This window comes from Astyanax mexicanus, chromosome 18 (genome assembly GCF_023375975.1).
Source record: "Astyanax mexicanus isolate ESR-SI-001 chromosome 18, AstMex3_surface, whole genome shotgun sequence".
Classification (NCBI taxonomy): Eukaryota; Metazoa; Chordata; class Actinopteri; order Characiformes; family Acestrorhamphidae; genus Astyanax; species Astyanax mexicanus.
The window spans coordinates 40923243-41067421 of NC_064425.1; the positions used below are offsets into that span (position 1 = coordinate 40923243).

At 38.1% G+C, this 144179-nt stretch overlaps 7 protein-coding genes and 1 long non-coding RNA gene across 9 annotated transcripts in view; 3 read left to right on the forward strand and 5 right to left on the reverse strand.

The window, feature by feature from the left end:
• Positions 1-1558: 1558 nt before the first annotated feature.
• gtf2b (general transcription factor IIB) lies at positions 1559-9686 on the forward strand. The gene is made up of 7 exons (XM_049466958.1): positions 1559-1707; positions 4274-4380; positions 4494-4627; positions 4757-4903; positions 6231-6360; positions 7985-8266; positions 9030-9686. Exons 1-7 carry the CDS (start codon positions 1691-1693, stop codon positions 9161-9163), a joined length of 951 nt encoding a protein of 316 aa, XP_049322915.1. The 5' UTR covers positions 1559-1690; the 3' UTR covers positions 9164-9686.
• Positions 9687-11909: 2223 nt separating this feature from the next.
• Positions 11910-48849, reverse strand: pkn2a (protein kinase N2a). The gene is made up of 22 exons (XM_022670309.2): positions 48765-48849; positions 41320-41620; positions 36775-36908; positions 34219-34348; positions 32764-32909; positions 31268-31481; positions 30530-30715; positions 29112-29221; positions 27783-27926; positions 26866-26941; positions 26586-26757; positions 25618-25741; positions 24698-24834; positions 24181-24280; positions 23516-23607; positions 22678-22854; positions 21816-21878; positions 21619-21695; positions 20363-20505; positions 18876-18983; positions 18693-18773; positions 11910-17241 (listed from the first exon to the last, which is right to left on the reverse strand). The coding sequence occupies exons 1-22, from the start codon at positions 48783-48785 to the stop codon at positions 17038-17040; spliced, it is 2940 nt and encodes a 979-aa protein (XP_022526030.1). The 5' UTR covers positions 48786-48849; the 3' UTR covers positions 11910-17037.
• Positions 48850-50600: 1751 nt separating this feature from the next.
• On the reverse strand, positions 50601-55310 carry lmo4 (LIM domain only 4). Its single transcript, XM_007245088.4, has 4 exons — positions 55157-55310; positions 52694-52885; positions 52379-52475; positions 50601-51379 (listed from the first exon to the last, which is right to left on the reverse strand). The coding sequence occupies exons 1-4, from the start codon at positions 55177-55179 to the stop codon at positions 51200-51202; spliced, it is 492 nt and encodes a 163-aa protein (XP_007245150.3). The 5' UTR covers positions 55180-55310; the 3' UTR covers positions 50601-51199.
• Positions 52917-54114, reverse strand: LOC125782572 (uncharacterized). Its single transcript, XR_007425286.1, has 3 exons — positions 53824-54114; positions 53103-53182; positions 52917-52946 (listed from the first exon to the last, which is right to left on the reverse strand). It is a non-coding gene; the product is annotated as an uncharacterized LOC125782572 (long non-coding RNA).
• Positions 55311-61050: 5740 nt separating the features above from the next.
• hs2st1a (heparan sulfate 2-O-sulfotransferase 1a) lies at positions 61051-74986 on the reverse strand. The gene is made up of 8 exons (XM_007245087.4): positions 74845-74986; positions 73454-73641; positions 68187-68422; positions 67297-67382; positions 66975-67113; positions 66124-66221; positions 63451-63608; positions 61051-62624 (listed from the first exon to the last, which is right to left on the reverse strand). Exons 2-8 carry the CDS (start codon positions 73575-73577, stop codon positions 62398-62400), a joined length of 1068 nt encoding a protein of 355 aa, XP_007245149.1. The 5' UTR covers positions 73578-73641; positions 74845-74986; the 3' UTR covers positions 61051-62397.
• Positions 74987-75929: 943 nt separating this feature from the next.
• Positions 75930-81425, forward strand: selenof (selenoprotein F). Its single transcript, XM_007245089.4, has 5 exons — positions 75930-76046; positions 77448-77615; positions 78511-78574; positions 79094-79143; positions 80278-81425. Exons 1-5 carry the CDS (start codon positions 75993-75995, stop codon positions 80407-80409), a joined length of 468 nt encoding a protein of 155 aa, XP_007245151.2. The 5' UTR covers positions 75930-75992; the 3' UTR covers positions 80410-81425.
• Positions 81426-90551: 9126 nt separating this feature from the next.
• Positions 90552-93038, reverse strand: LOC125782603 (TOG array regulator of axonemal microtubules protein 1-like). Its single transcript, XM_049467130.1, has 6 exons — positions 92646-93038; positions 92255-92543; positions 91978-92083; positions 91614-91849; positions 91328-91486; positions 90552-91236 (listed from the first exon to the last, which is right to left on the reverse strand). The coding sequence occupies exons 1-6, from the start codon at positions 92977-92979 to the stop codon at positions 91119-91121; spliced, it is 1242 nt and encodes a 413-aa protein (XP_049323087.1). The 5' UTR covers positions 92980-93038; the 3' UTR covers positions 90552-91118.
• An 11510-nt stretch (positions 93039-104548) lies between these two features.
• The window catches only part of fam110b (family with sequence similarity 110 member B), a 68019-nt gene continuing 28388 nt past the window's right edge, over positions 104549-144179 (forward strand). The window contains exon 1 of one of the 2 annotated variants that reach the window (XM_007245090.4): positions 104549-104637. The gene's annotated coding sequence lies outside the window, so the exon portion shown is untranslated. Of the gene's footprint in view, positions 104638-127347; positions 127507-144179 lie in introns of those variants that run through there. The other variant, XM_049467099.1, reaches the window with a different exon arrangement.

A 144179-nucleotide genomic window follows, 5' to 3' on the forward strand; every position in this document is an offset into this window, starting at 1 on the left:
CACATAGGGTTATTCTTGTATTATCATGGTGAGAGATATTTAAAGGACTTATGCTCTATATTTATAGAACTGTCCATGTGAACAGGTAAGTGGCTCCGAAATCATTACATCCAATGCAGAAGACCCTGCCCACATATCCCACGTAGCTCCCATTAGATGGGACATAGCAAAAGTCATGGTACAAGATATTAGTTTCTGTCCCATGATATTTGGCATGTCTGTGTTATTATTATTAGAGCATCCTTCAAGAGCTCAGTCTCAAGTCAACATATTAAGAAGACTAGTGTGCTCCGAAGGCTTTAAATATGCAGACGATGTATTCCTGGTGTCAGTGTGCGTATAACAGCACAGTCAGTACCCACAGATATAGTCACATGACGCGGTGAGATGCTTCCTCTCCGGGCCTGAGGCTGAGAACAGGAGCTGTAGTATATTTAGATCTGCTCTGAAGTTGATTTAACCACTGAGTTCAGCCTTGAAGATTTATAATCTGGTTCAGATCAGATAACGAGCTGTGTATAAGTAGTACGCAGTTACGGTAACGTCTGCTGACGTGTGTATCAGCTGGTGTCTCTGTAATATATATTAAATTACACTCTGATAAACCCTTAACCCAGTCCTCACTGCTGCACCTCCTGTATGATTACTTCTTTTGCACTTCTATCACCCTTACTCTGTGTGATGACAAGGAGCCATGTTTGTTTACTTCCTGTGCAGCCACGGACCGCTGATATAGGTTACAGCCACAGTAATAATATGTGTAATATTATTTATTTATTATTTTATAGAATAAGTAATAGCATACACAAAAAATGACCAACACAACACAAAATATTGCATCTCCTCTTAACTTATATCCACCACCATCCAGAGAAGAGGAGTTGCGTCTGTGGTTGAAAGAGCTTAATTTGAAGCATCCATCCAAACAACCACACACATCTGTGCTTACCATTATAAGGAGGAAAAGAGAAATGGCTTGGGTTTTGAAGCTCCGGGATACTGAAAGAATTTAAATTATGTACAGTATGTGTATAAAAGAGCTCTAGAAGTACAATGACATGCAACCAGTCATGGGACAGCAGTATATACGCAGCATAGGATCATGTTTCTTCAGGGGATGGCTTGGGAATGCCCACACCTGTATAAGTTGTCAGGAGTTATCTTGTGATAATAAGTGAGGTTGACTAAAGAGTGGACAGTGTACTCAAGACCAGTTTAATTATGGGAGGTGGAGTAAGGTCTGATAGTGGGTGCAGATGGATGGGTCCTTCCATTTGTGAAGTTGTGTGGGTATTTAACATTCCTCAATCTGCTAGGAATAGTTCATAGAAGGCTCCCGCATGGTGTTTTCTTTGCTTTCTCTTTTTTTCTCTTTTCTTTACTTTAAATGTAAGCAGATATACGCTGTTTTGTTCAAGAAGAGCACTAATATTGGAGGGTGGGGGTTGTGTGGTAGACATGCAACAGTTTAATTTTTTAATTTATTTATTTAAATATTTATTTTTTTGTTATTATCAGTAATATTGCGCGAACTTATTTGGTTTGTTCTGGATGTAGATATTTGGTCGATTCTGGCTTTCCGTGAGCAGTGAAGCTGTGATGAGATAAATAAGGGAGGTTATAAATAAAGCCCAGCTAAGGCCAGCTCAGCTCAGTTCAGCCCAGCCTGACTGAGAGACACAGGGACAGAATGGCGTCTACTAGCCGGTGAGTACAAAGCACAGGAGCGATTTATCACTTATTTAACTCGTTTTTGCTGTTTTTATAGATGATTAAACATTAATATGGTATGTATGAACACGTTGTCCACACCCCTGCGTGCGTGTCAGTGAGTTTTATGCAGAATCCGGGCTAAAATACGGGTTTCATTAATGGGTTCTGAGTGAATCGGACACGTTGTGAATGCAGTTCGTTAACACTAGCTGTTCGGGTTAGCCTGCGTTAACTCTGAATTTTACATAAAACAAACTATTTAACTCTATAGTATTTGTTTTAACGATTGCGAAAAGATGAGAACCCTTATAACAGCTAAATGACAGTGGAGATTGGGGTTAAGGGCACATATATAACATTTTTTTCATCTTAAAAGCTCCAGTTAGCATGAAAATGCGAACGCAGCTAGCTTAGCTAACGCGGCTAACAGAAGCTATTGTATTCTGTAGTGTTGGCTAGCTAGCCTGTTAGCATGGTAGTATCCAGCTAAGCTAGCTAGCTAACTAAACCGGCGATGTTTTAACTCTTTAAATTAACGTTGTATCTAGCTAAAGTATTTAGTAAAAAAAGTTACCACCATGTATAAGGGAGCAGATACCCTTTGAGTGATAATTTGACCATTATTATAACATTAGCTAGCTTTGTGTTGGTGTTGAAATGGCTAGCTTAGCTTAGCACACCTATCTATATAGATAACAACAGAGGAAACGACACTCAGGGTTTTATTAAGCTTCAGGTTAAACTAAGGATAAATAATCAACAGCTATTATTTAACGTTACTGACCTCGTGTACTGCGGCTGATTTAACATTTTATAGACAATAGTTAAGATCAGATATAAATACAGCTAGTTTAGTTAGCTAAACACTAAGAGAGATCCTAGCTCAGATAGACTGGAAAGTGCCATGTCACAGAGAGGGGCTTTAAAGCTCCTGTTTCTGATTATCATTACTTATCATCCTAATAATTAATAATTCAGGAATAATTAGTCATGGTTTTCATTTTTAGAAACGTCACTTTGGGAAGCAAGATAAGAAAACAGATAGAAAGCAACAGACACAAGAGGAAAATGAGCACAAAATTGTAACTGTCACGGGTGATGGAAGGGCAGAAATGGGTTCTGTTGAAAAAGAATAGCAGCCTATTTATTGATGGAGAAAAAAACAACAAATCATAAACTATTTAATTTAAATTAGTATGAATTGAAATTTAAACTAATTTATTTTAACCTCCTCAGACCCAAACTCTTGCATGGCATGCATTTTTTTATTTCTCTTTTTCCCTGTTCAAGCTTATTGGCACTTGAATAGTGTAAAAACAAAGAATTATCTTTTCCCATGATGTAGGTTCTGAGAAAAAGATGCCCACATATAAGGACTTTAGTTTTATATTTTGATACAACGCAATGAACTCGCAATTAGTAATGATGTGCAAAACCTATATTTGTGTCTGAACACAGCAGCATGTTTTGCCTGATTGCAAAACAAAAGTAGAAACAACAATTGTGCCCCTTTGAGCAATTTGGATTATTTGAAGGTTTTCTCTAGGTGACAGTATAATGGCCTCATAAGAGGACACAAGGCCCTTGTAGAGCAAAATTTATTGTAGTTGTCTAGACAACCCAAAATGTCATGTCCACACATGTGAATGCTAGGTCCTAATAGGATAAATATGATCTTTATTTAATTTTTGCTGAATATCATCCAATTTAACGTTTTTTTCACACTAGTGAAGTTTACACTTATTTTCTTTTTAGACACTGACATAAATGTGTTTTACAGTGTATTGATGATGATGATTATTATGATAATAATAATAATGTCAAACATGACAATATATTGATGTAATGTACTTTTATAACTTTTTTTAAAGAATCTCCCACTGCTGATTTATTTTATCCAAGGGTCAAAATATTGTGATTAATACTGTGTGTTAGGGTTGAACAGTATTTGCAATATATATTGTGTTAATAAAAAAATCATTAAGTTTCACCATATATTGCTGCACAATAGCAATGCTAAAACGACATATGCAGCCAGCCCTAATGTGTATCATTCATTAATTTTTAAATTGTGATTAAACGTTTTTACTGCAAAAATGCAGTGCTTTCAGACTCCCTAAATAATGCCACAAATTTAAAAATGTTTTGTGGGTTCAGAAATTAATATTTGGTGAAATATTGCCCACATGCCTCTCATGTGTCTTGTCATGCCCTCCACTAGTCTTTCACACTGCTTTTGGATGACCGTATGCTGCTCCTGATGCAAAAACTCAAGCAGTATAGCTTTGTTTGGTGGCTTGTGATAAAAAAAAGCTCAAATTAACAATATTTATAATTAAAAATTTTGAACTTTTGTCAGTAGTTTATAAAATGAAGTGAAATGCAGAGCGTACTTATACTAGCTTATAAAGTTGCATATTCAATCCACGGTCTGTTAAAACAAACCAGCCCAAAATTAGTTCTGAGTAAGGAAAAGTATAAAAACACCCTAGAAGAACCATTTAGTTGCATCAAAATATATTAGGTCTAACTTCTGCAATCTTTTTTTTTTTTATTGTAGTGCAGATGCTCTCCCCAGGGTGCAATGCCCCAATCACCCCGAGGCTATACTGGTGGAGGACTACAGAGCAGGGGATATGATCTGTCCAGAATGTGGCCTGGTAGTAGGTATGTACTCTAGACTCTAGACATTTTTATATTAAAGATTCAAACGGTCAGAAAATGAAACTTACAAACATTTCACTGTTTTCACTGTGTTCTGTCTGTTCTGTGTGTACCAGGTGATCGCGTTATTGATGTGGGTTCCGAGTGGAGGACGTTCACAAATGAAAAAGCCACTAAAGACCCGTCCCGTGTGGGAGACGCGCAGAATCCTCTGCTGAATGGAGGAGATCTCACTACCATGATCAGCAAGGTAACAGCACTTCACCAGAGCTACATTTTCATTTATTCTTCAGTTTTGTTTTTCTGAATTTTTTTAGGTTAAAAAAATATCTTTCTCCTTCCTAATTATCTTTTTTGTTTTATGATCCTAATTTAATAGGGAACGGGAGCAGCAAGTTTTGACGAGTTTGGCAACTCCAAGTACCAGAACCGTAGAACCATGAGCAGCTCTGACAGAGCCATGCTAAATGCCTTCAAAGAGATCAGCACCATGGCTGACCGCATCAACCTGCCCAGAAACATTGTAGTAAGTGTCCAGTCCTGTGCTTCTGCTGCTTAAATAGGAACAATAAAACGGGGTGTTATATGTGTAGTAGGGAGGACATGTCTACTGAATCATTCATATTTTATTTTGTAAGATTCAACATAAAAGACAAGTAAAGGATTGTTTAAACCTTTGTAAACTCTGTTGATTGGTTAAACGGAATAGAATTTATTACAGGCTCTGTGCTTTAATTCATCTAAATGAATCACTTTTAATAAGAGTATATTAAACTATACACTTTCAATTAATTTTATCTGATAAGTAAATAAGTGAATAAATAACTGCCATAGATTTAAAATTCCACATCTATTTATTTACCATATAATCATCTTTATGCCAAAATTATAATCTGAAGGGAACAAAATAAATTAACATTTTTTTTACTCTTTCAAACTACTTCACACATCCTGTATGTGCCAAAACAAAATCATAAAATCATGGAACATACTATAATTAGCAACATATCACAATTTCCAGCTTAACATTTTAGTGCAAAACCTAATATCGCAATATATTTCTTCATTTGGATATGCTATAATTCTGATATGGATATAAACAGGATAAATTGCCATTGACCGAAGCTTGAATGCTGTCAATAATGTAGATCTCTTACAACTTTGGACTAATTTATTATAGCTTGATTTGTTTTTATTCACCTAAAAATTACAAAACAAATTACTATAGAAGACGACAACACATACAAGAGGTTGTTTTCTGGAGATTCTAGGTAAGGGCTGAATTAATCACCTAGAAGTAACATTGCAGTTATATCATATTTACCAATTTTTAATTGCCTGAATATTTCTGATCCGTATTTGCTGGTGGTTCATGCATTAGTTCTGAAGGTAGTCAGTAAGCAAGCTGTTACAGGCAAATTAGATTTACACCAGAGATTTTACAGCTAAAATTGGCCAAGACCACAAAATAGTTTTCACACCCGGACTGAAACTAAAACCATTAAGCTTAAAATGAGGAAGCAGCTGCTGCTGGAATGGGACTGTTATAGCACAGTTCTGTACATACTTATGTAATCAGCGTTTAGTGAGAGAGTCTACCTGTAATTAACTCTATAGAACATTAGAATACTAAACGCAAATAAGCCTAGTTTGTGGTCAGTGAAAGTGTCTACCTGTAATTAACTCTATATAACATTAGATTTATTAGTTCCTCCAGCAGTTTACCTGATTTACTGTATGGAATCGCTTATTACATAATGCTATATAATATAATGCCATGTTTATTGTTGGTCTAATTGTTTCTTGATCTCTGTTTTAATGTTGTTGTTTTTTTTGTGGTGTTTTGTTCACAGGATCGTACAAATAACTTATTTAAGCAGGTTTATGAGCAGAAGAGCCTTAAGGGTAGGAGTAATGATGCGATCGCCTCGGCCTGCCTCTACATCGCCTGCAGACAGGAGGGCGTGCCCAGAACTTTTAAAGGTGAGAGCATTGATTAAGAGGTATTTTGAAACACTGATAGAAATTAATCGATTTAGTTTGAGTCTGAATTTGAGTTTCGTGTTCCCTAGTTAATGTACATGGAAACTCTGATATTAAAATCCATCTAGCTGAGTGACCCAGACAGAGCAAAAATGCCCTACACGTTAACAGCTAACAGTGGCAGATGAAAACGGACTTATGGTCAAAAACTGTGTGTGCCAAGTAGGGGTGGGCGATATGGCTCTAAAATAATATCTCGGTATTTCAGGGTATTTTTGCGATAACGATATACTTGGCAAAATAGGAAAACAGAAAAATAGTTAATTAATTTCAGGAATATAGTATAATAGTATAACAGAATAATCATAATGTGGCAAAATAAATAATATAGCATAAAATAATATAATGCAGCAAAAAATATTGCAGAATATTTTCATGCATATAAACTGCAAACTAAAACTATAAACTAAAACAATTATACAATAAATACACTTAAAGCTTCACAGTAAATAATGCACTACTTTGAAGACAAACCATCTCTATTATCACGATATGGTTTTTAATATCATGATATTTCTGTGTCACGATATATTGTATACGATATAATATTGCCAAGGCTCTGTAAAACCAGATGGGGAACAGCCAATCACACTTAAGCAAAAAAATGGCAGAACTAATAAATGAGCTAGATGGTGAAACAGGCTTCAGCTTTAACGCCGTTTTTTTCTCACTTGGTCGCAGTGTTTGACCTGTCTTTATTTAATATAGCGTAACATTGTTTTTGGATGGTAAAAACTGCAGGGGATCAAAACTGATTTTTAAAAAGGTGAGGAGAACATGTCCCCCCTTCCCCCACATTAAATCACGTCAGTGGGTAAAAGCTTTACTCGTTTAAAATCTGTCGTTCTTCCAGTGAACTTCTAGCCTGAAGGAGAACCGTCTGACTTTGAAGTGTCCGTTCACTGACGCGTGATTTGTGGTGGTGTTAAAAACCCATGTGTGATGGAGCCGTTCAGCTGTGACTGGTTTGGCATGTCGCCACAGTCTGTCAGTTAGATCTTCCTGAATGGTTCTTGCTGTGGATATAAAGCTCTAGGAACAAACGAGTCTGGTATAGAAATGTTCTATTGTGTAGAGAGAACTTTTTTTTAAGAAAACACATGAACATATAACATTGTAAATTAAAAAAAATTGTTTATATGGCACTGAAATTTTTAATTATAAATGAAAAAAAATCTAGACATTTTTAAACTGAACTTAAGCTGCATTTTAAATAGTTTTCGTGTATTTTAAAAACAGTAAATGCAAAATTTTGTGAAAAAAAATCAAGTTTTACATTTTAAAAATGTTTGTTTTAAAACATAATAAAATGTAACTTTTGTATTTAAAAAAAAGAAGTTATTTAGAAAAAGAAGAATTTAGAAAAAATAAGTTTTAAAAAATAGTTAAAAATATTTTTTTTACTGCATGTAAAAAATACGTAGATATTTTCAGTGCATTTTAAAATGCTAAATAAAATAAATACGTATTTAATATAAATTGATTCAAACTGTGCATTGAATTGAGTAGTTAAAATAGTTTGAGACATTTACTGATGATTTCATCTTCATGTCTCCCTCTGCAGAGATCTGTGCCGTGTCCCGTATTTCGAAGAAGGAGATTGGTCGATGCTTTAAGCTGATTCTGAAGGCCCTGGAGACGAGTGTGGACCTGATCACCACGGGAGACTTCATGTCCCGCTTCTGCTCCAACCTGGGGCTGCCCAAACAGGTTCAGATGGCCGCCACCTACATCGCCCGTAAGGCGGTGGAGCTGGACCTGGTGCCGGGCCGCAGCCCCATCTCTGTGGCAGCAGCCGCCATTTACATGGCCTCTCAGGCCTCGGCCGAGAAGAAGACGCAGAAAGGTGAGATCAGCAGTTTAGCTGGAGTTTTAGATCTTAAACAGTATAGTACCAGAAGAAGAGAATACCTACTGTAAAACTGGATTCATACTCCTCATCACCTCAATACAGAACCTACGCCATAACCTGCTCATGCTGCCTGCGCCTCTGTGTGCACTTATACTTGTGCATTGGTGTGTGCGTGTTGCACTGCAATCTTTTGAGGTGATCAAACACAGTTCAGTTGTGTGTTAGATGCTAATAGAGCAGGGGTGTTGGGGGCCAGAAGGAGAAATATATTTGAAGTCACGGGTCACACTCTATAATAAAACAAATAATGAAATATATCACTTTAAATAATATTTTTTCCTGATTATTTCATTTACACACCATTTTACTTGACTAACTATCTTTATCTTTGACAGTGTTGTGTAAACTAAGATTTTTCAAATTGATGTTTAATTTCTTGATGTCCTTAATTACAGCAACTTTTAGACTCTTTGGCCTGTTTCTGACACCTAGCGTTCAAACTTTGAACTCACATTATAAAAACCTGCTTAACAGCGGGCCAACTTTCATTCTATTTCTAAAATACCGTAGTTTGGACACCCCTGTAATAGGTCATTTTCTTTAAGCTGAACAAGTGCTTGGCACGCCCACAGGTCAGATTAGTGGACCACCGAAACAATTATTAGTTGTAGTTAGCATATCTATCTTTTATACATGCAGTTATTGTTTTTTACCCAGGTGATATTATTTATTTCTGATTATTTTTGATTGTGTGCAGAAATCGGAGATATCGCAGGAGTGGCCGACGTGACTATCCGCCAATCTTACCGTCTGATCTACCCGCGAGCTGCTGACCTCTTCCCTCCCGACTTCAAATTCGACACACCAGTGGACAAACTGCCTCAGCTGTGAAATACACACACACACATCTACACATACACATACACATGCGCGCACACACACACACACATCTACACTTACTGCTCTTTATTCTAGGATGTTGTTTTTGTTGTTGTTGGATTGAGAAGGTTTGAGGTGATGTTCAGCCTTTCAGGAGGCGCAGGGCAGGGATTGAACGCAGCACAGCGGACACATTCCAAGGTTTAACACAGATTAAAACCTGTACTTAACCCAAATCCATTCGAGTGTATATATATTGTATATATGTCCAAGTGAGGATTTAATTTGTGGTTGCATTTATGCGGATTTCATACTGTAATCATTTTCTTTTGTAGGAAATGAGTGAGTTATTTTGTTAGCGTGTTTGCATTCTATTAAGTAATTTAAACAATAAATGCTTTTTAAAAAAGCATGTTGGAAATCTCGTGAATTAAAACAACAAATTAAATAAATGTGTGATTGAAGCATTTGAATAAGTTGATGATGTAACTGTACCACGAGAATGGCATTTAAACTTCTTTATTTCCTCTCTGAACGGGAGTGTGTGCGTTTCTGTTCCAGCCTTTCACAGCTCTGCTGCTAATAATGCTTCCAATACTGCTGGGGGTGTAACTTGTAACCCTGATTTGATTAGGTACAGTGGTGTTTAAAAGTTTGTAAACTCTTCATAATGTTCAAACTTTCTGATTTTGTCCTAAAAGTTTTAAAAGTAGATTTATTAAGACTAAATTATTATACCTATTTATCAAGGACAATGTTTCATTATCTGGTGCATCAATAACTGCAGATAAATATTTTTCAATTAGGCACCATCTACTGTACCCACCCAGAGAGATCAAGGCCAATTGTGCTCTCTCGGGGCTCTGACAGCTGATGGCAAGCAGTATGACCGGGATTTTAACTGAATTGATGCATTTTACCCCAAAAACACACACATGCACAAAAAACATACATACATACATATACAGAGACAAAGAAAAAGAGACAGTTTTATATAACAAACATTTTACTTTGCATTCATGATAGACATCAATCATAGTGAACTATATTGCACCATTTCTGTAGTAGGGAGTGATTGTGAGCGCAGCTAAAGTGTGTGATTATGGTCAATGGTGGACTCCCCCATGGTTAAAAAGGTGTTGCTCTAGTGCCTTTAAGAGTGCCAGAAATAAGACAAAGTGCCCCACTGGCTGCGCATCTTGTGGGAAACAAAAACAAGGATCAAATGCCAAAGGCTTTGGTGCCCTTTCTTACAGAAAAATCTACCCATTTCTTCTTTATGTTACTAAATGAATGTTTCACACCCAATTTCTATATTTGAATTTTGCCTCCAATAGAACATTTAACTGATGAAATATAGTGTCTAGTCCACTCTAGGGTTGATACGTGTTTTTAATATCCCATTTTTTTTCCCCAATTTACATGGCCAATTACCCAGCTCACTCATCAGGACTCCCCCTATCACTAGTGATGCCCCAAAACAACAGGAGGGTGAAGACTAACACATGCTTCCTCCGATACATGTGAATTCAGACTCCCCCTCTTTTCCAGCTGCTTCTGATCAGGCCCCCAGCTTTTCCCTTCCAAAACGTGCCACCGGAAGTGTGCTGCTGAGGGATGAGAGGAACATTTGAGCGAAGCTATCCATTCACTTCCATTCATTTCGGGGTGTCTTTGAACTAATAATAAATGTATTTCCAAGCCGTTTTCGATTATGACACGGCCCATGTTCTTTTTTAACAAGAATGGCTTTTCTGCCATTTGATCCATAAGATAATAATCTGTTCATAGCTTTAGAAAATAACATTTTTATAGAACTATGCTAACGATGACGTAAAAAGACAGCGACCCAAAATACCGTGCTGTAATGTTTGGAGATGTTGCTCCTCTTAATTTAAAAGTACAGAGCTGATTGAATTAGAGCAGGGTCAAAATAACGGTTTATTATGCAAATATAAAACTACTACTAACAGTGATAATACATTGTAGATAGTAAGATAGCAGCAAATAGAAGTAAGATAGACTATGAGAATTATAATGTATAGATATAAGTGTAATTTATATTACACATTTATTATTATTATTACAGAGTTTCTAAATGCTTGTTATATAGACAAACTATGAATATTCCTCAGTAAATCCGTGGACTAATATTGGGTATCAGTAATTCTAGTTTTTATCTGCTGTTCATTTAATAATAGCCCCATTCTGGGACAGAATGGAGCTTTTCTCACTGTGGACTGAATAGATCTGTGCAGCTCCTATTAACAGTACGGTTGTTTGCACGGCACGCAGAAGATTTGCTGGCGCCTGCGCAATCTCTCACTTTCCCGCTTAACGCCCAACGAGAAGCCGATCAGGAAGTGACACGATTGGCCTCACCTGGCTCCGTTGAAATCAGCGGGATGGCTTGGTCCAGTTAATATATACTGTCAATGCTTCTGATGCAGCATTGCCGAGTAGCATCACAGCGCTAACGCTCGGAGGAAAGCGCAGCGACTCGGTTCTGATACATCAGCTCACACACGCAGCCTTGTGCTGATCCACATCACCCTAGGAGTGTTGAGGGGAAAGAGCGCCATCTACTGTACCCACCCAGAGAGAGCAAGGTCAATTGTGCTCTCTCGGGGCTCTGACAGCTGATGGCAAGCAGCATGACCGGGATTCAAACAAATTGATGCATTTTACCCCAAAAACACACACACATGCACAAAAAACATACACACATACATATACAGAGACAAAGAAAAAGAGACAATTTTATATAACAAACATTTTACTTTGCATTCATGATAGACATCAATCATAGCAAAGTTTATTTTTTTTTTTCTTATTTACAACATGATAGTGTTTAACTTCAAGGCTGAGTACCAACAAAAAGCTACAGGCTCCTTCAGCAACAAGCTGGACCACATCAGAAAGGAGTATTAACCCTTTGTACAGTCCCGTTTCTCACAATTCAGATAAAAACACATAATTTAGAAAAGACAAAACATTAAAAAACGACAAGTGCTTCCAGCTTCCACTGTATTTACACAGGGTGGCCTACATACTAAACCCTAAACTGACCCCACATCTCGTTCCCTTTGGGATTCAAGACCAGATTCAGACTGGACAGAGTCCACACACATCCGCTCTGTTACAGAAAATGATTCCGTCCAACTGGAGATGAAAAGCTTGCATGAGCATGTTAGTCCTGTAAACGGCAACAGTTCCTCATAAAGAGATCTCAGTTTAAAGGAGAACTCCGGTGTAAAATTGACTTTTGGTGTAGTAAAACATGATAAAGTGTACTTACCTTTGATGACAAGCCCAGCTCTGTTCTCCCGCAGTTTTCGAGATCCAGTCATTTTTTGCAGTTTCTAAGAACATGCTTTAGAATGGGTGATATAGGGCATAATTTGCTCCTGCACATAAATGGGTTTTTAACCCTGTTATCCAGGCTCAAAGTAGCTCCACACCTCATTGGTTGAATCCCGAGAGCCCAAGTGCACAAGAAGCTTATTAAAAACCACTGTTTACAACCTGAAGCATAACCTAATCTCCAGGCCCCACCATTAAATGTCAGGGCTCTCGGGGTTCTACCAATGAGGTGTGGAGCTACTTTGAGCCGGGATAACAGTGTAACAAACAGTGCAAAATATGCCCCATATTCATTCTAAAGCATGTTTTGGGAAACAACAAATATTACTGGATCTCAGAAAGCTGCCGGAGAGCAGAGGTGAGCTATTCAACAAAGTTTAGTACTTTTTATCATGTTTTACTAAACCAAAAGTCAATTTTACACCAGAGTTCTCCTTTAAGAAAGAAGAACAAACAAAGGCTGTGTCCCAATTGTGTACCACACAATACACTTAATACTATAAGACTATAAATAGACTATATACTAATCCTCTAATAGTGTGGATTTGGCGTTAAGTGCACTAAATATTTGTGTCCTAGTTTTTACAGGAACAGATGAATTGTCTCACAGCTACATTTGCACCATCAAAAAAAAAAAAACACAGCAGAGGGCGCTGCACAGTGGTGGTAAACAGAAGCGTCATGTTTCACACTGAAGAACCTAGTAATCTTTGGTTCCCACTGCAAATAAACGCTCCTGGTTCTGAAATCTACTTTTATTGGTGTAAACGCTGCAAACGGTTCAAAATTAGGTTTGCAAACCTAATTGGTGTCAGATTTCACATCAGTGGAAAAGCGCTGTTTGAGGAAAGCTCTGATACATCAGCTAATAGATACCTGTGCTGACCAGCATCACAATGGGAGTGATGAGGGGAGAGCGCCACCTACTGTACTGTACCCATTCAGAGAGAGCATTGACAGTTGTGCTCTTTTAAGCTCTATCTGGATGGGATTAGTTTCTATGGGGATGTATTTAAAAAAATTCTACTCATACAGTTCTACTAGTTTTTAGGCTTTCTAGGTCACGTGACATCGCGTTCAGTAGCTCCTCCAATTCCACTCGCTGTTGTGTTTTACATGGATCTCCGTTGAAACGTGCACCCAAAGTGTAATTACGGTGTGCGGCAGTGGACAAATAGCTATTTTATTAAACGCGAGGTGACGAAACTCTGAGATGTGGATCCGGACTGGACTAAAATTATCGGAGGACCAAGGAGTTCAGCGAAAAACACTAGATAATTCAGCCTGTAATTTTCTCAGAGGACGTCTGAGAAAAACAGAGATGGTCGTTCCGGATGGAAGAGAAAATTACCCCAGGACCCCCTGAGAAATTATCCCATCCGGATAGGGCTTTAGACTCCATGAAGGAAAAATGAAGGATTAGGACATTTATGTTATGATACAGACACTGAACAGCCAAAACATTAGCACCACTGACAGCTGAATTAAAAACACGAGTGTCCAAACAATGACAACCACTGAAACAGCCTTGATCATCATCCGTGACCCTCTCATTGGATGCACATGAAGGCTCCGCCCACCTCACAAATTTAAAGATAATTTAAAGATTTTAAAGATACCATAGCTACCACTTAGCAACCACCTAGTAACTCTTTGAAGCTCCTGTCGGGTCACGGCACCAAGACTAACACTAGAAGCAGATAAACTTAGATGGTAAGAGTCAATCCTACACACTATTAGGTGGTAAGACTGACTCATTGATCATTGATACTCATATAGGCTCCGCCCACCTCACAACTTACCAAACTTTAAGGATCTGCTGTAATGATAATCTCTGTGTTCCCGTTACCACAGAACATCGTCAGTATTTGTCAGGTGGTGCTAATGTTATGGCTGATCAGTGCAGCTCATGCTTGCTTTCTTTCTGGGTGATCAAACTGTATGTTCTGCTTCCTCTCTCTGCAAAAGAGACCATAATAATGCAAGATCATACGCTGGGTTCTGAGTTTAGAGAATCTTCAGGCCTTCAAACATCTCCAAATGTCTCCAAACATCTCCAAACGTCTCCAAACATCTCCAAACGTCTCCAAACATCTCCAAACGTCTGTATCATCAGTAACAAAACACTACAATTCACCTACAGCTTCAGCTGATCTGGGGTAACATCAGGTAACATGTGGTCACAGCTGTTTTCCCTCTCAGACACACAGAAAAGTACTTTTTACACTGAAAATTTCTTTACATGATAAGGGACAGTACAGAGTGCTGTGTAACATGCTGCTGCTACATTATAAAAATACATTTATAAAAATTCATTATAGTTTCTGAATCCGAGTAGCTTCTCTGCTTCTGTTTTTAATCATGACCAGAAGCACAAAGAGACAGATTCCCACTTCCCCCCCCCCAGACAGGGAAGACATTAAGACTAGTCTTGGAGATTTTCCATTAAAAAGAAAATATTCTACAGTTTTTTAAGCTGTGATGTTTTCCATTGTGCCATATTTGGGACCCAACGCTGCCACTGCCAATTAAACAACCCATCTGTGTCACATATGAAGTAAAATATAGGCTACATTCAGGTAAAAGTGACCCAAATCACTATTAGTGTTACACAGTTTCAGAGTTCGGGGAGAGAAATTCCAGACGTCTGAATTAAAAAAAAAAACACAATCAGAGAAAAAGAGAAATTAATCTAAACTAGTAGAAGTAGAATCCCTTCAGTATCAACGCAGAAGAACAGCACAGTGAGATGGTTCTGTTCACTAAGGCAATATTTTGAGTAGGAATACACAGAATATCTGGCAACCGAAACTATTCCGCTGCAATGAAAATGACCTGTGAAAATCTGTGTTCAGTATTTGGCCTTTGAGTGTCAGTGTTGATGTCTGTAGTATAAAAAAGAACTTGACCTTTACTTTATTGCTAGAAAAGCTGATCAGAAAAGATCTTCAGGAGGATTAATCAGACTCCAGAGAGGTGGTGCACTGTTCTACTGTGCAGCATTGTTACCTGCACTAATATCAGCTTTACTGCGTTCTCACCACAAGCTCTAGTGTTATCAAAGAATCTAAATAAGCCTGATGCATTTTTAAAACGGGTCCTGTGGACTGATGAAGTTAAAATACAATTTTGAGAGGCATGATGTTAATTTACTAGGGATGCACCAAATATTTAGCAACCGAAAAATAGCAAACAAAAAAACAAAACAAAAAAAAACAAACACTTTTTTGTATGGTCGAAGTAAAAGACATGATTAATTAATACAAAATAATTATGCTTTGATTACGTGATCAAAGCGCAGTTAGGTTGGATGTTAAAACAAGTTTAATGTTCAATCATGTTTTGTAATCGTCTTTTCTATTAAAAGAAAGAGAAAATACATTCACGCTATTCATTTGATGCAGTGATAAAAAATAGCAATATTTCATTTTGTTCAGTTTTAGATTTCACCCAAAAAAAATCATTTTGTTGCAAAATGTACTTCAATTATTCGGTTGAAAATGACAAAAAGCAATTTAAGTGTTCAGTAAGATACGTGAAAAGACTTAATAATTAATACAGAAAAATGATGCTTTTGATGATGCAATCAATTTGCCGTCAGACAGGATGATAAAAATAAGTGTAGTGTTCAATAAACACTTTTAATATGTAGGTTTGTAAGTTAATTTTCTTTGGAAAGCAAGAAAAATTACATTTAGGCTAATAAATTTATGAAATATTAAAAAAAGTGACAAAATAAATGTATAAACATAGAAATGTGTTTCTATTAAAAGCAACAAATATATATCTACATTTTTTTGCAGTGGTAAAAAGTGGCAGTATGTAATTTTGTTTGGTTTTAGATTTTAACAAAAAAAATCATTTAGTGCAAAATGTACTAGAAAATGACAAAAAGCACTTTAGGTGTTCAGTTAAAAAAGTTTGATTATGCAATCAAAAGTTTAGTGTTAAGTAAATACTTTGAATATGTAGGTTTGTAAGTGTTTTTCTTTGAAATTTATTTTTATGTATTTTTCCAATGGTGCAAAAAGTTAAGTATTTCATTTTGTTTGGAATTTGTTTAGATTTTATCAAATAATGTAATTTTTAATTTTCAAAATGAAAAAAAAAAAAAAAAATTAAAAAAACCTTTTAAGAGTTTGGCAGAATATGTAACAAAAATAAGAAACAATGCCTTATTTTTTATTTAATTGTAAAAAAAGTGGCAAAATGATTGAAAACCTTTAATAAATTAATTTGGTGTTTTGTATTAAGCCACATTATATATTTTAGTTCAGTTTTGGTTTTAATTTGGTGCATCCCTAAAACTGATTGTAACAGATTATTGTTTTTTCCTGTTTTCGTTTATAAAACTGCAGGGGTTCTGACCCTGCCCTGCTGCTGCTGGGTAACACTCCTTCCCTCTATTCTGAATATAAAACACAGTCATGGTAACCTGGTTTCAGCCCTGTGGGCGGTAGGCTTGTCCCTTAGCTGGCACTGAGTGGCAGGAGGGCGTGTTCACAGTTTAACGGGGGGGGGAGCTAACACCAGTCTGCGATGTAGTCGAAGTCCGTGAACATCTCCTGCTCCTCTCGGCTCAGCGGACGCTGGTCTCTGGGCGGAGTCAGCACCGGAGCTTCAGACGTGAACTCTTCATCAAAGTTACTGACATCACTAGGGCTCTGGATCACCGGCACGAACGGAGGCTTCACCTTCTTACCCAGTAACCCAGTCCAGTCCATATTCTGGAGAACAACAACAACCAGTGACAGACAAACGCTGTTAATACAGTATATTATTGTCTTTGTCTCAAACTTCAAATATTCAGTTGAATAGATATTTATCTTCATGCACAGTTGTGCATCAGGGCCTCCCACTTCTACTGTTAAAGAAATATTTTTTATGTTTGTAAATGTGTTTTCTTTGAAAAGCAAGAACAAATATATTACGTTTAAAAAAGTATCAAATGGTGGAAGAAAAAAAAATTGGAGTTAAAAACTTAAAAAAAAAACTAAGCTAAACTTAAACTGTATCTAAACTTAAGTTAAAAAACTTAATATTAGATACAGGTCCCAGACATTTTTGATTTAATGGTAAAAAAGTGGCAATATGAATAAAAACCTTTGATATACTGGTTTGGTGTTTGGTATTAAGTCAAATTGTACAATTTTATTCGTTTTCGATTTCATTTCGGTGCATCTCTAAAATCCCCAGATTGTGATAGATGATTTTTTTTCTTGTTTTTATTTCAAACACTGCAGAAATTCTGACCCTGTCCCGCTGCTGATACCTTTTTTAGTTTTGGACCAAGCTCATCACAGACACTCCTTCACCTCTATTTTAATATAAAACACACTAATGGTATTCTGATTTTATATTATTAAACACTACCACATCAGGGTTACTGTTATGTAAAGAATGGGCCATTTAGTGCATTAAGTTAAGCTGTTAGCTGACAACCTGTGAGGTGTCTTTGTCTCAAAATTCACACTATAAGATATTTATCTTCTTGCACAGTTGTGCATCTGGGTCTCCCACTCCTACTGTTAAATAAATACATTTAATGTGTAGGTTTATTAGCATCTCTTCTTTGAAAAGCAAGAACAAATACATTTAGTCAAATTAGTTAAATGGTGGAAGAAGTTTAGTATTTTCAGCTGTGCAACATAACTACAAAAAGATTTCCTGACAGTCAATAAGTCTAATAACATTTTAAAATGTGGATTAGCAGCCATACCAGCAACATTATTTATAAATGGTGCTTAACATCTCACAGAGAAACTGTGATTAATAAAGAAAATAAATAAAGAAACGCGCATATATTTAAGCAATTTATGAGCTGTGGAGGGAGCAGAAATTAGCGGCACCATGTGGTAAAATAGTGAATTGCAAGTAAATGCACAAACCATTCAAAATGAATCAAGATCAATAAAAGGGAATGTATTTATCTTAATCATTCACTCTATCTGACAAATCACAGAATAAAAGTTTTCATAAAATGTTTTCCACTTTGTTTACAACAAGCTTTTTTATATTTATGAATTTTGATATAATAAAGATCTACAAAAACCTAAAGAAGCAAACATTAGTCACCCAGTGGGTCTGATTAATGACATATTGGTTAATTCCACTGAACTAAGGGAACTAGAACTAACTATTTTATGGTAAAGAGGAAGATCTTTAATAGTGAACTCACCCGGAAGAACAGATGCTTCTTCACCTCCTCAGCATCTCGCTCTCCTCCTCCCAAACGCCTCTCAGGGTTCCTCCTCAGGAGCTGCGGGTACAGACCAGGATTAAGACTAGTCCACAGATAAACCCGGAGCTAGTGTACAGTATATATTAATGAGAACAGCTGTACAGCACTGACAGCACTCACCCTCCTCATTACGGAGATGGCCTCTGTGGAGAGGAACCTCGGGTAGCGGACCTCGTCATTCACGATGCTGTCAAACACCTCCTCTTCATCATCACCAGGAAACGGAGACTGTGGACATAGAGAAACACTCAGAACATCAAAACCACTAAACAGCAGTTATTCTATCAATAATTAAACTGATTCATTTTTTTAATGTGAACACAATCTGGAGTTAAAGCAGCATAGAATTAAGAAAATCAAGATTTATTATAGTTTTTAATGAAGCACCACAGTCATGCTCATTGTTTGTTTGTTCCAACAAGATTTATATTTAATAATAAAAGAGTTTGAGCCCTGTTACAACATTCCATCCCAAAAAACTAAACAAGGTTATAATAAAGATTTATTGTTATTAAAAGTGAATAAAGGTAAGGCTATACAGAATGCCCAGCCTCTTTATTTTTCAACCAACTGTACTAGCGGTGTCACGATTCTCAAAATCCTCGATTCAATTTTATTTCCGATTTTATTTAGGGTTACGATTCGATTCGATTCTTGATTTTCTTTTCGATTTTGTTTTTACAGCAGAGAGGCCTATGCCAGTTTTAGATCAGTCTATGGTCAGTCATTGGTTTGATTAATCAAATTTACAATATCTTATTTCAAAATGTGGTCTTGATATAAGTGATGCAAGTGTTCTGTAATACACCACATTAGGCACTAATGGTCAAATTTAAATAATTTAATTAAGATATATTTGTAATGCCGTCTAGTGGCTTTTTTTGGTAGCAGCAGTGTGCACTATTAAAACAGCAATGTGCAACATAAAAAAATACAGGAACAGTCATGTACAAAATAATAGAACAATTAGAGCCCTAACAAACTGAACTCTATCCTACTATAACAGTTAAACATGAAAAATAAGACTTTTTCAGTCCCTGAGAATGAGAAGTTTTTTCTTTAATAAAGATATATTATTAACTTTATCTAAGAGAAAGATGCTCCTTAAGGTACCAAAACTATTAACATATTTGAGGCTAGACAAAACAACAGTTATTTTTATATTTTTAAGTTTTTCTTTAAGAAGATGAGAATTTCCACATTCTCTGGAAAAAGGGCTGCTCTTTGAGGAGTCACAATGTCCTCGGCTACAGTGTGCTGCGCTATTTGCGTTGCGCATGAGCTTGCGTGGCTTAGAGGGAGGGATCGTCGATCATCTTTTTGACTTCGATGCTCGAGACCATGACATAATTTCGATCGATTTCGATGAAATATTGAAATTGTGACACCCCTAAACCGTACAGAAAACATACCGAAAACGTAACAAACTGGGGATTTACACCGAGGTATGAACCTAACTGTGAATTTTCTGTACCCATACACCCCCAGGATTTATTGCTCCTGGCCTCCACTACAAGTAAATGTGAATTATACTCCTCACCTGCAGGGCGAGCTAATGCGTAATTGAAACTAAATCAGTAATGTTTGTTCAGGGGCTGAGTACTGACCTCTCCCACCAGCATCTCGAATATAAGGACCCCCAGCCCCCACCAGTCCACCGCCCGTGTGTACGACGTCTCCGTCAGCACCTCAGGAGCCAAGAACTCCGGAGTGCCGCAGAACGTACTCGTCCTGTCCCTGAATCCCATTCCTGACCAAAAAAATACAAACAAATACAACACTGACGCTCTCATCTTCAGGATGCAACAGTGTTAATATGATTTTAAATATTCTAATGTTCATATGAAAAGCTTAAGATGTGTTATGTATATTATATAATAATAATTAATCATGAGTAACAATGATTTACTACACAAACCCATGTCATATTGTTTTAAATTATATATATATATATATATATATATATATATATATATATATATATATATATACTAGTGCATCTAAAAAAATTGAATATCATTCAAAAGTTACTTTATTTCAGTAATTTATTTAAAAATGTGAAACTCATATATTATATAGAAGTATTACACAGAGTGATCTATTTTAGTCCTGCTGGAAAATGAAATCTGCATCTCCTTAGAAGAATCCAAAATAAAAAACATATTCTGGTTTGTTCAACACTTTTATTTACAGAATAATACTGCATGTGTTCCTGTATAGCATAGGTCGGCAATAGGCGGCCCGCGGGCCAGATGCGGCCCGCAAGCAAGAAACATCTGGCCCGTGAGGTTGAACTATAATGAAAAAAAAAATCGGACTGTCCGTCTCAAAAATGCTCTTTATTTAGAAACTTAATTTTCCAAAACAGAAAAATTTATTAAAGATTTTTTGATAGAGCCACGGGCTGTTAGATAACTGCTAACTTCTTTATTCTGTTATTTTTTTTTTTTTATTCGTTTGTTTTTTTTTTATTTAACAAACAGGTATATCATTACTAGCGCCCCCAATGGTCAGTCCACAGATTTCACCCACATCAGCCTACTTGAATGTCTGCTTGTCATTTTAAGAGCGCCCTCCCGCCACCGCACCCGCCAATCCCCCCCCCCCCCCGCCAAGTGCTTGTGGCCCGCCATGTAATGGCTTGGGAAAAATCTGGCCCGCGGCCAAACTTAATTGCCGACCCCTGCTGTATAGCTTTAGTGTAGTCTTTAATATAAAATATTTCAATGTAAAAAAATGAGAAGAGCTGTGTCCAAACTTGACTTATGTTATATGCTGTATATCAAAGTTAGTATAAACAGCTAAGATAACAAAGAAGATAGTTATATAAAAAATTAAATTTCCTGTAATGTTTTTTTCCTACCTTCTTTACACAGTCCGAAATCAGCGATTTTAACGTATCCCTCTGTGTCCAGCAGCAAGTTATCCAGCTTCAGATCTCTGCAGGGCAAATTTCAATGCAATCAGTTTCTCAGCTACATTCACATTCACGCCAGAAACAGAAATATGATATCACCCAATGCAGGAATGCAGGGACATATCACAGTTAGATTCTCATACCTGTACACAATCTTATGTTCATGTAGAAACTGTAATCCCAAGACGACACAAGCTGCGTAAAACCTGCCAGAAGAAAAAACATTTACACCAAAAAACACACAAAAAAGATAGCAAACAAACAAAAAAAGTTATAAATGATAAGTTACAGCTTTTCTGGGGATAAAAAGTGACAGAGAGTAAAAGATGAGGTGGTGTTGTTAATATAACCTGCATGCCTGTGATCTGAGATAACAGCTGGGCCGTTTAAAGTATCTAGATGCCATCTGTGTAGAATTCAATACATGTACAGTACCAGTCAAAAGTTTTAGAACACCCCTATTTGCTCCTTTATTTTGGTCGTTTAAGGTTTTCAGGTAGTCATTAACCAGAAATGGTATAAAATACAGTGTACAAAATTCAGTAGTACACTGCCAGGGCCTTTAAGGAAAACATATGAACTAAAAATGTATAAATAAAAACACTGAGAAGCCTGAGGTCCTTGTTTTTATTGAACAGCAGTGATATACCTTAAACATGTAAGGACTTATTAAATGAATTGGTTCATGGGGAGGAACGGATGATGGATATATGAAGAACAAATAGATGCGTGCCATTAGTATTAACTGCAGGGATGTGATTTGAGGTGAGTTTGATTTTGGTCTTGTCTGTTTATGGGCGATGGTCTAAAATCAGGGTGCAAAATACAGGGGTATATAGTGGGGCTCAATGGATTGGACCTGTCAATACTCTGGTTGCACTGATAACAACGACCTGTCACAATAACCATTTTTTGGTTTGATAAAAACACCACCCACATCATACATTAAAAACTGTAAATTGCCAAACTAATACAATACTGTATTAAGATATAAAAAATACATACGTGGCTCGAGGTTCTGAGAACACGTCGGTGTGTATGTGCATCATCAGGTCGCCCCCTGCTGCGTACTCCATCACAAAACACACATGCTCTTTGGTTTGGAAGCAGGCGAATAGGTTCACCAGGAACGGGTGCCGGACGCTGTTCACCGTCTCAAAAATCCTCTTCTCACACATCAGACTGAGGAACATTCACCAAACACACACCAAACAGAAACACACACATCAGAATGAGGAATACAAAAGGTATACCAAACTATTGCTGAACATCCAATCTATGATGCTACCACCACCACGCTTTACAGATTATTTTTAAAGTTGATGCTTTTGTAGCCTTTTTCAGCTTCCTGCATGTCTACAACACATCTTCTGAGGTCTCCTGAAAGATTTTGAAGAACAGATTTTGTGTGACGCTATGCGTTTAGTCTCGTCTCTGTAATGGAAAGTATAGTCATTCGATGTAATGAGCATTAAAAATACAACACATTATAATTAACACTAATAATACATTATATGTCTAGACGTCTATATGTAGAAAAGTACTGACAATACAATAGGACTCTGGGGCAGACATGAACATACTGGCACCATGCATAATGCCAGGGGAACTGTGTTATATCAAATATGTTTAGATGGGATGAGTTGTCTCAGTCTCAGCTCTTGCTTCTCACAGCAATGCTTCATGATCCAGTAAAATGCATTCCAGTGGAACGGTAGAAACAGTATCTCCAACAAAATCAGGATAAAGTATTTTTAATACCCACTATTAAAAATACTAAGAAACTATAAAACTATTAATTCATTATAATGTAATTATTGCAGAAAAGTGCAGAAAATCTTACCTGTCTACTTCATCCCGAGACACAATATCTCCCTTCTTCAGAGCCTTAATGGCAAACATTTCCCCTGTACTGCTGTATTCAGCCAGTAACACCTGACAACACACACACACACATACACACACACACACATTCACACTGTGGTTAAAAAAGGGTCACTAAAGCGACACTAGAGTAGCAAAAGGAGACAAAGTGCCCTATAGGTGATCAAGTGGCTGCTAGGGTGCCCCTTCATGCATGGTAGTTGATTCATTTGCCAGTAAATAATCAAATACCAGGATTTAAGAATGTATTGGTGTCAGTTTCACAGAATTTAACAACCAATATTCTTCACCTCAGATTTACCCTGTTTATTTGATTATACCACCACCACGTGGAGTAATGAACTGGTAACTTTAGTAGTCAAATTGGGGGGGCGGTTCTTCACCTACGTTTCAAAAAATATATCCATATTTGATTCCACATAATGATATAATAGGATTTAAACATTTCTATATAGTAGTATCTTAATATATTGTCCCACCCCTACTCTAGAATGTACATGTACCATGTATTGCAGTAGCTGACATTTTTTTTTCGCCCTGCCCTTTAAACAGCCTGAATCCACCACCTCTCTCTCTCACACACACACACACACAGTGTTCACCCCACTGTAAAATCAGCCTTACCTTCCCAAAATGACCTCGACCCAAAACTGCAACACATTTAAAATCTCTGAGGCTGAAGTGAAACTGCTCCTCCTCATCTTCACCATCATCATTCTCTTCCCTACAGAGTAAGACATTAATCAAGTGTGTAAATCAGAGACTGAATCAGATACAAATAAACCGAAACGATAACAGACACCAGCATGGGGTGCTACAATCACAAGTTTTACTCTTTATCCTGCAGTTTTTAATGAGCATAATCCAATCCCCAAATGCACTGTGCATTTCCCTGTATTGCATTGCTTTCCTATAGTTTTGTGTACCGTGCATGTACTTAAATCAACCACCCACCTTTGTATCACATTAAATCCAAACTTTTTATAGCCTGCACTGTAAACTGTATTTAATTATTCCTCACTGTGAATTTGTATAACTTTTATGTACCTAAAAATGCCCTCTTTTATCCTCTAGAACTGATCATGCTCGCTGCTCTAAGACCCACAGGGTCATGGTGAATGTGCAGAATTTCATAACTCACCTTATATCTGTGTTCTTGGGCACGGCGATGAGCTCTAATCCCGGCGGCTGGATCTGGTGCTGCGTGACGTCTTTCAGCTCAGGTTTCACACTCAGGCTGATTCTGTCATTCAGGAAGTCGAAGGAGCTCAGAGCGTCCTGCACACAGAGATTTCCATTTACGGAGGAAGTGCCGTGTCTTTGATCTCGCTGCAGGATTAGATCAGCAGTTTACTCTAGATGGACGTGGATATCTGTTATCTCTATTGAACACACTGAGAGTGTGAGGGATGGATCTGCTGCAGATCTGCTTCCTCTGTTTATGTTCCTCTAAAGGTCCAGACTGGAGCTGACTGGGTATATGAAGTGTATGATAACCACCTGTGTGGCAACTGGCACCCCTACCCCTACACATACAAATACATTTAATAGAGGTATAGAGGTAATATAAACAAAGGAAACGATATACATAAATCACAGTCAACACATATCATCAACAATAAAATAAATAAATGCTTAAAATAGATCTCTCTGTGTGTAATACATCTATATATGAGTTTCACATTTTGAACTGAATTACTGAAATTATATTCAATTATATATATTAAATTCAATTATATATATTAAATATATTCAATTATATTCTATTTTTTGAGATGGACTAGTATATACATGAAGGTCAGTGGAGATAATATGCATAAATAGAGGTCTATAGAGTATATATATATATATATATATATATATATATATATATATATATATATATATATATATATATTATATGCATATATATATATATATTTATATGCAAGGTCAATTGCAATAATAATATATCCATAAATAGAGCTCTATACACTTAATAAAATACACATAAAAATGTCAAAATAGGTAATAATAAATAAAATAAGAGAAAATAATAGAGATCAGCATGGGTATCTTTACCTGGACCTGTTCTGTACTGGGGATCTTCTCCTCCGGCAGCTTTTCTCTGATACTGACCAGGGAGTAATGTTTAGACCCGGGCGTTCTGTCTTTATCAAAGTTCAGCTTAGTTACCGTTGGGTCACTACAGAGATACAAGACAGAGAAATGTAATCACTAATTAATAATATCATTAATCAAAACAACCCACACAACCCAGTAAGTTTAATTATGCTGTGCATTAAAATGTCTCTTGCTTTGAACAGTGAAAAATCCTGTTAGCTAGCTGCTGTTCTGTAAATCAATCCATGCCTAGAAAAAAATAAGTGAGTGATCAGCTTATCTATCAGATCCAGTGCAATTAAAAATCGTACTGGTTAATCAGAGGCATAACTTATTAAGTACATAAAGTAGCATGCTATTTTTGAAACCATTACGTTTTTTTAATGTCATTTTTAAAGAAGTGTCCAAAGGCAGGCGGAGGAGGGCGCTGCTGCAGCAATAAAGGACAATAAAAAGATGACAAAATAGAGCTTAAAGAAAAAATAACATACATCAAAGAAGTGGGTGTGGCTAAGTACCAGATTTTTTCTTTTTTTTTTTTTTGCAGTAAACTAGAATGCATAATCTGTGATAATCCCAGCAGCAGACACTGGAACTGCTTGACAGGTTGGGAAAAACTGCTACTTCACTATGGAGCTGCATGATTCCTGTGCAACACATAGTGTTAAATTCTGTAATATTAATCTAACACCTCTGTCCATATGAATCTCTCACATCAGATACTGCTTCTGGATCTCTCAGCTCATCAACTAATGCATCTGTAGAGCTGACCAGCAGGGGGCACGTAAAGCACAGTTTGTGTGATTTGTATTTACTGCAGTAAAGTAAAAGTGAATTATACTCCCACCTGTAGGGGCACAGGAGTAAAAAAATACCAATTCTCACATAATGCTGCTCTAAATGTTACCCTGTCAGTGTGTGCATACCTGCTGAGAGTGTGTGTGTTCGGGTGTGGACTCCGCCCTGATTCTGTTGTTAGCTCCGCCCCCTGCTGTGGGGTGAGGTTGGAGTTACTGACAGAGGGAATCGCCCTGCGCACCAGCCGACCCCAGGTAGCAATGTTAATGTTCATCTGAGGAGCTCTGAGAAACGTCCTGCCTGTACACACATTCACACAACATTATTACCATCATCATCATCATCATCATCATCATCATCATCGTCATCATCATTATTGCAGTTAAATCATCACAAACACTATCTTACCCTGCTGCTTTGAAAAGATCTTCTTTTGTCTTTGGAGTTTGGTTCTTCTCTCAATGACAGGATTAAAAAACGTAACCTGGAAAATACAGAACCCTTAGTCATACAAACATCCACTATACATAACAAAAGCATTGGGACACCTGCTTGCCATCAGCTGCCAGAGCCCTGAGAGAGCACAATTGGTCTTGCTCTCTCTGGGTGGGTACAGTAGATGGCGCTCTTTCCCCTCATCACTCCTAGGGTGATGTGGATCAGCGCAAGGCTGCGTCTGTGAGCTGATGTATAAGAACCGATACATTATTGGGGTTTCCCTCCGAAAGCACTGTGATGCTACTGGACAATGCTGCATCAGCAGCAGTTCAAAAAGAGGCGGAGCCTGACTTCATATACTTGTCTTCACCCTCCTTGTGTTGCAGAATCAGTAGTGATGGGGGATATACAGCTACGTAGCAACTGAATGGGTGAGACAATTGGCTTAGTTGAATTGTGAGAAAATGGGAAAAAAATCAGGAAAAAAAAGAACTAGAGACAGATTATATCAGTCCAGTATAATTTATTTTACTTCAGTCCTGGATATTTGAAGCGCATTATTAGTATCATAACTTCTTGTTACAATCTGGTGAAAAAAATATGGGTGTGCAACATCATACTGTATGCAATAATATCATACATAATATGTATTACTAATTATGTTGCAGTAGCGTATTCTTGAAACTATATATATTTTTGCAAGACTATCGTTATTGCAAAAATACTCTGAAATATTGACATATTGTTTAGGGCCATATCGAGCACCCCTACTTTTAAATTTTATAGAACAGAATGAATGAGGAGGTGTCCGTATGGTGTACGCACTGTCTGTCTCTGTGAGTGTAGTGGTGGAGGTGCAGTGGTGTGTTATAGGCAGTAGTGTGTACCTCGGCGAACAGCGTGCCCTGCGGCTCCAGGTAAAGACACATCCCGTGACGCTGATTATCCAGAAAATCCTCCAGCCTCAGGAACTTCAGCGCACAGAGAGAACGCCAGTCCCGCCAGTACACAGAGATCTCCAGCTCTCGAGACTGCAGAACACACACACATACATACCAAGATAAACTCACAATCATACACAGTAAGAAACTTTTCTCTTTCAATTTTAATTCATTAAAATTAAAAAATATTACATTAAAATAGAAGATACTTTAGATAAGTTCTTTATAAGCAATTACAATTTAAAACAAGAACATAATTATAATGCAAAGTTTATTGCATTATAAATATGTTCATGTTTTAAATTAATATGTTTATAATAACCACCTCAGTAGATACACCAATACAGCACAATATGACATAAAATAAACTAGTCATTGTTTGGTTTAAATTATTTACCTAAAGTGATTTTTTTTTTTCATAATTGTTAGCCAACTTATTTTGATTCCTTTCTCTTGTGCATGTATTTAAATATGTTTTTATTAGTGGTGTCAATTGATTAAAAAATTGTATCTAATTAATCACAACAACATTCTGTAAATCACACTTATTCTTCTTAAGATGCAAGTTTTTATAGTGGATTTTTAAATGTAAATTAAAGAATAAATGTAAGAAATAATGTAAAATGTTATTATTATATATTAGTGGCGTCAATTAAAATACTAGTATATACTTGTATGTTTGAGGGGAAATAAAACCAAAGTGGAGTGCTGGAATAAAAAAAAATGTATTTTATTTTGTAATATATTGCAAACATCTCAGCTTGGGTGTAATGATTTCTGAATTAGATTTGGTATTGCACGCATGCTCACAATGGGGGGATGACCATTTAAATGGCCTGGGGGAAATAAAACTCATTCTAAACCACGTTAAACCTTTCTATTCTTGTTCTTTTACATATTTTTACAGTTCCCTATTCCCTATATGATATTACTGTTCCTTTAATATGTATTTTAACTCTGCTGTGACTGGCTACCCTATAATGTTCCATTTTTATTTTAAGACAAATAGCCCTTTTTCAGTACTATGCCAAACCCATTATTAGAAGGAACCCTTATTTGTAATAACGCTGAGAATATGAAGGGGTTACAAAATGAGAATAAAAATAATGAGATTATATACAGGAATACAACCAACCATACAATAATCACTGTAATTGTAAATCATACACATAAATAAAAGCTTGTAGAATATTTTACTTTAGTGGTGTTCTAAAACTGAACCTTAATGCTGTAAACTCTTTACTGCTTTAATGTGTGATGAGTGCAGAGTTTTACCCGGTCGAGCTCTAACGTAAACTTCTGATCCCACGACTGATTACTGACGGGCTTCCAGCTGGTCTGTCCAACAACCGTGTTATCCAGCTTTAACACAGCACTGATCTCATCTGCACAAAACACATACACAAACATATATATTAACACTGAGAATAGAACTAGTGCATAACATAAAAGAAAAGGTTAACAAAACATTCTTGCATTTTTGAACAGCAAACAATTTAATAACTATTAATTATAGCACTATTTCATTTATTTATATATATTTACAGTTCAGGCTTTCTCTTCTGCCACATCATATCAAACATGTTTCTCTGAATTATAGAAATATATGAGTAATGATAACTATACACCTTAATGATCCTTAAAAATGTAAATGTGTTACTGAAAGTAGATCATTCCCAGCAATGCAATGGGAGCTTTGGTTGTATATAAACAAGTTTGGAGTCCTATAAAACATTAAAATCAAGGGTTTATCATAGTATACCACTAAATTCCTAAATATCTCATGCTCATGTAATCCAGGTATATTATTCAACTGATCTTGCTGTAACATTTTGGAATAATAGGAAGTAAAACCTAGGAAAAATATCTGTTTGGTTTAGCTTAAACCAAATTCTTATTTTAACATAAGAATCAAATGATATTATTGTAGAATTTTGGAGTAATGGGATGCCAAATTGACAAAAAATGTCCATTTGGTTTGCACAAAATAGAATTTGACATACTGAATTATTGTTTATTTTGGGGTGGGGTTAGCATTTGTACTTTGGTCCTAAATGGCTATCATTGGGACTGTTTCCCAGCCTACTGCCTCAATCGTTGTTTTGTAATATTACTCTCTGAATCTCAGTCGAATATGATATTTGTATTTTTGTAGATAATGCAGAAAACAGTGAGCAAGTTAACATATTAAAGTAAAGACAAAATCAATGGGAGACAATTACAATTTATATATTTCCCTGAGGTCCATTTAGAAAAAAAAACATTGTGCTTTTGATGTGTAAATGATCTTTACTGAGATTGGCTGCCCTGTAGTGTGCTTTATTTAAAAGCAGTCCAGGACGAAACAGTTAAACCATATGACTTCAGTGTGAGTGGGTGGAGCTACATTGCTGTAGTCGGAATAGGCATACATATGTCAGTGTGTTTGTTTTTGTGACATCACAAAAAAGCAATGAACTAAAAATTGGATTTTTGTTGTTTAAGTTTAGTTCCCATATGTAATTAAAGTATAATGATTATGCAAGCTTTAACATTTCATTTTTAAATTAAACATTCCCTCAAATAAATTAAAAACTGCATCTTTAATGTAGTATTGCTCTTTCCGATCAAATCAGGATATTAAAAAAAAAAAAAAGCTATGTAAGATCTCCTGCTAGTCCAGCTGTATAAGAGAGTGTTAGAAGGCACTGAACTGGACAGGTCGTCTGTTTTGGAGAGGTTCCGGATGCTGGCCGTTCGGCTGCGGCTCCCCCGGCTCATAAAGGACGAGCGAGTGTCGCTGGGGCTCCACCCCGGCAGGGTCAGCGTCGTGGCTTTTGAACGACCCGGGACGTCCTCCAGCAGGTCCTGACAGCCCATCAGCCGCACGTCTAACGTCCCTGAAGGAGAAAAACACACACTTTAACAACATAACACACGTTTACAGTGTGCTATCTACAGATTATCCATCAGTATGGGTGATTATGGATAGAGTGGGTGGGTATAGGGGAACAGGTAGGTTTTTTGAATACAATCTGGGTTAGCACCCGAACATCCCTTTCAGACAGCTTCCTTTTACAGTGTCCACAGTTAATCCTGTTGGATGTGGTTGGTTCTTCTTGGTGGTATTGGTGCTGACATTACCCTGGATACCGTGGCTCTTGATGCATCACGAAGACTTGCTGTCTTGGTCACAGATGCGCCAGCAAGACGTGCACCAATTTGTCCTCTTTTGAACTCTGGTACGTCACTCATAATGTTGTGTGCATTGCAATATTTTGATCAAAACTGTGCTCTTACCCTGCTAATTGAAACTTCACACTCTGCTCTTACTGGTGCAATGTGCAATTAATGAAGATTGGCCACCAGGCTGCTCCAATTTATCCATGAAACCTCCCACACTAAAATGACAGGTGTTTAAGTTTCATTGTAAAATCCCTATAAGTGTGTACCTGTGAGTGCTGCAGGTTTGGCTATGGTACTGTACGGGTTCTGGGTGGATATAAGGCTGTTTCGGGGACTGAGAGCAGGAGAAGACATTAGTGATAACTCCTCCATGATGATGCTGCTCTTCGGATGGTGTTTCGGGAGCTCACTGAGCCGTTGTTCAAGAGAATACTTCAGCAGGTCCAACTTCTGACTGGACTCATTAAACCGGGCCTGGGCCTGAATCACACACAAAACACACACAATCGAACAATTCACTATTAGGCTGCAAAAAGTACTTTTTTTTCAAGAACACAATCATGGTGCTGTCACAGACACAGACAATATCAAATATTGTTCAGAACACAGATTTTATTCCAGATATATTATTTTCAAAGAAAAATGAAAATTCCCATGCATCATTTACTAGAGAAAAAAATCGGCATTAAAGAACTGGAGTGTAAATTGGATTGATAGCAATTAAACTTACAGTGGTGCCTAAAAAAGTTTGTGAACCCTTGTGAACAATTTTTTATATTTCTGCATAAATATGACATAAAACATCATCTGATCTTCATAAATCTCATAAGTCCTAAAAGACTTATAATATTATATTTGGTCATTTATTTATTAAGGATAATAATCCTTAAAAGCAAATCTTTGCTTTCAGTATCTGGTGTGATTTCCCCTCTTTGCTGCAATAACTGCAGCTAAATGTCTCCAGTAACTGTTGAACTGTCCTGCACACCGACTAAGATAAATTTTAACTCATTCCTCTGTACAGAACAGCTTCAACTCTGGGATGTTTGTTGGGTTTCCTCACATTAACAGATCGATTCAGGTCTTTTCACAACATTTCCATTGGATTAAGGTCAGGTCTTTCTTTAGTAGAAAGACTTCTGTGCTTAGGGTCATTGTCTTGTTGCATGACCTAACTTCTTATAAGATTCAGTTCATGGACAGATATCCTGACATTTTCCTTTAGAATATATATTTGATATAATTCAGAATCTATGGTTTCATCAATGAAGCAAAGCAGTTTTTAACCAAGTGCAGCAAAACAGGCCTGAACCATTATACTACCACCACCATGTTTCACAGATGAAATAAGGTTTTAATGTTGAAATGCAGTGTTGCAATGCTTTTCATTAAAACCAAAAAAATCTATTTTGGTCTCATCCTCCACAAAACATTCTTCCAAAAGCTTTCTGACTTTTTCAGATAATCTTTAACAAACTGCAGATGAGCAGCAATTTTCCTTTCGAAGAGAAGTGGCTGTCTCCTTGTAAAGCTGCCATGCACACCCTTGGACTCATTATCATTAGCCACTGTGAGAGAGGCCTTCAGTTGCTTAGAAGTTACCTGATCTGAGCTTTTTGCATCTTGGTCAAGCCTCATTTCTTAGAGCACCGGGTTCATAAAAAAGGTTGTGGGTTTAATACCCGGGTTCAGCAAGCTTCCACTGCATGTATGTAATTGTGTGTATGTGAGAATGTGTGTTTAGGTTAGATGATGCTCGTGCCTCAGAGTGAGTTTTTTTCTCAGTCAGTTTTCCTGAGCCCAGTATCTTCATGACGTTCTTGGCACCCTCAGCCACGGCATGTTCAATCCGAGCGTGATGGCACAACTCCTCCACCCGCAGGTCCAGAGGGCTAATGATGGGTTTAGCTGCGACACACAAACACACACACACATATAATACAGTCTATTAAATTATGAATTGAGTTATTTTCAGTAATTCAGAATATCTATACTGTGGACCAATGTGATGTTGTTTGTACATCCAAACAGACCACTGGTGTATAGGTTATGTTTTTTGTAAACGCTGAACTGAAAGACACGCAAATACTGAACGATTTACAAACACTAAACGTGAACCTGAGCATCGCTGATTCTCGCACGACTGAATGCACAGCCAAGCCACTAGAGGGAGTGAATCCAAAATTAAGGTTGGTGAACGGAACTAAACAGCTTAAACACAAATTAAAAATATTAGCCTATCGGGAGATGCTGGTTCGAATCCTGGTCATGCAGCTTGCCATCAGCTGCCGGAGCCCTAAGAGAACACAGTTGGACTTGCTCTCTCTCAGTGGGTAGACCACCTCTTCCCCCTCATCACTCCTAGGGTGATGTGAATCAGCACAAGGCGGCTGTGAGCTGATGTATCTGAACCGAATCGCAATGGTGCCTCAGCTGCAGTTCAAGAAGAGGCGGAGTCTAACGTCACATGTGTCGGAGGAGGCATGTGCTAGGCTTCACCCTCCTTATGTTGGGGCATCACTAGTGATAAGGGAATATACTGAGTAGCAGCTAAATGGGTGGGACAACTAGCCTAAAAATAAAATGATAAAAAAGCCAATTATGTGTCCAGGATAATAGGATCCAGAATAGAAAAGAAAACATACCTATATATTTCAGTATTGAAAATGCAAATGTGTTTAAAAGCTTTAAAAAGTGTCTGCTGATATATGGTTTTGGGTTGAGAAATTAGTGTGTGGTATAGGATATATTTATTTTGGGAGCAGTAATTATTTTGGGACAGTAATAGAAGGGTAGAAAAGGGTGTAATTGAAAAAAAATAAGCAGCCTTTTTAATAAGGGAAAAATAACCACAGGTTTACATGAACTGTAAACTTAGTCATTTTAAATTATTATGAACTGAACTTTGAAGTATTTAATTTTAAATCTAAACTGGCACAACACTGACAACTTGCAGATCCTGTCCGAAAAACATCTAAAATCCCTAGATAAGAATCAATAAACAAACACTATATATGAAAGAAAAGAAAAAGGAAAATTTAAAATCCCTATAAGACTGATCCTTAACTCCCCCATCATTCCTCTAAATACCTTTAGTCTCTACTGTAGTTACACCGAAACATTTACATAACTGTAAAACCTAAACATTTATTTGTTAATCAGTATAACAGTTTAATATCAATGGTGATGCAGATGTGAGAGTGTGTTATGGTGTTACCGATGACGTCGTTGTTGTCGAAGCTCAGCTCGTGGCTCTGACTGGCTTTCAGAATCTGCATCCTGATGAACTCGATCTTCATCCTGCTGTCCTGCAGCATCTGCTGCGCCGTCGCCAACAGCTTACGGTCCTGAACAGACAAACAGAGCACACAGTTTTATTATAGAAATATTATATTATTATATTATAGATCACCTACAAGATTCAGCAGTTTTCCTGTACAGCAGTGTAAAGGACAACCCTGATACGATATGTAAACACTACATCACAAGAAAGATTGAGCCGTATTTTTTGGTCTATAAGGCGCATTATTACTGAACGTCTATTTTCTGGTTTATTTTTAAATATAACACGCACTGGATTATACAGTGAAATGAGAGACACTAGTAAGGATGCCTACATCGAAGTAAGCAATGGTGTTGCCATGTTTCCCTTCTGATGGGGATGTTGAAATAAGCGCCGATGTAAACTAAACTATTTCTTAAAAAAACTAGCTTGGCTTGTTCAATATACTTGCCTCTAAACAGAAAAAGAGCTAACACTGCGGTTAGCAGCTAATACTAATGCTGCTGCACCCAGCCTTAGTGCTGGAGAAACTTCACTAAAACTCACCCTTATAAATCTGTACTTCAGCGAAGTGGCTTTACTGCTCCTCAATACCTGATTGGTAGAATTCACACTGTCGATTTTTTTTTTTCAATTTAGTTATCCAATTGTCCCACCCCTTTGTGCGTCCCCATCACCGGTGGCACCTGCGACTCTTGGAGGATGCCTCCTCCAACAAGTGTGAAGTCAGTCACCCCTTTTTTCGAGCTGCTGCTGATGAATCCTTGCCTGAGCAGCTAGCGCGCTCGGAGGAAAGCGCAGCGGCTGGGTTCCGTTTCATCCGCTCACCGACACCTCGTGCCGCCCGGCGCCACCTTTAAGCGTGATGGGGAGAGAGCGCCATCTACCCACCTGGGCAGCTGATGGCAAAGCTGCATGAGCGGGGGTTGGCTGAAGGCCTCCATTTACACATAATTTCCTGGCTGACATAAAGTCTACCTGTAATTAACTCTATATAACATTAGAATACTAAACCCAAATAAACACTAATAAAGTCAGTGATCAGTGAGAGTGTCTACCTGTAATTAACTCTATATAACATTAGGATACTAAACCCAAATAAACGTTAATAAAGTCAGTGTTCAGTAAGAGTCTCTACCTGTAATTAACTCTATACAACATTAGAATACTAAACCCAAATAAACATTAATAAAGTCAGTGATCAGTGAGAGTAAGTGTCTACCTGTAATTAACTCTATATAACATTAGGATACTAAACCCAAATAAACGTTAATAAAGTCAGTGTTCAGTAAGAGTCTCTACCTGTAATTAACTCTATGTAACATTAGAATACTAAACCCAAATAAACATTAATAAAGTCAGTGATCAGTGAGAGTAAGTGTCTACCTGTAATTAAATCTATATAACATTAGGATACTAAACCCAAATAAACATTAATAAAATCAGTGTTCAGTGAGAGTGTCTACCTGTAATTAACTCTATATAACATTAGGATACTAAACCCAAATAAACATTAATAAAATCAGTGTTCAGTGAGAGTGTCTACCTGTAATTAACTCTATATAACATTAGAATACTAAACCCAAATAAACATTAATAAAGTCAGTGTTCAGTAAAAGTATCTACCTGTAATTAACTCTATATAACATTAGAATACTAAACCCAAATAAACATTAATAAAGTCAGTGTTCAGTGAGAGTGTCTACCTGTAATTAACTCTATATAACATTAGAATACTAAACCCAAATAAACATAAAATCTGTGGTCAGTGAGAGCGTCTACCTGTAATTAACTCTATATAACATTAGAATACTAAACCCAAATAAACATTAATAAAGTCAGTGTTCAGTAAAAGTATCTACCTGTAATTAACTCTATATAACATTAGAATACTAAACCCAAATAAACGTTAATAAAGTCAGTGTTCAGTAAGAGTCTCTACCTGTAATTAACTCTATATAACATTAGAATACTAAACCCAAATAAACATTAATAAAGTCAGTGGACAGTAAGAGTGTGTACCTGTAATTAACTCTATATAACATTAGAATACTAAACCCAAATAAACATTAATAAAGTCAGTGATCAGTGAGAGTGTCTACCTGTAATTAACTCTATATTACATTAGGATACTAAACCCAAATAAACATTAATAAAATCAGTGTTCAGTGAGAGTGTCTACCTGTAATTAACTCTATATAACATTAGAATACTAAACCCAAATAAACATAAAATCTGTGGTCAGTGAGAGCGTCTACCTGTAATTAACTCTATATAACATTAGAATACTAAACCCAAACAAACATTAATAAACCCAAATAAACATTCAGTGGTAAAAAGTCAGTAGTCAGTGAGAGCATCTACCTGTAAAACTAATGACAACCATCAATTTAAGTTTCTTTTAAACCAAGTTATAAACTGATAGTAATGGTATATACTCTGCTATATAACACTGTATGCACTGTATAAAGTGAGGCTGAGTGAGTTTACCTTTGAGGAGCCGTTGGAGTACATCTGGATCATGTTCTCCGCTCCCTGTTTGACTTTCAGCTCGATGTCGATCTGTTTCTTCAGCGCTGCCAGTCGACCCTCACTGCTGGGGGTGTCTGGCGTCAGAGGGCATTCTGGGAAAATTAAAACAGCAGGCAAAACAATAATGAGGATGAGAAAAGACTTCTAAGCCACTATACTTCTAAGCTTGCCCTATTTTTTATTACTAATAATATAATAATAATAACAACAACAATAATAATAATAATATCAGATAATATTGGCACTATATATCAGCCGTTGTTTATATCAGCCCTACTCTCTAAAATCTGGCATCAGGCATTAAAAATTCTGGACCAGTTGACCACTAATACTTTTACACAATATATATTGTATTTAATATAATTAAATATATATATATATATAATATATATATTAAATATATATATATATTAAATATATAATATATTTTTTTTTTACCTTTTAAACCGCCTTTAGCCCCATCCCTCCTCACATAAGTCAAGATTTTAATAGTGAATAATCACAGAATATTGTTGGGATTAATACTATTATTTTTTAAGAGATGATACCAATAACATAATTCAAAATATAATTAAATAATATACCAGAACATAATTATAATAATAATAATAATATCAGATAATATTGGCACTATATATCAGCCGTTGTTTATATCAGCCCGACTCTCTAAATACTGGCATCAGGCATTAAAAATTCTGGACCAGTTGACCTCTAATACTTTTACACAATATATATTATATGTAATATAATTAAACTATGATTAGTGATCAGTATAATTTTTTTTCATGCAAATGCATCATGTTACCAAGTTTACAAAGCCTAGTGATGTATTAAGTGCAGTTTAATTTAGTGATGGAAACCTAGCATCACTATTATCGAGTTCAGAAGGTACATTCAAATTAATTTATTCTGAAATATGGATTAAATCACATAACTAACTCTAACTATCACTACCCCTCTCTGTCTCTCTTTCTCTCTCTCTTTTTCTCTCTCTCTTACACACACACACACACACAGCTGTTGGCATGTTTCCTCTTTCCAAGTTTCCACAAGTTTCCTTGTATTTGATGCTAAAGCTCTCTGTTAAACTTTTACTCGGTACATTAAAATATTCTCATTTAAAAAACATTAAAACAACCCAGAGACATCAGAGTACAATAGAAAAGGTTTTTGTGTGCCAGGCCCGAACCACACACCACTATTATTACTATCCCTCTCCTACATATATAACCAATAAGATTAAAACTACTAGAATTTCTTTTTTCTTTTTTTTAAATCATGATTTGTTTTTTTGAAGAGAGTACAGTAGAGAAACAGGAGAAATCCAATGAGGGAAAAGCCTAAACACAATATCCAGTATAAGAGCATAATAGACAAAAAAAAATAAAAGACCCAACACAGAATTCTGTATTTTCTTTTTTTTTCCTTTCCCGCTCTTTCCTTCCTCTCCTCCCCTTCATATTCTTTTATTTCTTTCTCGTCTCCCCTTTTTTTTACCTTTTAAACCCCCTTTAGCCCCTTCCTTCTTACATGAGTCATCATGATTTTAATTGTGAATAATCACAGAATATTGTTGGGATTAATACTATTATTTTTAGAAGATTGATACCAATAACATAATTCAAAATATAATTAAATAATATACCAAGACATAAAAAAATCAAGCTTATATTTCTTGTGTTGTTTACTTTTAAATATCCATTATTAAAAGACAAAATCTTGGAAAGAAGATCATGTGCAATTTATCATGATGTTTTTGTGATTTTAAAATGAAGTTAGAATCAGTATAAAATATAAACTTGTTTTTTTTGTGTTTTTTAATAAAGTTAGTTTTTAATATCTTGGTGTGTTTACCTCCATTTAAGGCCTGTGAGAAGATCAGTTAAAAACAAAATCTGTGAACAGAATCAGAGCTAAACCACAGTTCTGCAGATGAGCTCATCCAGTCATGTTCAGACTAGAACTACCACACACACACACACATACACTCACACACACACTCACACACCAAACCTGTTAGACATCTCCTGATAGAATTTTTTCTCAGTAAAGTAATTACGAACACATAAATCTGATTATAATTATCTATATGAGAAGGCTGCAGACACTACGAGCCCAATATCTGCTCAACATCAGTTCAATTAATTTATTAATATACAGTTAGGCCCAGAAATATTTTGAAAGAGACACAATCTTTTATCATTTGGGCTCTGCATGCCACAAAAGTGTAGTTGCAGTTTGCAGATATGCAGTTTTAATTCAAATGGTTGAACAAAATATCTTATTAAACAAATGGACAAAAATGATCTCAAAAGCTATTTTATGGGATGCGTAGGCTATGGTTCGACAGGTTAGAGCTGTTTGGGCAAAACAAGGACCTACACAATATTAGGCAGGTGGATTTAATGATTTAATAATGGCTAATGACCAGAGTAATAAGTACAAATACTATGTTATGTTACTTAAGTAGAAATGATGGTCACCTATTCTTTACTGGAGTAATTATTTCATTTCAAACGACTTTTTACTTCTATTTCTTACATTTTAAAAATAGCCTGATTACTCCTATTTTATTTCAGCTTGTTTTCATTCCAGCTTCTCATCGTTCATTAAAACCCCCTATCCAGATAAATCTCTCCATCCAGATAGAGTGAATCTGATTGTGATTGGATGTATAGAAGTATAAACACATACCAATCCGACTCCCTATTGGTTTATACTGTGATCCATCACACCTCCACACGTACACCCCCCCCCCCCACTCCAGCAAGAACATAGCAGACGTATGTAGTCTAGTATGAAGATGATCCGTGCAGAGACTCTTCTACTAAAGAGACTTTCATTCTACTAAAATACATTCATTTACAATGGGGCATATATGCAGCTGAAACAGGGAACAGCCTTGTGCATCCCAAATGATATTATCAACATTAACATTTTAATACAGCATTAAATTAATTATGGCTTTTAGAAAAATGTGTTTTGGGGAGGGGGGGGGGGGGGATAGTGCGCTTTATAATGGCTTTATTTTTTCCCCTTACACCACTTTTACTTTTATACTTTAAGCAGGTTTGAATCCAGTACTTTCACACTTTTACTCAAAGAGTAAAAAGCTTGATTTGATTCTTCAACTTCTACAGAAGTATTTTAATCCCTAGTGTCTATACTTCTACCTACAGAGTAATGAATTTCAAATCTTAGTACACCTTTGCTGATCAGTGTATTTTAAAGTTATTGTAGTGTTTTTATGTAAACATGAGCGAACAGTGTCTGGTAAGCTGCATCAGTGTATCATACTGATTGTTTTGTTACTGTCAGTGCTGCCAAGACCCAGCCCTGCCCATGACCCTGCGCTGCTCCTCTGACTGAGCCGAGCTCCGGAGTGTACACATCTTGTGCTGACCTCAGGTCAGAGAGGACAACAGCAGTACACAGCACAGTCCGTGGTGCCACACTCCGGGACATTCCTGTCCTGCTGAGTCACCAAACAAACTTCTCTACACAGGGAACGCTTCAGCAGCAGCGCTCTCCACTCAGCCATGTTTAATAACTGTTTAATAACTGCCAAACCCTGATATACCATCAGACCATAAATCATATAAATCAGGGATTTTTAACTTTTAAACTAGTGCAGGAAATGACCGTAGAGTAACAATGCAAATGGTTGTAGTGTAACTGTGGAAATGGGTGTAGTGTGTAACAATGAAAATGTATGTTGGATAACTGTGGAAATGGGTGTACCATATATTTCGCACTATAAGGCGCACCAGATTATAAGACACATTATGAATAAACATCTATTTTCTGGTCTATTTTCATACATAAGGTGCATTATGCAACACTAGTAAGGAACAGGGGTGTCGCCATGTTTTCCTTCTAATTCAGTTTAGTAAACAAAACTGTAATTATCAAAAACTACTACTGTTAATTTACAGTAAGCTTAGATATCTAGATTTTCACTAAGGCTGGGTGCAGCAGCATTAGCATTAGCAGCTAACCTGACAGTGCTACACTGAGGAACCCTTAGTGTGTGTTCGGTAAACCAGGGCGATACTAGCTAGCAATTTGTCTGAAGGAGCTTGTTTTAATATGGTAAGCATGCAGACTACAGTCCAACATACTTATCTCTGAATGGCAAAGGAGCTGGCGCTTAGTGCAGTTAGTGGCTAATGCTGCTCCAGCAATGCTAGCTGGGGGTCTCGGTGCTGGAGAACTAAACTGAAACTCCTGTATAACGTGTAGCTTTACTGCTCCTTATAACCTGACTGGTAAAATACATAAGGTGCACCAGATTATAAGGCGCAATAACAATTTTTGGAAAAATAAAAGGATTTTAATTGCGTCTTATAGTGCGAAAAAGATGGTAGTGTAACTATGGAAAAGGATGTAGCATAACAATTGGCATGGGTGTAGGGTAATAATAGATCTAAACTTAGCACAAAAATGGAAATAGGTGTAGAGTAACATTGGAAATAAGTTTAGCATAACCTTGGAAATCCCTACCTAAAAGAAGCTCCTCTGGATCTTTGACGACAATGTGGGCATTTAGCTCCTGAAGCTCCTGATGGAGCTCCTCCACCTTCTTGTTGGACTTCTTCAGCATGTTGTCTACGTACGCCAGTCTCTTTTTATCCGTGGTGACTTTCCGCAGGTTCTCCGCCCCCTCCTTTATCTTCAGCTCCTTCCGGATCTCCCGTTTTATTTGCTCTCGGATCTCGTCCAGCTTCTGCTGGACCATGGTGTCTGACAGGTCCAGGCTGTGGCCCAGGCGGAGCTCCGAAACCATGTGATCCCTCAGGTCACCCTGGAGACAGAGAAAATGATTGAAGTCACAGGAATAGTCCAAGAAAAAGTTAGGCCATATACTCAAAGGACTTCAGTAGAGATGCAAAGTTCTTTATTCAACCACTAGAGCCACTCGCTTGTTAGCAGTCGGTCAGGACTGTAGGCACGGCTCGGCCATTCTGCCTTATTTTTCTGTTGTTTGTATGGGTAGAATGTGTAAGACTAACACGCCTCATAGAGGGAAAGACAATAGAACTTTAACACCACTAACAAGATACCCCTCGTCAGAGGGCTTCACAGAATGCTGAACACACAGTGAGTAGCTATTGCGACACAGCAGAGCTAACAAACACAGCTAAAAACTAGCAAACTCTGCAAATTAAATTTATCCAGCAACAAAATTACTTCATCAGCAGAGGGTTTAGCACTGGATAAGCAGCATCTTTTGGTTGTGCTCTAACTAGTTTTACAGTGCAGTTTTGTACATACGTGAAGTCACAGACAAAAGTAGAGTGAACTTCATGTTAAGAAATGGTGCATAGCACGAAAGGATGCATGGCACAACAAAATATTAGGTCATTGTTGTTATTATTGGATTTTAATTATTCACAAATATAGGCTAATTTATGCAGAAAGATAAGCTGATGTTAAGGTCTACCCCTCATTTTTGCAGTATTGGCAAGCAAACAAAACTGTAATTATACTAAAAAATCCCTTTAAAGTCAAATGAGTCTTAGACATTAATCTACGTCGACATGGACATTAATGTTTAGATTTTAGTGTTTGTTTAGAGGCGGCTGAAATTAAAGGCATATTTACTAGGTTTCTCTGGAAAGATTAATGTGGCATCTTCGTTGTCAAGCTGAAAGATATGAGCTGTACAGGTTTAAGATAGTATTGTTAGCTCAGCTAATTTAGCCTTAGCATTTGTTTGTTTTCTAAAAGTGTGGCTGCCTTTCTCTGTGTAAATTTCGCTTACATATAATATGAATAGCTCTACTGAGATACATTTAGGATTAGAGTATCAATATTAAGGTTTACCTAGCTTAAGGTAGCTCAATTTGTAGAATACAAGTACTGAGGTAAATTTTTTAGGTAAAATGTTTCGTTCATGGTGAAAAAATGTTGCCAAATGAATGAAAAATTTTGCAAATTGTTCGTTTTTGGCCAAAATAGTTATTTTCAGTGCATCGCTATTTGTAAATGTTTTGAGCCTATTCTGTCCTATTCTGTCCTATTTTGTAAATCCAGGAACCACAGACAGTCCTTTACACTACACTGCAGTAACTCGAGTCAAGATCTAACAAAGCTCTCACTCTCCATTTCCTACTGTATCTCTCTATCACTCTATCTCACTATCGCTCTATCTCTCTTATCTCACACAGGGCAGAGCAGGTAAATAAATGGACATTAGAGAAACACTGCAGGTCTCCTGAGAGACATTAGGAATAAACAGCAAACAGACTAGAAAAACAGCCGTCAGCGCTGACTCACATTCAGCATTCAGTGAAGTGAAACACTGGAAGTGAGACTAGAGCTGTGCCAGCAATACAATTTGCATATTAGCTTGTTAGTCGTAGCGATGAACTAAATTTATAATATTTTCCAAAAACACCTTTAAATATCAAACATACTGTTTTCATTCATTTAAGTTTCACCATTACATTAATTAAATTGCCTAAATGTAATTACAGAACTACAGTTAAAAAATATTATTTGAATACTTAAGACATGTTTTAATAACCCAGCAGACAAACCAACAAAGCCCAATATAGCTATTAATCTCAACAGTGCAACATTAGTCATACATTTACATAAGTAGTGCTACTCTAAATTTGGCTTAGCAATTCTGTTCCAATCATTAATTTACTTCAACAGTGTTTCTTAGCCATACATTTACCTCAGCAGTGCCATTATTATCATAGATTTATCTCAGCAGTGCTATTCTAATCATGAATTTACTTCAACAGTGTTTTTGGTTATACATTTACCTTAGCAGTGCCATTATTAACATAGATTTATAGATTTACCACAGCAGTGCTATTCTAATCATGACTTTACCTCAATAGTGCTATTCTAGTCATGAATTTACTTCAACAGTGTTTTTGGTTATACATTTACCTCAGCAGTGCCACTATTATCATAGATTTAGCTTAATAGAGCTAATCATGACTTTACTTCAGTAGTGCTACTCTAATCATGAATTTACTTCAACAGTTTTTTTGGCTACACATTAACCTTAGCAGTGCCATTATCATCATAGATTTACCTCAGTAGTGCTACTCTAATCATGACTTTACCTCAGCAGTGCTATTTTAACCATGGCTTCACCTCAGCAGTGCTATTCTAATCATAGATATATCTCAAGAGGGCTATTCTAATCATGTGTTTACCTCATCAGTGCTATTCTAATTATGAATTTACTTCATCAGTGTTTTTTGTCATACATTTCTCTCAGCAGTGCCATTATTATCATAGATTTATCTCAGTAGTAGAGGTGTGCCAAAAAATCGATTCACATAAGAATCTTGATTCTCATTTACTACGATTCAGAATCGATTTAAAATGTCCCAAAATCGATTCTGAGGGGCGGGTTTTGGACTGATTTTGGGCTGGGTATTTTTGTTGGACCTGGCAACCCGCTTGTCCCTTCAAACCGAGGTCTTCCAGACCCACACAGAGCGTAGTAGGTGTTTGAGAATCACCGGTAAGATGGCAGAACAAGCACTATATTACCTTAGATTAACGTGTAGTTTTAATGTTTTATGGCAGAATGCTTCATAACAAGCATAAAAAAGATCGCTAGTAGTTAGTTTCAGTAACTGTTAGCTAGCTAACAAGCTAACTTTCCAGTTCCACCTTAAATAACGCTACAGGTGGCTGCGGGCTGCAGCATTTAAGGCGGAACGGAAAAATAACAATAAGCTAATCAGAGCTCATTTCAGCTCCTCATCACAGAGGAATTAAGGAATGGACAATATGAATTAATTTCTCCACCTCCTGCCCCCTTTCTGAAGAAATACAACGGCCTAAAATTAACTAGTTAATCAGCAGCTGCTCCTGAACTTTAGCGCTCCACTGCTATCATCACATCAGCCCAGCAGCGTCACCTACACACCACCGCTAGTAGCCTGGTAATAAAGCAGTGTTATTTATTATTTATTTATTGTTCATTAACGTCATTGTGATATCCCACCTCTGTCACTGAGGACCCACATTCCTGCACATTTTATTGTTTTTGTAACACATTACTTGCTCCAGGACCAGTGTATATTATGGAGGGGTTTTTTTTTCAATAAGATTCATAAGCCAGAAGCAGAAATTTTTATAATTCAAATCGTTTTGAATCAAAAATCGATTTTGAATCGAATCGTGGCCCCCAAAATCGGAATCGAATCGAATCGTGAGATAGTAATCGATTCCCACCCCTACTCAGTAGTGCTATTCCAATCATGAATTTACTTCAACAGTATTTTAGTCATACATTTACCTCAGCATTGCCATTCTAATCATTGATTTACTTCAGTAGTGCCATTCTAATCATGGCTTTACCTCAGCCGTGCTATTCTAATCATGAATTTCCTTTAATAGCATTTTTAGACATGCAGAGGTTCCATTCGTATCATAGATTTACCTCAGAAATGTTATTCTAATCATAAATAAAAAATCATAAACATAAAATTAAAAAGGTTAACTCAACAACTTAATTATTCTAGCCCTGTAAAGCTAGTATCTTTTAGCTTAAAAATCATCAGTTTGTAAAGCAAAGCAGAATAAACTTTTTATAACACCTGTGATTTCAGAAGAAACAAGTGAACGAGCAGGTGTCCCAATACATTTTACTTTCATAAATTTACATTTACGCTAAGGCATTTTTAGGAAGTGATCCACAGCCTTCTTCATCACTAAACCTTTACACACACCCTTTATCTTTACTATATTATACTAGTATGCAAATCTAATTCAGCATAATAAGCACTGGCTCGTCTGTGCAGTGCTAACGAAGTGCTAATGCTCGCTCTGTGGAGCTAAGCCACTTATCTTCTCTGAACACAAGCACATCTCTGACGGTTTATTGATAACAACGGGTGTCATTCACACACACACTGAGCCTCACACACCCCGGCCTCCACTGTCTAACACTGGACACAGCAGAGCGTCTTCAGCTGAGATGCAGTGTGTCAGCGTTTGTGGCTGATTGAGTCATACAGCTGTGAATTACGGCAGTGTTGAATCAGTAAGACCAACACAAAGCTTTTTACACACACTGATTAATAAACACACTCGCCTAAAAAAATAGCTGCACCCAAGAGGAAGTGTGGGATTACAATGCTATTCTAAAGTAAGGTAGAAGTTAGCAGGAACAATAAATTATTAAATATTTAAATTGATATGCGTAATATTTATTGATCTACACATACAGAAGTAGTGTGTAACGCATGTATAAAACTACAATATGGCAGATGTTTCAGCATGGAGTTGTAGAGGTTCTTAATGGAATTCTGTGATAATACATGCTAAACAGCTCCAATATTCTTACCTAGTTCCTACAGATTTTGCAGTATGGGTGGAGCATTGTACAGTTGGAACACCGCACCAGGGTGTACTCTCAGAAAAGAAAGGGGGACTAAGCGGGCTAAGCGCCACTATGATCGGGAGATCGCTGGTTCGAATCCCAGTCATGCAGCTTGTCATCAGCTGCCAGAGCCCTGAGAGAGCACCATTGGCCCTGCTCTTTCTGGGTGGGTAGATGGCGCTCTTTCCTCTCATCACTACTAGGGAAATTATCACAGAACTCCATTAGGAACCTTTTCAACTCCATGCAAATGTGCCTGTAATGAATGTGCTGTCCACTGTGGGTGGGAATTTTTCTATAGGGTATTTCCAGAACACGTGACACTGTGAACTGAGAAATTTTACCTCACTCCAACATGAGTACGCTGGCCAGTGTTCAACCTCCCTCACAAAATAAGACAAGACCTCACAACTTATACAGGTGTAGGCGTTCCCAGGCCATCCTCTTAGGTAACAAGTGATGATCAATTTTTCCATACTGCTGTTTCATGATTTGGCACAGCAATGTATATTAATTTGTATCATGATAAATATTGTATCGGCAGGCTCCTGCCACTCCACAGTCCTAAGATTTACTGGTGGGTTTGGACAGTAAATAAAAAAGGCTATATTTGTTTTTAGTCATGGAAACCAATGTCTGCTTCCATTCCCCACCACTGCACAGAAAACTGAGTACAGAGTAGGTCTAAGTATCATTCGCTACAGGGAACCATTTCACAACAAACCCACTCTAAACTATGCAGGTGGGGAATTTTTTTGATAAAGATGATCTTAGTATGAATCATAGTTGGCAGGTATAATGGCACAGAGTTTGAGCAGCAAGAGTTTGAGAGCCAGACCTATCCAAAGAAACTCAAACTCAAACATAAAGTGGGATAAATTCTATGAGAATTATTTAATCAGCCCGAAAATTTAGATAAACTTAAGCAATTACGCGTTTTTTTGTTTGTTTTTTGCTTTTGGTTTCTGCCAAAAAGGGTTAAAAAAAGTCAACAAACAGGCTGCTCTACTGAAAACTTCTCACGTGCTGAATAGATCATTTAGATAATCTGGAAAAAAATAGGATCGGAGATAACTCATATAATGCCTAGTATATTTATTTGACTCACAGATAAAACACGAACATTTTGGCTCTTGGGCCTTCTTCAGCGCGCTCACCAAACACCAAAAATCTACATTGTGGTGCATCTCTACAAAATATTTCCTGAGCTGGAAGGATGAACGGAAAAATGATGGTCAATTTTAATTACTTACTTTCTTCAAATGTTTCCTAAAGTAATTTTTCTTTAATTAGTTTAGTAGTTCTTACCATAATATGGATTAGAACATCATTCATATAGAGCTATTGACTGTATACCAACTCTACCTCTTCACAACTTTACAACTGATGCTCTCAAACACATTAATTAACTCGTATTTAACTCGACATTTCTGGGTTGTTTAACACTTTTTTGTTTACTAAATAATTTAATTACTGCCAAAAAATAAATTAGGTATTTACAAACTTTTGACTGGTATGATGACAATAGCATAAATTGATTTACGATCAGAATAACACTGCTAAGATTAATCTATGATTAAAGTAGCAATGTTGATGTAAATAGCAGTGCTAAAGTACATTTATAATTAGAATAGCATTGCATAGTACATTTATGATTAGAATAGCACTACTGAGGTAAATTATTGATCAGAATTGCACTGCTAAGATGAATCTATGGTTAAAGTAGCAATGTTGAGGTAAATGTATGATTTCAAAATATCTTTATTTAATGGCTTAAAGTATTGCAAAACAAAACATTGCAATACAATACAATACTGATTATTTCTTACACCCTTATATCAGTAAATAACAGCATAATACAGAATACAGGCAGCAACAGGAGTACTGCACTGAAGAACAGCACAAAAACAAAGAACAGAAAAAGTAAATATTACTAAATCTCAGCTAGACAGACTCTGTGACATGCTTTAAATAGCGGTAAAAGTCTTAAAACTTTAGTTTTCTCACATTTAGAGCCTGACATAACCAAACCTCGAAGCAGAACAGCTGTTATCTGTGTTTGCAAGCTGTTAGTTAAGTGAGTGTAGTTAGTTTCAGTGAGCATGAACACACCGCACAGCAGCGCCACAGAAACACTAGTTTCGGGAGTTTCTGCCAGTTTTAGACTGTAAATCTCAACAAACTCCCACTTTTAGGACACGAACAGGAGTGGAGACATGTCTATAAGAGGTGAACAGATTTCTGAGGGCTGTAGTTTGAGTTTTAGCGCGGTAGAAGTGCAGTAAACTCAGTAAACAGAGTAAACACACAGAGAGAGAGAGAGAGTGAACAGCAGCGCTGAGGGCGAGCGGATCCAGCCCGCTGTTCTCCAGGCCACGGTCCGTCCCCAGCTCTCCCTCCCGCAGATCAGCCCCCAGACCCCGCACTGCTCCCGGCCCCAGCGCCGCGGCCCGCAGCGGGGTGAGGAGCGCGTGCGGAGATCCCGCGGCTCTAAACTCCCGCACACATTCCCCGCGCGCGCTCCCACACCCGCACACTCCCGCGCGCGCCCGCCTTTCCCCAACAAACAGCTGCAAACTTTCCCTACCTGCACGGGATCCGCCGCCATCTTGGATCTAAACTTTGAATCAGAGCGTGCGGGGAGAGGGGGGCGCGCGCGCACACACGCGCACACACGCGAGTGTGAGTGTGTGTAATCCCAGTTCAGTGGAGTGATAGAAATCAGTACAGTTTTATCCAAGAATAGGATTACACACACACACACACACACAAACAAACACACACACACACACACACACACACACACACACACACACACACACACACACACACACACACACACACACACACACACACACTCACACTCAGATGTGTATAGATTGGAGGAACCTTTAGAAAGAAAAATGAAGTTTATTATATTATAAAGTAGATAGATGGATACTAGATGAAAAGTTGTTTATATATAGATGAGTTGATAGATTTATGGATGGATGAGTGGGTGGATGAAAAGATGAAAGGATGGATGGATGAATAGATACAAAGATGGGTGGGTGCATTGATGGATGAGTTGATGGACGGATAGATGCATGGATGAGTGGGCAGATGAATGGATGGATGGGTGGATGGATAGATGCAAGGATGAATAGGTACAGAGATGGGTGAGTGCACTGATAGATGGGTTAATGGATGGATGGGTAGGCATAGAAATGGGTGAGTGCAATGAGTAAATGGATGAAATTGATAGCTGGGTGAGTGGGTAGTTGGAAGGATGGGTGGTGCATTGACAGATGGTTAGATGGATGAGTTGATAGATATATGGATGGGTACAGAGATGGGTGGGGCATTGGTAGATGGGTTAATCGATGCATGTATGAGTGGGCAGATGAATAGATGGATGGATGGATGGATATAGAGGGGTGGATGCACTGATAGATCAATACGTAAATGGATGAAATGAATAGCTGGGAGGAAAAATGAGAGACTGGGCAAATTAGTAAATTAATTATTTTAATAGATAGATCAGTGGATGGATATATGGAATATGTACAGAGATGGGTGGGGGAATTGATAGATGAGTTGATGCATGGATGAGTGGGAGGATGAATTGATGAATTAATGGATAGATAGATGGTGCAATGGTACATCCATTAGTGAATGGATGAAATGGATTGCTGGATGGCTGGATGGATGGGGGGTTGATGAGTTGGATGTTGGATGGTTAGGCTCAAAGATATGTGTGGGCACTGATAGGTGGGTCGATGGATGAATGCATGGAGGAACATAAAACACTGCAGTGCAAATCAGACTCAGAGCAGATCACTGGTGTAGAACAGAGTAAAAACACACACACACACACACTGCTGTCTATAATCAGTAATCCGTCAGCAAAGTAAAGAATAGCTGAGGAAGAGGAGCGGATAAGCATATGTGGCTTAAGTAAGGTCACAGAGAGATGATCCATATTACAGTGTGTGTGTGTTTGGGGGGGGGGGATTAGGGGGGATGTGGATAGTGTGGATAGAGTGCATAAGTACCTATTCTACCAAACACGTCAATATTACCTTTACCTAACACACACTGAGATTCATTACGGAATAAAAATAATAGAATCATCATAAATGAGCAGGTAAATAGATAGGTAGGTGGGTGGACAAATGAATGAATGAATGAATGAATGAATGAATGAATGAACAGATGAATTAATAAACAAAATCCATATAACAAAAATCACTTTATATATTCATGATATCTCTGTTTCTTTAACTCCACAGTGAGCTGCAGTTACACCTTCATCCAGCAGAGGGATGTATTTCATTATTTCAATAGAATGACATGACCATGATAAAAAGATTCAGAACCGTTATCTTCATCATCATCATCTTCATCATTAGCAGCAGAACATCAGTGCACTGGGGGGAACAGATCACTGTTCTAACCATGTTTATTATACATAGCATTTTACAAAACCACTACCATATAAGATATTACAAATATGAAGTTATTACAAGTAATAGAATAATAGGAATATTTTCCAAAACTCTTTAGAATTAATAATATCAGAAGCAAATCTCAAGTACAAATAAAACTCATATCAATGATGAACAAGCTTATATTTACAACAGTTGTGGTATAATACAGTTGTATACAGGAAATCTGCAGGTATGGGGAAATAAATAAAACCTTAGAGACAAAATTAAGACCATATTTACTTTGAGGAAATGGCCAAAAACCCACAACACCAATATTAAATTTACAGTCTTCACTTCATTTTCTGACAACGCAACATATCAAACAATTTGCATACATAAATGGAACTGTTCATACACTGAAAATAGCATGCAAATTCACTGTTGTGTAACCCTCCTACCTACACAACTGTCTCCACTAATATATATATTATAGTACAGTATAAAAAATAATAATAATTTAACTGTTGATAGGAGTCACAGGGTTTTCCAATAACGTGTCACAGAAATACAAAAGTAATATAAATAATATTTACAGATTTATATAATGTGGGATCTATCTCTCTATTAACTGATCCCTCTGATCAGCTGATCCGTCCTGAACTGAACTGTGGAGGCGTGTCCTGCTGGATTCAGACCCGGTGAGTTTCTCCTGATCACAGAACAGCGTTCCATTCTCACAGTGAAACCGATCACCAGGAACCAGCTGCTTCCAGCACACAGAGCAAACAAAGCACTGCGAGAGAAAACAGTACACCATCAGTACACACACTCACACACTGGCCACTTTACCAGAAACACATGCTTTATATTACCATTCACTGGCCATTTTACTAGAAACACCTACATTACTGGCCACTTTATTAAAATACCTATATTACTGGACACTTTAGTAGAAACACCTCTTAATCTTGTGCTTCCACTCACTGGCCATTTTATAAGAAACACCTGGCCACTTTAGTAGAAACACCTGAATTACTGACCACTTTATTGGAAACACCAACCTTACTGGCCACTTTATTAGAAACACATATATCACTGGGCACTTTAATATAAACACCCTTCATTACTGGACACTTTATTAGAAACACCTTCATTACTGGCCACTAGAAACACCTCTTAATCTTGTGCCTCCACTCACTGGCCACTTTATTAGAAACACCTAAATCACTGGCCACTTTATTAGAAACACCTTCATTACTGGCCACTTTATTAGAAACACCTACATTACTCGACACTTTATTAGAAACACCTTCATTACTGGCCACATTATTAGAAACACCTACATTACTGGACACTTTATTAGAAACACCTTCATTACTGGCCACTAGAAACACCTCTTAATCTTGTGCCTCCACTCACTGGCCACTTTAGTAGAAACACCTGCTTATCTTGTGCTTTCACTCACTGGCCACTTTATTAGAAACACCTAGATTACTGGCCACTTTAGTAGAAACACCTTCATTACTGGCCACTTTATTAGAAACACCTATATTACTATGGAGTAGGTTTACTGTCAAAAATACTTGTAAATGCTCATCTAATTACTGGCCACTTTGTTAGAAACACCTCTAAATCTTGTGATTCCACTCACTGGCCACTTTATCAAAAACACCTACATTATTGGCCACTTTATTAGTAACACCTCTTAATCTTGTGCTTCTACTCACCGGCCACTTTATTAGAAACTTTACTTTTAAAAATGTCTTAAATAAATGATGCAATAAATAAATACCCTGATATGGAACATGTAGCTTTTTGCTTTCATCACCATTTCTCCAGCAGGGATGGAGCTCCTGCAGCCTCTACACACTCCACCCGTACCAAACAACCTGCAATGCAAAACACCTCAAGTACAGCTTCTAAACATGGTGGAGGTAAATTCATCGACAACTCGCAGTGAGAGCTAGCCAGACTAAAGTATAGCTTCTAAACATGGTGGAGGTAGTTTTATGTTTCACATACTGTTACTGTAAGAACTGTATTATGGTCTGATTCAAACATTATAGACTAGTATTGAATTAATAGTAAGTATATGTGAGTGTATAACCTGAGGTAATCACTCCGGCAGAGGATCATGCCACTTCTGGTGAAGCAGGAGGTGCCAATCTGTGCCAGCGGGGTAAAGCAGCAGGAGCACGTGAGGCAGCGGCAGTGCCAGTATCCATCCAGAGCGAAGAGCAGAAACTGATCAGAAATCTGCTGCCCACATCCCACACACTGCTTTAACACGAGAGAGCCTCTATATAACATTAGAACAAACCCAAATAAACATAAAGTCAGTGATCAGTGAGAGTGTCTACCTGTAATTAACTCTATATAACATTAGAATATTAAACCCAAATAAACACTAATAAAGTCAGTGATCAGTGAGTGTCTACCTGTAATTAACTCTATATAACATTAGAATATTAAACCCAAATAAACATTAATAAAGTCAGTGATCAGTGAGTGTCTACCTGTAATTAACTCTATATAACATTAGAATATTAAACCCAAATAAACATTAATAAAGTCAGTGATCAGTGAGAGTGTCTACCTGTAACAAATTCTATATAACATTAGAATACTAAACCCAAATAAACATTAATAAAGTCAGTGTTCAGTGAGAGTGTCTACCTGTAATTAACTCTATATAACATTAGAATACTAAACCCAAATAAACATTAATAAAGTCAGTGATCAGTGAGAGTGTCTACCTGTAACAAATTCTATATAACATTAGAATACTATACCAAATAAACATAAAGTCAGTGTCCGTGATCAGTGAGAGTGTCTACCTGTAATTAACTCTATATAACATTAGGATACTAAACCCAAATAAACATTAATAAAGTCAGTGATCAGTGAGAGTGTCTACCTGTAATTAACTCTATATAACATTAGAGTACTAAACCCAAATAAACATAAAGTCAGTGTTCAGAAAGAGTATCTACCTGTAATTAACTCTCTATATATTATTAGAATACTATACCCAAATAAACATAAAGTCAGTGTCCGTGATCAGTGAGAGTGTCTACCTGTAATTAACTCTATATAACATTAGAATACTAAACCCAAATAAACATTAATAAAGTGATTGTTCAGTGAGAGTATCTACCTGTAATTAACTCTATATAACATTAGAATACTAAACCAAAATAAACACTAATAAAGTCAGTGTTCAGTGAGAGTGTCTACCTGTAATTAACTCTATATAACATTAGAATACTAAACCCAAATAAACATTAATAAAGTCAGTGATCAGTGAGAGTGTCTACCTGTAACAAATTCTATATAACATTAGAATACTATACCCAAATAAACATAAAGTCAGTGTCCGTGATCAGTGAGAGTGTCTACCTGTAATTAACTCTATATAACATTAGAATACTAAACCCAAATAAACATTAATAAAGTCAGTGTCCAGTGAGAGTATCTACCTGTAATTAACTCTATATAACATTAGAATACTAAACCCAAATAAACATTAATAAAGTGATTGTTCAGTGAGAGTGTCTACCTGTAATAAACGATATATAACATTAGAATACTAAACCTAAACAAACAAAGTCAGTGTTCAGTGAGAGTGTCTACCTGTAATAAACTATATATAACATTAGAATACTAAACCCAAACAAACAAAGTCAGTGATCAGTGAGAGTGTCTACCTGTAATTAACTCTACATAACAATAGAATAAAATTCTAAACCCAAATAAACATTAATAAAGTCAGTGTTCAGTAAGAGTGTGTACCTGCAATAAACTCTATATAACATTAGAATACAAAACCCAAATAAACAAAGTCAGTGATCAGAATTAGCTTGTGCCAGTATCCTGTTTTATTGATCAGTTTGTTTATATATAGATTACGCTAAATATGTATATGTGTTTACTAAATTCACTTATTGGAAAAGTGTGCCTGAATATAAATGTAAAATTATTTAGTTTTAACCCTTTAATCTCGGTAGTTTTACAATAGATAATGAAGCTCAGTAGTAATAATTAATATCTAGATAATAATCCTGAAGTTTAAGGCAGTCCTGATGAGAGCCAGTTTTATCATCAACGTTTTTGATGGTCTTGTGGATGTTTTTTGATTTTTAAAGTTCTTAAAATTTCACTTAGTTGCGTAGTTCTTCTCATAATATGGATTAGAGCATTACTCAAATAGAGCTCTTCACTGTATACCTGTAACTCTACCTCTTCACTACTTTACAACTGATGCTCTAAAAACACATTAAGAGGCAAGAAACTCAGATAATTACCTCTTGATGAGTTCAGCACAGCTGTTAACTGAAAGCCTGAATTCCAGGTGACTCTACCTCATAAAAATGACTAAGACAGTGCAGCCAAGATCTAAAATATAAAACATATTCTGGTTTGTTTAACACTTTTTGTCTGGGAAATAATTCCGTATGTTTTTTAGTTTGGATGAGTTTAATATTAATCTACAATGGAGAACATTTTAAAACTTTTTACATTGCACTGAAACATGTACATTAATATATTATATTATATACCAAGTACTCACCTCTTCTGCAGATCTCCGGTCATTTGAGTCCTGAGTTCTGAGACGGTTGAGAGGTCAGAAGATCATCAGCTGCAGAAAAACACAGAGCTGTGGAGAAAAGCTTTTCTCTATGTAATACTTATATAATACATAACACTCGTGTGTGTGTGTGTGTGTGTGTAGAACAGCGCTGTACATCACTCTATCAGCTGTCTTTTTAAGTATCCTCACTCAAATGACATCACTGCAGCTTCAGCCAATCCAGATTCAGCTTTTGTGTGATGTTATACAGTATTATGTGCTGTAAATTCACTGTATGAAACTGTTGCTGGCTCTAAAACACCTGATCCTGTCCAGCAGCTTTAATTGAGCTGGATCACGTGTGTTAGGGTCCAGAATACCTGAGGGTCCTCAAAACTGGACTTTAAAAAATACACACAGGTTTAGGCAATAGACCTTAAATGTCAAATCTATTATTTCAGTTAAATACACAGTAAATACAGTAAAACACAGTAAAGTAAATAAATACACAGTATAAATACACAGTAAATACAGTAAAGTATTAGTTTAGATGTAAAGATTGAAGTCAGAGAGTGGTTTGTTAGTGTTTTCCCGGAAAATCTTACAGCACTTCATGCTTCTCTCTGCTGACAACTTTTATATAGGTGCGGATTTCATTTTCCAGCAGGATTTGGCACACTGCCCACACTGCTAAAAGTACCAATTGGTTTTTATATTATTCTAATTTTCTAAAACACTGATTTTTGGGTTTTCATTGGCTGTATTGTTGATAAACGCTTAAAACAGATCACTCTGTGTTTAATACATCTATATAATATATGAGTTTCACTTTTTGAACAGAATATCTGAAATAAAGTACCGGTAACTCTCTTTCAATGATATTCTAATATTTTGAGATGCACTATATACCCTATATACTGAGTATACTATAAAATAAATGTTTTAATATATAAATAGGGAAATTGACATCTTTTTTTTTTATTAGTATTATTATGGTAATTGCTTTCACTATGTGGTCCATACTACATACATGCTGCCTGGTTTTCATTTCATCCCTTTCTTGTCAACTCTCAACAACTGACATGTTCATTAAATATTCAAGTGAGGCCTAATTGGCCATGAAAAGACAGAAAGGGCCCATCTGAGTGAGCTCTTCATTTACTGACAACTCAAACAGCCTTTATCTCTGAGGGAGAAGCTCCAGAAGACGTGGAACCACGGACAATAAGCGTCCGGCGGCCTTTCGTTACAGAGCTAATTAGAAAAATTATCTCTCTGAAAGGGCCCTCAGTATCTGTTCCCATCATGCAGTGTGTTCACATGCTCAGTGACAGCAGGGAGATGACAAAGAGGCAGATGAGTAAATGAATTATGGATTATTTACATTATTAACTCTAATATTACAGTGATCTGAGTCTCTGATCACATTTCCAGGTCAGAGCTGTCACTTTATAAAACTGAAAATCCTTTTTACAATGTTTTAGCATTGAGGATTCCACGCAATGAAGGGTTTTAGGTGTTATTTTCAGAGGTGGAAAAAGTACTGAAAATTTGTAATTAAGTAAAAGTACCTTTACTTTGCTAAAATTCTACTCAAGTAAAAGTAAAAGTACCCATCTAAAAATCTACTTGAGTAAAAGTAAAAAAGTACTCAATTTAAAATGTACTTTGAGTAAGTTACAAAGTTACTTTTATTTATTTGATGTAAAAAAAAAATCATAAATTAAATAATTATTAAATTAAATAATTTGGACCTTTCAGGCAGTATTTGTTCAGACCACCTCATAAATCATTTTCAAACACAAGTGGCATAGGTTTCTATGAAAAAAAAAAGTATTTTTATAGTTTCACTGTTCATTATTAATATTGAATTTGCCATTGCTATGCTATGCTATTTTTACATTTTACACTTTTAGTATTCTTTACCTAATTTGAACATACTTTTAATGCTCTTAAGTATACTTCCTTTTTTTTTAAAACAAGGGTTGGTCTGCACTCTCACTTTTACGAACGTCCTGGTGTGGACCGAGTCCAAATAGCATTTAAAACATTAATATATCTAATTTGATTGCTCACCTCATGCTGACTCTCCTGCAGCAGTACAGGGGTTAAAATAAACTGTAGTAGGTTTGGCTTATCTCAGCGGTAAACAGAGCAAACAGAGCTAAGTTCCAGTACTGTAATATGATGTAAGTGTAAATGGTTAAATTATAAGAAAAATACATGAAATGCACTTTTACTTTTGAGAATAATACTTACTGGACAAACTGGGAATCCAGATTAAAATCCGCACTGTTTTGGTTATTTAAGATGAACTGTAAACTCAATGAAGGCAGTCTGAGACAGGGACAGGAGGCAGGTCTAACAAATGAGTAGGCATGTCTGGCTCCACCCCCGGTAGCACATTTTTTTCAACAGTGAAATTTTTGGCTTAATTTTCACATTAATTTTCACATTAATTTCACATTAATGGGGACCACATTTTGTTCATTTTTTTCCTACTGTTTCAACTCTTTAATATGCTAAACTAAAACCTGCTGCATCAGCACTTAGAACACTGCAGTTCATCTAAATCCCTGTTGAAAAAAATCTAGGAATCTAGAAAAAAATCTAGAAAATGTGCACTTACTGTATTAACAGAAATAAAATAAAAAATGAAATACACAATCATGTTTTTCTTCACATGTTCATGTTCTCTTGCACACAGTGCAGAGCAGTAGTCATCTTTAGTCTTTCACACACAAAAAAAACAAAAACCCAAATAAAAAACAGGGAACTGAAAACTTCCCACTCAGCATCATAAAGTACAGCTGAAAAACTAATACAAAAAAACAAACAGCAAATCAATAAAAACAGGAACAATCCATAGAATAAGTTCATTACTTACAGAACAATGTTCTTCACAAAGCAGAGACCTCGAGGGTTAAACAGGATGTCACGATCCAATATTTTATTATTTAAAACCAGACTATAATCCTATGTTTATGTATATATATATGTCTGTCATTATTAGTATCGTGATGGCGGCGCTCAGAGCTGAAACAGTGGTTTTGAATATGCTTCTTGTGCACTTTTTATGCTATTAATGTCTAGTTTTAAATTTTAGAGCTCTTCGATTCTAGCAAGGAGGTGTGAAGCTACTTTGAGCCTGGAAAACAGTGTAAAAAGCAATTTATCGGGGCTAAATATGCCCCAAAGCGGCTATTGTAAAGTGCTGTGCAAAAAGAACATTTCTGGATCTCGAAATGCTGTGGGAGAGCGGAGGTGTGCTATTTAACAAAGATAAGTACTTTTTAGCATATTTTGCTACACCAAAAGGCAATTTTATACTAGAGTTTTCCTTTAACCCTTATTTATAAACTAAAATAAATAAAAGGAATCCGAGGAGAATCTTTTACACTCATGCTGCTGCAGGGAACTCATAACTAACATACTACAAACCAATTAATATGAATATATAAGTATAGAGAGACTCCGCCCATGTAACTGATTATTAAAGCATGCAGTAAAGTTCTTTAGACCCCTCATTAAACTGCAGTGTGAAACCAAAACTAAAAGGACCAGATTTATACCATATAACCTCCAGAAGGGGGAGCTCAAGACACATGAAGTGAACAGGTGTATTCAGGTTTGTATTGATAAAGTATGCCACTAAAATAGTGGTTTGACTTTTAGCAGATATAAAGACGCAAAGACCAGATCGGATATTTATCAGATGACATTCATAATTAGGGTACTTAAATCATATCAAGGAGGAAAAATTGGATCGTGACATCCCTTTTAAACATGATTAATCCACTCAAGGGTAATAAAAGGATGTGGTGTCTAAAATGCAGCAGCACTTTTTACAGATTTAAAACCACCTCTTAAAAATGAAGGTTCTTAAATGGTTCTAGTTTGGATGGATCATCCTAAAAAACTGTTAGTAGTACCCAGATCTATTAATATAATTCTATTTTATGTAAGGGTAAACATTAAAAATTTTATTTCACACTCTAATTTACAAAAATTGTTCCTTGTATTGTCCTTGCCTCATCTTTAGAAAACCAAAAGCGTTGCTCTGCAGAACCCGTTTTAGCACCTTTACTTTTAAGAGTGTGGTGAAATGAGGTTGTGGGTTTTGGACGAAGGCGTGAAGAAGGCTTCAGTCACCCGAAGCTCTGTTTAGTGTGGAAGCACAGACAGCTTCTTCTGCCAACCCCAAGTTCACTACTGGGCACAGTTCAGCAAACAAAACAGTTCACCCAAACGCTAACATTGCTAATCATGAATAAAATTTACCAAAAACGAATAATGTTAAACTCACAAGTTCAAAAATAGCTAATTTGCTAGCTATCTGTTAGCTAAATGTTAGAATATGCTAACAAAGAATAGGCACTTCCCTACATTACTGTTTCCTCTCATTCAGATGCTAACTTGCCTCTGCTAGCTTAAACATGCTAAATGCTAAAGAATAAACTAAATATATTATTGCTAACTTGTGTGGGCTAGCTTCCATTCATGTTAGCAGTGTTAAATGGCTAATAACAAGTAAAATCTAAAGAAACCAATCTGCCTATTTTTATTTATGGCACTGTTAGCTTTTATGTTGGTTATGAACCAAAACGCTAAATGGCTAACAACGAATAAAAGCTACTGGAAACAAAGTGTCTTAATTTCACGCACACTATGCTAGCCCTTAAGGTCAAGTTATATTTCTACATCGAGCCGAAGCCAAACCCGCACCTCCTCAGAAATGTAACTGCTGGATGCGGACAGCAGTAGCTGTGCTTGGTTCGCTGAACTGCCCACACATTCCCACTTTCATGGTTTAAACTGCAGAAATGTGGACACGCGAAGTACAACCGCTGCTTTGACTCACCACAGAAGTATTAATTGGCCTGTATTGAGCTATCTTTAATTTATAATAGTACTTACAAAAAATGATAAAATGCTAACAATGAATAAAACTACTGAAAACTAATCATCTTGGCTCACTCACATGAGCTATATTTTAGTCAAGTTAGCACTGAACCAAAATGCTAAACAGCTAACAAATGACCAAAGCTACTAAAAATCAATTTGCTTATCATATTGTTTTACAGTATAAGGTGCACTTAAAATCCTTAAATTTCCCAAAAATCCTCAGTGCACCTTATAGTTCAGTGCCTTATGTATGAAAGAGCAAAAAAGCCACTCCATTGAGGTACAGCGTTATACAGGAGTTTCAGTTTAGTTCTCCCGGCTAGCACTGCTGGAGCAGCATTAGCTGCTAACTGTAGTGTTAGCTTTTTCAACATTCAACGAGTATATTGGACTGTAGCCTGCATGTTTACTGTGTTAAAAACAAGATACATGGGATGAAGCGCAAGCTAATATAACCCTGGCTCACAGGAACACTCAGGGTTTCTCAGTGTAGCACTGAGGGTGGCATTTTCTAGCACAAAACACGGCTAGCGCAAGCTATTAGCCGGTAATGCTAATGCTACTGCACCCAGCCTTTGCGGAAATCTGAAAATCTAACATTTAAATAAATAAAATAAATGGAAGCTTTTTACTCAGGAGAAAAATCTGCGTTGATTTATATCCATTGCTCATTTCATTTTAAAATATTATTTTTTAAGAATTACAGTTTTGTTTACTAAGCTTAGCTTTTCTTAACTTAGTTACCAAAGAACAAAAACTAAACATTACTATACAACACTTCACTTCACTTCACTTCACTTCACTGCATCTCATTTCACATGATGCTAGATGCCTTATGCTAACCTTTATTCACAATGTCCATACCAGCATTTACTGTAAGCTAGAGACAACTAATAAGTCATTCCCATAAAATGAACTGGCTTCTCATACCTTCCATTCATATTAACCAAGTTAGCATTTTCCTAACATAGCTAAAAACAAATGAGAGCTATAAGTAGTGAGTTTATTTAGCGTAAACACATCAGCTAGCATTACTTCTATTCATGATTAGCAACATTTTAAGTGAATAATTCCCACAGCACAGTAGTTTCCAATCCTGGAGGTCCTGGAGATCCTCCCGTCCCGCACATTTTGGCACTTTTGCTGCTCCAAAATAATTCTAAATAATTCTAAACCCAGAAAGTGCTTGTAAATGAGAATGCACTACTGGATGTTATGGCCAAAATATTTGGTCGATATGATGTTATTTCAATATCAAAATGAGTGAGACAAAAAAAGCCACCAAAAAATTACCAAGAATTCAAGAAAACAATAAAATACAATGTACAGACCTATAAATATGTCACATATAATATGTCAAAAATAATATCACCTTTACTGAAATATTTTATAACCTGGTATAAACCGATCGTAACATTATGACCTCCTCCTTTTTTCTACAACCTATATCCAGTTCTTCAGTGAAGGATACAGTAGGTATAATTATATACACTATCCTGGTCACCCTTTCTACCTGTACTTTAATTTGTCAGGACACCACAGAATAGACCTCCAAAGAGCAGCTATTATTATTTGGGTGGTGGGTCACTCTTAGCATTGAGATAACACTGATTAGCATGGTGGTGGTGTTTGAGGTGTTCTGGTTCAGTGCGTGGTTAAGATGCAGCAGTGCTGCTGGAGGTTTTAAACACTGTGTTCTTCACTCACTGTCCTCCACTCTATTACGCACTCCCACCTACAGCTGAAACACCTTGTAGATAAAGTAAAAAGTGTTGACCTTTCTTCACCAGTGCCAATGCTAATCAGTGCTGAGAATAGTAGCTGCTCTGTGGCGGTGGTCTCTCTCTCTCTCTCTCCTGTGGGGTCCTGATCATTAAAGAACAGAGTGAAAGGAGGATAATAAATTATGCATAACACCCAAACTAATAATGGGGTAGAAACAAGGAGGTAAAATGAATGCTATTCATTCATGTTGTAGGACAGCACCTATGTGCAGGAGAGGAGGTCCTCCAGGACCAGGGTGGGGAACCACAGCTGTAATGGATTCAGGTGCTGTGGTGTACAGCCACAACTAGTAACAAGTTACTGAGTATTGATGGTTTACTGCCGCTTCACTTTGAACAGTTTGACATGCATCTGAGGCAGTTCTTTAGAGAAATCTATTCACCTCAACCCCTCGCTGATACACACAGCTGCCCCTCACGCACACCTGCACTCCCAGGTGACCAGAGAAGCACAGGGTCCAGGTAGGGAGGTGTTCAGCCACGCCGGGCTGATTTCTCCCTCTGTGGTGAATATGACGACAGTATGTGGCACTAGAGTACAGCTCAAACATCTCACGTAGTTTTGGGATAGATTTTCTCGTAGAAGAAGTTCTGTGCCAGCAGGTAAAGCTCTCCGTCCTTTTCCCGCACTGCGTGGGCACGAGCGAACTGGAACTGCTCCAGAGCAAACTCGTAGAACTCATTCTCCATCTTCCAGATGGCCGACTGCTGCAGTCTGGCTATGGACTCTTTAGTGGGAGGCTTCTTCTCGCTGGTTTTCCTCAGGTGGGATTTTTTACCTATGAGATGAGATGAGAGAAAAACACATTCAGAGATTTTCTTTTAATTTTGACTGTGTCTAAATATTTTATATTATTAAAAAAAACAAAACAGAGATGGTTGAATGGACAATATACACAAACTGTCAAATGGGAAGGACAGATGGATAGATAAATAAAAAAAAGACAGATGAACAGATACATAAATGAAAAAAAGCACGGCTCCATAGATAAACAGAAAAAAGGACTGATAATAGATTGATGAAAAACAGGACAAATTAATATACAGAAAAAACAACAGAATGCCACATAAATTAATACAATTATAAATTATAGCTTTAACAGCCAGAAACAACAGGAAATGGACTGTTGGATATATGTGGGGAAAAAATAAAATAAAGAATAAAGAAAAGGTAGCCACTGAAGGACAAATTAATAAACAAGAAAAATACAGATTAATAGAAAGAATTAAGAGATAAAAACAGATAAAACAAAAAAAGAAAACAGATGGACAAATGAATAGATTTATAAATGAAAAGTACAGATGAATTGCTAAATATACACAGTACCAGTATGAACACATCAGCTCATTCAATGTTTTTATTTTTGCATAATCTGCTTTTTGCTTATTAATAAGCATATTCTGGTTTCTTTAATACTTTTTGTTTGTTTACTAAATGAAATGATCTTATATGCTTTTCTTCATAGTCTGGATGACTTCAGTATTGTATTAATTTACAATGCAGAAAATAATAAAATGTAAAAAAAAAAAAAAAAATTCATTTTAAATAATGAAAAAAATATATATATAAGAATAATAAGAATATAAGTACCATAGGGATCATACCTGTTCTATAGAGCTCTGTGGCCCCTTTGAAGAAGCGTGGCAGTGTTGCTTCCAGCATCATCACAAAGTCCTCCAGCTCCTCCGTCACGCCCACCAGCATGTACTCGTTCACCAGGTTATACTTAGCCTGTTCCAGAGCCCAGTGGCTCCCAATGTTCCTGCAGACAGAGACCCACCATCAACAACACTGAATAGATTCAGAAATACCAAATAAATGACATACAATTTCCTTTACATATAATATATCTTATGCTGATATGTGTTTCCCTGCTCAAATCAGAGTGTAGAGTCAAGAATTTATGATGTACATAAGTCACAATGCAATGAAGTCGCATTTATTTACTAAATTTTACAGATTTTATTGTGAATGTAACATTTGATTTGTTAAACTGTATTACTGAACTATCCAATCTGATAAATTAAGTTAAACTGTGCCTAAACATTAGAGGTGTGCCAAAAAATCGATTCACATAAGAATCTTGATTCTCATTTACTACGATTCAGAATCGATTTAAAATGTCCCAAAATCGATTCTGAGGGGCGGGTTTTAGACTGATTTTGGGCTGGGTATTTTTGTTGGACCTGGCAACCCTGGGGATAGCGCTTGTCCTTTCAAACGGAGATCTTCCAGACACACACAGAGCGTAGGTGTTTGAGAATCACCGGTAAGATGGCAGAACAAGCACTATATTACATTAGATTAACGTGTAGTTTCAATGTTTTATGGCAGAATGCTTCATAACAAGCATAAAAAAGATCGCTAGTAGTTAGTTTCAGTAACTGTTAGCTAGCTAACTAGCTAACTTTCCAGTTCCACCTTAAATAACGCTACAGGTGGCAGCGGGCTGCAGCATTTAAGGCGGAACGGAAAAATACAATAAGCTAATCAGAGCTAATTTCAGCTCTTCATCACAGAGGAATTAAGGAATGGACCATATGAATTAATTTCTCCACCTCCTGCCCCCTTTCTGAAGAAATACAACGACCTTAAATTAACTAGTTAATCAGCAGCTGCTCCTGAACTTTAGCGCTCCACTGCTATCATCACATCAGCCCAGCAGCGTCACCTACACACCACCGCTAGTAGCCTGGTAATAAAGCAGTGTTATTTATTATTTATTTATTGTTCATTAACGTCATTGTGATATCCCAGTGATTCCTCTGTCACTGAGGACCCACATTCCTGCACATTTTATTGTTTTTGTAACACATTACCTGCTCCAGGACCAGTGTATATTATGGAGGGTTTTTTTTTCAATAAGATTCATAAGCCAGAAGCAGAAATTTTTATAATTCAAATCGTTTTGAATCAAAAATCGATTTTGAATCGAATCGTGGCCCCCAAAATCGGAATCGAATCGAATCGTGAGATAGTAAACGATTCCCACCCCTACTAAACATGTACCTATATTAATGTTTCCTGTAGAAGATTTGATCACTTACTTTTACTGAAAACAGGAGCAGGTTACTGAATGACAGTTGTTGTCCAGAGTACACACTAAACTACTCCGTGCCATTATTCTGTTGTAGTGATATGTAGTGGTAAATTATTATTTGCTATTATACTACTAGCCTAAACTGGTAGTAAATATTTCCCACGACAGGGCTTCAGAAAAGTATAACCAGTAGAGATGGGACCGATCCGATACAATATCGGTATTGGGGCCGATATTGACGTAATTCGACATATCAGATATCGGGCGAGCGCGTCCGATCCACTTACCGATCCATATTCCAGTCCACAGCTTGAGCTGGACAGTAAACCCGCCGTAACGTTAACACGAAACACATCACTGATCCGGATTCCAGTTCCACAGTTTACCCTGAACATCCAGCAGCTTCAGTCTGCAGCTGACTGAGTAAACATTAGCTATTTGTCTACAATAAAAATTCAATTATCTGGAGAGTTTTAACTTTGAAAACGCTGTACAGCAGAACGGTACACGTAAAGTCAGCGTCCAAATAAACAGATTAACACCAGCAGTCTGTTAGCCCAGCTAGCACTGAACTGACAGCAAATGATTTATAATTCACATATCCTATAAAAACACAGGATCTACAAACACTAACCAGCACAAACACACCAGTTAGCCGTTAGCAAATGCATTCCGGCATTGTGAAAGTAATAAATAACTATATTAAGTGAACTACAGCCATAATCCACATCTAATATCAAATCACAGATCCTACCAACCCTAACCAGCACTAAGAAATCAATCAGTTATTAAAAAACAGTGATTAATTCAGCTCGGAAATACAGTTAGCACCACCGGTTAGCCATTAGCTATTGCAGCTAATCCTCTATGCTACTTGTCAAAATAAAAGTCTCCTGCGCAACCGTAGCAAAACAATGCCCTGAATTTAATATTTAGCGTATTTAATATTTACCTTTTTTTAATATTTAATAAAAATTAAATCATTTAACTTGAAAGGAAACTACTGTGTATTTGCATATAAAGTATGTCAAATAAATGACTTTTGAATGCATTTACATTAAATGCACTTGTGTGGTCTGTTTCAGCCTCATTATGAAACCTTAATCATAGTTCTATTAATAAACTAAAAGTATCGGTATTTGTATCGGTATCGGCAATTTTATCAGTTTTGTATCGGTATCGGATCGGAGCTGAAAAAAGCATATCGTCCCATCACTAATAACCAGTACAAACTGACCAGCACTCTGAGTAATGACCACAGAAGAAGGGAATCTGAAGCCAAAGCTTCTCAGGAGCACAGTCTGATCCTCCTGCAGCTACACACTCATCAAATGTCTGAAAACAAACCAACACACACAAAAAGTTATACAGTATATAATAATACAGTTACAATTAGAAAAAAACAGAAATTAGAAAATTATAGATAAAATAACATACTGTGTAAACAGTAATATTTTGTGTTAAAAGTTTGTTGCATTTGTTTTCCATTCTGTACTAAGGATCTGTATTTTTTGGATGACAAGGCGCACTTAAAATCCTTTAATTATCCCCAAAATCTAGAGTGTGCCTTATAATCTACTGCACCTTATTTATGAATTTTACCAGTCAGGTATTAAAGAGCAGTAAAACCACTCAGAGTTTCAGTGAAGTTTCTCCAGCATTAGGGATGGGTAGAGCAGCATTAGCATTAGCCGCTAACCGCAATGCTAGCTCTTTCGCTGTTTAGAGGAGAGTATATTTGACTGTAATCTGCGTGTTTGCTGTGTTAAACAAGATACGTGGGACGAACCGCTAGCTGATAGCGCCCTGTCTTACAGGAACGTTCAGGGTTCCTCAGTCTAGCGCTATCGGGCGGCATTTATGTCTCTCTAGCGCTGTGGTTAGCGCTACTAAAGCTAATGCTGCTGCACCCAGCCCTAGAACTGCAGAAACTTGACAGAAAACTCACCTTTAGACAAAATATTGGAAATTTAAGCTTACTGTAAATAAACTGAAGCGCTTGACTCAACCAAATAAATGTTTTTTTTTAGGAGAGAAATCTGTGAAGATTAGCGTCCAGTGTATGAAGCTCAGAGAGCTGGAACTGACCTTCTTGTCCCCTTGTTTCCTGCGTCTCAGGCCGGGTCTGTAGTCGTCTCCGAAGCGCAGAAAGTAGTAGTAGGACACCAGGCGCTCAATCGGATCTCTGATTATATTGATGTAAATGGGCTTCTTCGCAACACCAAATCTGATGAAAGAACAGTTACTGTTCATTTACAGATCAGCCAAAACATTAATACTACTGACAGGTGACAGGAATAACACTGATGATCTGGTCCAACTGGCTCGTGTGTGTGTGTGTGTGTGTGTGTGTGTGTGTCAAATCAAGTTTGTTGTTTAGATTACTGGCAAACTCTAACGTAGCACTTACTTTGTAAAGTCCAGAAATGAAACATGGCCGTGGTAGAAAGCTGGCTTCATCTCCTTCCACGACGTCACATTCTTAACAAACCGCACCTGAAATTTAAAACGTTCACTGATCAACAGCTCAAACACTTCTTACAACAGATAAACTCCCCTCCAGAAGTATTGGAAGTGATATCCCTTTATTTCACTGAGGTGTTTTTAGGGTCTTTCTTTACAGCATGCAAAATGTTTTTGTCATCAACTGCTTTTGTTTTCCTTGGTTTATGTGTTAGACATAAATAATTTAGTACACCAGTGATGACTTTCTGCTTCAGGACATTCCAAAACAGTTATAGCCAAAACTGGCAATGGCCTTTATTTGTATAACGGTTTTGATTGCTTCACACTCAGAGTGGGAAAAAACATACTCCTTTAACCATAAATCCACAGTCTGCACAGATAAACATAAATCTGAAACTGAGTGTAGATATTCAGCGCTATTTATTGCCTGAATAATCAATGCATTAAGACACATCCGGGAATAACACACTTGACACAGACAGGTGCTATCTTCAGAACTGTGTAACAGATAAGTAATAGGTAATAGGTAATAAAAGCTGAAAGGTTGATCTTTTGTCTCATATTGATCTCGAATTTTACATTTAAAAGTTTCTAGTTTACAACAGAAATAAAGGGGTTGGTTTCTTGTTAGTAATCTAATGTTTGATACCTATCTATTTATCAATCCTTCCATCAAAACCTAACTATGATATAGCTCACTATTCTAAGACTTTGAAATTAACAGTTCAATTCTATTTGATTGTTGAGAAACTGTTATAACATATGCTCTACAGAATTACAGAATTACTAGATGTCATTGTGCGTGCTATGATAATGTGGTAGAGTGTGTCTGACCTGGTCCTGCAGGGACATGACGGGGTTGTTCTTGGTGGTGTTGATGTGCAGGACGTGGTAGTGGTTCCGGCTGCACAGATCGTAGGCAATGTTAGTGAAGGATGTGCTGGCTGTTTTGGGGACTCTGTTATAGATGACCACAATGTCATCCTCTTCACCCCCCGGTGCTGCTCTCACTCCTTCCTGAACGTGTCGTTCATCAACCTCACGCACCTCATGTCTGGCTATAGCACGCTCTGTGGACATAAAGACCTGCTCATGAACCTGTTCCTCATTTACCCCTTCTGGATATAAATGATGACACTCACATAAACAGCAATAAACATTATTTAAGTTAAACTAATCTAGAATTAAGAAATACAATTTCATAATTAGAACATTTCCCAACTGAAAAATGCAACAGCAGTGCTGCTGGTGTTTTTAAACACTGTGTCCTTATTCACTCTCCTCCACTTTACACTATGTTCCAAAAGTATACCAATTTTCTTGAACAAACCTCCTAAAGATAACTGTATTTTTTTTTATAAAGAAAGTCAAAATGCACCATTTCAAATTATTATGCAAACAATGTTTCAAAACATTTTATACGTTGCAAATGCAAATGGATATTTTTTGAATTTGCAGCATTATTAGATCTTCACATTTGAACAGGCCAGGTTACATGTTAACATAGAAGCCCTTCTTTGATGTCGCCTTCACAATTCCTGCATCCAATGAACTTGAGTTTTTGGAGAGATTCTGCTTGAATTACTTTTGCAGAATGCCAGAAAGGCCTTGTGATAAAGCGCATTCATATCCAGCAAGGACAGAACGAAACTTTATGGGTAGTGTAGGGCGAGCGCTCAGAAGCAGGGCCAGTAACCATGGCAACAAGGAGGTACAGTTTATCCGACACCGTTTATTTACACACCAACACTAATATTTACAAATTTACAGGCGTACGTACTTGACGAGAAAAGAAAACGAAAAGTAAACAAACACAAAATAATCTCTTCACGCAGAGAATAAGGTCTATCTCCTATACAGTCGTATAGAGCTTCTTTTCATGGCTGATATCCCGAACTATCTGTCCCCCCCCCTCCTTACTCATAGATCCAGTACACCTTTTATACCATTAACCCCTCCCATGAACATACCATTTCTCACACGGGTAGAACCGGGTAATGATACACCAATACATGGTACTATGATATAATAAGAATAACAATATTAATAATAATAATAATAATAATAGTAGTAGCAAACTCTAATCAGTTTGTAAGTGCTGAAATCTGTACGAGTTTCAATGTACATATAAAATACACATTCACATTTCTTCCCTTTCTTTTACAGGTACACACTCCCCCTCTCTTCTGCAAGGATGGACTCACCCAGGTAAGTAAAAGGTTTTGAGTTACGTGTAGTACCCTTTTGTCTCAACAGGCTGAGCATGAGTGTACACAGGTAAGTAATATAGTCTTTATGGTGATGAAGAGGGGTATAGCCTACTTCATCACAGGCCTCCCAGACCTGCTGTTTTGATGTGGACCATCCATGGTTGCACGGCATACATCAGTAAACAAGACTGTGTGAAAAATAGTCTTTATATATGTCTGGGCCCTGATTATCATGCTACAGTTTTGGGTTATATCTACTTTTTCATACCTTGTCCAAGGCACTGCACCAGTTCACGCTTTTCAGCAGCAGAGCCATTCTTTTTCTTTTACATATTGCTTAAAACCTGTGGCCACCACCTAAATAATAATAGCTGCTCTGTGGTGGTCTCTCCTGCACGGCCAGAAGAGTGCTCAGAGGATGTGCACAACAGCTCACAGATGTTCTCACAGACATTTTCAACATTTCTCTGAGCACTGCAGTCATGCCAACATGCTTTAAGACCATCACCATTGTTCCTGTGCCAAAGAATTGTCCAGTGTCCTGCTTCATTTACTACCATCCCATTGCACTTATTCCCATTATCAAGTGCTTTGAGAGGCTAGTCATGAGACACATCAAAATTAAAAACAAAAAAAAACCTTTTCAACTTGAAACCATTACTACTAGTTTAAGAAAATGTGAATCTAAAGGAATTTCTTCTCCTCTAAGAGCTAACAGCTGCATGAGTTTTGTTTCTTTTGCTCTCACTAAAGCACAGTGATATAAGAAGCTCCTGAAATCCAACACCTGCACCTGTCACACAGCACAGGTGGATTCACTGCGGTCAGCTGGGTGTCAGACAGACTAATTAGACTCTGAGTAACGTCCTGTTGAAGCCATCAGTCATGTTATAGCCTTATATTTAGCTACAAGTGACCTTCCCCGTTTTCCATATTCACAGAAACACAGGCAGCCTACAGAACTCCCCTCAGTACGAGAACTCAGCTCTGGGGTTTAACCAGAGATACATATCCACACAGGGGCAGCCTGCACAGCTTTCATCACCACCCATAATGCACCCTTCAGCGTCCTGGCCACTGTTTAGGAACCTAATCCCTACAGTACTTCAGTTTACATCGCCAGAGCATCACACAGTTCAGGAGCTCTAAAAACAGCACTGATCTGAACCCAGCCCAGAAAATGCAGTGAGAACACTTGGCTGATGACATCCTAACAGCATACTCTGCCAGGTCACTTCCATTTATACTAGTACTCTGTTTCAAATATGGGAGTTAAGAGGCTTTCAGTTTAATTCAAGATCTGACATTGATCTACACCAATAAATGTATATACAATAAGCAAAGACAGTGCAATGCCTCTCAAAAGTGAAGCCACCACAGGTCCAGCGCCTCTATTTGATGGTTTAGTATGATATGTAGCTCCGTCCATCCAAATTTAGTTCAATAACAGTCATTTTCTCCTGTTCTGTAAACTCAATGGAAACTCAAAGGCATTCTGAGACATGGAGCTTGGTTTTAAGAGAATGGTCTGGCTAGACCTCTGGTCTCTACTGTCAGACCCTGGTTGCAAATTCAACAACATGCATACCTCCTCCTTAACCACTGATGACAATCTAAAAAGAACCAAACTGTAATATTCTAGATTTGCGCTTTTCCAGCAAAAGAACCAGTCCTTGAACCAGTTCAATTCAGGCTTATAAGAACCGTAGTGCTTTTCAGTGAACCAGCCTGCGTTTCTGCCAGTTGTAGTGGAACTGTCAAAACGTCACATCATACGTTATCAACAGAGGTGTTTCACAGCAGCTCTGTGCTTCTGTACAAACAGACATGCCCAGAGATGTAGTCACGGTGCGCGGTAAAGAACCTAGTATTCTTCGGTTCCCGATGCAAAACGAATGTTCCTACTTTTGTTGGTGGAAACGCAGTAGACTGGTTTAAAATAAGGTTTGTGAAACACAATGGTGCCAGTTCCACGTACGTGAAAAAAAACGGGAGACAATGAATAGGTTAGAACATGCCCAGAAAATCAGTCAGGTCTTGTGTAATGTTCCCAGCATGCAGTGGTCAGTACCCAAGTAAGGAAAAAACACAAGGTAACCGCATGGCCTCCATCCACATGGATGGACATGTGCTTGTAAATGCATGTGTCTAAAGCTGTGCACCTCAGTCAGGCACAGTTTCGCAGCGCAAATATTTCCAGCAACAGCTGAGTTCAGACTTTTAATCCCAGAAAAACAAACAAACACTCTTATTTATCGTATAAAAAGCCATATAAATGCCTGATTAAAGAACCGATTACTGTTGTTTTGCTGTTTTCCCGGAGAAGTGTAAATGCAGCACAAGTCTTGGTACCAGATACCAAAAAACACCTACAGGAGGTCTTCAGATGTCGATGCCTCAACAGACTCCTCAATCTGAGCTGAGCAACTACACAATATCAGGTGGGTGGTTTTAATGTTATGGCCGATCAGCGTAATTCTGGCCACAAGATTTATAAGCTTGGGGGTTTGAGTGTGCAGAGTAAATTAGCATACACACTGACCCCCTGCATAGCTCAAGTGAGACCGGATCGTGCGTCCAGACTCGCTTTCAGATGAGTGATGAGCGAGATGACAGTTTACAGCCTATTTATGAAGATGTGAGTTACAGAGATCTACTGTTACAGACTGGAACAGACCCCAAGCCCCCACCCCCACCCCGCATCCCTGAGTGAAGGTGCCTCACGGTCATCTAGAAATTTAATGTTCAAACTAATAAACTTTATTGTTTTTTTTTTGGCAAATATTCACTCTTTTTTGAAATATTTAAAACTATTGACTTGCAAAAGAAGTTCATTATACTTTGACAGTTGCAAATTAATTTATTTTTTAGTATTTTCTTTTACAATTGCAGTTAGGATTTTAAATGTTCAAGTTTGTAAAACATGAAAGTTAAGCAGAAATACTCAAGATTTAGGCACATAATATCAGGCAAAAAAAAAAAAAGACAAATGTTGGCCTGTTAAGGGGTTAAAGTACAACCCCATAAATAAAAACAGAATGACAATTTGCAAATCCTGTTCAAGATATATTCAATAGAATACACTAAAGACAATATATTTGATGTTCAAACGGATAAACTATAGTTTTTTGCAAATATTCTTATTTGATGCTGCAATAATTTTCGAATAAGTTAGGACAGGGTCATTGTTTCCACTGTGTTATATCACCTATCCTGTTAACACTCAATAAGAGTTTGGAAACTGAAAACACTCATTTTTGAAGCTTTATAAACTTTACCTTCAATTGCACATTGAAAATCTTTGTTCTTGAATTGAACAATTGAACAATTTGCTAAAGTGGTGAATCTTGCCCCATTCTTGCTTGTGAACGACTGAGCCTTTTAGGGACACTCCCTTTTTACCCAATCATGAAAATCACCTGTTTCCAACTTGGCTGTTCATCTGTGGAATGTTCCAAACTGGTGTTTTTTTTTTTTTTTTTTTTTTTTTTAGCATTCCTCAACTTTTCCAGTCTTTTGTTGCCCATGTCCCAAATTCTTTGGAACGTGTTACAGCATCAAATTCAAAATGAGTGAATATTTGGAAAAAACAATAAAGTTTATCAGTTTCAAAATTAAATATCTTGTCTTTTTAGAGTATTTAATTGATTGAAAAGTATTTGCAAATCATCATATTTATTTTAATTTATGGGGTTACTAACAGGCCAATAATTTTGCCTGATATTACAAGCTTAAATCTTGAGTATTTATAATCAATTATTACATAATATTTGATTTGTTGTCGAACAATATTACATGTTCGACAACAAACGTTACTGAAAATCCTAATCGAAATTGTAAAAGAAAATCTATATAAAAAAAATCAAGTTAAATTAAATCTCAATCCCTCACCCAGCTTTCCTCTCGACTCCTCCAGCTTCTGAATCTGGTTCTCCAAGAACACCATGGCCACTGCGAACGCCAGCAGTGCCAGGAGCTGATACTTGGGCGGCATCATCATCCTCCACAGCGCCATCAAATCAGCCGGGAAGAGGAGGACATGCCGTGTGGCTCCGGCGGATGGGCTGGGATGTGTTCTTCTAAACACACAAATAAGAAGAAACATGTATCATCTATAATATGTTATATTATAACACACTAGCTGGAAAGACCCTTAATTTCAAAGGGACCAGGTTGACAGGATACAGGTGAAGAAACAGATGGACAGAGACTAACACTGCCAAACGCATTTATTTTATTTACATTTATTTTTCCAGATATTATTCCTTCCATTACATAGGTCATAGCCACTTTTAGTCAACTGTTTCTAGTTACTGTCTTTTCATTGGCTGCCAAAAATAATTCAATTTTAAAAAAGTTATTATTATTTTTTCCTACCAGCTAAGTAAAGTTCCTCAAGTAAAGTTTTACACATGAGAAAGCAAACATAACCCCATATATAAGCATCAACTGTCTCAGCCTTGACCAAAGAGGGCTGCAGCACAGCTGACCCTGTGCTTTGACCTCTGATGCTGAGCTGAGGGTAAGAAAGGGTAGAATATCATTGCAATGTACAAATCTATTAGTCTAATAACAAGTGATGAAGTGTAGATACTAGATATTGCTTAATTCTCTTAGATACATTACTCAAAAATAAGGAAAAGCTGCTAACTTTACTTTTTTAACATTTATTTTTTAAGCAGTTAATTTGACTACATTTACTCCTTATTATTTCTGTTTTGTCTGACTGAATATTTCGTTTTAGCTTGATTGTAGTTTTTAGATTTGTATCTTTTTTTGGTTGAAATAATTTTATTTCTTAGGCCATTTTAACTTACCTTCTTAATCTTATTATACACTCCTATAAATGAAATCTTAATTTGATCATTATTATAGAAATTACAATTAATTTGACTTTTCTTATTATTAACTTCTTTTCTAATCTTATTAAATATTATTTATTTATTTATTTGTATCTCATTCAATCCCTGATATTGTAATTGCTCGGCTGATCACCCTCAGTTAATATTAGAGTTAAAATAAAGGCTAAATGCTACAAACAGAATTCTGTATTTTTCTAAAACATTTAATAGTTAACTTAGTAAATAATAATAAATACATGATAAAATCACGAGGACAAATAAATTATAGTTTTTAGAAAATTCACAATGACTGCAAACACACACACACACACACACACACACAGTTAGCTTAGCGTAGCTAGCGCACACTATCCCTACTCCATCAGCAGAAACAAAGCGCAAATATTAAAATCCAGAGAACAGGAATAATGTCCACTTTACCTGCAGCTGTAAAACGCCAAACAAACTCCAAAAAATAAACCGGTTTCTGCCTAAAACAATCCGAATCCAATCAGCAACGTCGGAGCAGTGTTTGGGTCGCCTGAGTCGCTACTTCCGACGAAATGTGTAGTCACTTCCGGTTCTGTGATTTTATCGTTTTAATAATGTATTTAAGAAGTTTAATCAAGAATTAATTATTTAGATTGCTGTAATTATTATTATCATTATTAATTAGAATAATGATAATAATAATACTGTATTATATTACTACTAATATTACGACTAATAATACTAATACTACTACTATTATTACTAATACTATTAACACTTATACTAGTATTACTACTATTCATACTACTACTAAAATTACTACTACTATTAATTCTACTAGTATTACCACTACTACTATTACTATTAATACTACTTGTATTACTCCTATTACTACTATTTATAGTATTACTACTACTACTGATACTATTGCTACTACTAATACTACTACTATTAATGCTACTACTATTAATACTACTAATATTAATTATATTGCAAGTGTTACTACTACTAATGCAACTACTAATACTTCTACTAGTATTACTACTACTACTATTACGACTACTATTAATACTAATACTACTACTATTAAAACTATTGTTAGTAATACTACTGCAACTACTTTTACTACTACTATTTATACTGATACTACTAACACTTTTACTAGCATTACTGCTACCACTATTAATTATACTGCTAATATTAATACTAATACTACTACGATTTATACTACCACTAGGAATACTACTACTTCTACCAGTATTACTAGTACTACTATTACTACTTATGCAAACAAAGAAATAAACGTTTATTTAAATGTCCTTTATGAAAAGTGAAACAGTCTCTTAATATTATTTTCTACCCTACTGTTTAAGGAACTCCAACTCCAGTCTAAAAAAAAACAAGTAAATAACGTTTAATAAACAAAGTTATAAATACATAAAAAAACGAATTAATACAGTAACAAATAAATACCGCAATGACTAAAGGAAACTGAACGCAGTGATGAATAAATGCAGTAACGGGAGCTCCGGGCGCTAGGCGGCGGTAGGGAGAGCGGATCTCGCGGGGCCGCGGCCGGGAGGGAGAGAGAGGCGGTGATGATGGCGGCGGCGGAGCTGTATTTGTTGTGGTTATTACCTTTTTTACAGACGGTAAGAGAATAAATCCGCTTTATTGAGACTCTAATTAACTACAGAGCATTTACCCTCAGCGCTGCCTGAATCTCAGCGGGATTAAACCAGCGGTTTATCACAAATACAGCGATATCTCCCCTCAGTAAACCGTGACGTGGCGGAGTGAAGTCCAGGCTAAAGCTAAACCGGCAGAAATGCGGACATTTTTTTACGGAAATAAGAATTTAATTTGTGCTTTATATTAATGTGAAATAATATAAAAGCTGTAGAGTGTAATACAGCCGCGGTACTGAGAATAGACTCTTATATACCACCTTATTATTACAATTAGCTTAAGTTAGTTAACCTAGGTTAGCTAGCTAACGGTATCTACATCCGGTTTCGTTTTTGCAATTAAATTATTTAATCTTTACGTGTGTGTGTGTGTGTGTGTGTGTGTGTGTGTGTGTGTGTGTGTGTGTGTGTGTGTGTGTGTGCTAGTGCACCTCAAAAAAATTGAATATCATTGAAAAGTTAAATTTTTTCAGTAATGCAGTTCAAAATGTTACTCTTATTATATAAGTTAGATGTATTACACACAGTGATCTATTTTAAGTGTTTATTTATTGTATTGTTGATGATTATGGCTTATAGCCAATGAAAACCCAAAAATAAGTGTTTTGGAAAATTAGAATATTAAATAAGACCAATTGGTACTTTTGGTAGTGTGGGCAGTGTGCCAAGTCCTGCTGGAAAATGAATTCTGCATCTCCATAAAAGTTGTCAGCAGAAGGAAGCATGAAGTGCTGTAAGATTTTGTGGAAAAACAAAACTGCACTGACTTTAGACTTGATAATAAAACACAGTGGATCAACACCAGCAGATGACAGACATGTCTCTCCAAACCATCACTGATCATCAGTAAATTCTACATTTCATTTGTAAATCAAGGGAGCAGAGTCTGGAGGAAGAGTGGAAAGACACACAGTTCAAACTGCTTGAGGTCTAGTGTGAAGTTTCCACCAATCAGTGATGGTTTGGAGATAATCATGAACAAAAAAATAAATAAACACTTAAAATAGATCACTCTGTGTGTAATAAATCTGTATAATATGAGATTCACTTTTTTTTAAACTAAAGTTGTGACTGAATTTCTGAAATAAAGTCATTTTTCAATGGTGTATATGATTTTTGAGATGCACCAGTATACATACATACATGCATACAAATTAGTTTATAACTGTCTGTATTGTAAAAGAGAGAAAGTGATTTATTCAGTACCTATAGGGGGAGCTCAGAAACAAAAAAATACCACCAAAAACACTCTCTACCCATTAGCATTAACTGAAAAATTAATAAATAATTGAAAATGCTGTGACCTGATTGGTTATTCCATTGGTTTCATTCATGTGATATGTTTTCCTTCTTTTTTCTTCCCAGCTCTCTGCGTTTGGAGCAGAGCTTTCCTCTGAGGCCTGCAGGGAGATGGGATTCTCCAGTAATCTCCTCTGCAGCTCCTGTGATTTACTGGGTGAGTTCAGTCTGACCCAGCTGGAGCCTTTCTGCAGGAAGTGCTGTCAGGAGGAGGCTCAGCTCGAGTCCAGGAAGGTAAAAATACCAATTTATTTTGTTATCTTGTTGATCTGCATTAGTCGTAGAGATGTTTAGGGCTGCAACTGATGTTTAATTTGATAATCAATTAATGTGTCTATTTTTTTTTTTATAATTGGATTAAAAATGAAACCTCTTGTTCAACTACTCTAGCAGTTTCTAAGAATTTGGTGCTATTATTTATTAGCTTGACTGAAACTTCGAATGCTGATCAAGCTGATACTTTTAAGGTGGAAGTAAAAACTTTCGGGAAGATGCTAATGCCGGCTTGTTTGCTAAACATGAGTGAGTGACACATTTACTAAGAATGAGACATATTGTTTAACTACTCTAGCAGGCTTGAGGAACACTGAATTAGAGAAAAAATAGAAGTAACTTACTGCAAAGTTACCACGGCTCCAGCATGTATCTAGCTTTATTGCTACAGATTTGGTATCTTACTGCCCCCTATTATAGGGTAGCAGCTGTACTTATGTGTATAACACATAATAAAGTGCAACAAATCAATTATTAAATTAATTGGCAGCTATTTTAATAATCAGTTTATTCGATTAGTTGGTTCATCCCTAGATATGTTATGATCACTCACATCAGTCAACATCATGAGCAGAAAACAAGCTTAAATTGGTAAATTTGTTAATATTTAGTTCAGACATATGTTCTGCATGAATGTGAATTGATTTTACTTATTGGTTAACAGTGTTTCATTCTGTGAGTTTAAACACCACCCACTGTATTTTATGCATATGACTGTGCTTTTATGCTGTTTTTTTTTTTTAATAATAAAAATAATAATCGCTGATGTGTGATTTATATCATATTGTCAGGTACTTTAGCTTAGTAATGTCTTTTATAGTAATGATAAACTCAATGATGTTTTTTTTTTGTTCAGCTGTACCCTGGAGCCATCCTCGAGGTGTGTGGATGAAAATTGGGGAGGTTCCCTCAAGTCCAAGGTAATCTAAAATCAAATAAACGTGCCGAGATGATCATTTTTACAGATTTACATTTTAGACTATTTTTACAGTAATTGTCCTCAGCTCTGGTTCATTTTCTGTAAGCTCAGATTTTGAGATGGCATTCAGTTTAGCATTTGTTTGAAGAAAGCTGCCAGTTCTGCAAGGTATCTTTCCAAGTGTTGTGCCGAATTCTGCCTTCCTGCCAGAATCTGGTTCTCTTCGAGTACAGGCACATCCTGCAGCAGAATGAATGTTAGAGTTTTCAGATTCCTTTTATTTCTGTTTATAAAATAGGGTTATTGTACAGTTACAGTAGATACAGCACTGCATTTTTTCTTCTTCTTATAGTTTAATGACTGACGATAGCCTGCCTCAGTCGTGGAGAAACTCTCCTGGTTGCTGGTTGTACTGAAGTGTTATTTCAGCTCACCGACTGTTTCCTCTTTTCTGGTTATTTATAGTTCTGTACTGTAATGATGATGACGTGATGTTATTTGTGTTTGTTTGTTTTTATAGCTTTTGTCAGGAGTGACAAGCCGAAGATGTTCAAGGGTCTTCAAATTAAGGTAAAAAAATGTAACATTTTAATGTGTGGTTCTAATATTTCAGAGTTACACTCTGCTTGTGTATGACTGACTTTCTTCTGACTCACTGTATGTGACTGAAAATGTATTTTAGAGTACATTATTGATGACATTCAACTAGAGGTTGTCAGCTGTGCTATATTGTACTGTTCACAGTCTGTGTTATGTTTTATCAGTTCAATTTTCCAAATGAGGCTAAATTTGAAGATGGGAAATTGGCAGGGATCGTACGGTCATGAAAAACCTGTAAAAGTTATGAAATATTATAATGGCAATTGTAAATAATGGCAAAAATAAAATGAAATACCCAGAAAGTTTTGGGAAAATCATGGAAATTTGGTCTACAGTGCTTTGTGTTTTCGTTTATTGACTGAGAAATCTAAATTGAGCTAACAGATACATCAGCTCAGATTAATTATTTCAATTAATTTCAGATTTATTTTAGACCTACTATAATCAATTTCAATTATAGTTTTTTGTCGATTTTTGGTTTTATTGTCCATGTCTGCACTGATGTTTTAAAAATTGTATGGTCATAAACATTTTCCCTGAAGGCATTTAAAAGTATATAAGTGCTTGAGGAACACTGTACCATTTATTACAGAGTGTAGTTAGTTCAGTTAAGTTGTTGAATTGCAGTATACTTTGAATAAATAAAAAAAACAGTTATAATTTAATATACCATAATATATTGTGATACTGTAAGCATACAAATTATATTGTGTTTAAATACAAAAAAACATTTTTTTATCAGGAAAAATGTATTTTTTTATCCAGTCAGAGTAGTGGGAATAAAATACCAATTTACATAACTTAACACTTAATTAACCACTTCTGAGAAAAATCTTTACACGTGAAGTAATAAAAAAGAAAACGACACTGTGTGTTTTAGAAAATCAGAATAGTGTATAATATGGTATCAATATTTTCTTACACCCTTATTTGTTATTTGTGTAGTGAGAAGATGCTTATCCCTACTGTCATATTTATACTTCCTAAACACACCATCCACTTATCACAAAAATACTGTACTGTACTTGATATTTTAAAAGAGATGATTATCTTAGTAAACTTTAATTGTAATGACTCCAACATTATCATTTTGTGTTGTTCCAGTACGTACGAGGCTCAGACCCTGTACTGAAGCTGCTGGACGATAACGGGAACATCGCTGATGAGCTCAGCATCCTCAAGTGGAACACCGACAGCGTGGAGGAATTTCTCGGCGAGAAACTGGAGCGCATTTAGTCATTAATGTGCTGTTAAATGACCTTTTTCTTCTCTTTTCTTTCCATTTTTTTCAGGAACATCAGTATCTATTAGTTTATTTGCATGAATTTGGTGATACGATACTAATCGAGATACCGGGGTTACGATTTAATACTTTGTGATGTATTGAGATTCAGATTTAATACAATTTAAGGAAAATTTGTCATATGAAAAAAAAAAAAAAATCATATTTATCAACAAATCTGAATAAAAGATAAGTTATATTCCTAGTCAGTGCAATCTAAATACAGAGTACAACACTGCTCTCTAGTGGGCGGGGTTTAAACATAGCACTAAATAAGTCACCAATTCTGACACCAATCTTTTTTTACATGTGAACTAATAATAATTCTATATTAATGCAGTTTTTTTTTTTTAAATAAAAGAATCGATACAATACTGCAAAACAGTATAATATTCTTAAACCCCTAGTAGATACAGATCACTACTGAATGAAAGCTGCTAAAGAGAGTGTGTGTGTGTATGTGTGTGTGTGTGTGTGTGTGTGTGTGTGTGTGTGTGTGTGTGTGTGTGTGTGTGTGTGTGTGTGTGTGTGTGTGTGTGTGTGTGTGTGTGTGTGTGTGTGTGTGTGTGTGTGTGTGTGTGTGTGTGTGTGTGTTTCACTCTTCCACCCAGAAAGGTTTCTCTCAGCGTTGTGAAACTGCTCATCACTTCTTCTTTTCTCGATTCTCACTTCTCTTTTCTCTGCTTCTGTCTGACGGTTTCAGATCTTTAGTTTTTTTTTATACCGTGTTTTGTTAATTATCAGATTCTCCTGAAGGCGCCGGTTCTGAGCTGTTCACAGTGTTTGTTCAGGTTCTGGTGCCGGTGTTGAGCTGCACATTAGTGAAGGTCCTGCAGTAAACCAGACTCTGGAGTGTGAGGCCTGATGTGTGTGCAGTTCTCTCAGCGTTCAGAGCTGGAGAAACCCTGTGAGCAGTCTGACCAGCGATCAGAAGGGGATCTCTGTTCAATAAAAATTAAATGGAAAGCTTTGGGAGTATTGAGGTGTGTTTTTTTTTTTTTTTTTTTTTTTTTTTTTGGTAAATGTAAGCACCAAATGAGTTACAGAAAAAAAATGTATTGTGTAGAACAGTGGCCAAAATGCACAAACAAAAATATTAATTATTCAAATTAATTATATATATATATATATATTTTTTTTTTCTTAGGGTGGGCAGAATGGCTCTGAAACATCATAATATATATTTTTGTTGTGATCAAATTATTCTTGGTAGTGTAACTAAAAATATTGTATTACCTGTTAACGTCCAGAGTATACTGCATTAGAGCTATAACAATATAAATGCTGAAAACAAATCAAACCCGTGACTGACTGTGCAGCACATAAACAATGTATCTGAGTAAAAGTATTAAACTCAAATATATAGTAAATTAAAAGTGGAAGTAGGAGAAAAATAATACTCCATTGGAGTACAGATATGAAATATTACCTGTTAAGTTTTTAGTAAAGTAAAAATAATACTCCAGTAGATATAGTTACAGTATTTAGTACTTAAGTACAGTAGTGAAGTAATAATAATTCTCCAGTAGAGACGGATACAGCATTTTAGCACTTATTTTTGCAGCAGGAGTGGCATAAAGTTATTCAAAAGCAGTGTGTAAGACTGGTGGAGGAGAACATGATGCCAAGATGCATGAAAACTGTGATTAAAAACAGGGTTATTTCACCAAATATTGATAACTTTATGAATATGAACTTGTTTTCTTTGAATTATTTGAGGTCTGAAAGCTCTGCATTTATTTGCATTGTCTGCTAATAAATGCTGTAAATGACAATATTTGTATTTGGAATTTGTGAGAAATGTTGCCAGTAGTTTATAAAAAATATATATTTTACTCGAACATAAACCTATACATAGCAAAATCAGAGAAACTGATTCAGAAACTGAAGTGATCTCTTATTTTTTTCCAGAGCTGTATATATGTGTAGTGGTAGTGTGTGGTTATGTGTGGTTATGTGTGGTTGGTCCACCAGGTGGCAGCAGACCTATTGCTACACCCACTCTGTATATGGGACTGTAGTGTAGAGCAGATTCCAGTCATTGTTTATGAACACCCTGATTATAGACCTGTCTGATCCAATGAGCCTCACAGAACCAGTACCACCATCCTGCTCTTGTTCAGAAGACCCCCATCACCCCCCAGCCTCCACTTCCACTATAATAATGGTCACAGTCAGTAAAAGCCCACCGCTGATGTAATGATGAAGGGAGGCCTGTAAAAGAGGAAATCAAAGCTGTTCATTCCTTTTGTTCCGCCGAGGCTCGTAAAGAACAGCCCAGCTCAGGCCTTAAACGCTCAGTACGCTCACTTATTCCATTCACAATCTGCAGCTCTGAGACTTTATTCTGACTGCAGTAATTCTGCACATATACTGGAGCTAATGCACCACGGACAACTCCCTGATTATTCCATTACACTACATTATAGTGCCGATCAAAGAGCTGAGATCCTAGAGCAACATATCTGACCTTCAAAACCACAAGACTACGCAATTTTCAGGGACGTTCAGGCATTTTTTTAACAAGACAATGCAAAACCACATGCTGCACACTTTAGAGCAGGGGGCGACAATTAAGTTTGACTGTGGGCCAGATATTTTCCATATAAAAAAAAAAAACTGTTTTGGAAAATTAAGTGTAATGGGATGGAGTAGCTCTCCAGCCCAGAGGGTTGTTGAACCCAATTGCAGAACAGTTCATCTCAATGCAGGTAAACCCAAGAAGAAAAAAAGAAAAAAATAAGTAAAACACCGCTCCTCATGCAGGATCAAACCCGTGTCTTCAGGGTTGCCATCCAATAAACTATCGCTGCCCCAGCTAGTAAATTGAAACACAGCCGGGAAAAAAATACCCTTCCTTACAAGGAGATAGAGAGCCCAAGAATGGACGGAAAACCGAGACAGCCGAAAACTAAAAAAAAAGTCATTCCGAGCGTGACAGAGAGAGGAATGTAAACAAAAGCTCACCAGAAAAGCATTTTATTTGATTTTTTTTTCATTATCGTTCATTATGCTTCAAACAACCTCACGGGCCAGATGTTTCATACCTGCGGGCCACATTTCCAACCCACATGCAGCCTATTGCAAGGACAAATACATAAAAACAATACCATTGGATTTTGATTTTAGTTTTGTTGTTTATTATGCAGTTCATTAAGAAAAGGGAAGGCAAAAGTGAGGCTTTTATTTTTCCTTTCACAATTATCTTTTTTATTTTAAATTGGACTGTGAAATACCTGTATGATAATGAAAATAAAATGGAAAAAAGCCTTTTTAATAATTTTTTTTTGTTACATATGGCCCGTGCTCAAGTGAAAAAATAAATTACAAATTTAGTGTTTTCATTTAAACTTTTAGTTTCTAATCACTACCAGAAAGCCTGTGATTGTTTTAAATAGGTTTATCTTTTCATTTTTATTTGTAATTTTTAATTTAATGTATCTGTTTATTATTACTTTTTTATTCTAATGTTTTATATGTTTTGATTCTTATGTTCTTAGTTTATTATTATTAATTTTCTCATTTCTTATCATTCTTAACATTTTACTTGTACTATTACTTTATTATTATTATTATCTTTTTCTTTATTGCATATTTTATAAATTCTTTACTTTTATATGTTATAAATTAGTTGTTATGGTCTTTTAGAATTTTATTTTTTTTAACATATATTTTATTAATTTATATTACATTAAATGTTAATTTAAAATGTGTATTTCTGTTATCTATTATTTTTTACTATTTTATTCCTTATTATTTCTTATTTCTTATTAAATGTTTTTTTTTTTTTAAGTCCCTTTCATACTGTACATGCCTGCCATTGTGATTGTTAATGAGGGTCACCCTCAGTGTATTATAATTATAAATAATGCAACAGTAATAATCCTGTACTATTGCACCCTAATATGTATTTAATTTAATCACTTTTTTTTTAATCACTTTTATTTTGTCTGCGCCAAAATGTCTTTTAAATGTTGTGAGAAGGAATAGCTGTAAGAAATGGGACCTTTTTAAGCTCTTTTACGCCCTCTTGTGTTTAGACCCAGTGTCAGCTCAGACCACACATGTGATCATTTATCTATCTGCCTGAGACAGAACTGCGAATGTCTTAACCCCAGTGGAATAAATGGCGTAAGGTTCTGTCGCTCTTCTGGTAAGGATGGAAACAGTGGGCGCTGCAGTCAGAGAGGGCTCTGGTAGTACGCCGGCTCTGCTCGACTCTAATGAAGGCCGCATGTGGAGGAGGAAGCAGGCCTCCCTCAGAGCATCTCACCATCCCTGCTCCGCTTCACCTCATTATCAATCCTGTTTCCATTCAAAACATCCACTCTCATTACACACAGTGTCCCAGCACTTCAGCGCGCTAAACCACAGCGGCTTCAGGCCGCGGGAGTCACAAACGGCCTGATTGGCTCGAGGATCACCACTGGCTTCTTGGATGCTTTGATGTTTAATACGGTGCAGATCTCTGAATGTGTCTGCTGGAGGTTTAGACATGACAGAAAAGCTGTTTTATTACAACCCTGAATCAGAAAGTAAGGACTTTATAATGCTGCCATTCCTTCTTCCTTCTCACAACATTTAAAATACATTTAAAGATCTCCTTCTTCTAAAATCCACTTTCTCTTGGTCCCTTTGCGCAATATATGTATAGGTCTCTCTAAATATATACAGTACAGGCCAAACGTTTGGACACACCTTCTCTTTTTCAATGCGTTTCTTTATTTTCATGACTATTTACATTGTAGATTCTCACTGAAGCATCAAAACTATGAATGAACACATGTGGAGTTTTATGTACTTAACAAAAAATGACCTGGCCTCCACAGTCACCGGACCTGAACCCAATCCAGATTTGAGGTTTGGGGTGAGCTGGAGCACAGAGTGAAGAAGGAAAAGAGCCAACAAGTGCTAATAAACACCTCTGGGAACTCCTTCCTTCCTTCAAGACTGTTGGAAAACTTTTCATTTCAGGTAGCCACCTCTCAATGAAGCTCGTTGAGAGAATGATGCCAAGAGTGTGCAAAGCAGTAATCAGAGCAAAGGGTGGCTATTTTGGAGAAACTAGAATATAAAACATGTTTTTAGTTATTTCACCTTTTTTTTTTTGTTAAGTACATAAAACTCCACATGTGTTCATTCATAGTTTTGATGCTTCAGTGAGAATCAACAATGTAAATAGTCATGAAAATAAAGAAAACGCATTGAAAAAGAGAAACTTTTGGCCTGTACTGCTTATGATGCTGCATGTGAAACTGTTTCTCAGCCTTCATTGAAAAGAAAATCCTCAGAAAAACGAGTTGATCAGAGAGACGTCAACCAGTGAGTTCATGGCCTTGCCCACCTCGGCTCAGGGCACCCACAGACAGCGCCGGGCTGAAGCCAGGTTGCAGAAGAGCCGACACTGTGTCCTCAGCTAAAGAGGAGCTTACAGCTTCTGTTTATACCAGTTAGTTAGCGTCAGCTATCTTGTGTAAGTAACTATAGGTTTAAATCGGATCTCCGGTGGATTCTGCGTTTTACCGAAACCTTAAATATACACTAGGGAAGCACGGTTTGAGAAGGCAGCTTAACTCGACCATGAGGCTTGTGTTGTGTACAGTAAAGTTGTGAGTGGTATTAGTGAATATAGTACTCTGTATTGTAGAGCTTGTTGGTGGTGATAAAAGTGTAGAGTACAGTAATCTCTTCAGCTGTTGTTGGATGATGGTTCTTGATGCAGAGTGACTGAGGGATTGGAGATACGGTGGCTTGGGCTTGAGCTCTTAACCTTTACACACTGTAATTCCTCCAGATTCCCTGAGTGATTTAATGATACTATTGGCTGTAGTGGGAGAATTATTTCTTTAAGGAGAAATGTCTGCGCATACTGGATATATTTCTGTATGTTCTCACAGTGTTCAGAGCTGGGAGCTTGGCTGCAGTCAGCTCTGCAGTTTTCCGCTCTATAAACTGACCTCCATCTTTATCTGAGGGACGTAAGGAACATCACTCTTGTACAACGTTTTGCAGAAGATATTTTAAGAATAAAACCATAGAGTAAGAGTGTCCAAACTTGTGTGGTTTATATTCAGTATGGCAAAGTTCTAGATTAGAAACACCTACACTGTGCTTCTATTCACTGGCCACTTTATTAGAAACCAACATCTTTGTGCTTCCACTTCCACTGTCTAAGTGTTTGTTTCTTTTATTGTTGATGATTATGACTTACAGCCAATTAAAACCAAAAATCAGTGTTTCAGAAAATTTGAATATTATATAAGACCAATTGGTACTTTTTTTGGAAGTGTGGGCAGTGTGCCAAGTCCTGCTGGAAAATGAAATCCACATCTTCATAAAAGTTGTCAGCAGAGGGAAGCATGAAGTGCTGCACTGACTTTAGACTTGATAATAAAACACAGTGGATCAACACCAGCAGATGACATGTCTCTCCAAACCATCACTGATCATCAGTAAATTTTACATTTTATTTATAAATCAAGGGATCAGAGTCTGGAGGAAAAGTGGAGAGACACACAGTCCAAACTGCTTGAGGTCTAATGTGAAGTTTTTTACCAATCAGTGATGGTTTGGAGAGACATGTCTGTCATCTGCTGGTGTTGATCCACTGTGTTTTATTATCAAGTCTAAAGTCAGTGCAGTTTTGTTTTCCCACAAAATCTTACAGCACTTCATGCTTCCCTCTGCTGATAACTTCTTTTATGGAGATGAGGATTTCATTTTCCAGCAGGACTTGGCACACTGCCCACACTGCTAATGAGTTTCACATTTTGAACAGAAATACTGAAATAAAGTAACTTTTGAATAATATTCAAATATTTTGAGATACGCTAGTACAGAGGTCACTAATAGGCGGGCCCCAAACCGATTGACTACTGAGAGGGATTTAATTGTATACGTGCTTTGCTGCGCAGTAAACTCACAGACCAATCAAGTGTGATGTAAGATCACTAAGTGCTCTCCTCTGCCAGATCAGATCTGTGCAAACGAGGTAAGGAAAAAAAATAAAAATAAACACAGGGTCGTGGTCCTGCTGCTCCAGCTATTGAATTGAGACGCAGCCTTGTAAAAACACCTTTATAAGGAGATAGGAAGCCCAAGAACGGGTGGTAAAATAAGAACAAGCGCAACCTAAAGTCACGCCGTGACAGAGAGAGAGAGAGAGGGGAGAAATGTAAACAAAAGCTCACCAGAGAGGCATTTCTTATTATTATAATATATTTTTTCATCATAGTTCAAACAACCTTACAGGATAAAGCACTGAATCATAACACAAGTTAAAAATCGGTAATCGAATCAGAATTTTCTCTAACTGGAGCATACTCTACTATACTTCTAATTTAATACCCCTGCACTAGTATATGTAATTTTACAGATTTTCTGCATCTCTCACTGAACCTCTGAACCTCTTTCTTTCTCACTCTCACTGTTTTTGTATCTCTCTCTCTGTCTTGTCCTCCACCCCTTCCCCCTCTCTCTCTCTCTTGCTCTCTCTCTCTTTCTCAGAGGCTTCTCTCCTGAATGAGTGTTCCCGGGAGTGTGTGATCAGCAGGATGGCCGTTACGAGGAATGTGCTGTGGAGGGAAGTATAAACACAGTGAAAATGACTCGAACTATCTCTGCTATCGTCTGATCTGTCCTTTTTATCCTCCCTCGCTCTCGCTCAGTCTTTAAGAAGCTCTCAAACCCAGCTTCAGTGCTGCTCCCCCACCGAGCTTTATTTCTTTATTTTTTGAATGTTTTCATTAGTCTCAGTCCTGTCCAGAGTATTAGAACCTTATTCCACCTCAATACTTCCCTCTGTCCTGACAGAAATCCTCGGGTACGGAGAGGGAATTGGATTGGGCCGCTCTCAGCCGGTATTCCTGCTGTGTAGTGTGGGAACATGACCTACATTATGCTTTGGATTGGTTGCAGATGCGGCCTGTTAGGAAGTTACGATTGAATCAGCAAAACCAGACGCTCCTCTGAGGGCTGGAGAGAAGCTGGAATTCTGAGGAAGAAAAAGAAGATCCTACCGGTTCATTGTACACTATGGGGCAGCTTCCCAAAAACAGGGATTAAAAGATTTCCACTTAAAATAACTGTATAATCTACGATTTAAGTCTAGTCTATGTCCACATATTTAATATACATATATATTTAAATATATATGTATATGGGGCGCCAAGTGGTCCAGCGGTCTAAAGCGCTGACACTATGAGCAGGAGGTCGCAGGTTCGAACCCCCGCTTATGCAGCTTTACCATCAGCTGCCGGTGCTCAGAGGGAGCAAAATTGGCTCTGCTCCCTCCGGGTGGGTAGATGGCGCTCTCTCCCCATCACACTTAAGGTGGCGCTGGGCGGCACGAGGCGTCTGTGAGCGGATGAATCGGAACCTAGCTGCTGCGCTTTCCTCCGAGCGCGCTAGCTGCCCAGGCAGTGATTCATCAGCAGCAGCTCGAAAAAAGAGGTGACTGAGTTTTAGAAACTTGGAGTTTCTGGAGGTGCTGAACAATAGTTGTTGCTTTTAGCTGTGAAGCTTCATCTCAGGATGGTGCAGGCAGGGAGACGTGGAGGTGGACGTAAACGCAGGTAATGGAAATTTATAAATAAATAACAAATAAACAAAGAGACAAATAAACACGAAAAACAAAGAAACAAATCAAAACCAACGAGGGGTAACGATAATAAACAAAGGATTAAACAATAAATAAACAGGGAGCAATAAACAACAAAATAAACAAGAAACCAACGAGGAACAGAAATAAAACAAACTAAACAAGGCCGGGATATTTACAAGGCGTGAACTAGGAACTAAACACTAAGCAGGGGACTGGGGAACGCGGAAATAAACAAGAAATAAACAAAGGTAAACACGGAGCAAGAAACGACTAGAGCAATAAGATACTTGGAACGACAAAACAACACGGGAAGGTGCAAAGACCGACATAAAACACTGACACAGGAGGGCTATTTAATACACAAGGGAAGTACATTGTGACAAACAGGAAATCCTATTGTTTCTAAAAATAGCACCGACCTCGAGCTGAACTGAAGCACAGAGTTCTTAAGAAATCTATTGTCCTAAACATAAAGAATAGGCTTACCTTCATATTTCCATATTAAAATGCTTAATTATATCATTATAACACCATTTATTGTCTAAAAAACACCATAATCCATGTGTTTACTTTCACTCTGGGGTCTGCGGTAAATATCATGATGTCCCTGCTGGCACTGATACATCAAAAATAAATAAATAAATAAATAAATAACGCTAAAACACTTTTTTCAGCCAATATTTATTTCTAGTGCTTCTAAAATATTTTTTATGAGGTTGTCACATCTGGTGCTGTAAGCTCCTCCGTTCCTTCCACACCCAGCTCTAACGGAGGCTCTCAGTCTAACAACTACATTACCCAGAACGCACCACCCGCTGACATCACACACACACACACACACACACACACACCTGATCACATGACACCTCACCTGTTTCCTCCAGGAAGTCCAGAATACTGATTACATGCACGTGGTTCCTGTTAACGGTGATTACCTACTTTTCTGTACTGACCAACGTTATACCTTTGTTTATTTTTGATAAACAATTTTACAGTATCTGAACGTGTCTGCGTTCTGTGCACACCATGACAGAGGTATGAAATCAAATAACATTTAAATAAACCCAGTAGTGTCTATATTGGCCCAAATTACTCAAACTCTTAATCTGCTATGACTGTTAAGGCCTTATCAATCTGCATCCTAGAGGCAGAATATCAAGAAAAATAAATCCTCATGTATTCTGTCACAGTAATAAACCATGTAATAAACTCTTATACTTTTAACTAAAGTCCTATCAAGACAGGATTAGTTTCTCAGGGAGACGTCTGTAAAGAATATTTCACACTTTTACTCCGTGATAAAACTCCTGCATCCGGACTGCAATTAAAAAACAGGATGTTTATAACTGTTTATGTCTGTGCTTATTATTTATATATCCCTACATACATTTACTTTCTGTCTGTCTGTCTGTTTATAACTCTCTCTATGTATGTGGTTATTATTTATATATTTTATATTTATTATATTTGTAATAATGAGAGAGACAATGTTTGTTTTTTAAGGATTTTTATTTTGCAATGAAAAAAATGATAAATTTGAATGAACTGAAGTTTAGTTCACTTATTTACTCTGTGAAATTAAATTTAGTCAGTGTGGTTGAGATGTTATTCGGTGTTCAGGTGTTCAGAGTGGGTTTGGTGTGAAATGCTTTGTTCCAGAGAAGCCGACAGAGTCAGAGCTGATCACAGTGATGGAGACGGGACCCGTACGTCTGAAGGGTGGACTGGGGGACGCCGGCCGGCCCTGGGCGAACCCCTCACAAGCTTTGCAGGGCTTGTTTGGGGGCGGGACATTCCCAGCTGGTTGACTAGGAAGCCCTGATGCCACGGGGCCGGCGCGTTTCCCACCAAGCAGAGACCCCGCCTCCCTCTGGCGAGAGGAAGGTGGAGCCGTTGCCTCATCCACCTCTTCAGATGTAGTTCCTGTTCTCCACCACTGTGAACAGCTCTGAGTCTGTAAACTTCTCTAGAACAGAGCGTTCAACACCAAACCCAGTCTGAACAGCTGAACACTGAACAACATCTCAACTACAGACAATAAATTAAACAATTATTCATTAATTAATTGTGAAGCAACTTCTTCACTTGTGATTGGTCCCTTAATTGGACATATTTCTCTACAGCCCTTTCTGCGTCCTTGTGGCTGCCCAGGTACCGCAGTGCAGCACGAGCATGGGCCCTGTAGAGAAAGAAAACAGATAACAGTGGATTCAGTGCTGATTCTTCATCAGATTTCATCTGATTGATTAAAACAGAGTTAAAGTTCTTACCGGACGTCCTGGTCTGCATCAAACGCCAGTGTGCTGACGGCAGGAACGAATTCACTCGCTAAATTCTTCCTGCCAGTCAGCACACGAGAAACTCCAACCACCTGCAGGAGCCTCACCAGGCTCAATGCAGTGGCGGCCCTGGAGACCCGGTTTCTGTGTCTGAACACAAGAGAGTGAACGAACACAGTCAGTCAGATACACATGATCACATGACCTGGTGGCACTTCCTTCATTTAGTCTCCATTTCAAATCTATTAATAAATAAGTAACATGAATATATATTTACCTGAATCCACCATCCAGCAGTCCTCGCAGGACTCGGCCAGGCGAACAGTGGTGCACCATAGTGCTGAGGGCTAGCTCCACACCCTGCCTTATAAAAAGGCTGGTTTCCCCAGCCTTATGAAGGAGGGTGTGAGCAGCGCCCTCGACCTCACTGTCCATGTTGTGCTGCAGGTGAGTGAAAAGGTGCGCCATTGTGGTGATGGCGTCCCGAGAGACAATAGAGCGGAGGTTTTTCACCTGAGACAGTGGAGACAACAGAAGCAGCACACTAAGCCTCGGCCTGTTGAACCCCATCAGTTTCTGAATCGTATCAGATCACAGAAGAAGCTGCTGTAGAGTGTGTATGAAGTGTTATAAACTCTTACCTCCGCAATGACTGCTTTGCAGACGTAGTGGAGCTCTGGCAGCACCACCTCAGAGTGATGTTCAGCCAGAGCTCGCACAAGCCTCAGTCCCTCAATCTTCCTTTCCCTGTTTCACATCCGAAACATTCAGAGAATTATAGATTGAACATGTCTGGAAGATGTTTTTTAGTTTTAATGTTTTCAGTAATCTTCAGCTTTTATAACTCTAGTCTGAGCCTCTAGTCTTTATTTTACAGGGAATATCACTGATCTGTTAGAATTGTAGTAGAAATCTTACCATTCCTCATCCTGCAGCAGACCTAGTGCCTGGCCGAGAGCGTCCTCAGGCCTGTTGATGGGATCTTCACTGGTCAGGGATGGTGGCACCAGTGGCTGCTCCAGTCCCTGACCTTTCCCAACGGCCTGAGGAGCTGCCCTGATCTTACTGGGCTTCTTCCTGACTGCTCTCTCCACCTGTGCTGGTTTGTCCGTTATTATGCTGTGGGCAGCCATATTGTTAATGGGCTGCACCACAGCTTGGACTGGCCTCAGCTTCCTCCACCTGTCCAGAATAGGTATTCTGCTACCTGTAATTATATCAACAATAATAAACGAAAGAAGTGAGATTTAGTGAGGGATTGATTAATTAGTAAGGGATTAATTAACAAAGCACAACACTCAAAACTTACCTGGTGAATTGTAGGCCGGGGGCTTATTCACCACCACTGGCTGGGTAGCAGTGACAGGCGGAGGAGTTGGTGGAGGAGTTGGATAGTAATGGAGGGGCCTTAAGGTGAACTCTCCAAAGGAGGAGTCCCCTAAGACCCCGCTCCATTTTTGTTCCAGCCCTTTGATTGGGGGAAACCTGCTGCCGGTGTTTCTGGCAGCAGGTTTTGCTGGTGGTGGGAGGGGCACGTGGAGATACCACGGCTCACCTCTAGTCTTGCGCCTCATTAGTGGAAGGTCGTGAACCCAGGGCGCAATTTTAGGAAAAATAAACTTCTCCTCTCTTGCGAAATACATCTCAAAACGGAGAAAAGGCGCTGATGTGCTGCTAGAATAATAGTAGACACACCCTCTGATTTGAATATTGAGGGACGAGTGCTTATATACTGTGGGCTGGTGATGTCACCACGGAATCCTAACTAAAGTTCCGGTGATGATGTCACGAGTTCTGAAGCAGAGACCCGCTCAGTACAATGTGTTTGAATATGAAATGATACCATAATGCTCACATAACATTACAGCAATGTTAGCACAGTGTTAGCACCATGCTAACGTAACATGAGTTTGATGTCCAGCACTGGCTAATGCTGGTAATGCAGTGCAACAGTGTAAAGCAGAAAATCAGAAAACAGAAAAGAACAGTTACAGATTATTGATATATATTATATAGAATGTGTGATTACTAACATAATTACATTAAACACACCTCACCAACTATGATTTTCTTGTTGTTGTTCATATCTATAAGCTAAATTTGTGAGTTAAATAGTAATTAAGTAAGTAAGCTTTATTTATAAAGCCCTCTTTACACAGCCTACACTGACCAAAGTGCTGTACATAAAAAGTCTAATGACTTTTTATGTAAACAAAGGTAAACAAAGGTAAAAGAAATCACTTAAATAACATATTAAAATAAGTAGCCCAACATAAAACAGAGAGAAGATAAATAAAAACGTACTAAAACACAAATAAACTAAAATGCACAACAATAAATATAGGATCAATCCATAAACCACTAAATCACCCAGTAACCCTTCAAAATGTTCAAAAGCAAGTTTGTACACAGCAAATTACTGGAGTTCAAAAATCTGGAGTTAAACAAAAATGTTTATTCCAAGATGTTGAGGAGCGTGACTGAACTCTCTAATAGGCGTGTCCCCCAATTCTAGTCTACCATCAGTGTGTAGTCTTGCCCACCAGAGCTTCTGCCATGGGGTGTTTCATTACAATTTATATAATGGTTATTTGCCTAGGCGACGTGTTGTTTGCTATAAGAGCAAGTTACCATCTTCTGCACTGTTAAGTGAGATAAAGTGCTTGCAATACACTAAAAATAACTGCAAAGCAAGATTAAAGTTGCCATGCAGTGGAAAAATACACACTGGCAAACACTTGTTGATCATGAAATTGTTATTGTAATGATTGTAATCAGTAATGATGCTTTTTGTTGTCATTTTTACTCCTAAATGTTCAAACGTTTTAAAATATTAGTTTTATAACATTAATGTTTGCATTATTTGTTAACACTGTGAACGAATTAAGGTTATAATTAACTTCAGTTAAGAGCTGTATTTTACTCTAGATGGGGTGAATATTTTAACCTCCCGTTAGAACTCGTTAAAACGTTAAAAAAGGCCAAAAACTCCCAGAAAAGTGCACCTTAAATGCACCTTATAGTCATTGGTGTAAAACTAAAGATGAAGAAATCTTAATACTCTTCAGACTTGTGTCATGTGACAAATGTGTCATGGCAGATTGGCTACATTTGGGTTTTCTGCACTGTAACAGCTATACAAATTCTACAGTGGTTGGACAATGAAACTGAAACACCTGGTTTTAGACCACAATAATTGATTTGCTAAGTGCGGACCACGCCTTATAGAAGTAGAAAAGGAGGAAGAAAAAGGGGAGGGAACTCGGGGAAATTTGGGCTGGAGTTCTGAACTGCGTGCTGAAGAAGCGTGCAGTTATATCCCCCCCTTTTTATTTAATGAGAAGTGGAAGAGTAGAAAAAAAAGGGGGTTGCAGGGGAGGAGGTGGGTTGCGAATTTTTCGTCACGAGAGGTAGTTAGTTAGGGGAGGTATTTATAGGACGGTTGATTGATACGGGAACGTAGAGTTCGGGCGTGGTCCTTCTCCCAAACTTTTGTTATTACATAACATCATTTGTGGTGACGGACAGTTCTGGTGGAAACAGGAGAGTTGAGGTGCACATTGAATTCTGCCGTGATTTGATCAGCCGTGGTTTTATGTTTTTTGGATACAATCCGGGTTAGCACCCGAACATCCCTTTCAGACAGCTTCCTCTTACAGCCTCCACAGTTAATCCTGTTGGATGTGGTTGGCGCTTCTTGGTGGTATTGGTGCTGACATTACCCTGGATACCGTGGCTCTTGATGCATCACAAAGACTTGCTGTCTTGGTCACAGGTGCGCCAGCAAGACGTGCACCAACAATTTGTCCTCTTTTGAACTCTGGTATGTCACCCACAATGTTGTGTGCATTGCAATATTTTGAGCAAAACTGTTAAAGCTCTTACCCTACTAATTGAACCTTCACACTCTTATTGCTCTTACTGCTGCAATGTGCAATTAATGAAGATTGGCCACCAGGCTGCTCCAATTTAGCCATGAAACCTCCCACACTAAAATTACAGGTGTTTCAGTTTTATTGTCCAAACCCTGTATATAAAGGTTCTGTGTTTTAACGTCTTCTTTCAAATACTGACAACAAGCCACGGCTCTAAACCTGAGCCTGGTTTTATCCTTAATGGTTGAAAACACTACTTTGTTCTCTGAGCGTATGAGTCAGTGAGGGACTCACTTTTCCAAATACCCTGTGTTCCAGGAGCGCTGCCATCCCTCTGAACATTTTCCACAGGAGTAAAGCAGCAGAGGGAGGCCCTGCCACAACTTACGACAAATTACTCAGAGTTTCACAGCAGTAAACATCCCTTACACTTTTTCCAACAGGTGTAAATCTGGGTGTGTCCTGTTGGCCAGCACAGAAAACAACTGAGTGCTGCCATCTAACAAAGCTAATGTTTCTAAAAAAAAAAAAAAACACGCTAATGCTAACGCCATCATGCTAACAGATTCAATTAAAACAAATAAACATAACTCAAGCAATCATACAACATCAGTGCCTAACCTTAATTCATGTTTATTTGGGTTTAGTACTCTAAGGTTATTTAGAGTTTATTACAACTATACACTCTTATTGAACACTGACTTTATTAATGTTTATTTAGGTTTATTTTAATGTTATATAGAGTTTCTTGCAGGTAGTCACTCTCACTGGATACTGACTTCATGGTTACATGGGTTTAGTATTTTAATTAGTTATATAGAATTAATTACAGGTAGACACTCCAACACTGAACACTGACTTTATTTATGTTTATTTGGGTTTAGTATTCTAATGTTATATAGAGTTAATTACAAGTAGACACTCTCACTGATCACTGACTTTATTAATTTTTTAATGGGTTCAGTATTCTAATGTTATATAGAGTTGATTACAGCTAGACACTCTCACTGATCACTGACTTTATTCATGTTCATTTGGGTTTAGTATTCAAATGTTTTATATATAATTAATTACAGCTATACACTCTTTTTGAACATTGACCTTCTTAATGTTTATTCAGGTTTATTTTAATATTATATAGAGTTAATTGCAGGTAGACACTCCGACACTGAATACTGACTTTATTAGTGTTTATGTGGGTTTAGTATTCATATGTTATATAGAGTTAATTACAGGTAGACACTCTCACTGATCACTGACTTTATTAATGTTTATTTGTGTTTATTCTTATATTATATAGAGTTAATTACAGTTAGACACTCTCACTGATCACTGACTTTATTAATGTTTATTTGGATTTAGTATTCTAATGTTATATAGAGCTAATTACAAGTAGACTCTCTCACTGACCACTGACTGTTAATGTTTATATGGGTTTAGTATTTTAATGTTATATAGAGTGAATTGCAGGTAGACACTACAACACTGACCACTGACTTTATTAATGTTTATTTTTTATTTTTTCTAATAATACATAGAGATAATTACAGACGTACTCTCTCACTGAACACTGACATTTTTAGTGTTTATTTGTGTTTATTCTTATATTATATAGAGTTAATTACAGGTAGACACTCTCACTGACTGATCACTGACTTTATTAATGTTTATTTGGATTTAGTATTCTAATGTTATGTAGAGTTAAATTACAGTTAGACACTCTCACTGACCAATGAGTTCATGTTTATTTTGTTTTATTTGAATTCAATGTTATATAGACATTATATATACAGTTATATAATGTTATATATCAATGTTGTTCATAGAAATGAAAAACTGAAGGATCTTCATTTGATCTCAGTCCATTTATAGCTCACAACTCGGTGACCTCACCTACAGTCCAGCTCACTGCAGAACACTGAGGAGAACAGCGAGTAAAAACGTAGCCAATATGTTTCTCGGTTATATCCGCGCTCCTCCGAGACTCTGGATGTTGTGAAGCGTTTTTCTCTTTCAGGATCACATTTCCCCCAAATTTTCCTTCATCCCGTCCAACGGTAATTAAGATTTATGTAACGTTACTCATGTGGTTCCACTTTAGAGCTGAGGTAAGTTTAACCACATCACATGATGAATTTACCTCACTGTGGCACAAACCTTTCCCACCCAAGATAATGCCATTTGCATTTTCACCTCACTTTAGTGTTTGTGGTAGTGTGACTAATTTCATTTATTTGGAGGGAATTCTTGTGCGTGCAGGTTTAGCAGAACTCCTACAAAAGCGTGTCTTTGTTTTAAGGCCGGTATTTGACTCACAGTTTACAATCGTACTTTTATTTCCCAAGAAACAAACAGAAAAATTTGTAAATGTAAAATAAGTACACGCAATAAAAAAAAAAAAATCCCAAACACTATAGGAACACGACAAAAAATCAATGAAATCCTGAAAATTAATAATAGGTCTTTTTTTTTTTTTTAAGTTTTTTTTTTTATTTAAAAATTATTTACTTGACTAGATTTGTATGTGTGAGATAAATGTTTAAGTTTTTAGAAACCTTGTCTATGATTATCTTATTAAAGCTGATGTCTGTAAGTTTTGAGATTGAGGGGATTTAGGGCCCTCTCTGGTGAGAATTGGTAATTGCACTGAGCATGCAGAGGAATCATTTTAAACTGGGCGGGTGTGATGCGGTCTCCTTTCAGAGCGGATGAATCCGATTCCAGGTTATGTTCAGTCAGATAGATAGACAGAGAGAGAGAGAGAGAGAGAGAGAGCGTGCTCAGTCAGAAACTTCACTTCAACTACACACTTTGGTTTTACTATGAGTGAATGAGCTACTGAGCTCTGAGTTTCCTCTTCTGAAGTCTCCATTGCTCCACCAGCCGCTCGCGTTCAGTAAAACTGAGCCGGATCCTCTTTTAGAGGCTGTACGTGTGACGTAAGTACGTAAAGACGCGTAACGTGGCCAGAAGAACTGCCACAAAAGTGACCTGACACCCCAGTTTTTAGAATGAATATAATAAATAAGGCTTAGCAGGGATGGTTGTTTCAGCACACTGCTACAATTAAACACAATAGTTTATCCATATTCTTCTCCACTCAGAAATGCTTCTGATTTCAGCTTAGAGGCAAAATAATACGGACTGCCACTTTAAGGTTTTCTTTTTCTAATTATTTCTAATTAGGACTTGCTAAAAAAAAACACAACCATAGACCATTAAAAATACAGGTACTAGATAAAAGTAGTTTTGAGTTGGATTTTGGATTTTTTTAGCAGGGTAATCATTAAACATTAAAATGCACATAAACAATCAAATATACTTTTTATAATTAAGAGTGACATACCAGTTAAACAAAAAAAGCTGTTAAAACACCATTGCACAGCTGGAGGTGCTGACAGAGCTATATATTATTATATACAGTGATTAATGATTAATATCCTGACTGATCACAGACCACATAAAAGGGTACCACTTTAAAATACGACTACCTTTATAAAGGGTTTATAAATGGTTTACAATTAGTTTATAAATGGTTACTAATTAGATTGTAAATGCCTTAAAAATCATTAATATTCAGTTATGACACATCATTCGAAAGGACAACAATATAGATGGCTGTGGGTTCACTATTTGGCAAACAACAGGTCATTGTTGTCCTTTCTAAGTATGTATTATAACTGATTATTAATGATTTTTAAGGCATTTACAACCTAATTAGTAATCATTAATAAACTAATTTTAAACTATTTATAAACCCTTTATAAAGGTAGTCTTATTTTAAAGTGGTACCAATAAAAGATATAAAACAGATATAAAAGATCATATGTATCTGTATCATTTTGTTTTTAATAAATATGAACCTTATAAAGATTTATGATTAATATTATTGAGTATCTAAGAACTGGGACGTGTTAACTGGGTTTGTTACTCGCATCCTCTGTACAGTGTAGTGAATCAGTAGTGAAAGTGGAGGATTTCTCTGAGGTGAATTGCTCTACTGTGAGGGTAAACTGAGAGGAAGTGAGCTGAGCTTTTCTTAAATTTGGTGATGCTAAAAGATGTTGAGCTGCTTCTGCCTGACAACAAGATTTCCAGTTTTCAGGCCAGTTTTAGCTGTTGCTTGGTAACAGCAGAAGGCCTGCGAGCGAAAGCGCTCGGACGCCGCTGTGGGAAACAGTCGTTCCTTTCACATCCAGTCGCTCTGAACACACGGCTTTCAGGCTCTGGAAACTTTGGGCGTCTTAAAGGAGGCCGAGTAAACAGAAAGGACAGGTTAGAGAACAGAGCCGGAGAACAGAGACGTCACACTTTTGTGTGGTGACTAATGATGCGCTCTTGTTTGTTGATGTTAAGAGGCTCTCCCTGAATGAACTGAAGGATTTTCTACCCACACAACAGTTAGCTAGAACGGTAGCTAAGCTAACAGACTCCAAAAACACTCAGAAACCTTTCCTTTACCTTAGGGAAATAAACATGTTTCAGTTTAGACAGTGCTAACCTGAGATAATGCTAACAATTATTACCTGAGACAATGGTAATCTGAGTCAATGCTAACCTGAGATAATGCTAAACTGAGTCAATGCTAACCTGAGATAATGCTAACCTGAGTCAATGCTAACCTGAGACAGTGCTAACTAGAGATAATGCTAAACTGAGACAGTGCTAACCTGAGACAGTATTGACTAGAGATAATGCTAACCTGAGATAATGCTAACCTGAGACAGTGCTAACCTGAGACAGTGTTAACTATACATAATGCTAATCTGAGATAATGCTAACCTGAGTCAATTATTACCTGAGACAATGGTAATCTGAGTCAATGCTAACCTGAGATAATGGTAACCTGAGTCAATCCTAACCTGAGATAATGGTAACCTGAGTCAATTATTACCTGAGACAATGGTAATCTGAGTCAATGCTAACCTGAGATAATGCTAACCTGAGTCAATTCTACCCTGAGACAATGGTAACCTGAGTCAATGCTAATCTGAGTCAATTCTACCCTGAGACAATGGTAACCTGAGTCAATGCTAATCTGAGACAGTGCTTACATGAGACAATGCTCGTCTGAGCATTGTCTCAGGTTAGCACTGTCTTAGGTTTTCACTGTCTCAGGTTACCATTGACTCAGGTTAGCACTGTCTCATATTAACACTGTCTCAGTTTAGCACTGTCTCAGGTTAGCACGGTCTTAGATTAGCATTGTCTCAGGTTAGCACTGTCGTTGGTTAGCATTGATTCAAATTAGCACCGTCTCAGGTTAACATTGTCTCAGGTTAACATTATCTCAGGTTAGCACTGTCTCAGGTTAGCATTGACTCAGGTTAGCACTGTCTCACTTTAGTAATGTCTCGGGATAGACTGTCTCAGGTTAGCATTGACTCAGGTTAGCATTGACTCAGGTTAGCACTGTCTTGGGTTAGCACTGTCTCAGGTAAGCATTGTCTCAGGCTAGCATTATCTCTAGTTAACACTGTCTCAGATTAGCACTGTCTCAGGTAAGTATTGTCTCAGGTTAACACTGTCTCAGGTTAGTATTGTCTCAAGTTAGCACTGTCTTTGGTTAACACTGTCTCAGGTTAGCACTGTCTCAGGTTATTACTAGTTATACCAGTTCGTAACCCATTATACAGTATTTTGTGTGTCTAAACACAATGATACCTGTGAGTATGACGGATTGATAGTGAGACAAATACTAACCTGTATAATGATAAACTGTATAATACTACTACTTTTACTACAGTTCATGGGGGGCAGCCATCTTGGATTCTGAAAGGAAAAATTCCATTAATGGAACAACCCGGTCTATATTCAGTATATTCAGGTAGTCAGCTGACATCATTCTTTCAGCACATACTGTTGCTGAACCTAAACCTGCAGACCAACTGCATCAACCCCAGATCATAGCCCCGCCCCAAAAGGCTTGTACAGTTTTTCCTAATACTCCCATCACTCTGCAACATAGTAAATCTGGACTCATCAGACCACATGACCTTTTTTCATTGCCCCAAATTGCAATCTTTATTAAAACCGTTTTTGATAGTTAGCCTTGCTGATAAGTGGTTTTCTTAGAGCTACTATTTAGTCCAAATCCCTTGAGTTCTCTTCACTTGTGCATGTAGAAATGCTCTTACTTTCACTATTAAACATATTCTGGAAGATGATGTTCCTCAACTGGCGTTGGACAGTTCTTAGCCAGATTTTAATAGTTTCAGCAGATCAGTCTCCTTAAATGTTTTATCTGCTTGATGCATGCCAAAGATTTGACCTAACATCTTTTCCACAGCCACAAAACAAGTCTTTTCACATGATTGTTTCACAATTGAGAAGCTACTCTCTGCATCAGCTGGGTTAAATAACTTGTTGCCATCTGAAACATTATAATCACCCATGCATTAATTATCCAATGGGAAGCTCTTACCTATTTGCTTATTTAAATCCAGGCGGTGACCTTTTTTGGTCAGGCACTGAATATTCCCATTGTTCTCCATTGTTGCAGTAATATTAACGATTCTACACAGCTAATAGTGATTCAGCAAAACTAGACTTGCATGACTTCCAATCAGGAATTGCTAGCCACATTTAAATCCAGGCTGCTGGTGTTTATACTGGATACACTTTAGGCTAAATAAGGTTAGATTTATGAGAAAACTGATGAGAAAAATGATTTTCACAGTGAAAAATACACTAACAGGATTTAAACTGGGGTCGTTTACTCAGTTAGAGAGCTATGCTAGTGGCTCTGCACTGATTAGCACACAGCAAGAGGTTAGCATTCTAATCAGAGCTGAGACGCTGCATGAATTTCTCTACTTTCATTCATTTTTTTGTATTTATTCAGTGTCTTGTCCTTTGGTTCACAGCAATGTTCTGCCGTGGTTAAATGGTTACCATAACAGACTGTTCTCAGGGAATTGTTTTTATGAGCCTCCAGGGGACTTTCTTTAAGCGATAAATGAAAAAAAAAACATACGTATGTCCAGAAAGTACAAACAAAACACAGTCTGCTGTTGGAAAAACATTGCCTAAATGTTCTGAGAGTCACGCAGCCAGCAGAGTGACATTAGTGTTGTAGTCAATACCAGTAGAGCCAAGCCAAGATTAGGTTAAGACCAAGACCAAGACAAGGACAGGTAATGCTCAAATCAAGACCAAGTCAAGACTGAGATCAGGACCAGGACAAGAAAAAAGGAGAAAAAAAACACACACACATTACGAAAAATACAGTTTATGTGAAATATATTTAGAAATATACTGTACTTTTACAATGCATGCAAATGTATATTTAAACACATTTGGCACATTAAAAAAAATACATGCATAGGTAAATATATACATATATCAATATAAAAAAAAAGGAAAACACAGAACAGACACACAGAACCACGTTTGACATATAATACAATGAGCTACTTTGACATACACTACCCTACTTTCAGCTTATTAATTGTTTAAAAATAGTGATTTATTTGCATGGGTAATGCTATGCCCCTATCACTAGCATTGTAAGCCTGTTGGAAGCACTGGCTTAAAGCACTGTGCTGGAGAACAGAGGTGGTCTATTCAACAAAAGTTTTTTACTTTTTTTATGTTTCACTACACAAACTTCATTTCACACCGAATTTGTCCTTTAAGGTAAAATATAATTTTCCTTAATGCACTGCAATTGATTGACACACTTTGATATTAAACAATATATCTGAAGTGTATTTTCATTATTGGTGTCAAATCATGATTAATCACACTTTTTCTTTCTTAAGATTTAGGAAAGCTGTCAATAATTGTTATTTAAATGTGAATAAAAGAATCAGCGTTAGAAACAATGATTTCTTAAAAATGGTATTAATTACAACAATTTCCTGTGACTAAATTAGGAGTAAATCAGGATGCCATATCTTTAAATGCTGGTACTTAATTGTATTTTTGAAAGAGGCAGTAACAATGCTGTAATGGTTTACACCTGACAGACTAGAGTTTTTTTTTTACAGTATTATAATATCTCAGGGTATATTTACTGTATTATAATAGGGTAGTTTTACTATATTATAATATATCAGAGTAGTTTTGATGTATTATAATATCTCAGGGTAGTTTTGATGTATTATAATACCTTAGGGTAGTTTTTCAGTATTATAATATCTTAGGGTAGTTTTTACTGTATTATAATATATCAGGGTAGTTTTGATGTATTATAATATCTTAGGGTAGTTTTACTGTATTATAATATATCAGGGTAGTTTTACTCTATTATAATATATCAGAGTAGTTTTGATGTATTATAATACCTTAGGGTAGTTTTACTGTATTATAATATCTCAGGGTAGTTTTGATGTATTATAATATCTCATGGTAGTTTTACTGTATTATAATATCTCTGGGTAATTTTGATGCTTTTTAAACTAGAATATTGTAACGTTCTGAGCTCCTGAGTTTAACTGAGAGCTTTAATGAAGATAGTAAACTCTAGTGTAGCTCCATATTCCACACTCAACAGCTTGAAAAGAGGAATCGTGCAATTGGCTGTGTGTGTGTGTGTGTGTTTATGTGTGTCTGACTTTCTCAAGTGTGAGAGAAAGAGAGAAATAGAAAGAGCATAAACTTCAACATATATAAAAGTATATGTAACCTACTTTCTAAACTCAACAGTAAGCGTTGCTGTTTTGTATCTCTGAATAAAACTGCTAATGTGTCACCAGGCCTGGTCAATCTTGTTATGTGATTTTTTTTTTAATTAATGAGTTAAAGTTACCTGATTAACTGTATCTGTTAATGTGTTAATGTTGATATCACTATTTTTTATATATAAAGAAATGCAGGCCTGTATAATACTTTTCAAAGGATAAACTGTTTTTTTTACAGAGTACAACGGAATAAACTGTGCTTATATGCTGCACAGTTAGATAAATCAATAAATGCAATCATATATAATGATAATTTTAAGGTTTCAGCTTTAAAAAAACAGATTTCCCTACATAAACATCACACTCAGCTTTTCTCCTCAGCAGACAGGCAGCAGTGCCCATCAGATAGGAGGGGAAAGGCCGGCCTGTGCTCTTTAAGAAAAACCGGAGCAAACCATTTTCACACAGAGGGGGGGGGTTTATGTTTAAAAAGGTTAAACATCGTTCGCTAGCATTTAGAACGTATATATTTGCACATATCAACTTAAATAAGTGTCATTTTAATAAATTATACGTTTAATTTAGAGTTTATTGCACTGTTTAACTGTTAAACTGCGATTTTGTTGACTGCATGTGCCGCGGTCTCCCCTATCAGCGGTAGAATGCAGGCGCCCTATGCAGCAGGCTTTCAGTAAGCCAGTCAGTGGAGCCAGTCAAAGCCAGGCTGAGGAAAGCAAGTCGACAGGGAACGCCAAGAAAACAGGATCGACACCATCATTTCCAGCCCCAGCCCAGCTCCAGGGTGAGTTAGCAGCCTTTTTTAGCCTTTATCAGGTGTGTCTGGTCCGTGCAGGTCGGGGTGTGTGTGTTATAGTCTCAGGAAGAGCCCTGTGGATCAGTACCAGCAGGAACTCTGAGCCCAGTGTGTGTTCAGCAGCAGCAGCAGCAGCAGCATCCCTGCCCTATTGTTCAGCTGCTGGCATCCCCAGTGCCAGGGACATGCATGCAGACAAGCAGCTGCTGAGCTGTTAAGGTCATATTCTCTATGATAGCAGAGGATTTATGGTGATAAATGGTATGATCTGATTGTGTATGATCTGTGGGATGAGCTGAATGAGTGTGTGTGTGTTTGCTGAAAGTGCATGCAGGCTTTCATTCATCATCCATCAGATACACATATATATAGCTACTGTATGCCTTTTCTGATTGGGTGCAGCTGCAGCCAAAGGTGGTGTGTGTGTGTGTGTGTGTGTACTGTCATGGAGCACCTTTAGCTAGGCCTGTCACCATAACAGGTTTTGTTTGCTGGAACAAATTGTGATAAACAGTATTATTGTCATTATAAGACTATTGTATGTCACTGATGTAGCTAATGATAGTGTCATAGCATAATGCAGTATCTCAATTTTGAATAGTAATAGAGAAACTTTTTTTGTTATTGAGAATGTGAAGAAAAATATCGACATACCATTGTTACTAAGAAAACTGGGTAATATTAAGGTCAGCAAAACTTAATTGAGTTTTTGTACAATAAAAAAAGATGACATAAGGCAGGTGATTTGCAGGTTGTAGGATGATGTAAACAGGACTATAGAATGGTACAGGTTGGGTGTTATTGTAAACAAGCCTAAAGCAATATTAATATGGGCCCATCTTGCCAGCTGGGGAAAATCTTATATGTTTAAGAATTTTTAATATATTTTAGGAGTTTAGGAGTGTGTTCTATGATTTTTGTTAATCAGAGTAATGGGAGGAATCACTTATTTTAGGAAATTTACAGGTTGTAGGGTGTTGTAAACAGGCCTGAAGATAATGTAAGATAATATAAACAGACCTAATGAATAATATAAGTCCACTTTCGGGTGGAAAGCTCATATTTAAGAACAGTTCATAAATTTTAGGAGTTTTTTTATGTTCTAAGGCTTTAAATCCAACATGGATAGTGTGTTTTGTGTTTGTGAGAAATTAGAGAAATGGGAATAATCACTTTTTTTATTTTACTAAATTGTGAAATGCACTTTTTTTTGTTTTTGGGTGGTTTACAGGTTGTATGGTGTTGTAGACAGGCCTGTCGAATTATATAGGTTAGCTCTGCTGGTGGAAAATGATAGAAATTGGGAAATTGGTTTTTGGCCTTGTACGTAATTTGCAACATGTGTGTTATTGTGAACAGGCATTAAGAATAATCTATTTTAACTCTACCTTGTGGAAAGCTGGTTTGCAGGTTGTAAAATGATGTAAACAGACCTATAGAATGATATAGGTCGGTTTTGCCAGTGGAAAACTCGTATTTAAAGATATTTCATTAATTTTAGAAGATTTTATGTTTGTAAATTACAGAAATGGGAGGAATCAATTATTTATAATTATATTAACAGCATAAATAATAATATATGATCACTTTTCCTCATGAAAAGCTGGTTGTGCAGGTTATAAGATGATGTAAGATCATGTAAATAGACCTATAGAATGACATAGGTCCGCTTTGCTCGGGAAAAGCTCATATTTAAGAATGTTTTCATGTAGTGATGCTCTAATTGCAGCATTTATAATGTGTTTTATGTTTGCAAATTATAGAAATGGGAGGATACACTTATTTTACTAATTGTGAAATGTTTTTTTTGGTTTGTGGTTGATTTACAGCTTGTAGTATGGAAATATATAGGTCCACTTTGCAGATGGAAAGCTGACAGAAATGGTAAAATACACTGTTCTGTTTTTTCTGTCTTTGGAGGTAATTTACCAGTTGTGGGATGATGGAAACAGGTCTATAGAATGATATAGATCCACTTTGCAGGGGAAAGCCAATTTATGTTATTTTTAAGGACATTTAAGAGCCACCAGGTTCCTCACATTGTTTTAATCACATACTGTTTTTTTAATAGTAATGGGTTTTAGGTGTTTTTCATGCATCAAGGCCCTAATTGTAACATTATTATTGTTTTTAAGCTGCCCTTGCATGTAATTTTGCAACATATGTGTTATTGTAAACTAGCATTACGTGTATTACATATATGTATAAATACTTTGCTGGTAGAAATTGTGAAATGCATTTTTTTTGTTTTTTTAATGTAATCAACAGGTTGTGGGATAATGTAAACTGACCAATATAATAATAAAGGTCCACTTTGATGGGGAAAGATCATATTCAAAAGTAATTTAGGATACACACTGTCCATTACTGTAGCCAATTGTTTTGTTATCACATGATTGTTATTTTATTGTTTTGATAAGAATAGATTTAGGTGCTTTTAATTAAGGTAAGGCTGTAATTGCAGCATTATTCGTGTGTTTTAAGCTGGTAGACGTTCTACAAATACAATATTTTTTTGCCTTGCATGTAATTTGCATCATGTGTGTTATTGTGAACAGGCCTGTAGGATGGTACAGGTCCAATTTGCTGGTGGAAAGCTGAGAAACGAGGAAATACACTGGTTTTAGTTTGTTTGATGATGTAAACTTGCCTGTAGAATGATATGGATCCACTTTCCTGGGGAAAAGCTCATTTTAAGGACTTTTTTTGTTATCACATGATCCTTGTGCTCTTGCTTGTAATAGAATGATTTTACGCCTGTTAATGTAGTGCGGCTCTAATTGGACCATATTTATAGGCATTTAGGGTGCACCCTGTTCATCACTGTAGCCACTTGTATTGTAATCACATGATTGTTATTTTATTGCTTTGATAGGAATAAAATTAGGTGTTTTTTTTTCAGTGAAGCTCGAACAGTATTTGCAACATGTAGAATAGTGAAATAAAATAGAATGTACAGATGACTTTACAGTATACACAATATACGCAATACACACAATAAAAGAATAGGCAGTAACTTACACTATAGACATACTGACAAATGGAATTGCAAGGAAATACGTTAAGTATGATTGAATATATAAATATACAATGCTATCTAGATGTGCAGGTATCTAGAGAGCGTGTGTTTGTGTGTGTGTTTGTGTATGTGTGTTTGGAAGTGAGGAAATAGTCCAGTATGTAACAGAGTAACTATGAGTAAAGTGCAGGTACAGAATGAGTTGTGTGGGAAGTACAGGGTGCAGAATGCTGTATGTAGGATAATATGGGAAAGTCTGATAGGTGCAGTATAAAGTAAAGTGCAGGGTGCAGAGTTTGTGTAGATGGCAGTGGGGTGGTTTTTTGATAGACTGAATAGATCTCAGGATTTTTTTTGTATGCAGCAAGGAGATACTAGAAAGCAGAGAAATTTGGATTGGCATGGTAGAAATGTTAGGAACGTTTGAAAGCTTGGATGCCAGCCTGCTTGGACCGGTTGGGTGCACATAAGGTGAACGATCAGGCCTACCTGTGGTGCAGCAGGATGTGAAGGTGCTAAGCTCTCTGGGTTGGTGCCTGTTTGAAAAAGAGAGCATGGAAAACACCTTTTTCTGGTGCTTTTCTCGCTGCCCACTGTTCAGCTCCCCACCGTGAAGCGGTGCCTGGCACACGGCGCAACACAACATGGCTTTTGAGTTATATCACAGTATTAGGATTAGAACGGCTGAAAGGGTGGGGGATCATGCGCTCGGCACATGAAATAAGAACCTGGAGCAAAAAAGCATATCTGCAATCAGGGCACATCCTGTGCCGTCCCGTTACTTCTGTCATTCAGAAAAACTGGCAGGCCACACATATATTAGTGATTGGCCAATTCACATTTTTTCAGTTCCAGTACGATTCCATGCACAGCTGACAATACTGATAATAACATTCTGATCTTTTCTAAATAACTTTTTCTTTTCTTATCTAGAATTGATTTTTAATAATATAATCGATCTGATCTGATCTGATCTGATCAGACCAACGCATATTTTCTAAACATTCTGCTTAGTCCGATGACTGAACAGAAAAAAGATCCAGCATTATTCCAGCACTTTCCACACAAACACCTGGTGGGATAAAGCTAATATTTAACTAGAAATAATATCTCCCGTTTTTAAAAACTGCAGTATCATCGCTCCCCGGTGAGGATCCATGATTAATTGTGGAAAACAATAATAATCTCTCCTTCAAAGTTTCTTGTGTGACTTGTTTAGTGCATATTTTCTAAATTTGATTAGAATCAAAAATTAGATTTTTTTTGTGAAATAAAAAATCAGGCCTTAATCGCCCAGCAGCAGTTAACAGTGGTACCCAGCCTGGACATAAAACCGGTAAATGTGTTGAATAAAAGAAGTCACCCACTATAGGCTTGTCACGATTCAATTTTTTTTTTGTTTTATTTTAGATATATTGTCCCCAAAATTATTGTGACCGCACCAAAGTCCATTTGAAGTGAACCAACCCCAAACCACTGATTTCAGGAGGATGAGAGATCAGATAGGGACTTTAAACTGCTAACAGGCTTTAAAACAGCTTTTTGCGCTATTTATTAAATATTTCAGAAGTGACATAAACTTTAGTGAGGTTCAAAATGTACCATTCACTGATATAAAGATTTATTTGAGAGTAATCATACACTACAGGGCTGGTGACATACATTCGTCATATTGTATGTTTTATTAGCTGGTTTAAAGTAAAAGTGTAGTGAAACTAAGGCTAACAAGAAAACTATGGAAAATAGTGTTGAAATCACTGTTTTTGTGAAGTCACAAACTACTAGCCCTATTCAATTGCATCATTGATAAAAGGAGTTTTTCAGGCCACTCCATTTTAGCTCTACCAATTTACTCTTTAATGTAGTTATTTAAAGTATTTCTGGTTACTTTTGGAATTAAGTTTAGTGCAGGGAAACAGGAGCCGTTTGCACATTAAGAGCTGTCATGATGGCAATTTTTGTGGACGATATATCGTCCCAGAACTTATTATGATAAATGATATTATTGTAATTTTATGACCATTTAAATGCCACTGACATAATGTTAATGATAAAATAACAGAACATAAATCATTCATACCCTTTTAAAGACTGCAAAATTGTAATTAATCGTAGATTATTATGCCACAGTTTTCGCTTAGTTATTAAAGCATGGGTCTGGTATTGCACGACTGCTTTAAATACTGTTCACCGTTATACAGAAGATATCAAACAATATTGAGGTCATATTGATTTATTGTACAATAAGTTGATAATGTAATTATCGTGACAGGGCTAGTTAGGCAAATTTCTTATTTTGCAAATAGGAAACAAAAGTGGGAGATATGATAAAAATAATAGCAACTAATTGACTAATCGAAAAAATAAGTTATTAATAAAAATAAAAATTAATCTCTGTTATTAATGTGAACAAACATACAAATAAACACAGCAGATGATATCACCATTCATTGTGACAGGCATATACACATTAGCATTGACAGTACAGTATTTTTAATAATATAATGTTTAATGAAGAGAGGATGAAGAGATTGTATTGATTCATAAACCCATGCTTAACTTTAAGTAAGTAAACTAATCCAGATTGTGGGCTGTGGGTCTTTTCTTATGGATAGAGCTGGAGGATTTTGATTAGCTGTGTGCTAACAGGGCTAATATCTGTAGTCTGGTTTGAGTAACAGGTGTTAAAGGTCTTGGTTAATGAAATGTAAATGTGGGTCACCGGTGAGCGCTGAGGTTCAGCTGCTCTGAGGTTCAGGTTTAGCAGTCGGGGCTCTGCGGTGTTTTTTTCCGGTGCGGGCGTGGGTTACCTCAGATGTCTGAAGGGCATCGATCACTGCGGTGGAGGGCACTGCCTTGTTTAGCCCGCTGTACTGAGTCTGTCAGAATGATTTCCACTGCAGCGTCACACACTGTGCAGCGTTAAATCCATAGTGCACCTCAGTTTTACAGTTTTAGTCTGGAACTATGAGGATAATGTAGCTAATAAACAATGGCAAACTAGTGTTTACAAGTTAGCATGATGCTAACATCAGGCCTGCTGACTGCACACACTCTCCTCAGACTGTGTGGAGGTGTTTAGTTAGCTCCAATATTCTTCTTTTTAACTTGTCTGATACTATATAAGTATCTGTGATCAATAAAACAAAAAAAATGGACACTTCTAGCATATTTTGGGTGATTTTCCTTTGTAGTTTAGGACAACTTTAGTGATAAGGTTTTTGCCATATTTTTCTCAAATCCCACATTATAGTCAATCAATCAAGACTGGTGCCTGAAGTTTAATTCTTAATTTAATAAATAAATACATTTTACTCTAAAACTATAGCTAGGTGTCTAACTTACATAGCTAATTAGTGCTTCAACTAATGACTATTTTAGTAGTCTACTAATCTGATGCCTATTTTTTTTTGTTTAGTCGAATAGTCACTATAATATTTATCATGTCTTGTGTTTACTATTTGTAAAATAAGGGATTTGCCCAACTAGGCCTGCCATGATAATTACATTATTACATTGACTTATCGTACAATAAATGGACATGACCTCAATAATATTTGATAGTGGTTATATGAATGTCTATTGTGCTCATTTGTTCACATATAGTCGCTGTCCAATAAAAAAAAAAACTCCATTACTGAAAAATAATTTTAACAGACAAACTGTCCCTTACACTGTGCCAAAATTTATTGATAATGGGACCAATAGAAATACTTTAGAATTACCTGAAATAAACTTTTTTTTTTTTACATTGACTTGCATTGAAAGTTTTCACTCCCCTGTAAAGTTGCTGTTTAAAAGATACTTGTTTTGATTGGATAATGACAATATAAGAAAAAAGTATATATTTCCCAAACTATGATAAATTAAAATGCTGTTGTCTTCAAAAGGGTATAATTGCTTTGTTGTGCTGTCATCTTATCATTATGTCAGTGGCAGTTAATGGTATTAAAATTACAATAATATTGTTTATTTCAATAATATGTGTAACAATGTATAGTCCATTTTTTATTTTTTTTGTGACAGGCCGTTGGCAACAAATAAATTACACTTCCAGCTGTTCCAGGTTGTCTAGGTTTGTATTCAGTCAGTGGTGCACCTGTGTTTTCCATTGCCAAGATAGCAATACACCAGAAATGTACCTATATACACCATTTTCAGACCACCACGCCCATCAGTGTAGATATATTTACAAGCTCTGTTGCTATTACAAGGCGTGTAAATAGACTGACTGTTGGCGGGGTGTAAGATAGCAATGAGTAAGAAAGGGCCTATAAGTTAAATTCCAGCAGCAGCTCACCTGATTTACCATCATAAAGCTCTGATTCACCAAACCAGCGACTCCATGAGGAGAGCTTTGAAGATTTTTGATGAACACAGAGATGGAATACCACTACTTTCTGTTATTGTAATGTTATTTGTAATGGTAATGTTCACGTGTCTAAAACTGAATACACACATACAGTTTCTATTTAAGGTACGAGAAGCTACTGTATGAATTTGTTGGGTTAAACTGGTGTGTTAAACTGGTGTGTTGTAGTGCGGTTGGCTGGCGGGGCTCCAGCGGGTTTGTGAGGATGTGGAGTGGTGATTACAGGAGGAATGCCATGATGACTTAAGCAGAAGCAGCATGCAGAAATGAACACAGTTTGGAGGTAACAGATGAAAATGCAGTCAGACAGATTCTGTCGGAGAGGCCGGAGGGGCTGCACTGCTGCAGAGCTGCCCGGGTCCGGCACGGGCATCAGTTACAAAAATGGCGGCATTCGCCAAGTGGGTAGTGCCGGCTGCTATTAATACAGTTCAATATCATGATGTTTTCCAGATCAGACAATATTTAACTTAATCGACGATGATTATGAGATTGTGCTTTCTGAGTGCTGCTGCTCTGTGATAAAAAAAACTTAATTTCTGCATAATTAATGGGTTCAGGCTGGTCATGCAGAGAGGGTTTGGTGTGAAAGGCTTTGTGCTACAGGACGATTCAGCAAAAATGGTTATGATTACACTGCATGACACACTGTTTCACTGTTTCACTTCAGAGTTCTGAGCAGATTTTGACCTTAAAACCTATTACTGGTGCAGGGATACACAAAGAGTTCTGTGCGGAAAAGTAGTTCCCAAAGGAAACACATTTTGGTTAGATGTACGTCTATTTTGCCATCATCATCATCATTCCATATGAACTAAGAAGACTCACTGCTGGTACATTCAGGACTCTTTATTCAGTACAATACTCGTCAGGTTTCCAAAACTTCCAAGCACCACCGCTTGGTTTCAAGTTTACTGGATGTGCGCTGACCTCCAGCAGTGACTGGATCATGGCCTGTAATCCAGGGGTCAGTCGGGCCAGGCATCGTCTCTCAGGAGGGGAAAGTCCGCTTACGATATAAGGGTTGAGTTATGGGATAAAGTGGTCATGTGATGAAATCCTGCTGGAATATCCCTCAACCCTCAGCAGTGCCTCACTAACCCACCAGCATTGCATAACTGCTGCGGGAATTCAGCCAACAGTGGATTTCAGTCCAGCATGTTCTGCTCTCGCCAAAAGACCCGATCAGCCATAACATTAAAACCACCTGCCTAGTGTTGTGTGGATCAACTGAACCGTGGTCTGGTTTGTTTGCAGTGTGAATAACAAACTTTTTTTTATTGAGAATAATTGATTATACTCAACTCTCACACTTTTATCAAGGTGTATTACTTTATGCTCAAACACTAGTTAGTTTAAGTAAAGAGCAGGGATGGGAACAAGTCACTATGTTTCAAGTGACAATTAAGTCTCATGCCTTAACACTTATTTACAGAGTCAACTTCTGTGTCTTGAAAGTCAAGTCCCGAGTCAAATCCCAAGTCATGACACTCAAGTACCGGGTCAAGTCCCGAGTCTTGAGAGTCAAGTCCCAAGTCATGACACTTAAGTCTTGGGTCAAATCCCTGGTCTTGAGAGTCAAGTCCCAAGTCTTTACACTCAAGTCTTGGGTCATGTCCTGAGTCTTGAGAGTCAAGTCCCGAGTCAAATTCCAAGACATGACACTCAAGTACCGGGTCAAGTACCGAGTCTTGAGAATCAAGTCCCGAGTCTTGAGAATCAATTCCCAAGTCTTGAGAATCAAGTCCCGAGTCTTGAGAGTCAAGTCCTGAGTCGAATCCCAAGTCTTTACACTCAAGTCTTGGGTCAAGCCCTGAGTCTTGAGAGTCAAGCCCTGAGTCTTGAGAGTCAAGTCCCGAGTCTTGAGAGTCAAGTCCCGAGTCTTGAGAATCAAGTCCCGAGTCTTGAGAATCAAGTCCCGAGTCTTGAGAATCAAGTCCCGAGTCTTGAGAATCAAGTCCCGAGTCTTGAGTCAAGCCCTGTGTCTTGAGAATCAACTCCCGAATCTTGAGAGTCAAGCCCTGAGTCTTGAGAGTCAAGCCCTGAGTCTTGAGAGTCAAGCCCTGAGTCTTGAGAGTCAAGCCCTGAGTCTTGAGAATCAAGTCCCGAGTCTTGAGTCAAGCCCTGTGTCTTGAGAATCAAGTCCCGAGTCTTGAGAGTCAAGCCCTGAGTCTTGAGAATCAACTCCCGAGTCTTGAGAGTCAAGCCCTAAGTCTTAAGAGTCAATTCCTGAATCAAGTCCTGAGAAAGTCAAGAGGTTTTACACTTGTCCTGAATAAGTCTGCAACCAGGTTTTCTGCAAGATGTTTCTCCATGCAGGCCAGCGTGAGACGAGCGTTAATCACATGCATGTACCTGCACTCACTTCACAAAGATGAGCTTATTACAGTACCCTCACTCAAGTCCTATCACAGTGCGCTTTATTAAAATATACTCTTATACCACAAAGGTACAGTGGAAGTGTCAGGTTACAAGATGAACCAGTCACGTAGCCCCACACATGGCACCAGGAGTGGATAGCTTCCAAACCAGAGTTCGTTTTAAGTGAACCCTAGACCATTGATTTCAGGAGGACCAGCGGTCGGCACTCTAGGCCACTCCCGGGCTCTAAAACTGCTTTCACACTAGACCAAAGAAACCAAACCCGCACTCACTAGCGCTCCTGAGTCTGGTAAAGACTAGTGTGAATTTTTTTTTTTTTTTTTTTTTTTATATATATACATAGTGCTGCAGATTTGTGTACAGAGCTGTAATGCAGCTGCTTTCAGCCTCGGCCCCCTGACAGGTCTGCAGTTACAGCTCTAATCACTGCTTTAATGAATATGAAGGAGTCAGCAGTGAAAATGCTTAGCCTCCCTGACTCACAAACACCGCCTCACCCTGCTAGAAGAGCCCGGGAGTGTCCAGAGCGATCTGCATCACATGCTGAAAACGTCTCAACGCACTCCACACACTGAATGCTCCTTTTTGCTGTTTTGTAAGGTGGAACTGCGGGTCAGAACCGGTTTAGTAGAACAGCTGTCAGTCAGAGACAGTGACTGTATATAAGCGTGAGCAGCACATTAAAAAAAACATTAAAAAGTGAAGCCTCCACAGCACAAGCATCTCTGCTGACTGGTTACAGTATGATATGTTGCTTTGATCAACCTTATACAGCTCTGGAAATAATGAAGATACCACTTCAAAATAATCAGTTTATCTGATTTAACTATATATAGGTATATGTTTGAGTTAAGTGAGCTGAGCTGAGTTGAGTATTGTGGTTTTATTATATAAACTACTGATGACATTTCTCCCAAATTCTACCTAACAAAATTGCAATTTTTTATTTGCAGAAATAAAAATGGTCGCATTAACGAAAAAGATGCAGAGATTTCAAACAAAGAAAACAAGTTAATATTTATTTAGAAACAACAACAACACTAAAGTTTTATCTGAGGAAGATTTAAGGATCCATAATTGGTACAATAGCCTAGATTTTTAATCAAAGCTTTCATGAGTTTCGGCATGCTCTCCACCAGTCTTTCACACTGCTTTTGGGTGACCTTATGCCACTTCTCTTCCAGCAGTTCAGCTTGGTTTGATGGCTTATGACCATCTGTCTTCCTCTTGATTATATTCCAGAGGTTTTCAATGGGGTTCAGGGCTGGAGATTGTGTTGGCCATGTCTTGATCTGGTGGTCCTCCATCCACACCTTAATTGATGTATCTGTGTGGAATTGAGCATTGTAAAATGGCCATTGTGAGCTAAAATTAACTAGTTATTAGCCAGACAGCTAACATTTATACATACATTTAGGTATTTAGAAATGCCTAGGTCAGAGGTGTCCAAACTTTTTTTGTTGGGGGCCAGAAGGAGAAATATATTTCAAGTCACGGGCCACAGACTCTGTAATAAAACAAATAATGAAATATACCACTTTAAATAATACATTTACCTGACTACTTTCATTTACACACTATTTTACTTGACTTACTATCTTTATCTTTGACAGTGTTGTGTAAACTAAGATTTTTCAAATTGATGTTTCATTTCATGATGTCTCTTAATATTAAACTCCTTAATTACAGCAACTTTTAGACTCATTTGCCCTTTTTCTGCGGAACAACTGAACACTCTCTCCGCTATTAGACTCTTTTGCCCCGTTTTTCTGCGCTAGAAATGCACACCCTCTCCGCTTTTAGACTCTTTTGCCCCGTTTTTCTGCGCTAGAAATGCGCACTCTCTCCGCTTTTAGACTCTTTGCCCCGTTTTTCTGCACTAGAAATGAGCACCCTCTCCGCTTTTAGACTCTTTGCCCCGTTTTTCTGCGCTAGAAATGCGCACCCTCTCCGCTTTTAGACTCTTTTGCCCCATTTTTCTGCGCTAGAAATGCGCACCCTCTCCGCTTTTAGACTCTTTGCCCCGTTTTTCTGCGCTAGAAATGCGCACCCTCTCCGCTTTTAGACTCTTTTGCCCCGTTTTTCTGCGCTAGAAATGCGCACTCTCTCCGCTTTTAGACTCTTTGTCCCGTTTGTCTGCGCTATAAATGCGCACTCTCTCCGCTTTTAGACTCTTTGGCCCGTTTTTTGAGCTAAAAATGCGCACCCTCTCCGCTTTTAGACTCTTTGGCCCGTTTCTGACACCTAGCGTTCAAACGTTGAATCTCACATTATAAAAACCTGCTTAACAGCGGGCCAACTTTCATTCTATTTCTAAAACCTCCCGGGTTTGGACACCCCTGGCCTAGGTCTATTCCAAATAGCGTTTAAAACATTTATTTTATCTTTATTCAATACTCACTGGTAGTATATTTGGTTTGTTTAGGCAGAAAGCAGAGCTGAGCTCAGGTACTGTAATTTGGTGGAAATTTAAGTGGTTTGGTAACAGAATACATGGACTGCACTTTTACTGTTTGGGCATTACACTTACTGAACAATCTGTAATCTGCAGAACTGGGAATCCAGGGTTAAATATCTACTGTGATTGTAGTCAGTTAGGCTGCACTGTAAACTAAACTAAGCTCAATGAAGGCAGCCTGAGACACTGAGCTTGTTCTTGTTCTGTAAGAAGGGGGCAGATATGAGGATTTAGGCAGGATGAAAGAAGAGGCCAATGGAGGTCAGGGGTCAGGAAGTGTGCTGGGTGGCTGTGTGTATGTTTTGATTGGACGCAGAGTTCATGGGTGGATGTGGAGTGGTGCAAGAGAATTCACTGCTGTATTACAGTGAAGCTCCTCACTGTAGTGGCCTCAGGGTCTGTGTGTGTGTGTGTGTGTGTGTTCTGGGAGCTTTAGTGATTTCACCACTGAAGTCACTCTAATCTGGGCATCTCCCTGTGGGTGCTGGGAGCAGGCAGCAGGGCACTGTGGTGTGGGGGGCATGACCACTTTATGAATCTGCAGTTGGAGATTATTCTACACTAACAATTTTGCTAAAGACATGAGTGCTGTGTGTTGTTCTGATTTAGATTGAGATTCAGATTAAAAATACAAAAAACACAAGGGCATTTGAATTTAAATGCTGTAAGATTGAGGCCAAAGTCTGATATAGATTTATGTTTTATTCAGATGGAACTGGAGCTATTTTTTTGGCAGTGTAGCTAAATTATTCTAAGCTGTTTGTCTAAAAGTCAGTGGTGGTGAGCTGGCAATGTGGCTAATGGTGAGTGGTAAGCTGACGATGTTGCTAGTGGTGAGTGGTGGTGAGATGGTGGTGTTGCTTGTAATCAGTGGTGGTGAAATGGTGGTCAGTGTTGGCAAGCTAGTGAATTTGCTGGGGTTGGGCTGGCAGTGATACTAGTGGTAAGTTGTGGTGAGCTGGTTGTCAGAAGTAGTGAGCTTGTTGACAGTGGTTCTAAGCTGACTGTGTTTGTGGTCAGTGGTGATGAGTTGGTGGTGTTGCTGGTGGTCAGTGGTGGTGAGCTGAAAGGTGAGCTGGTGATTATTGGTGGTGAGTTGGTGTTCAGTGGTGGTAAGCTGGAAAGTAAGCTTGTGGTGAGCTTGTGATTTTGCTGGGGTTGAGCTGGTGGTAATTTGGAGGTGAGTGGTGGTCAGTGGTGGTAAGCTGGAAGGTGAGTGGTGGTGAGCTGGTGATTTTGCTGGGGTTGAGCTGGTGGGTATTGGTGATGTGGCTTGTGGTCAGTGGTGGTGAGTTAGTGGTCAGTGGTGGTGAGCTGGAAGGTGAGTGGTGGTGAGCTGGTGATTTTGCTGGGGTTGAGCTGGTGGGTATTGGTGATGTGGCTTGTGGTCAGTGGTGGTGAGTTAGTGGTCAGTGGTGGTGAGCTGGAAGGTGAGTGGTGGTGAGCTGGTGATTTTGCTGGGGTTGAGCTGGTGGGTATTGGTGATGTGGCTTGTGCTCAGTGGTGGTGAGTTAGTGGTCAGTGGTGGTGAGCTGGAAGGTAAGCTTATGGTGAGCTGATGATTTTGCTGGGGTTGAGCTGGGGGTTATTGGAGGGGAATTGGTGGTCAGTGGTGGTGAGCTGAAAGGTGAGCTTGTGGTGAGCTGGTGATTTTGCTGGTTATTGGTGATGTGGTTGGTGGTAAGTGGTGATGTGGCTGGTGGTTATTGGTGATATGGCTGGTGGTCAGTGGTGATGTGGCTGGTGGTTATTAGTGATGTGGCTGGTGGTCAGTGGTGGTGAGCTGGAAGGTGAGTGGTGGTGAGCTGGTGATTTAGCTGGGGTTATTAAGCTCATGGTTATTGGTGATGTGGCTGGTGGTAAGTGGTGATGTGGCTGATGGCCATTGGTGGTGAGCTGGAAGGTGAGTGGTGGAGAGCTGGTGATTTAGCTGGGGTTATTAGGCTCATGGTTATTGGTGATGTGGCTGGTGGTCAGTGATTGTGTCTTTGAGCTGTGTGATGGTTTAGTGGTGTGTAATTCTCTGGGGAAGCTTTAGGCCCATCTGTTTGATTCCTCACATCAAGAGGGGGACGCAGCTGCCTGGCCTGACCCCCGGCAGGGCTCTGTAACCTACCCAGCCATGGTGTGTGATTGTGTGTAGCTGTGTGTGTGTGTGTGTGTGTGTGAGAGAGAGAATGTGTGTAGGTGTGAATCTGGGGCTCCCGTTGGGGCTGCTGGTGGTTCATTATTGATCCTGATCCAGAACTCTGATACTGAGAGCTCTGTTTTTTGGCATTATCAGACTACAGCTCTCTCACTACACTCTGCTCAGAGATATAAATCACATCCCCTGACTGAAGATGGTCATTTGTAGTTATAAAAAAAGTAAAACATATCTTTAGAAGGTTAACCCTAAATATCTGCTATAAATGATTTAGTATATAGAATCTATTTTAGATCGATTTTAGGTCTACAATAAGTAATTCAACATTAGGATAATATAATATAAATTATTCAGTAGTTAAAATGAAGTTACGTATGTAATATTAAAAATAAATTATATTGTATCTTCAATTAATGATTTCATACCTAATATTAAAATGTTGATGTGTACAATAAATTATTCAGTATCTTCATTAAATGTTTGCATATCTAATCAAAATGAAAAGGTTTTAGAAAGAAGTATCTACAAAAATGTATTCATTGAATAGTTCTGTATCTAGCAAACATGATTCAGTATATAGTATAAATCAGGGGTGTCCAAACTTTTTTTGTTGGGGGCCAGAAGGAGAAATATATTTGAAGTCACGGGCCACAGACTCTGTAATAAAACAAAAAATGAAATATACCACTTTAAATAACACATTTTTCCTGATTATTTCATTTACACCTCATTTTACTTGACTTACTATCTTTATCTTTGACAGTGTTGTGTAAACTAAGATTTTTCAAATTGATGTTTCATTTCATGATGTCTCTTAATATAAAACTCCTTAATTACAGCAACTTTTAGACTCTTTGCCCCGTTTTTCTGAGCTAGAAATGCGCACTCTCTCCGCTTTTAGACTCTTTGGCCCCGTTTTTCTGAGCTAGAAATGCGCACTCTCTCCGCTTTTAGACTCTTTGGCCCGTTTTTCTGAGCTAGAAATGCGCACTCTCTCCGCTTTTAGACTCTTTGGCCCCGTTTTTCTGAGCTAGAAATGCGCACTCTCTCCGCTTTTAGACTCTTTGGCCCGTTTTTTCTGCGCTAGAAATGCGCACTCACTCCGCTTTTAGACTCTTTGGCCCGGTGTGTCTGCGCTAGAAATGCGCACCCTCTCCGCTTTTAGACTCTTTTGCCCCGTTTTTCTGCGCTAGAAATGTGCACTCTCTCCGACTCTTTGGCCCGTTTTTTTGCGCTAGAAATGCACACCCTCTCCGCTTTTAGACTCTTTGGCCTGTTTCTGACACCTAGCGTTCAAAGTTTGAATCTCACATTATAAAAACCTGCTTAACAGTGGGCCAACTTTCATTCTATTTTTAAAATACGCCGCTCCAAAATAGGAAACGGGCCGTAGTTTGGACACCCCTGGTATAAATGATTCCAAAGCTTGTACAAATGATTCAGTATCTATTACAGAAGATTCAGTATTTAATATAAATGATATGGTATCCACTGTACATTTAATGATTTAGTATCTAGAATAAAAAAATGCAATATCTAAAATAAGTGATTCAGAATCTAAGATGAATGATTCTTGATCTATTCAGTATCTGCAATAACAGATTTAGTATCTAGAAAAATGATTTAGTATTTAATATAAATGATGTAAATTCTACAATTAATCACAATCTAGAAAAAATAATTTGGTGTCTAGTGTAGAAGGTATAGTACATAGTAATAATTCAGTGTATGCTGTTAGTTATACAGTATCTACTGTAAAATATTTGAAATAAAAGATTCAGTAAATGCAAGTGTGATGGGTAAATGTAAATGTAAAGTATGTGGTGAGTGTAATGAATGATTTGGTATGTAGTATAAGTAATTTGGTATCTACAATTATATTCAGTATGTAATGTAAATAAATTAATGGTAATTTAGATAGACAGACAGACAGACAGACAGACAGATACTTTATTTATCCCAAAAGAAAATTTAGGCATCCAGCAGCAACAACACAATACAATAAGAAACATATTCAAACATAAATTAAAACACAGAAGAATAGAAAATATAAGGCTATAAAAAAATTTAAATTTTTTGCATGTAGCTGCTCCTCTCTCCAGGTTTTGAAATGCACGCACACTCACTCACAGCTGCTGTAAAGTGTGAAAAAAGCATAGTTAAGTAGCATTTCTTAGTTTTCTGCTTTTAGCCAGAGTTGTGCAGTATAACTGATTGCCGTGGCCACTTTTGAAGCTCCGCAGTTGACAGCAGACTATGTGCTAAGCAATATGAAAACCAGGTCATATTTTAACCAGCAGATGGTCTCCTCACAAACTATAATTAGAGTATAACTAGTTTTACCGCATGCAATTTTCCCAATCCCAAAAGCACCCTGAAACGAGCTTTATTCTCTTCCTATTGGCTAATTTTATCGGCCTCAGGATGGTGAAGGACTTTAGTGGTTAAAGGGGTTAAGCTGGTAGAGTGAAGTCTAAACTGATGGTTTTGTTGGTCATGCTGGTTCACCAGTTCAGACAAGTTTGAGCATGACTCGTTAGGGTTTGTTTAGTCATGTGATCTTCCTGTCTTGTCTTTATCAGTTTGAAAAGATCCGGTGGTGGTGTTGGTGGTGTTGGTGGTTATGTCAGCAGCAGCAGTGTAGTGTAGGTCCACTCGGCGTGTTTACAGGATCCTGGGCTCGGTGTTCCTGGGACTGAGCCGGATCCAGCCCCGGGTCAGCTGAAGGAGGATTAAACCTGCTCCACCGCTGAGAGCGTGAACTAGTTGACAGAAGGCCGCTGTAGCCGGGCTGGGTGAAGGCCCTGCAGCAGATGGCTCATCCGCAGGACCCGGCAGGATATCAGCTCAGGTGCTGCATTCCTCCTCCTCCTCATCTTCATCCTCATCTTCATCATCATCTTTTCATCCAACACAAATGACTCCCTCTGATTACTACAGTACTCATTCTTCTGCATGCTGCACAACCCTGAATTATGTCTGAAAAAAAATGGTTTTGGTTTGCTTTTTGTTTGGTCTAATTTGAGTTAGGCTGGGTTTGGTTTGGTCTGTTCTGAGCCTGATTTTGTTTCTGGTGTTTGGTTTTGAATCTGGCTTTGTTTTATTTTTGGGTTGGGTTGGGTTGGTTTGGTCAGAGTTTTGGTTTGGTCTGTTCTAGACATGATTTTGGATTTGGTTTGGTCTGATTTGGGTCTGGCTTAATTTTTTTGATCTAATTTAGGTTGGGTTTGTTTGGTTTGGATTTGGGCCTTATTTGGGTTTGGTTTGGTCTGGGCGCTTTATAAGCTTTTTGGGTCTGGTATGGTCTGGTCTGTTTTGGTCTAATTTGGGCTTGGTTGGGGATTGTTTCATCTGATGGGGCCTGATTTTGGGTTTGGGTCTGGCTTGGTCTGAGTTTTTTGGTTTGGTTTGGTCTGCTCTGAGCCTGATTTGGGTTTGTTTTTGGTAAATTGATTTGAGTTTGGTTTGGTCTAGTTTGGGTTTGGTTTGGTAACATTTGGTATGGGCCTTCTTTGGGTTGGGCTTGATTTGTTTTGGCCTGTTTTGGTTTGCTTTCATCTGGTTTGTTTTGTGGTTCGGCCTGGTTCGGTTTGGTCTGGGCCTAATTTGGGTTGTGGTCTGGTCTGGTTTGGTTTTGTCTGGTGTGGGCTTGATGTGTCTTTAGGTCTAGTTTGATCAGACTTCTCTGGGGTGGGGTTATATAAGGAAATACAGAAATGTGCTGTGTTAAAATAACTATTGTATTTAGCGTTTGTACAACTACTAATGCATTTTGAGTGTGAAAATGCTATGATAAATATTGTGTATCAAGAAAATGTCTTTAAATATGATAATACAGTATTTGTATTGTATTACCCAGTCCTACTACGCTGCTGTTTGATTGCATACAAATTCTCACTGTAAATCGTTCCACACCGGTCCACTATGTTGGATCTGCTGGAGTTATGAATGATGTAGGCTGACGAGGCTCTGAAGGTAAACAGTGAACTGCTGAACTGTGTGTGATTCGTCTGACCGCAGGATTAGAGTGACCCAAATCCTCTGGACGTAGGGGAGAGAGGCTGCATGTTCTTTTCTTCTAAAACTCGGGAACATGGCGAAGAGCAGGCCGGCTCTGGATTTAGCATCAGCAGATGAAGCTCCCTGTAGACATGCTGGGCTTTATTTCTGTTTATTTTGTGTCGTCTGTTTGGACGTTTCTAGAATGACCCATTTTAATGTTAAACTGCATGTAATGTTGAATATCTGACTGAAACCAGAACTCATAACTGCCCTGCTCTTTATTCATGCCTTCATAAGTTGGGCTGCTACTGTAAATCGCTCTCCAGGCAGGCAAACAATAGGATTAGCTTTAGTCTGTACGTACGTGGGCGGGCTAGCATTGGTGCTGGTGCTGGTGGTGGGGGGTGTATCCTCTCCTATTATGTCAAATCTTTTTCTTAGGCTGCATTTAGAGCACACAGCCACCCAGATTTACATTTTTACTGTTTGAAATAAAAACAGAATTAAATCCTGATTTAGATCCTAATTCAATCGATTATACTGGTATTTCAGCAAATGGATGAGGACAGATCTTCAAAACACATTCTGGTTTTGGGTGAAATGGTTCTTTTAGAGCTGTATATGTTTCTTCAGTCAAACCAATAAGTATTCAGTAGCAGCAAATACAACCAATCATTGATCAATAATATCTATGACATACAGTTAGTAGCTCAGTGAAATCTATTATATATATTAGGGCTCAGTAAGACCTATGTTGGTCAATTAGTATTCAGTAGCAGTACTGACAACCAATCTGTGCTCAGTTAAACCTATTGGAGACAATCAGTATTCAGCAGCCAGTTGCATATCAGTGAAATAATATTACAGATAGTCAGTATTCAGTAGCAGTAATGACAACCTATCGCAGCAAAGGTAGCCAATCAGAGCTCAGTTAAACCTGTTGGACACCATTACTATTCATTATCAGTAGTGACGGGCAATCAGCACTCAGGTTTTACTAAATGCTGCCTGTCACTGCCACTTCTATCACAGCCAGTCAGCACTTAGTAGCAGAAGGGCCAGCCAATCAGAGCTTAGTAGTGACAGCTAATCAAAAGTAAGTAAAACCTATGCTAGCCAGTTAGCATTCTGTAGAAATAATGCCAGCCAGTCTACATTTACTAGCAGTAATGCCAGCCTGTCAGAACTTGATAGCAACAATGCCAACCAATCAGCTCTCAGTTGCAGTAATGCTAACCATTCAGCTCTTAGTAACAGTAATGTCAGCCAGTCAGCATTCAGTAAGAGTAATGCCAGCCACATAAGCACTTGGTAGCAGTAATGCCAGACGGTCAGCATTTAATAGTGGTAATGCCAACCAATCAGCACACAGTAACAGTAATGCCAGCCAATCAGCATTTGGTAGCGGTAGTACCAGCCAATCAGCACTCAGTAGTGGTAATGACAACCAGTCCAGAACTCAGTAATGTTGTTACGACTGCACAACCCCAAGTAGAAACCAGATAAAAAAAATCTTAGGATGTTACTAGGGTTCAAGTGGACTCTATCCTCTCCCTGTGCCACTTGTGTGGTTATGTGATTGGTTCATTTTGTAACATGGTGCTTATAAGCTCAGCTTTGTGGTTTGAGAAGAAGCATCTTTTCCTACCAGAAAGGCTGCAGGTGTGGAGAAGCTCCTGCCTGGTGTAACACTTCCAAGAATATCCCAAAATCTCTGTTCTTCAATGCTTGAGCAGCAAACGGGTGAAGCTTATGGGAGGCTACACTCCTATTTTATAAATTGATGCATGGAATTGTGCAATCGATTCACAGTTCAGATGGAGTTCTAGTGTGATTATAAGCCCCTCCCACAAACAAGCCCAGACTGGACCATACAGGTGCTGGTCAACGAATTAGAATAATTTGAATTAGTGCAATCATGAAATTCTTTGAATGCATTTTTTGTGCAGAAAGCAAATCAGGTGTTCACCGCACCTGTCCTACTCGTTAGACTAATCACAGAACTCGTTACCTGGAAAAATTGCTCAGCTGAGCTTTCCAAAAGGCCCATTTAGGCCATTTAACTGTGACACTGTTGTTTTATTGAATTAGAATAATGGAGAAACCGTTTCATTGAATTAGAATAATTTTTATTATAATTACAATCATCACTTTCTCAGTATTTTGTGGCTGCCCCCTTGGCTTGTATGACTGCCTGAAGTCTCCGCGGCATCGATTTGACCAGCTTGTCGCAAGTTTCCGCACTCACAGCTTCCCAGGCAGTGGCGATGTTCTGCTTCAGTTGGTCCAGCGTAGTAGGCTTTCTGTCGCGAATTTTCTGCTTGACGATGGCCCAAAGGTTTTCAATGACATTGAGGTCAGGCAAGTTGGCCGGCCATGCCAAAACTTCAAGCTGTTTTTTAGTGAACCAATCTTTGGTCGACTTTGCCGCATGAGCCGGTGCAAGATCCTGTTGAAATATGAAGTCTTCGCCGAACTGTTCCTCAACAGTCGGAATCAGGAACGTTTCCAGAACATCTTGATATACGGCAGCATTGACAGTCTTCTTGAGGAAGCAGAGTTTCCCTACACCTCGAGCGGACATGCATCCCCAGACCATAACGCTCTGGGGAAACTTGACGGATCTTCTCACGCACTCGTGATTGTAGGTTTCGCCACCACGACGCCAGACACGAGGACCTTGGTCACTGAATGAGATGCAGAAGCGTGATTCGTCACTGAAGACCACTTTCTGCCAGTCTTCAGCAGTCCACTCGCCGTGTTCTTTGGCCCACTTCAGCCGTTTCTCCATTTGTTTCTTGTTCAGCATCGGTTTTACTGCTGGAACGCGAGATTTGAGTTCGTGCAGACGACGGTAAGTGGTTGATCTGGAGACGTCAGCGCCGGTCTGCTTGTTCCACAAGTCGGTGAGCTCGGAAGTGGACTTGAACCGGTTGCTGACTGCGATCTTTCTCAGCTGCTTGTTGTCGCGAGCAGAAGTTTTTCGGACGCCGGAACAGTTGGTGCGCTTGCTGCAGTTTTTCTTGAGAGCTTTGCAGACGGAAGACTGGCTGATGCCGAGCTGCTCAGCAGTTTTAGTTTGGGTCAAGCCTTGTTGGCGAAGGGCTTGAATTTGAGCCACTATTCCGGTTGAGAGGTCGCGCTGCTTACCCATGATTGATTTTACAACTTAGAAATTCTACTCAACCCTGACTTTATACTGCACAGTGAACACTCTTCACAGAAAACAAAAATTCGAGCATTTATTCTAATTCAATGAAACGGTTTCTCCGTTATTCTAATTCAATAAAACAACAGTGTCACAGTTAAATGGCCTACATGGGCCTTTTGGAAAGCTCAGCTGAGCAAATTTTTTTCCAGGTAACGAGTTTTGTGATTAGTCTAACGAGTAGGACAGGTGCGGTGAACACCTGATTTGCTTTCTGCACAAAAAATGCATTCAAAGAATTTCATGATTGCACTATTTCAAATTATTCTAATTCGTTGACCAGCACCTGTAGACTGGGTATAGCTGGACAGAGCATAGTCTCTTAAAAAAGAAGCAACCGGGCGCACCCTGCTGTTCGGTTGCAGAAAGCTGTGTAACCCCACCCATCCCCATAGGTTTTAATGGCAAAACAGGCAACTTTCAATCACGTTTTTTTTTTACCAATATACTGTAATTCTACCTCCTTTATTTACATGCAACAGCTAGTGTAACCTCTGCTTATATTGTCAATTTTTTATATCCCCACAGAATTAGTTTTGTAAAAAACGAAAACTGTTTCAATTGTTCTTGGCAAACTGTTGGACGTGGATCTGTTCTTTCCAACAGAATCAATCAGCACAGCCTGACCTCACCTGAATATCCGTCCTCGCGCTGCTCAATAATTGTTCTTGCCCACTTGAAGGTCAGCATAAGTCTTAGCTTATGAGTTTACCCTGGCTTTACCCGAACTTTCAGCAGCAGGGCAGTGAGAGCAGTGCTGGAAAGGTAATCCTACAGAAACCTGGCCTGCAGGCTGTGCTGATTGGATTATTTACTGCTTCTGCTCTCCGCTGAGGACGCCCACCCTCGCGCTATACCACCGCACCAGAGTTCTTGTTTTCGTCTGCAGTGTTCTTCAGGAACGGGTGTTTTATATTCAGCGTTGATTCCTGTACAGGCGTTCTCCATAGCTCCGCCCTCCACCCGCCATAGCAGTTGAAACACTGGTCACCGTGCCCACCTGTGATTAAAGCAGGCGGTCAGCGTGCATTAGCGTAATGTAATCTGTCAGAAGGTTAACTGCTGTCCCTGTTGGCTTACCAAGACCTGGTAGTAGGCTTCCGTCTTAAGTTGTAATTCTCCACTACTGCTCACGAGCACGTTCGCTTCACCCAGCCATAGCCCTGCTGTGCAGTATGTCGAACCATGTGTACGGTGATCATGTGCTTCCTTATACGCCAGCTGTGTAAGTTCCTCATCAGCGTGTGGGCCACGCGAGAAGCTTCAGCTCGTAAGTTATACCTTTACATTTTAGTCTGTTCTGACAGTTAAAAGTTCTAAAAGTTGTGGTAAATTGGTTCTTACATTGTCTTTTTTGGGAGAGTGTTTTATGTGCCTTAAATAATGTTGGGGTCTCGCATGAGTCTAAATAATTTTTGGGGGCTGTTGAATGGGATAGGGTTTGATCAGGTCTTCAGTGTGTTTTTCCTAGGTGTTGATCAGGTATTCAGTTGTGTTCTGGGATCTTGTGTAGGTCTTCTGTTGAGTTTTTGGGGGTTTGTGGTGATCTTCAGTGGTATTTTGGAGTCTTTTGTAGGTTGTCAAGTGCCTTTTAGGGTCTTGTGTAGGTCTTGAGCTGTGTTCTGAGGTTTTGTGAAGGTCCTCAATGTTTTGAGGTCTTAAAAGCACCATCCATACAAAGGCAAATATATGTTTTACGATGTTTTGGGGGTCTTACATTGGTCTCAGCTGTGGTCTGGGGTTTTTATAATGATCTGCAGTGGTGATCTGGGGTCTTGTGAAGGTCCTCTGTTATGTTTTAGAGTCTTGTGTAGGTCTTTAGTTGAGTTTTGGGGTATTGTGTAGGTCTTCGGTAGAGTTTGGGGTCTTGTGTAGATCTTTAGTTGTGTGTTAGGCCCATCTGCAGATCTTCAGTTGTATTTTTGGATCTTATGTCGGTCTTTTGTTAAATTTTATGGTCTTGTGTAGGTCTTCAGTTGACATTTGGGGACTTTTGGTATTTTGTTGTTTGGTATAGGTCTCCAATGGTGTGTTGATGTTCAGTATAGGTCTTAAATGGTGTTTCAAGGTTTAGGATAGGTCTCAAGTGGTGTTTTAGGGTCATTTGTAGGTCTAAAGTTGTGTTTTAGGATCTTCTATAAATCAGTTGCATGTTGGGGTCTTGTGTGGGTCTCCAATGGTGTTTTGGGTCTGTATAGGTCTTCAGTGGTGTTTTAGTGTTTAGTATAGGTCTCTGTGGAGTTCTGGGATTTAGTATAGGTCTCCCGTGGTGTTTCAAGATTTACTATAGGTTTTCAGTAGTGTTTTGGGGATTAGTACTCATCTTCTGTGGTGTCTTGGGGCCTGTATTGGTTTCTAGGGATGTCATGGGGTCTGCATTGGTCTCCAGTGGTGTTTGCAGTGCTTTTTATGCCTCTAGTGCTGTTTTGTATTTGTGTTTAGCTTTGTTCTGGTGTGTGGGGGTCTTGTACAGGTCTTCAGTGGGTTTTGGTGAACCTGTATAGGTGTCCAATGGTGTGTTGGGATGAGTACAGGTCTCCAGTGGTGTTTTAGTGTTTAGTATTACCCTCCAATGGTGTTTTAGTGTTTTAGTATAGGTCTCCAGTGGTGTTTGTAGATCTTGTATTGATTTTCAGTGGTGTTTTAGGGCTTCAATACATATATTAAATGGTAGTTGCGGTCTTGTTATATTATTCAACTACTAAAAATTATCTCTAGATGAATCAATAAAATAGCAGTTAGATGCAGCCCTTTGTTTGCTTACCACATCAAGCTTTTTTAATGTAAGAGTGTGTGGAAATCTCAGTTTTTAGTAATGTAAGCTGTTTAAAGGATGTCTCAGTCCATATTACGGGATCTAACAGTGACGAGACTCCGTTCAGGCATTAAACACTGACAGAGCCTCATTCATCAGCGGCGTGCGCTAAAGCAATAACGCTAACGCTTCGGATTGTTTGATGACGATATTAATCCCTGTTTAAAGCGAGCGAGGGGATTTTTCAGACGCACTCATTCATGAGGAGAGGAGTAAACGGCCTCGGACTGCAGCAGGAGTTCGGGATCGGGCTAAACCCACAGCTGCCGCTGCCGTTACAGCGAAGCATGCTAATGCTAAGACTTAAGTAAGATCTGTGTGAAGCCTTGTTTTAATTAGACAGCGCTCGTTCTAAAGAACCCTGCTTTATCCGGAACCTGAAAATATGCTGACTCAGTGCTGGATCTGCACACTGCACTGAATTCCGTCTTACTCAGTGATGTCTGATCGAGTTTATCAGCAGGATTTAGAAAAGAACTAAATCTCCACAGTGAACATTACAGCTGCCTGATGCATTATGGGGCACTTTCCCAGATAGGGATTAAGCCTAGTCTTGGACTGCACAGCATTTTGAATAGAGATTTCCCTTTGAAAGGAAAATATACAGTAGTCTACGATAGGGCTGGGGCGACGCGTCGACATAATCGACGTCATCGATTACAAAAATACATCGATTTGCATAACGTGCGTCGGCGCGTCGTAAACACGGCGGCGCCTGTGGAGAGCATTAGAGGTTAGATCGGGCCCAAAAATTCCAACTGGCTGTTTTCGGGCTGTTTTAATGAGCGAAATATGATCAGAATTATGTTAATTAACACGGTAACATAGAAGCATAGAACTATTATTTAATTAAAATGATTTTTAAGAACAGCTAAACACAGTTCTGCAAGTCAAAGCGGAGGAGTTCACGTGCGAGAGACACAGAGAGAGAGAGAGAGAGACACAGAGAGAGAGAGAGAGAGACACAGAGAGAGAGAGAGAGAGAGAGAGAGAGATTTGCGTGTTCTGGTGAGAGCTACTCACAGGTGAAGGTTCTCTTTGATCTCCTCGTGCTCATATTCTAGTCCCATTCATAATTCTGCAGCTCCCTCAGTGTTTTCTGCCGTATTTTGCGGCTAGCGCGAGCGCTTACAACTGACACCGCGGACCGCGAGGTGCCGCCGCGTTTGTGCCGAATCCGACTCTCTGCTGAATCTGACTCCCGCTTCGCGGACAGAATCGGCACAACACCCCCGCTGTAGAACTGCGGTAGTGAAAACAGCGCTTATAAATAAATTTGTTTAGTTTCACTTTCAGTTTTCGTTATTTTTTTTTAAAATAAAAATATAATTAAAAAACAGACGCCTACATCTCGGACTATTTTCTGGAGCCCGGGTCGGATTTACGGGCGGGCCTCGGGTCATGTCGGGTTCGGGCAGAGAATCTAAGCTCTAGAGAGCTTGGACTCCGGAGAGCAATCTCCAGCTACAAAAAAACGCCAGCGGGCATCTAAAGTTTGGGAGCATTTCACTCAAAAGGGCAACAGTGTGGTCCTCTGCCATACGTGCAAAAGGAGCACTTGAAGCGCAAACATCCAGGAGCACTATGTCAACAGGGTCACACAGTAAGTTACCGTTTACATCAGGGTCTCCGCGGGTGTCCTTAAAAAGACTTAAGGCTGTCTACCAAAGGTTTTAAACCTGCCACTGGCAGAAATTATACATTTTTGGTTTATATTTGTGCATGGCATTTCGCAGTTTCCAGAAACAGTAGCATTATTCATAAGTTCAGGTGTTTAGCTAAGCTAGCTGCCTTAAGTTATTTTAGCTAGCGCCGTCGGCGCTGCGGTGTCACACCGTATTCTGTCACCGTCGGAATTTTGTGACCAGTGCTCACGGTTATGAGCGTTCATTGGCAAAACGGAAGCTTTCTATACCTACACATTACCCTCAGCCCTAAACTGAACCGTTTTGGCCAGTCGGGGTAAACATTAGAAACGAACACGTTTCGAATCGGCCAGTGCACCGGTCTGCTGAGAACTACTTGCCAGTGGTCACAAAATCTAGCGGTCACAGAAAACAGTGCAACACACGGTTGTGGTGTATGGGAGCTTATCCATTTTTAGCGTTATAGATCTAAACAACGTGCTGTACATGTAAGTGATTATAAGTGTGGGGTTTGGTTTAGTAGGCTTGTGTTGTTGTTGTTGTTGTTGTTGTTGTTGTTGTTATTATATATAAATATAGTAATTTATCGTTTGCTTTAAAACGTAAAATAATTATTTAAATATGTTTCTCAATGAATAGATTAGTCGACTAATCGAAAAAAATAATCGTTAGAATAATCGTTTAAAAAATAATCGTTAGGGACAGCCCTAGTCTACGACTTTAGGTTTAACCCCCGTCTGGGAAACCAAACCATTATGTCTACAATTTGTGCACAGCCTTTCTAATGACATTCTAATGATACTCAGGCTGACACAGATCCAGGTGCAGTTGTTTCCATTAAAGTGGCCACAGAGTGGAAGCTGTGGAGCAGTAGAACTATGTTCTCTGAAATTATGGAGCTCCATTCAGTACTTTTAGATAGATACTGGGATGAGTTGGGAGGTTTGGGATGGGGTGGGGTAGTGATCATCATCCAACATCCTGACTTTTATTTTTGGGGTCTTGTGTAGGTCTTCAGTTGAGTTTTAGGGTCTTGTGTAGTTCTTCAGTTGGGTTTAGGGTATTTTGTGGGTCTTCAGTTGAGTTTTTAGGGTCTTGTGTAGGTCTTTAGTTAAGTTTAGAGGTCTTGTGTAGATCTTTAGTTGGGTTGTAGAGTATTTTGTGGGTCTTCAGTTGAGTTTTAGGATCTTGTGTGGGTCTTTAGTTGAGTCTTAGGGTCTTGTGTATGTCTTTCGTTGAGTTGTAGGGTTTTGTGTACATCTTCAGTTGAGTTCTTATGTAGGGTCTTATGTATGTCTTCAGGTGAGTTTTAAATTCTAGTGTGGGTCTTCAGTTGAGTTTTTAGGGTCTTGTGTGGGTCTTCAGTTAAGTCTTAGGGTCTTGTGTGGGTCTTTAATTGAGTTTTTATGGTCTTGTGTAGGTCTTTAGTTAAGTTTTAGGGTATTTTGTGGATCTTGAGTTGAGTCTTAGGGTCTTGTGTATGTCTTTTGTTGAGTTGTAGGGTCTTGTGTAGATCTTTAGTTGAGTTTTAGGGTCTTGTGTAGGTCTTTAGTTGTGTTTTAGGGTCTTGTGTAGGTCTTTAGTTGAGTTTTAGGGTTTTGTGTGGGTCTTTAGTTGGGCTTTAGGGTATTTTGTGGGTCTTCAGTTGAGTTTTAGGGTCTTGTGTGGGTCTTTAGTTGAGTTTTATGGTCTTAGAGTGCGCCACCTACCCACCCAGAGAGAGCAAGATATATTGTACTCTCTCAGACTCCGGCTGCTGATGGAACCCCACAATAATACTGTTTATTGCAATTCTGTCTGGAACAAGATTATCGTCCTAACAAATGGTGCTCATCTAGGCTCCTCCCACCACACAACTTTAGAACTTCTTAAAGGATCTGCTGTAACGTTTGTCTTTGCCAGTTACCTCAGCGCAATGGAAAACAGAAAACAGAGCACTGCTGTGATTCAGTGGCTGTAGCTGAAGTGTGTGCTCTTAGGGATTAAAGGGTCTGACTCACTGTGGTCTTCCTATGCAGAGCAGTGGGAGGACCCCCTACACACACACACACACACACACGCACACAGAAAAACACTACACTAGAAGCATCTTCATGATCTTCATAACATGATTTACATATAAATAGAACCCAGAGTAAAGAAAAACAAGTTATGTGTTTCCAATAAAGTGGCCAGTGAACAGACCATGGCCGTAATGTAAATGTGCTTGTTTTAAAATGTTTGATACTCATACTGGGACGGTACCTTGAATTTGATACTGATACCCAAAGGATACTTTTTTAAAATATTTTTTTTACTAAATTTCAACCAAAAAATACAAAAAGCAAAAATTATTCTTACACAACATATTTATTTAATAGCATGCGTCAGCAATCTCATTTTCATAGTGTTACCAGGAGAGACTCCATCTTTTTAAATATTGTTGGAATAAGCAATGAGCATTTTGTTTGTGCTGCTTTATTAAGAACAAAACAACATCATTACTTAACCCATAAGTATTTTCTCTAAGCATAATGCTGGATGCATTTCAGTTTTTAAGAGTTATTTTAAAGAAATATCTGCATTAGACTAACAAAATAAAATGATATTTATATTAGTGTAAACAGTAATAATAGTGTAGTGTGGTTTAGGTCTGGCAGACCTTTTTTTTTACTGTATTATAATAAAGAGAGAGAAAAGACGACTAAGAGCACGAGTAAGAGCAAGCGAGAGAGGGACAATGCGAGCACCTGAGAGATTTCAGCAAAGTGGCGGTGTGTGGACAATTTAAATCAGGGGTCCTCAAACTTTTAAACTAAAGGGCCAGCTCACTGTTTTTCAGTCTTCTGGGGGGCCGGACTCAAAATAAACATTAAAAACTATTTATCATGTGATACTGGTTGCATAATATATGCGATATGTGTAATTCACAATGCAGACATTTTAATGATTTATTAAGTAATAATTTCCATTATCCTACCTCATACAGTGCTTTTCCATAAGTTAATGTGAACTGTGAGCCTGCTTCTGGCTGAAAGACTGTCAATGTCAGGTTCCATGTTTGTTACTGTCAGTCGTAACAAGTGATGCAAATGTTCATCAGAGAGTCTGGATCTCGTTCGACACTTGAGCTGTTTCATCCTGGAAAAAGTCTGCTCACAGATGTAGGTGCTCCCAAAAATTGTTGTCATTTTGAGTGCGTGTTTTTTTAGATTTGGGTACGTCTCACCGGGAAGAGAGGCATAGAAATCAACCAAAGTGCTGGACTTGAATGCGTCTTTAAGGTTGTCAAAATTTTGTAGTTCAGCCAGTTCCAGCTGGTAAATTGGATCGATGCAGTCAATGTCTGCAGCAAAGGGACTCTGGAAAAGACGAATGTCTTTGGCGTGGGCATGAAGCTCTTGAAATCTCACCTGAAATTCGCGTTGCAAAATTTCCAAGGCCTCCGCACATTTTTCAGTCGGGAATCCAAGTGAAGGCACCTCAGCTGCTCGTTTCTGTGTAGTGGGAAAATGGCAGAAATTTTTCTCCTTCACATGTTTAAGGAGGAGACCCAGTTTTACTTCAAATGCCTTTACATACGAATGCATGTCACTGATGAGTCTTCCCTTGCCTTGGAGCTGCACATTAAGACTGTTGAGTAGGTCGGTTACATCTGTTAAGAAAGCAAGGTGCCATTTCCATTCTTCATCGGTGAGTTCTGGCACAGCTTTGTTTTTGGACAGCATAAACGTGTTGATCTCGGGGAGCAGGTCGTTGAAACGTTTCAAAACTCGCCCTCGACTCAACCAGTGGACCTCAGCACAGTGGTACAGCACATCTTCGTAATCAGCATTTAGCTCAGACAAAAAATCCTGAAACTGCCTGTGGTTAAGAGCATGAGCTCTGATGAAATTAACACAGGACACCACAATTTTCATGACAGAATCCCACTTAACTGCTTTGCAACAGAGTGCTTGTTGATGGATCAAGCAGTGTATGGCGATCGGACGAGGATGGCCGCGTTCACTCATTTTTCTGTTGATACGCGCTATCACTCCTTTCATAGAACCCACCATGCTCTGCGCACCATCCGTGGTCACACTCACTTATTTAGCCCAGTCCAGATCTAAATCCGCCACCGTTTGGTGAACTTTCCTGTAGATGTCCTCTCCTGTTGTCGTTCCCTTGATGCTTTGTAGTCCAGCAAGCTCCTCTGTGACTTCGAACTTATCATTAGTTCCGCGGATGAAAATCAACAGTTGCGCCGTGTCACGCACATCGTTGCTTTCGTCAAGAGCCAGTGAAAAGGAGCAAAGTCTTTTTGTCTGAGTTTGCAGCTGAAGGTGCAAATTGTCGCCCATTTCTTCTACTCTCCGTGTAACTGTGGGTGCGGATAGACTCACCACGCTGAACAGGTCCGCCTCCTTGACAACCGCCGTCAGGCACTGTTTTACAAACTCTCCGTCGGTGAACAGCTTTCCACTGCTAGCTATTAGCTTGGCCACTTGAAAGCTAGCTCGAACTGATGATATATTTAGGTGTTTTTGCTTTATAAAAGAATTTTGCTGAGTCTCCAACACATGTTTCAGTTTTGCTATTTTGTCTGTCCTCACTTGCCCCGTCAGACAGCCGAACTTGTCTTTATGGCGCGATTCATAATGGCGGCGCAGGTTGTATTCCTTAAACACGGCGACTGACTCCTGGCATATGAGACAAACAGCCTTTTCTTTACATTGCACAAAAAGGTAGTCAGAGGTCCACTGTTGATTAAATACTCTGCACTCAGAGTCGATTTTTCTTTTCCTCGACATTCCGTCAGATGTGAGTCTCAGAGCTCATGCGAACAGCACAGAGCGAGTGGTAGTATGTTGTCTGATTACCGTGGGAAATAGCCTTCTGTTTTTTTTTCATCTGTCTACGGAGACTCTCGATGGCCAATTGTCATTTTTTTTTACTTTTTTTCCCCGTATAGCTAATGCTGCTTGCGCGAGGGGCCAGGGAGCAGGTACTGCTGTTGTAGCTAAAGGGGCCGGTCAAATGAGCGCAGGGGGCCGTATGTGGCCCGCGGGCCGTAGTTTGAGGACCCCTGATTTAAATGATCTCTCTTTCTTTATGCGCTCTTTCTACTTGTGTGAGTTAGGGTTGCCTTGGTGGCGGCAGTTTTTTTTAAAATAAATTTTATTTCAAATTTTTCCCATTTTCTCCTCAATTTACACAGACAATTACCCAACACACTTATTAGGAATCCCCCTATCACTAGTGATGCCCCAACACACCAGGAGGATGAAGACTAACACGTTTCCTCCGATACATGTGAAGTCAGCCACCGCTTCTTCTTTTGGAGCTGCTGCTGATGCAGCTTTACTGAGCAGCATTACAGCGCTAACACTCGGAGGAAAGCGCAGCGACTCGGTTCTGATACATCAGCTCACAGACGCCCTGTGCTGCAAACATCACCATAGGAGTGATGTGGGGAGAGAGCGCCATCTACCCACCCGGAGGGAGCAGGGCCAATTGTGCTCCTTCTGAGCGCCGACAGCTTGGTGGCAAAGCTGAATGAGTAGGGGTACGAACCTGCGACCTCCCGCTCATAGTGGCAGCGGTGGCGGCAGTTTTTATCTCGCTCTGCATTTGGTGAGTTTATGCACATTTCATGCAAATGATCGAAAACAGGCACCAATTATTTTTTTTTTTTGCCTTATGGTACTCGGTAGTACCGAGACATTTCGGTCAGTGACTTTTTGATATCGAATTTAGAGACACAGCCCTAGTTATGAAATCACAAACACGATGAATGCAAAGAAGGTCTTTAGGTTTCACAAAATTAATCAAATTAATCAAATCCTCACAGCAATGCACTGTAAAATCTAGTAGAAAGTCTTCTCTGGATAGTAAAGACAGTTACTCCAACAAAAGCAGGATAAACTCTTTTTTTAATAGCCTTGATTTCAGAATAAACTATAAATGAGCAGGTGTCCTAACATTGTGTGTGTGTGTGTGTGTGAGTGTGTGTAGATGAGGAGAATATGAGGCTCTGGATCAGTGCTGGTGTGCTCGGCTGGGCCGCGGGCTCTCTTCAGCACAGAGTCGGTCGGGTCGAGTGACGGGAAAGAGAGAGAGAGAGAGAGAGAGAGAGAGAGAGAGAGAGTTTCTGAAGCTTCCAGAAGCAGACAGACGTTATTTCTGCTTTTTTAGCCCCAGACCTGGACTAGTCTGAGAGCTGGCTTGATGCCAACAATATTGTGTGTGTGTGTGTGTGTGTGTGTGTGTTAGTGAATCACTGATGAAATTGTGAGAGGCTGTGACAGAGACTGTTAAAAAAAATGGACGCCGTGTCGCCGTTCCCATCCATGTTGGCGTTCCTGAAACCCGAGTCTGCACAGTAGACCAGAGGAGGGAGAAAGACTGTGGAGAGACTCCGCCTACTCATTTAAATAACACCTACTACAGTACCTTGTGCATCTACTTACTGGCCACTTTATTAGAAACACCTACTACAGTACCTTGTGCATCTACTTACTGGCCACTTTATTAGAAACACCTACTACAGCACCTTGTGCTTTTATTCACTGGCCACTTTATAAGAAACACCTACTACAGTACCTTGTGCTTTCACTCACTGGCCACTTTATTAGAAACACCTACTACAGTACCTTGTGCTTCCACTCACTGGACACTTTATTAGAAACACCTACTACAGTACCTTGTTTTTCTACTCACTGGCCACTTTATTAGAAACACCTACTACAGTACCTTGTGCTTCCACTCACTGGACACTTTATTAGAAACACCTACTACAGTACCTTGTTTTTCTACTCACTGGCCACTTTATTAGAAACACCTACTACAGTACCTTGTGCTTTCACTCACTGGCCACTTTATTAGAAACACCTACTACAGTACCTTGTGCTTCCACTCACTGGACACTTTATTAGAAACACCTACTACAGTACCTTGTGCTTTTATTCACTGGCCACTTTATTAGAAACACCTACTACAGTACCTTGTTTTTCTACTCACTGGCCACTTTATTAGAAACACCTACTACAGTACCTTGTGCTTTCACTCACTGGCCACTTTATTAGAAACACCTACTACAGTACCTTGTGCTTCCACTCACTGGCCACTTTATTAGAAACACCTACTACAGTACCTTGTGCTTCCACTCACTGGCCACTTTATTAGAAACACCTACTACAGTACCTTGTTTTTCTACTCACTGGCCACTTTATTAGAAACACCTACTACTGTACCTTGTGCTTCTACTCACTGGCCACTTTATTAGAAACACCTACTACAGTACCTTGTGCTTTCACTCACTGGCCACTTTATTAGAAACACCTACTACAGTACCTTGTGCTTCCACTCACTGGCCACTTTATTAGAAACACCTACTACAGTACCTTGTGCTTCCACTCACTGGCCACTTTATTAGAAACACCTACTACAGTACCTTGTTTTTCTACTCACTGGCCACTTTATTAGAAACACCTACTACTGTACCTTGTGCTTCTACTCACTGGCCACTTTATTAGAAACACCTACTACAGTACCTAGTGCTTTTCCTCACTGGCCACTTTATTAGAATGTGTGTGTGTGTGTGTGTTCTGCTGAGAGAACAGGCTGCAGTTGGTTATTTTTAAAGCTGTCAGTTTAAATGGTGGTAATGAAACAGCAGATCAGACTCTGCAGTGAAACCGGCCATCAGACCCTAACTGTACTTTATAACACAAAACTGGAGAAATGGCTTCAAACTGTCTCATTATTATTATATCTGAATATTCGTAATTATTAATTCATAAATATTTGTGAACTGTATTATTTTTCTATTGTAATATTTTTATCAGAGGCATAAAATTCTCTTAAAATAACAATAATATTGTTTATCACAATTATTATTGGGACAATATATCGTCCTAACAACTATTTATTTGGTTATGGTGACAGGCCTTATATTGAGCATTGTTATAATGTAGTCAGTAATGCTGCTCTACACACACACACACACACACAAACACAAACACAAGGTGTATTGATTTGTGTCTGTTGATGTTTCTGTCGACAATCTCTCCTGTTGCTTTTTGCCTGTAGCATTGCAGTTAGGTAGGTGTCTGTGTGTGCGCTTATGTGTGTGCTTGTGTGTGTGTGTGTGCGTGTGATTGACAGATTGAGGTTAATTTTATTCAGAATGTTTTTTTTTTTTTTTTTTGCATCAGTCATTTTTAACGTTAGTTCTGAATTCAGGCTGTAATTCTAAACAGATCTCAGACCTGCTGAACTGATCACTACCTAGAAGCATAGCAATGTCTTGGTAACAGCATGGCAACCACTTAGAAGATCACAGCAACTGTCTATTAAACACATATAGCAACCGACCAGCAACAACATAGAAAGTCACATTGGAGGGAGATTTAATAAAATGGAGATTTAATTACATGGATTACATGTAATTTAATGAAAAATATAAATTTTTGATGCCACATATTGATTCGATAAAATAGAAAGGATACAACCTATTGTGATATTGATACATTAGCCTGTCACAATAATTGCATTATTGACTTATTGTACAATAAATGAACATTACCCAAAAACATTTAACATTTGTGATATTGTCTGTTGTGTTTTATCAACTTTTTTGGACTATAAGGCACACAGGATTATAAGGCACACTATCAATGTTTTTTCTGCTCAATTTTCATATGTTTCCCTTCTAATGGGGAAGCTGGGGAAAGCTTTTGTATAAGGGTGAGTTTTCAGTGAAGTTTCTCCTGCACTAAGGCTGGGTGCAGCAGCATTAGCATTAGCCGCTAACCACAGTGCTAGCAGGGCGTAAATGCTGCCTGATAGCGCTAGACTGAGGAACCCTGAGTGTTCCTGTAATCCAGGGTGCTATAAGCTAGCAGTTCTTCCCACGTAGCTTGTTTTTACATGGTAAACAAGACTACAGTCATATATATATATATACTCACCTATGAACTGCGAAAAAGCTAGCACTACGGTTAGCGGCTAATGCTAATGCTGCTGCACCCAGCCTTAGTGCTGGAGAAACTTCACTGAAAACTCACCCTTATAACACTGTACTTCAGTGTGGCTTTAAAGTGACTTAAATACCTGACTGGTAAAATTCGTACTTAAGGCTCACCAGATTATAAGACGCACTGTCAATTTTTGGGAAAATACACAGTGTTATTATATTTGTTCACATATAAAACAGTCAAGAGTATTCCATAGTATTATATTGAGCGCAATGATAAATGCTTTAATAACTGCGACTTTACAAACAGTGTGGACAAATGTAGATATTTCCTAAACTATGACTAATTAGAAATGTTGTTGTCATTTAAAGAGTATCATTTCTTTATGCAATGGCATTTAAATCATCTTAAAATGAGAATAATATCGTTAATCGCAATTATTTTTGGGACAATATATTATTCAATAAAACACTCGTCATTACAGACTTAATTATTACAGGTTACAGGTTATTACGTCATTACAGGTTAATGCTACTTTTTAATAATTACAATGATTTTGTGCCAAACTGTTCATGTAAAAAACTCAGGAGAAAAAAGAAAAATTAGGAGAGAAAAATGAACTTCTAATGTTTTGGCTCCAAGTATAACTCTCACAGTGTGTGTGTGTGTGTGTGAGCAGCCTACACTGCAGCAATCCTTACTCAGCATAACACACACACACACACACACACACACACACACAACTGTGCCTCTTTTTGCCAAGTGTCTCCATCTCCTCCACACAGGCCTGATGTCTACTGCTGTGCACTCGCTCACCCCTTCCATCTTCTCTCTCTCTCTATGTGTGTGTGTGTGTGGTTGTGATGAATTTATTGGTCTCCCAACACACACACACACGCACACACACACACATACACACGCACGCACACACACGCAGTGCCTTCATTCGCCACTCGAAACAAAAGGTAGTGTAAGTTTGACAGGAGCAAGTATAGCTAATAAGTAATGAAAGCTAATGTACTCTAGTTAGCATGATGCTAACTGCAGGCCTAAATCACCACATACTCTTCTTCATACTCTTCTTCACTGGTCTCTGTGGAGAAAACATGGAGGTAATTATCTATATTTAAACGAGTTGCAGTTGGTTTTGATCATTTTGTAATCCGTATACAATAACAACATGGCTTCCTGGGATGTGGTAAAGATAGTCCCACCCCCCAATATCATATCATATGGTACATTAGTGAGTGTTACAGCTCAGATCAGGCCCAACAAATCCAGCCCAACCCTACTCAAGCTTGTGCACGTTCTTTCTGAATCCAACCCGACCCGCCCAATAAAAAAGTGTTATTATGAGATTATGAGCCAGAGCCCTTTTTATATCTGACATTTTTTAGGAAGTAAAGCGTTCAAACTAATCTTTTTAACTACAATTCTAAGTTGACTGAATGAGTAAAATCTGTTCTGAATGATGTGGAAAAAAAAGTTCAGCAAGGAAGAAGCATAAAGACACCCCGCCCCAAGTTCAGTAGTAGGTTTTGATTGGACAGTGATTACATGTTCATTTTGGCACAAATACCGTGAGGCTCCTAGACGAAATTGAATCCTGTGCATTGTGATTTGCTTTTGAGCATTAGCAGCGCCACACAGCTGGATACAGTGCAGTTTAGCTGATTGTGTTTTAAGGAGTTTTTTGTGCAATTCTGACACAGCACAGTTTTGCAGTGCAGATATTTCCAGTTACAGCTGAATTCAGGCTTTTAATCTCAGAAAACGCTCTTGTTTACTCTTTAAAAAGCCATTTAAATGCCTGATTAAAGGGCCGATTACTGTTCTTTTGCTGTTTTCCTCTGGTTTTGAGTGCTCAGTGCTGACTATATCTATTGTCGAAAAAAGAACATTTGCAATGTAAAATTGTTCCAATATTGTGCAGCCCTACTGTACAAGAGGATAAAGTTACGTATACAATATTTTTTGTGTGCATTTTCATTTTTGTGTAACTTTCGCTTTAATACTGTGTGTGTGGTGTGTGTGTGTGTGTGTGTGTGTGCTGATGGATGGTGGATGTTATTTTAATTCCTTACTTGGAGAAGAGGATGATATTTCATACCAAATAGTGTTAATTAAACCTGAATATGATGAAAATGGCGTGAATAGAATGTTCTTGGACACTAATCCGTGTATCCTGGCACTCTGTGCAACAATTTTTTCCATAAACACAAGTTCTGTTCTGTTTTTTTATGAGCAGAACGGATGCCTACAGGTCTGGACGGCTGGAGGATTTTCCCTTCAGACTGTAGAACTGAGAGCATCATTCCACCAATTCTGTTAGATATGAGAGGGGTTTCTAATAAATGGGCAGTAATTGGAAACACATGGTGGTGGGTGTAGGTGTTTCTAATAAAGTAGACAGTGAATAGAAGCACAGGTTAGTTTAGCAGGTGTTTCTAATAAAGTGGCTGGTGAGTGGAAGCACAAGGTAATATAGGTGTTTCTAATAAAGTGGCCAGTGAGTGGAGGCATGAGATGGTTGCTGCTCGGTTCTGCTGTTGGGGTTGAGTGATGGAGTTGGGTTATTCAGCAGTGAGAATTGAGGTGGAACGCGCTGCAGGGTGAGCAGAATCAGAACGAGATCAGTTGGAGCTGAAAAGCTGCTCAGGGCTCGTTTTGGCTCGTTCTGTCGGTTCTGATCCAACGTTACTGTGGGAGATGCTGGGAAAGTTCCTGTGTAAAGAGGAGCTGTAGGTCTGATTGATTAATTACTGTGGCCAGCAGCCATGATAATTAATCAATCAAACCATTTACTAAAAGGCCTTTGTCATGGAAAGTTTTATATGTATATGTATATATATATATATGTGTGTGTGCGTGTAAGAATATGTTTTTAAAATTATACAAATCTATACAGTTCATATATAGCAACTAACCCTTTCAGCCTACAGCAGTTTAGCCCCTCCCATTTAGCCTTCAGCAGTTTAACCCCATCTATTCTTTCAGCCTACAGTTGTTAAGCCCCTCCCATTTAGTATACGGCGGTTTAGCTCTACTCATTCAGCCTACAGCAGTTTAACTACACCTATTCATTCCACTTACAGCAGTTTAGCCACACCCATTATTCATCTGACAGCAGTTTAGCACCTCCCATTCGGCCTACAGGTCTGCTAATTCAGTTTACAGAAGTTTAGCTTTACCCATTTAGCTCCAACCATTAATTCAGAGCTACACCCCTTCTGCTCATTCAGTTCACAGCATTTTAACTCCACCTATTCAGCCTACAGCAGTTGGAATAGTTGGCAGAATGGAATAATATTAACAAAAACAAAAATATTGAATTAGTGAAGTGATAAATGTGAATGATTATAATGATGATGATGATGATGATGATGATGACAGTATGTATTGAAGAAGAGTGCACGTTAAACAGTAAGGGCTAGGTAAGCTTCAGAGGGTATTGATGATTGTCTGATTGTCACTGATGCGCAATAACTCCAGTGAGATGGATGGGTAGAGGCAGTAGAGAGGTAGGTACAGCACACAGTGAAGTGTGTGTGTGTGTGTGTGTGTGTGTTCATGCCTGCCAGGAACTCCTTTTATAAATAGCTCTTTCCTACAGCGTGAATCTGTGGGTTGGTAGCATCTCGCGGCGCTTACCTTCTGCATCTCCCAGTGTGTCCTGCTCACATCAGGCCCCGGAGCTTCAGCCTTCTGCTGCCGGCGGTTCCATCACTCGCCTTTACACCAGCAGTTCAGACAAAATCCCAAACAGGCTCATGTGTTTGTTACATTGTGATTGGTACATTTTGTCTAGTTAGTTTCAGTGGGTTTTTTTTAACACCTGTAGTTACTTTCTTTGGTCTGAGTCAGTGAATAAGTTTGTAAGTTAGAGCATTTTTCTCCTTGGTTTGGAAAAGGAACACAAGAAAAACTACTATTGCAAGAAAATTCAATAAAACAAACTAGGGCTGCACAATATTTGGAAAAAATAGACATTGCAAATGTTATTTTTTCGACGATAAATATCGCGATATTAAACATTGCATGGCCCATGATGTCACCAGCCCCGCCCCCACCCGCGCACTGTCTGGTATCCAGACCAATTAAGAGCCGAGTCAATGCCGAGCTCTCAAAACTCAAGGAAAACAGCAAAACAACAGTAATCGGCCATTTAATCAGGCCTAATAAATAAGAGTTTTTCAGGGATTAAAAGTGTGAATTCAGCTGTAACTGGAAATATCTGCACAAAACTGTGTTTACCTTGTGTTTACTCCTTATTTACTAGTTACTAGTTTATTTGCTATATAGATTTTATAGTAGAATATTAGAGTCTTCCTTTCTGTGCAGTACAGACAGAAAACAGCATTCCCTTATTTTTTTCTATCACTGGAGATAATTTTGAAAGGTTTAAGCCGCTGCAGCTGCGTCTGAAGCTTCGTTTTTTAGTTCCTCAGCTTCTCTGCTGTCTGTGGGTAGAAAAGTGGAATGAACACTAGGGGGCGCTCTAACGGGTCCACCGCAGCACAGCTCACAAGGCTGCCCACCCGGA

What these genes read in the sequence shown, in the direction of transcription:
- gtf2b (XM_049466958.1), top strand. An exon ending in TCACTACCATGATCAGCAAG is followed by an intron (nt 4,628 to 4,756) that starts GTAACAGCACTT and finishes CTAATTTAATAG; the next exon opens with GGAACGGGAGCAGCAAGTTT. An exon ending in ACCTGCCCAGAAACATTGTA is followed by an intron (nt 4,904 to 6,230) that starts GTAAGTGTCCAG and finishes TTTTGTTCACAG; the next exon opens with GATCGTACAAATAACTTATT.
- pkn2a (XM_022670309.2), bottom strand. Translation starts at nt 48,785, where the DNA reads ATGGCGGCGGATCCCGTGCAG. An exon ending in TGGCGGCGGATCCCGTGCAG is followed by an intron (nt 41,621 to 48,764) that starts GTAGGGAAAGTT and finishes CTCTGTCTCCAG; the next exon opens with GGTGACCTGAGGGATCACAT. An exon ending in GAACATAAGATTGTGTACAG is followed by an intron (nt 21,696 to 21,815) that starts GTATGAGAATCT and finishes TTTGCCCTGCAG; the next exon opens with AGATCTGAAGCTGGATAACT.
- lmo4 (XM_007245088.4), bottom strand. Translation starts at nt 55,179, where the DNA reads ATGACCGGAGATCTGCAGAAGAG. An exon ending in TGCCGGAGTGATTACCTCAG is followed by an intron (nt 52,476 to 52,693) that starts GTTATACACTCA and finishes TTTGCATTGCAG; the next exon opens with GTTGTTTGGTACGGGTGGAG. An exon ending in GCTACATGTTCCATATCAGG is followed by an intron (nt 51,380 to 52,378) that starts GTATTTATTTAT and finishes TTTCTCTCGCAG; the next exon opens with TGCTTTGTTTGCTCTGTGTG.
- hs2st1a (XM_007245087.4), bottom strand. Translation starts at nt 73,577, where the DNA reads ATGGCGCTGTGGAGGATGATGATGCCGCCCAAGTATCAGCTCCTGGCA. An exon ending in GGAGTCGAGAGGAAAGCTGG is followed by an intron (nt 68,423 to 73,453) that starts GTGAGGGATTGA and finishes TTATGTCCACAG; the next exon opens with AGCGTGCTATAGCCAGACAT. An exon ending in CACAGAGCTCTATAGAACAG is followed by an intron (nt 62,625 to 63,450) that starts GTATGATCCCTA and finishes CTCATCTCATAG; the next exon opens with GTAAAAAATCCCACCTGAGG.
- LOC125782603 (XM_049467130.1), bottom strand. Translation starts at nt 92,979, where the DNA reads ATGTATTTCGCAAGAGAGGAGAAGTTTATTTTTCCTAAAATTGCGCCC. An exon ending in CCCGGCCTACAATTCACCAG is followed by an intron (nt 92,544 to 92,645) that starts GTAAGTTTTGAG and finishes ATATAATTACAG; the next exon opens with GTAGCAGAATACCTATTCTG. An exon ending in CTGCTGCAGGATGAGGAATG is followed by an intron (nt 92,084 to 92,254) that starts GTAAGATTTCTA and finishes GATGTGAAACAG; the next exon opens with GGAAAGGAAGATTGAGGGAC.